General features: G+C 35.4%; 2 protein-coding genes and 2 non-coding genes across 4 annotated transcripts; 1 reads left to right on the top strand and 3 right to left on the bottom strand.

The window, feature by feature from the left end:
- Positions 1-25487: 25487 nt before the first annotated feature.
- On the bottom strand, positions 25488-25606 carry LOC149416029 (5S ribosomal RNA). The gene has a single exon (XR_016303739.1). It is a non-coding gene; the product is annotated as a 5S ribosomal RNA (ribosomal RNA).
- Positions 25607-25928: 322 nt separating this feature from the next.
- Positions 25929-26047, bottom strand: LOC149416028 (5S ribosomal RNA). The gene has a single exon (XR_016303717.1). It is a non-coding gene; the product is annotated as a 5S ribosomal RNA (ribosomal RNA).
- A 20249-nt stretch (positions 26048-46296) lies between these two features.
- Positions 46297-48031, bottom strand: LOC149416027 (uncharacterized). The gene is made up of 4 exons (XM_089641854.1): positions 47965-48031; positions 46779-46928; positions 46444-46626; positions 46297-46325 (listed from the first exon to the last, which is right to left on the bottom strand). Exons 1-4 carry the CDS (start codon positions 48029-48031, stop codon positions 46297-46299), a joined length of 429 nt encoding a protein of 142 aa, XP_089497980.1.
- A 30421-nt stretch (positions 48032-78452) lies between these two features.
- LOC149416026 (uncharacterized) lies at positions 78453-140514 on the top strand. The gene is made up of 6 exons (XM_089641853.1): positions 78453-78460; positions 78545-79017; positions 79387-79580; positions 80196-80299; positions 129280-129424; positions 140482-140514. The coding sequence occupies exons 1-5, from the start codon at positions 78453-78455 to the stop codon at positions 129311-129313; spliced, it is 813 nt and encodes a 270-aa protein (XP_089497979.1). The 3' UTR covers positions 129314-129424; positions 140482-140514.
- Positions 140515-144179: the final 3665 nt, after the last annotated feature.

Genomic DNA, 144179 nt, shown 5'->3' with positions numbered 1-144179 from the left:
AATATAACTAAGGACAGGTTGTTTCACAGAGTATGAACGATTTATCAAAATTCAAAGTTAATTTTCAAGTTCTGTTATTATTTCAGCTTTGTGGTTCAACTGGCAAAATATTGATTATAATAACAGAGCTTGAAAAGAACCTTTGCGGAACTAGAAAATTAACTTTAAAATTTGGTGAATTATTGTTCAATTGCTGTGAAACAGCTCGTCATTTCTTCTGTGTAATTCATTACAAAATAATTTTAATTTGCTTACCTTAGTGTCAAGAACAATTTTTCTTCTGGCGATATTGTGTTTCGCCTTGTTTTTGGAGCAAGATCATTGTAAATTAAAGAGATTACAAAATTAAACTGTTTTTTATTTAAACGGCAATAACTTCTGAAAATGTCTTTACACTCATCTAGGTGTCTTTTTATCAAAGTTTCATAAGCGCCTTCTTCCAGTCTATTTAAGTACATTGGCAGTATAGGCTTTCTACTTGAGTAGTAATACAATAATAAATCATCGTCATCGTCTTCTCCTTGCAATAACACATTTTATTATTCATAACTATATATGGAAGACACAACCGTCGGCAGTAATGCACTGCAGTGCCGTCACTGCCGGGAACCTACGCGACAGCATTAAGTAGTGCCGTTTGCCGTCGGCGGTACTGCACTCGACGTCTGCTGCTGCCGTCTGCCGACTGCCAAGTGGCACGGAATCGTACTTTTATCCTCGTCGAGGGTGTGCGACGTATTTTTGTTGCGCGCAAATTTTTTTCTTCACATATTATGGTTAAATAGAGGACCAATATGCTACGTACAAAAAGCCCGAGGATGTCGATGATAGTTAGTGGTTTATTTATGGGTCTGTCTTTGAAACCGACACGCCCAACTCCGTTTTCTTTTAGAAAAAATAACAGATCTCATTGGCTTAGAGTTTGAAAATTCGCTCAAGGCCACGCGGGAAACGACATGGTCGCCGAAATTAGTTAAATTATATAATTTCGTGTCTAAAATATTGCTTGTTAAAGTTCTTTGTGATAAAAATGTAAAGCCAGTGTAGTGTTAGCGAATTACAAACATATATTCAACTTGATGTACTTCCTACGTAAGTTCACATTTAAAGTGAATTAAAAATGTTTTTAAAATGAATTATTTTTCCAAATAAACCAAAGTACAAGCATAATGGGGTAATTCTTGTTGTAATTTTAAATAAAATGTATTAGCTGTTCTGTATAATTATTAAAGATATAATGTGTTAGTGTAGTAATGTAATCAATCATTAATTTCTCAGGTAAATTACACATATACATCTATAAACTGTTGTTTTTAAAATAAAAATGTAACGGTGATTTAATCAACAATATTATAAAATACGTATAGTGAATTTAATATGCTTTATTAATTATCTTTTGATTCTTGCATACGAAAAACATATTTTTTATGCATCTTTTATATGATAACAGACTTTATTCATTATTGATATAAAAATCATCATTTCTTTGTCTACGCAGGCGATATATTAGAAAATTTTGTTCAGCATTAGTGGCAGTATTGTTACAATAATATGAGTATAATATGATTCTAGTTGGTCTACTAGGAACAAGATAATTTATCAGCGATACTATATCAGAGGACTCAAATCAGTAACTGTTCATTTTAAATAAAAAAAAATAATTAAGTTTTCGTTTTAACGATAAGAGTCGCAATTTTTCGATAGTGTAAATGCGTCCTGCCCATCACCAAAAGGGAACACACAATCTTCCTTCCCATCTACTCCCGTCCTACGTCTCTTTATCCTATACCTATGGATGTTGTAATAAACTGACATCACTTATACTGTCGCACTTGTATAATTAATGTTAGCAGAATGTTAATACTTTGTAATGATTATATTCTTCTTGGTATGGCCCGTGTATCAGTCAGTCCCTATCATCGCCATGAGAGATATTTTATACTTCCATCAAGTTACTCCCTGGCGGGAGCCCTTGCAAGTGATATGATTAAAAAAATACCAACATACCATATGTAAATTAATTTGAAAGAAAAACTGTCAACTTTACGAAAAAAAAATTGTCTATGACTTCATTACTGTCTAGTACTTAATATTAATGGTGTCTTTCGTCTTCGGCGTCACGCACCCTGTATACAGTTTCCTAATTAAGTTATTCCACTATAGAAATATTCATCACACACTCAAAAAAAAAGTCGTCGCATAGTTTACAAGAACTAAGCAATAAACAGACAGACAGACGCGGATAATGACTTTGTTTTATATTATTTAGAGATACCGGTGACCGCTGAAACAAAAACTAGGTTAAATATGTAACTAAATAAAAACTAGGTTAAATAGGTTACATATGTAACTATTTAACATAGTTTTTGTTTCATCACGTTTCATAACTTTATAACACTTTTTATAGGTGTGTTGAATTGTCATTTTGACCATTTATCATGGAACCAGAGATACCAATGTGTTGTCACGATTATGAATTTACTTAAACTTTATCAGGAAACGGCCTGTAATCCCGTATTTAGTTCTTTATGATCTGGGACATATCATTCCAGAACATACCGGAACATTCTGGAATGTTGTGGAATGCTCTCGAATATTGTTCTGGACTGTTATAGATATATCTACAGGGCGATTCTTGCCCTTACATATTTAAAAGCACGCCCTTCAGGTAAAACGGGAATTTTCTTCATGGATGGGGGATAGAGAGCTACCACATTATATAACTCCCTTGATCGTACTAGGACTCGATCTGACTTTTGGCCCCACGCACATTGTACACATTCTTTCTAATATATTATATTGATTAGTGCCATTTTTTGGATTCATCAGCTCGGAGGTGCTCACGTGTTAGTGCTATAATAATATTTATTTTCAAAGGAAGCAAATACTTTGGGGTGTGACATATTGAATGAAAAAATATACACTTAGTAAGACACCACTTTATTTTTGAATCAATAACGATAGCCAACCGGGTTTCGCTTGTTCCAAGCTTCATCAGGGCTAAATATCAACTAAAGCTAATTAGATACAGGCACATATACATAGGTAAATGAAAACAATGAGTGATGCAAAACAGATAGAAAGAGATGCAAATAGAAAAGGTGGAGACAAATTATTAAGAACGAGGAGGAGGGAGGGGGGGGGGAATGAAAGAACAGTTTCAGCGGCGGAATAAATTTAATATGGGACTATCATATAAATTAATTTGGTTATTTATTATATTTAAATTATTATTAACTGCTTTTTTTATTTCAAGGGCTTCTAAGTTGTTTAATCTAATTCCAGATCCATTTTTATGCAATATTTTAGTTCCAGAGATTTTATCGAATGAATGATTAGATTTTATTAAATGATTCGCGAATTCTGAAAAGGCATTATTGTTTAAACATCGTATATGTTCTTTTACTCTTAAGTTGACATTCCGGGCCGTTTTTCCGATATAAAAAGCAGGAATATCCTTTTGTCAAAAAAGAAAGTCCGGAATCCATGATCGAAAATAGTTCAGGTATGTTGTTGCCTGTTATTGGTGCATAACTGTTATACAGACGCAAAATACAATCGAAAATGTATGCATGTTTCTTGCTAGGGTATATCAACATGTTCATTCATACATATATATGGATCGCACTTACGCAATTCTGCTTGGTTATTCTTACGAGATACCTGACACCTCAGGAGAGGGTTACTCCTGAAGATGTGGTAACTATAATATCACCTCTAGGTTGGGCAACGTCGTAAGGGTGATCTGGGAAAAGAGCATTGGCAGGAACATCTGTAATTGGGTCCTTGAAGAGGCCTGTTTTAAATGTTTTATTTATTTATATTGGTAGGGCGTTCCACATCCTTGCCGTTTTTTTACAAATACCAGCCGGTGAAACGATCAAATCGACAAACAGTAATTAAAAACTTAATAACAGAGAACAATGACGCGCTATAAAACCTTTAGTTATATTGTCGATGATATTTTTCGACTGTATCTATCATCTGTCCCATTTTATTAGTATTTTTTTCATGACAGGTGAAATGACTTTAACGGAACCTTCAAGTCTAGAGGGAGTCACCAGGAAAGCAAGTGGAATTTCATATACTGAAATTGATCTCAAGGTTCCTGATATTAAAAAAGAAAACTTCCAACCATCTGAAAAAACTCACCAACCAACGGGTAAACCAAATTTCCTTGATTATATTTTTTTATATACTCGCATGTAAGGTTTAGGCTCACTAAAAAAGATAACCAATTGACTGATAGAACCGTTCCGTATCAATTACAAATTTGTGTGACAGGCGCTGGAACTACATTCTTGTATGGCAAGGCGCACACGAGCTACTTTAGTTGCGGGCAACAGTTGCCTCGCTGTCTTCCTATTAGCAGGCAGACGGTGAGCAACTCTCTATTGTCGCCCTTTACTCCGGCGATGGATTTCAAAAAGGCAGCAGTGGTTTGTCTTAATAATTTTTGAGATCAAGTTTAGACGCCAAACAGGCCGGTAATTTTTATTATGTGATTTGTGTCCATTTTTCTGGATCAATAATACAATTGATTGTTTTAGGTGATTCGGGAATATTCCTGATTTGAAACGTAAATTACAAATGAACCCAATCGGATTTTCTACAACTAAATTCAGTAATTTCAGCAGATTAGCCGAAACAGTATCCGGCCCACAAGTATTTGATGTCTTGAGGTCATCCATCATTTTTGTGGCTTCTTTAGGCATTGTATCTTGTCAATTTGATGTTTTCCGGGTAGCATTAATGTGGAGACTGTTACCGTCAAGGCTGAACCAGGACCCCGAGATGAAGATGAAGGGGGCATTCCTTATACGGAAATTAACATAGACCTGCCGAATGTTAAAGAGAAACGCTTAGAAAGCTTTGAAATAATTACACAGAAAACAGGTAAAACCCATATCTTTTCTTCTTGCCATCCTAATTTTTACCTCTTAGAATTAGCTGTACTTGCTTATAAAATTTCGTTATTCGTAATTATTTCAGAATTGTTGACAGATCTGAAGACCTATCCTGTGGAAAAACGATTCTCGTGCCCCCATTGCAATTTCTCTTGCTCTAATACGACACATTTAAAAATACACTTGCGCACTCATACTGGAGAAAATCATTTTTCATGTTCCAACTGCAACTATTCATGTTCTCAAAAGGAACAATTTTCGATACAAATGCTTACTCACAAGGAAGAAAAACCTTTCTCATGTTCCGACTGCAACTATTCGTGTTATCATAAGGGAGATTTAAATAAACACATGCGGACTCATAGTGGAGAAAAACCTTTTTCATGTCTGGACTGCAACTATTCGTGTTCTCAAAATGGACATTTGAAGAAACACATGCGGATTCACGGTGGAAATAAACCGTTTTCATGTTCTGACTGTAAGTTTTCTTGTCGCCAAAGGGGAGATTTGAAGACACACATGTGGACTCACATTGGAAAAAAACCTTTTTCATGTTCCGAATGCAGCTATTCTTGTTCTCGAAAGGGAAAATTAATGAGGCACATGACGACCCATGGTCTAGAAAAACCCTTCTCATGTTCTTTCATGTTATCAAAAGGGATATAAGACGAGACACATGCTCACTCACAGTGGAGAAAAACCTTTTTCGTGTTCCGACTGCAGCTATGTGTGTTATAGAAAGGGAAATTTGTCGAGACACGTGCTGACTCACAGTGGAAAAAAACCCTTTTCATGTTCCTACTGTAACTATTCATGTTCTCGAAAGGGAAATTTGACGAGACACATGCTGATTCACGGTCGATAAAACCCTTATATTTATTTGTTTTTACATAATTATTTTTAACAATGTCTTCCTCACTGGGATTTCCCGTGCTAGGGAATACATTTTTTGTATTTTATTTTATTTTATTCAATTAACCTTTTTATATATTACAATTCCTGTTACACCGGTTAAAATGTGTACTTCTTTTTTTGAAATATTTTAATTTCTTAAAACTTAGAGTTTACAACGTAGATCTTATAGCTAATATAGATATTTTAAATTAAACTTTTATCACTTGGATATTACACAGGTTGTTTCACTTCAATCAGTTTGTGTTAAGATTAAATATTCTATCAATTTCGTGTCTACCTGTGTCCCTGATCCATTGTTTTATGAATATTTGAATATATTGACATTTGTAAGTTGTGTAGGAGATTAGTAATCTGTTGTTAAGTTTTATGCCGTAGTTAATTGAATTTCTTGTCTCTATTTTTGCTTGTTGGATGTATTTTTGATTGAAAGATCTAGTGATTTTGAAAGGTATGTTCGTTAGTAGGTCAAGTGTGTCATTTTGTGAATATAAATAAGTATGGTTTTGGCATAGAGTTGTATAAGTGACGTGATGTTTAGATTATTAAAAGTCACAACAAGTTCTGATAATTACTTGGAGTAGTATTGTCAAGATGGCTTTTTGCATTATAATTAGGGGATTTAATGTGGCATTATTTGCACTTCCCCATCCAATTATTCCATATTAAAGTTTGATATATGACCATGTAAATTCTAATAATTTCTCTTTTTTCAAGAACTTTTTTGATATTTTTTTTAAAGTATATAAGTATTTTTATTTATTAGTTGTTTTCTACCCATTTCAGATTTTTATCGATTTCTATGCCTAGATACCTTATGTAGTTGACCTTTTCTAATGACGGACAGTCGCATAGACGTTTTATTTCTTGGCAATTATGGATTTTTGTATTTAAGTTTGATAATTCATCTTCCTTGTTGCTTATTTTGACAGAAATTTATTTATCGAAGGAAGCAAACACTTTGTGGCTTGACATTATTACACAAATGAAAGAATATCTTTGTTTTAAACCACTTTATTACATTTATATACGTCGACCGGTTTCGGTTAAACTCAACCTTCATCAGGACAGTACAAATATAAACTAAAATATAATACAGAGGAAGATTATTAAGTAAACAATAAAGAAAGAGAAAGTATATAAATGTGAGGGAGAGAGCATCAGGTCAGCGGAGTAGGTAGTGGGGTCGGGGAGGGGTGGGGATTACCCAGGGAGAAAGGAAACATCTTTAAAATAGGGCTTTTAGTGAGTTCTATCTGTTTGTTTAAAATTGGGTAATTATTTTTATTTTTATTTGCTTTTGAGATTTCCAATGATTCTAAATTATTGAGACGTATTCCTATTTTATTTTTATGTAGTATTTGAACTCCTGTCGTTCTATTAAATGTATGATTAGTGTTAATTAGGTGTTCGGCGAATTCTGAAAAACCGGTATTTGTTAAACACCTGACATGTTCTTTTACTCGAATATTTACATTACGCGCGGTTTTACCAATATATATTGCCAGGCAATCGTTGCAATTAAGTTTGTAGATCCCAGAGTGGGAGACAATTGAAGACAATTGTCTCCCACTCTGGGACTTGAAGACAGTTGAAGACAATTCACACAGTTTCAGCTGAGAAACACATATGTCACTTGCATATCCGTTTTTCGTTTTTAAGAAGAAATATTTGAAAAGAAGGTAAATTTTAATATATAACTACCGTTTTTAATGCCCATTTTGTTAAAACATATTTAAGATTAAGGTGACCCAATCACAATACCTTGATAACAGGGGATTTGCCCCGCAGCTTACATGGGACCCTATCTCCTTCGGTCATATTTAAATGTATCATACCTCGAATAAGAACTACCGAAACTGCCTTCATTTTTTATTGGCTGCTCTATGTATGATCGCAAGATTGAACCCGAACTAAATGCAATCTAGACAGTTAGATAGAAGCTACATAAAAATACATGTTTTTTTTAATGTGCGAGTATTGACTTTATCTGCAAGTCTAGGATGATTTTTTTTAAACTTTATTTACGGGGGGACCGGCGAGGCCTCATCCCGGTTAAGGCTCCCAGGTAGATTTGAGGGCAGCCCACCGAGACCCGAACTCCACCTACCATTGAAGGTAGGCCGAAGGAGGCAACAGTCCATGCACCGTCCGATGGCGTCTCTCCGCTGGGGGCCCGGCAGTATTTCCTGCTTACAGCCGCGTGGTGCAACCCGAAGAGGTAAAGCACTGGGCCCGGAGAGCATTAATTATGCCCCAACGTGGAGTTTGGTCAAAGTGACAGGAATGACCTATGAAACTATCTGCTCTGTTTTGGTGAGCGCGACCACTACTGGCGGTGTGCGGTCCGGGGGGACCACAATTTCTCATTTCTTTACACATATAATACATAATAACGTGGAGTTTGGTCAAAGTGACAGGAATGACCTATGAAACTATCTGCTCTGTTTTGGTGAGCGCGACCACTACTGGCGGTGTGCGGTCCGGGGGGACCACAATTTCTCATTTCTTTACACATATAATACATAATAACGTGGAGTTTGGTCAAAGTGACAGGAATGACCTATGAAACTATCTGCTCTGTTTTGGTGAGCGCGACCACTACTGGCGGTGTGCGGTCCGGGGGGACCAAAATTTCTCATTTCTTTACACATATAATACATAATAACGTGGAGTTTGGTCAAAGTGACAGGAATGACCTATGAAACTATCTGCTCTGTTTTGGTGAGCGCGACCACTACTGGCGGTGTGCGGTCCGGGGGGACCACAATTTCTCATTTCTTTACACATATAATACATAATAACGTGGAGTTTGGTCAAAGTGACAGGAATGACCTATGAAACTATCTGCTCTGTTTTGGTGAGCGCGACCACTACTGGCGGTGTGCGGTCCGGGGGGACCACAATTTCTCATTTCTTTACACATCGATTATTCTATATCGCCCGGAACGCACGTCTTTTTTGTCGCGCTAAAATTTTGTTTCTGTTTCCTATTATCAGCGCTTGATAATTAACCGAAATGGGTGACAGTAACGAAATTTTGATTGGGCTTCACCTACTAACGAAAACGATTGAAAGTTTGAGTGACAAAATGTTGTTTTTTGAAAGGGAACAGAATTCCCTTAAAAATTTACTGACAACGTATGTCGGTAGTGTTAAAATGTGTACATGTACATGCAGTGTCTCTTCGTCGAACGCCGCAGGTCCGATCCCCCCGGACCCGCGCGTCTTGCCTACCGCGCCTGCCGCCGCCGCACAAGCGGTCACTACTTTACTACGCTCGCCCCCCTCCGCCCCGCAGCTCCCAACGGGGCCCAGCGACGTACAGACAAACAGAGCGGCTAGCCCACCGCCTGCCTCAACCCAAGCTGCCTTAGTCGGCTGCCCCAACGCTCGTAAGATTACCACGAGATCTGCTACAAAAAAGGGCAAATCGGAAGTAGACCCTCAACCTGCTACAACATATGCTTCAATGGCAACATCTGTTCCAGATCCATCGGTTCCGATGTCCGGCCCATCTAAACCGAAGAAGATGTCATCTCCCGTTGCCCAACCTACCGATACTATAACATCGAAGACTGCAGAAACCGATACAGCAGAATCCAAATCGGAAACAGAAGCCTATACCTCCACTTCGGCTAACCCCAATTGGCGCCGAGTCACGCATAGGAAAAAAAGACGACCAGTTCTTCATGGTACCGCGACTGAGCATAAAGGCCTCATAGCCGTTGAAAGGCGCAAGTATATTCATGCCTGGCAATTCGATGTCAACACTACGGTCGAGGATATTGTAAATTTCCTTCTCAATATAAACAAAGAAATTGTTTACGATGTTGTCAAATTGACAGCCAAAGCTGACTACGCCTCTTTCCGGATTGGAGTCCCGGAATCGAAGCTTTCATTTTATATGGACCCGAACATATGGCCAAATCATGTTGCATTCAATGAGTGGTTTTTTCGGAGAAACGTTGCAACCAATGATAAAACAAAACACTCTAAGAGTGAGAAGTAATTCTAACCTCTTTATCTATTACCAAAACGTTCGAGGGCTAAATACGAAATTGGCAGTATTTAAAAACAACCTATTTGCTCGAGATAGCTTAGATTTAATAGCAATCACTGAATTGTGGCTGAAACCAAGTGTGCATAATTCAGAGCTATTTCCAGAAAATTATGTTGTCTTTCGTCGTGACCGCCTCACACGAGCGGAGGGTGTCGTCCTGGCTGTTCGTGCTGATTCTGTAACCCATGCTGAGAGGATTTCTTCAATGGACCTCCCCGACACTGAATCCCTGTGGGTGAAGCTATCCTTGAAATCTTCAACTGTTTTCGTATGTGTGATATATGTGCCACCTCGTTCTTCAACTTCGTTATACTACAACATGTTCGAAAAAATAGAAAGTAATTATAATCTTCTCAGTGACAAAAATATCTTAATATTAGGTGATTTGAACCTCCCTTCCTGTAACTCCAATATTGTGAACATGTTTAACTATTTTAAATGTTTCTACGGTTTGCAAGAATATAACTTGATATGTAATGATTATAATAACACTCTGGACATAGTTTTATGTAATGCCAAGGATCTTATAAAGTGTGTTGAGAAATGTCATGACCCTATTACAAACGAGGACAAGCACCACCCTGCTTTGTCTATAAGTATTAGTGAGACTCACTCAGGTGTTGCAAATTCGTGTCTAAACCCAAGTCCAATAGAAGTTCCCTCCTATCATGGAGCTAAAACCATAAACGCATGGAGATTCAACAAAGGAAATTTCCACTTATTATATGAATTGCTTTCTGAATGCTCATGGCAACCGGTCTGCCAAAGTTCAACAGATATAAATGCATTATGTACAAATTTTTACAATTCAATTTACAATATATTCGACAAGTGTATACCCATTTCCACACCTCGCACTACGGCACACAGAGTATATCCTAAGTGGTACACCAATAGTATTATTTCAAATATTAAAATTAAACATATTTTTCATAAGCGATGGAAAAAAACACGTCACAACTTGGACTATGCTAGTTTTTCAGCCTATCGCTCCATCGTAAAACATGAAATCAGTGAAGCTTTTAAAAATCATTTAACTTCAATGGAAGAAAAATTATCTATCGATCCCAAACAGTTTTGGAAGTACATTAAGGATCTCAAAAAATCCAACAACTCATTTAAGTCTATGATTCTTGACGGAGAGGAATTGACTACTGATGATAAAATCGCAAATGGTTTTGCGACCTTTTTTTCATCTGTTTACAAAAATGTCCAACCAACTCTCAATATTGACTCTACCCTTCACACTGTACAGATTGGGCCCTCATTCGACCTGGTCAGTATTTCAGAAAAAGATGTTAAGGAGGCACTCTCAAATTTAAAGAAACCTCACTCCATCGGTCCTGACAATATTCCAACATTTATACTAAAGGGTTGTTCCGACCTTTTAATACCACCATTATGTCATCTCTTCAATGTTTGCCTAAAAAACGGGATTCTCCCAGACATCTGGAGATTAACTAAAATAACCCCTATCTACAAGAAGGGAGATAAACGCGATATCCGGAATTATCGACCAGTTGCCGTTCTATGTTCCATCATGAAAATATTCGAGAAAATTCTACATAAATATATACTTAATCACGTTAATCCAATTCTTGATGACCGTCAATATGGTTTTAGACCCCAGATGTCAGTAACATCAAACCTCTTATGCATCTCAGATTTCTTGTCACAAACTCTCGACAATCGGGGACAGGTGGATGTTGCTTACTTCGACCTGGAAAAAGCATTCGACAAGGTTGACATCGACATTCTTCTAAATAAGCTAGCTTCATTTGGTTTTTCCAAAAGACCACTCTGTTTTTTTGCTTCATATTTTCGAAATCGTAGACAGTTTGTTTATTATAAGGGTTCCAGTTCTTTGGAATTCACAGTTTTTTCTGGAGTTCCTCAGGGGTCTATCCTTGGACCACTTCTGTTTCTGATTTTTATCAACGATATTGGTTCAGTCATCACACATTCGCTGTATTTACTATTTGCAGATGACTTGAAACTATATCGTTCAATAAAAAACCATCTTGACTGTATTCTCCTTCAACGTGACATTGACTGCGTCTCAAACTGGGCCAAAATAAATGGCTTGAACTTCAGTACACCCAAGTGCAATATCGTCTCGTATACAAGATCAAAGAAACCGCATGTATTTGAATATACAATCAATGAAATTAATCTCCAACACCTAAATCAAATCAAAGATCTAGGAGTTATTTACGACAGCAAACTAACCTTTCACCAACACATCGATGATTTAATAAGCAGAGGATACAGGCTTCTCGGCTTCGTAATTAGAAACTCATATCCGTTTCGTAACACAAAAACACTGACGTTATTATATAACACACTAGTCCTAAGTGTACTTGAATCAAACTCGATCATCTGGGCTCCACATGAATTAACATACACTTTACGCATTGAAAGAGTCCATAAAATTTTTTTAAGGTTTTTATTCTCGCGGCTCTATGGACGTTACCCTTGGCTTTACCCATCGATTTATATATTAGGCATGACCAATTACCACTCCCTAGAGACACGTAGAGGTATTGCTTTGCTTAAATATTTTTTCCAACTAATAAACGGTCACTTATCTAATAATGAGATACTGGCCCAATTAAATTTTTTTGTACCAGAGTCTCACTCTCGAGGACGTCATCACAATCTTCTATATAGTAGAGCAAGCCGCACAAATTTATTAATGAACTCACCTGTGGGGAGAGCTACGTGCTTTTTGAATGCGGTAGATAAGAAATTAGATTTATTTTTTGTGTCCTATAGCGCATTTGCAAGATTTTTGGCATTGCATATACACTGCATAAATGGTACAATTATAACGTCTTAGGCTTTATTACCTGTAATTGTTATAAATAAATGTACAAATTATATATAAATAAATAAATAAATAAATATAATACATAATAACGTGGAGTTTGGTCAAAGTGACAGGAATGACCTATGAAACTATCTGCTCTGTTTTGGTGAGCGCGACCACTACTGGCGGTGTGCGGTCCGGGGGGACCACAATTTCTCATTTCTTTACACATATAATACATAATAACGTAGAGTTTGGTCAAAGTGACAGGAATGACATATGAAACTATCTGCTCTGTTTTGGTGAGCGCAACCACTACTGGCGGTGTGCGGTCCGGGGGGACCACAATTTCTCATTTCTTTACACATATAATACATAATAACGTGGAGTTTGGTCAAAGTGACAGGAATGACCTATGAAACTATCTGCTCTGTTTTGGTGAGCGCGACCACTACTGGCGGTGTGCGGTCCGGGGGGACCACAATTTCTCATTTCTTTACACATATAATACATAATAACGTGGAGTTTGGTCAAAGTGACAGGAATGACCTATGAAACTATCTTCTCTGTTTTGGTGAGCGCGACCACTACTGGCGGTGTGCGGTCCGGGGGGACCACGATTTCTCATTTCTTTACACATATAATACATAATAACGTGGAGTTTGGTCAAAGTGACAGGAATGACCTATGAAACTATCTTCTCTGTTTTGGTGAGCGCGACCACTACTGGCGGTGTGCGGTCCGGGGGGACCACAATTTCTCATTTCTTTACACATATAATACATAATAACGTGGAGTTTGGTCAAAGTGACAGGAATGACCTATGAAACTATCTTCTCTGTTTTGGTGAGCGCGACCACTACTGGCGGTGTGCGGTCCGGGGGGACCACAATTTCTCATTTCTTTACTCATATAATACATAATAACGTGGAGTTTGGTCTAAGTGACAGGAATGACCTATGAAACTATCTTCTCTGTTTTGGTGAGCGCGACCACTACTGGCGGTGTGCGGTCCGGGGGGACCACAATTTCTCATTTCTTTACACATATAATACATAATAACGTGGAGTTTGGTCAAAGTGACAGGAATGACCTATGAAACTATCTGCTCTGTTTTGGTGAGCGCGACCACTACTGGCGGTGTGCGGTCCGGGGGGACCACAATTTCTCATTTCTTTACACATATAATACATAATAACGTGGAGTTTGGTCAAAGTGACAGGAATGACCTATGAAACTATCTTCTCTGTTTTGGTGAGCGCGACCACTACTGGCGGTGTGCGGTCCGGGGGGACCACAATTTCTCATTTCTTTACACATATAATACATAATAACGTGGAGTTTGGTCAAAGTGACAGGAATGACCTATGAAACTATCTTCTCTGTTTTGGTGAGCGCGACCACTACTGGCGGTGTGCGGTCCGGGGGGACCACAATTTCTCATTTCTTTACACATATAATACATAATAACGTGGAGTTCGGTCAAAGTGACAGGAATGACCTATGAAACTATCTTCTCTGTTTTGGTGAGCGCGACCACTACTGGCGGTGTGCGGTCCGGGGGGACCACAATTTTTCATTTCTTTTTTTTTTTTTTTTTTTTTTTTTTTTTTTATTTACTCCACACAGGAGGCCCTGAAGAAAATAATTTCCCTCAGGGCCTATGTCATCTTTGGGGATGCTGTGTGGAGGGTCTTTTTGTGGAGAGGAAGGAGTGAACATGGGTCTTGAAGAGTCCCATGTTGTAGGAGGGAGGAAACACAGAGGCCGGCAGTTCGTTCCACAGCCGAGCTGTTGAACTTAAGAACGAATCATAGAAGCGACCCGTTCTCATGTGACAAGTGTCAACTGTGTACAAATGTTGGGCGCGCGTTTGGCGTGTATCCCGACTACGCACCGGTGCCGAAGGGATCAATGACGCTAGTTCCTCAGAGCATCTTCCATTGTAATACCGATAGAACAAGGACAGCATACCTACCTGACGCCTGTGCTCTAAAGATTGCAGTCCGTTTGTTAAGATTGGGGAATCTATCAAACGGACCGCCCGTTTCTGCACAGAGTCAAGGGTTTTTTTCAGGTATTTTGGGGCTCCAGACCAGAGATGGCTGCCAAATTCGACAGTAGGGCGCACTTGCGATTTGTACAGGGTGAGCAGTTGTGTACTATTAAAGTATCTGCGGGCCCTGTACAGTACGCCCAGCTTCTGAGAGGCCAACTTTACTCTAGCTTCGATGGAGCCCCCGTACCTGAGCTGGTCACTTATAGTTACACCAAGCATATCAATGGAAGGCCTGTTCGGAAGATTGCTTCCGTTGAAGGAGACTAGATTATCATTTGGATCCCTTTTAGACGTAATCAGACAGGATTGGGTCTTTGAAACATTAAATTCGACGAGATTATTTTACACATATAATACATAAAAACAAATAGTATATAATAACAAATAGTATAAACAAGAAATGAAAACCCAATAAGTCACTGCCCGAGTGTGGGTTATATAAAAACGATTACTATATTTTCAAGTACCTGAAGTATAAAATAAATAAGTGCGAAAATGTTTTTTTTTTAGTTATTATTAAAAGTAAAGAGAAAGCAATATGTACTTCAGTTTAGAAAGTTACAAAAAGTTAAACTCCAATTTGAAATATTTAATTATTGAAGACGGTATTAGCAATTTCTAAACGAATATTTGAAACAGACAAATCTGCGGTGATTAAAATGAAGGCAATGTTTGTGGTTTTTTTCGTTATAAGTTTTTTTATTTAGACAGAGTCCCATTAGCTCAGTTGATAGAGCAGTGCTCTTGCAAGGCAAGGGTCGGTTCGAGTCATAGATGTTACCGTATCTTTTTCTGATTATTTTGTTTCAAATATTCGTTTAGGAATTGATATTGCAATATTGTCTTCAATAATTAAATATTATTTGTAATCAAATGAAATAATGTAGCTGTTTTTAAATCTCTATATATATACACGGTGTCCGGAAACTCGAAGTACAAGCGGGAAACTGAAGAATCTACACCACATGGAAAACCCAAATAAACATAAAGTTTTTTGATTTGAGCATTTTCACCAAAAAATAAAACAAAAAAACATTTTTTGGCTATTTCAGGGTTCAATTTTTTTGTCATTCGATCTGAGACGCCGACGCAATGGATAGGAATTATTATTAGCATAGATAGGTACACACAATATGTAGCGATGTTCCGATCTCCAATTCAAAACACAAATACGTCACAAAAATTATTTAAAATGTTCACCGTTAACTTCCAAGCACAGTTGGGTCCGTCTGATGATTGATTATTGCACTCTTTGAATCATGTCGGAGTTAATTTTAACCTCGTGGAAGGCATCGATGATAAGTCTCAAAATCAAAACATTAAAAATGTACAACTGTTTTCAAACACGTCGAAGGCATCGATGATAAATCTTAAAGTATCAATATCAAAACAATAATAACGCGTTTTAAAACACCCAAATTTCGCACACATTACGCTTTTATGTTTAAATTAACGAGAAAATTTCTTAAAACAAAATGCAATGTAAACAATGTATAAACAATCCCATAAATAAACCGCACACGGCGACCTGCGGTGACCCATAAATCAACACTGACCTTCTTACGATTGAACAGAAATGGGACATCTGCTTACAACACTCTTCACTTTTTAAAACTATCGTGCGTCTCTTTCCTTCATATGTTAATAAAACCCAACATACTAGAGAAAGCTATATTTTGCGAATATGTCAGAGATAGGTATGAATATTAGAAGAACAGATGTTTTAACCCTGCAGAGCAGAAATATTTTATGATTACACCGGATTAAATGAAGGGTGAATTCAAAATAATGCTTTAAATCAGGGTTTCTTTATTTGTTTTACTTTTAAATAGTTTAAATTTTTTTTTTTTTTTTTATTTTAGCGACTATATAAAATAATTGTTACATACAAAATATAATGGTGAAATTAAGTATAAAATATTGTATTTCTTAGTCCTCCTCACTAGGGGGTCCTGTGCCGAGGCGGACTAAAGTTATTTAAATATGGTTTATTTGTCTTCTATGTCGTTTTTAGTGTCTTCTATGTCGTTTTTAGTGTCTTCTATATCGTTTTTAGTGTTTTCATTAGGGTTTTTTCATTGACCTCTTTCAGCCATGTTTTTATTAATGATTTGTATTCATTAGGATTTTTTATTAGTTTTATGTCTTGGGGAAGGATGTTATGGAGTTTTGTTGCAAAGTATGTATAGTTTCTTTGTCCGAATGTGGTTTTATAACTTGGAATATTTTTTATATGATTTTTGTTCGATCTAGTGTTATGCATACACAGTATAGTAGAGGATTTGTTATTTTTGAAGAGCTTCAATAATATATTTTTGGCATATATTTGCTGTACATTTGGTACGTCAAAGGAATTGAATATTTCAATTGAAGGCGTTCTAATTGGTACTTTCAATATGGTCTTTATGATTCCTTTTTGAATCGTATTCAGGTTGTGTAGGTACGTATGTGTAGCAGATCCCCATCCTATGATTCCATATTCAATTCGAGAATGACATAATGCGTAGTAGACCTTTTTCATATCCTTTTTATTTAATACGTTTCTTAGATTTTTAAAGAAATATATAAGGCTTGTGAGTTTTTCCGTAATACCTTTGATGTGTAGGTCCCATCTAAGATTTTCGTCGATTATTACTCCGAGATATTTTATGTTTTGTGTTTTTTCGATGACGGGGCAGTAACATTGTATATTATTTCCATGGCATTCGTGTAGTTTTAGTTCTAGTGATTTTATTGGTTGGCTCCTTGCGTTTATTGAAAATGTTATATATTTTGTTTTGCTTATATTAAGGGTAAGCGAGTTGATTTTAAGCCAATTTTGAAGTGCACTAAGCCCCTTTTCAGCCTCATTAAATGTATCCGTCCAATTTTCTTCTTGAAATAATAAAACAGTATCATCAGCAAAACTGATTATGTTTCCTTTAATGGTAAGGTTAGTTAAATCGTTATTTTTTTTATTTATTTTTTATTTATCAACTTTCAAAAATACATTTTTTACAATTAAGTCCCGTTAAACTGATTGATATCAGTTTGATATAGATAATGAATAGGATCGGTCCCAGTACACTTCCTTGAGGGACGCCATAGCTTAAAGATAGTAGTTTGCTCTTTTGTTTGCCAATTTGTACTTGTTGTTCTCGCCCTGTTATATATGACTCCAATAAGTTCATTGTTGTTTCGGCCATTCCTATTTTTTTTAGCTTAGTTAGTAATATTTTATGGTCTATTGTGTCAAAAGCTTTTTGAAGATCTATGAATAAAGCCAAACACTTTTTCCCTTCATCTATGTTTTTTATGGCTATGCTTGTTAGATTTTCTATGGCATCATTGGTGCTTAAATTTTCCCTAAAGCCATATTGGGATGGTGATAATAATTTGTTTTGTTCAAGAAAAAGAACAATTTGCTTCTTCATTACAGTTTCCAAGATTTTTGAAAAGGAGCTTAAGAGACTTATGGGTCGGTAGTTATATATATCCTTTTTGTTACCACTTTTATGTATAGGTATAACTGTTGCTTTTTTAAGGCATGAGGGGAATACATTTGTAGATATAGACAGATTGACCAAGTATGTCAAAGGGAAGGTCAGTTCATTTTGGAGTTGTTTTATTTGAGATTATATCATTTCCCGATGATTTATTAACATTGAGGGATACAATTGCGTTTCTGATTTCAGTATTGGTTACATTAGTTAACTTTAATTTATCTATCTGGTTCATACTTTCCTTTTCTTCTGGTAAAATGCTAGTTTTTGGATGTCTGATTTTATTTGCCAATTTTGACCCTATATTTGTAAAAAATTCGTTTACGTATTCGAGAATTTTGTCCGGATGCTTTTCGAAAGAGATTTGGGTATTTTCAATTGTTAGTTCATCTATGCTTTTGTTATGGGATGATTTTGCACTTGTAATTTCATTAATGATCTTCTATAATTTGCGTGGGTCATTGTTACATTCGTCTATTTTTTTCTTATAATAATTTTCTTTGACATTGGTTGGGTACTTTGATCTTCAGTAGTAATTTATAAGAATTTGATAAAAAAAAACATGTTTTTTCCTACACAGGTGACATCTACATAATATAAGTATATAAACACAAGAGTGTTCTATAAAACATTAAATAACGGATTAAATTCGGCTATTTTGTTAAAAATAGATAAATGTTAATTTGGCTACGTTCCAAATAATTGCATGACACCAAAAGTTGGTGTAAATTGGGCAAACTTAGTGTCGTACAACCTTCAGTATCACAGCAACCATGGCACCATCTACGTTTAAAGTTTTTCTGCAATGAACAATGTTTTGTATACATATAGCGATGTACAAAATAAAGAAAATACTGTCACAAAAGAAAATACGGTGTTGGATTTTCGGATGGTTATGAAAAAAGCGCCTAGATTAAACTTTGAATAAGCATATGAAGATCCTGAAAGCTATAAAAACTTTTGATAATTTAACTGAACAAATTTTCGGATAACATATCGAACAGGATAAAAAATGTCGGGAAGCATTGCTACAAACTCTAAATTACGCTAAGATATTTAACTACTGAAAATAGTTAGTGTCAACGTAATATTTAGTGTTTCAATATTTTTGCATGAGGTGCTCTGGAATATTATTTCAGTAAATAAATGTTATTTTTCAAATAACATCTTTTACAGTTTCCATTTCCACGGCTCTAATAATTGCCTTGAAGAGCGCTTCACTGGAATTTCTATTTTCGTACTGAGGCTGCTTTAAATCCCAGAGACACTCGTTTTGCTGGTATTCATTGATAAACTGTAAATTTTTAACAGCACCACAGCGTGGAATTGTTATTTTCGATATTAAAATGGTGGTAAAGCTCTCACGTAATTACAAGGAACCCATACGCCCGCTCAGCTGAAATGCTTTCACGATACTAGTTGGCATAAATAAACCACTTTCCTAGTTGCATCACATTTTTACACTTCACAATTAGTTGCATTATTGAGTGATGCCATAATTTCGCGCTGGCGCGATTCTTATTTTGTTGCATTAAACTATGTTAATAGGTTGTATCAGAAGTACAACTAATGTCATGAAACAACTTGAGCGCAACTAGTTGCGTAGTGAAAATTTCGCTTTAAACAGAGCGGTTCTGTATTTCAGCATGCAAAATACTTGACTAGAAAATATCTGTATCAGAACTTATCAACAAATATCACAAGCATTGTGTTTGCTTTTGAAATAACAATATGCATAAATCTTACCAGATTGTCATTGATCCAATTCGCAGCTCCCATCTCCAAACTCCACCTTACTGAATAAGGATTTTAAATTAAGAACAAGGACAAGAACACTTTGCTAATTTCGAGTGCATTTGTTTGGGATAGACCAGAAGAAGAATTATTGTAAGAAAGTCGTTGATGTTTATCGTGTGTATAATCTTTACCTATATTGAAAGTACTTTTACATTCGTTGTGTTATGGCCACAGTTATTACCCCGAGGTATTGCGGTGGAACTCATGTGATTGTGTTGTACTTGCACTAACTATATTATGATGTGTGCTTCTTCGTGGTCAGTGATTGGCCTCCCTTTTTTTCTTCTTTCATGACTTATTTTGGATGCGACCTATAGGATGATAAATTAAACTGCTTGGGTTAAATTTATCATCCCATGTAAGGGATATTATGTAAAATTAGCCCTTAGAAACAGGATAAAACGATTGGAAAATGACAAAAGCATGTTTGTCCACAATGTTAGGTTGTGTTAATAACATAGACATAATTAGTCATAGTCTTTAATTAATTCAGTCGAGTAGGTACTGAAGACAAAGATCTGAAAAAATTACATTCTTCACTTTATTATGAGGCCGCGCTTATGAACAGATTTTTGATTTTTTTTAGAAAATAAGGACTCACTTAATACGCACATTTTATTTAAAAAAATTACATTTATCAGGTAAAGAATAAAGAGAAGGAAGTATTTCTGTTTCTGGTAAAGTAAAATAATGTATTTTAAAGATATTTAGCTAAACATATGATAATTTGACTCTTTTCTCCACGTCTTGTTTTGACATTAAATTAAAACAATATTCAACTTTTTTTAAAACACGCTTTGTGACAAATCAGTTTTATTGATTGAATAAATGAAAGCCATCCAGCAATTGTCTTTTTTTATTTTTTGGCTGTGCAAAGTTAAAAAAAAATTAAAAAAATCACCACAGTAAATATAACTATTAAATGCAATGGGAACCTTTTTCTCAGCTGTGAGTCAGCTTGTGTCTCGTCAAATTACTCTTTCGAAAACACGAATAGTTGCATTCGGAACATGATAAAGGTTATTCTATACTGTGGGTCAGCATGTGTTTTGTCAATGCTCCTTTTTGACAACATGAATAGTTGCAGTCAGAACACGAAAAAGGTTTTTCTCCACCGTGAGTCAGCATGTGTCTTTTCAAATTTTTATTTCGAGAACATGAAAAGTTGCACTCGGAACATGAAAAAAGTTTTTCTGCACCGTGAGACACCATGTGACTCATTAAATATGTCTTTCGTAAACATGAAAAGTTGCAGTGTGAACATGAAAAAGGTTTTCCTCCACTGTGAGTCAGCATGTGTATCTTCAAATGACCCCTACGAGAACATGAATACTTGCACTCGGAACATGAAAAAGGTTTTTCTTCACAGTGTGTCAGCATGTGGCTCGACATATAACGCTTTTGAGAACATGAATAGTTGCACTTGGAACATGAAAAAGGTTTTTCTCCACTGTGGTTCAGCATGTGTCTTTTCAAAGCTCCTTTTAGACCACATGAATAGTTGCAGTCGGAACACGAAAAAGGTTTTTCTTTACTGTGAGTCAGCATGTGTCTTTCCAAATTTGATTTATAAGAGCACGAGTAGTTACAATGAGGACATGATAATCGCTTTTCCACAGGATGCGTCTTCAGATCTGTCGATAAATTAAAAAAAAAATACGAATTAAGGCTCAATAAGTCTTATTACCAACACAAAGTGCGGATAAGCGCAGTAAATTCGTCAAAACGTAAACATAGTAAAGCACGAACTGATAGATCATACAATGAAAATCGGTGTTACCTGCTGTCTTGGCAATTCTTTCAAATCGTTCTAAGCATTCCTTTTTAACATCCGGCAGGTCTATGTCAATTTCCATATTTGGAAATCCCCCTTCATATTCTTCTTGGATTCCTGGTTCCACCTTGATGGTAACAGGCCCCGAATTAAAGCTACCTGGAAAAACAAAATAATAATTCGTACATTAATAATTGATACGAACCGAAACATATTTTAAGAAAAAAAGCAATATCCATTTAAATAACGAATAAAGATACTATTAATTAACCACGTAGAAGCGGGATTTTGTGTGAAAGTCTTTAAGGTCAATTGACGATAACATAAGAACACAGACACACTCACTGACCAATAGGGTGCATCATCTGGGTAACAAGTAAGGGGGTACTATTGAAATATTTATTGACCCCATTTATAGAATTATGCTTAATCTATACCAACGCTTTGTTGAATCCTACAAATTAGAGTAGCGTTGGTAACGTATTTTCAGTGCTTTGTCTTATATGTAGTGTTGTTTTAATCTCTATTTTTTTATGTTATTCTTACGTTTTACTAATATTTTAGTATTTAGTTTTTTTTTTAATTATTTTGAAATATATTCTATTATACCTACTTGAAATCACAATTTTACATTTGTGTATTCATAGATATATATGTTGTACGTGCTTAGTAATAGATTACACCTATATACTGTTAGTATTTCCTATGTTATACATATATTCTCAAATAAACACTGCTCCTTGTATAAATTTATGTAAAAGCATTTTTAGGCGTATAGATAAATGAATAAGAATGACCCCAGATGTCTCCAGCGACCGATGTTTCAATAAAAAAAGCGCTGCTCTTGAGCGCTTTCAATACGGTTGTTTTAAGACGATGGAATCTAGCATCAATCAATGTAAAGTACAAATACACCTGTGTTTAAAGTATTCTACTTCCTTATTTCACACTAATTTTCGTATGAAATAAGAAAGTTCCCGAACTGCACCACGTAAAATAACACTTGAAATTTACCTCATATCACAAATAAAACGAGGTGAAAACTTGAGGAATCGAAAAATGATGGATTTACGAGAGAAATGCAAAAAGGTATAAAAAACAAGAAGAAATAATGTTCAAAGTTTTATTATTTAAAATATACAAAAGAAAGCATTATGAAAGAAAGAAGTTATTATTATTTTCATAAACAATTAATTATCAGATTAAGGTGGTAATGGCTTAGATAACATGGCTTTTGAAGAGTCAGGAAAATTTTTTTGACATTCCGATACAACTTGTAACAGAAACTGTCGTTGTTTTTAGTCTTTTGTCAAACAGGAATTGAAGTCTTGGATTAATTTTACCCCTCTTTCAGCTGTGTCATTGACAACATTGAAACCGTTCACTATTTTTTTGCTTTTAAATAATGTGCATTTTCACACCATATATCAGGATCCGTATTTAAAAATTCTGTATCAATTTCAAATCTTTTGAAAAAATTTAGAGTTTGATGAGAAACAAAAAAATCGATATCTTTATCCAATAAATTATCCACTTGATGGACACTGAGTTTTGCTTTCACATCCCTATCACATGTTTGTTCTTCAATTGGAATTAATTGTAAAATTTTAACAGCCATGCTTGTTTTGACACTTTTTTCAAAATTTTCATCGAAGAAAGAAAATGCGACTTGCTCAGAATTGAGGTACCACAAATGATTTATCATTTTAGACAGTGTCTTGTCTGCAAGTTCTTTATCGATTTCTCTATATTTTACAAGAAACTTTAAAAATTGTAGGTCTTGGTTGGGGGCCAAAGTGGGTTTGGGGGCGTTAAACCACGCTTTTACATAAAGGTTTACTAAAATTAAACCAATGTCAGTGATAGCTTTTTTTTCTAAATTTGTTAATGTAAATTGATCCCTGGAAAGATATATTTTGATATAATAAATGACCTTTGCCATCCATCTAGCGTGATGAATGGCACCAGGAACTTTGACAAAAGTATTTTTTGGGGGAGTACGTCGTAACACAACTAACGAAACTTGAATTAATTCTTTGTTATCATCCCTTGGCTGTTGGTTTTTTAATTGTTCTGTAAGAAAAAATTATATTTCATCTGAATTCCCTATTTTATGTCTAATATTTTTATCTACAATAGCAGTTTTATATTTTGTCTTGTCTAGCTTCGACCACCCAGTTTGAATGTTTTTAAAAATATTTGAGTGGGGTCCAGTAGTTATGCCCATTTGCAAATCAAAAACTGATTTTAGAATAATTTCTAAAATATGGTGACGACATGCTAAATAAAGAAGATTTTTTTCTAATAATTGCTCCAACAAAACGCAGGTTCCGTTGAAGCGACCAGTATTTACCGCAGTGGTATCAAAACACATTGCCTGGATTTTCTCAACTGCCCCCCACTCTTCAACTGCTGAAAATTGAGTAATTCCAGTACCGTTTTCAAGCTGACGAACTCCTATCAACTGTTCTTCATCCCCACAACTATTCAAAACCGCTACCCTTTCTACATTTTCTTTACTCAAAATATCTGGAAGTAATTTTCCGTCCCAGTGCACAGCAGCTCCTTCTAAATCAGAATTTTTGAATCTATGTTTGATAAGCTCAGTCCTTTGTTTTCGGAATAGCTGTCTGCGAAGTCGTATTAAACTTCTACATACAATTAAATTCTGTGACTCAAAACCTAACGCCTCTGCAGTAGCTGATATTATTCGAACTGCGTCTCTATCTGAAATACTACATCTCTCTAACAATATAGCCAATCTTTCGGAAATAATCTCTACACTTCCTCGCCTACTTCTTTTTCTTTATTTCTGGCTCTCCTTCCTCTGTGTCGGGAAAATTCACCTCCATCTCTTCTTGTTCCTCTTCTTCTGATGTGCTGCTTGTTGAAGATTCCAGTTGTGCAATTAAATTTACATCTTTAAAAAAAAGGAAAAAACCCACTAAGCGGTAAAAAAGCAGCAAAGCACTCACGGAATAGGCATCAAGTCAAATAATCTCAAGAGAAAAAGGATGGGGAAAACGTGAAAAAAGAGAGAAAAACTCTACTAACCTACTTTTTTGTGATTTTTCCGATCTCGCCATTTCAGCTGCATGTCTTTTTCCTCTTCGTTGTTGTGATTTTATTAAATTCATGTCGACGCCTCCCATGCAGCCAGGACGTCCCTTTTTTCTCTAGAGTAACAAAAACTGCTTGTCTTCTTCAACAGTGTTTTTTAATGCATCCTGATGAGCAATATCAAAAAGGTCATCAAGGGCTGACTTGAAAGCTTCTACTTTTTTTTGAAGTGAAACTTCTTTACGCGCGTCATGCAATTTCGAGGAGTAAAACCAACTCATGACCGAAACGAAAATGCGGGACCGATTAAAGTTCATTTGATGTAGTAAAAGTTTTGAAGTAAAATATAAATGCTTCTTAGCTCATCTCGACAACTGGCGTTGGTGGTGTAATGGTCAGCATAGTTGCTTTCGAAGCAGTTGATCCGAGTTCGATTCTCGGCCATGGAATATTATTTTTTTGTTTTTAAGGAATTTTTTTTTTTTAATGGTTGACCATAATATCAATCCACTAAGTAATATTTTAGGCCTGTAGCATAATTGAAAAGTTAAAGAATGATATAAAATTTTTTATGATGTTAACGATAAAAAAATGAAAAAAAACATAAAATTAAAATAAAAAATGGGCCAACGGCACGCGGTGTTCCCAAGCGGTCACCCATCCAAGTACTGACCGCGCCCAATGTTGCTTAACTTCGGTGATCGGACGAGAACCGGTGTGTTCAAAATGGTATGGTCGTTGGCAAAAGTTAAACAATATTAATTTCTATTCTACCTGCCAATAAATATATGAAAATTAGTATAAAAAAGCCCTAATAATATTGAAAAAATTAGCAAGGTGTGTGCGAGGTTGATAAAAATAATCATTACATACGCGCTTGAAAAAGATCGTAATTACATTAATAAGTTTGTAGGAATTTTTTTTTTCAATGGTTGACCATAATATCAATCCACTAAGTAATATTTTAGGCCTGTAGCATACTTGAAAAGTTAAAGAATTTTATGATATTATTAATTATAGTAATGATAAAAAAATAAAAAAAACATGAAATTAAAATAAAAAATAGGCCAACGGCACGCGGTGTTCCCAAGCGGTCACCCATCCAAGTACTGACCGCGCCCAATGTTGCTTAACTTCGGTGATCGGACGAGAACCGGTGTGTTCAACATGGTATGGTCGTTGGCAAACGCTAAACAATATTAATTTCTACTCTACCTGCCAATAAATATATGAAAATTAGTATAAAAAAGCCCTAATAATACTGAAAACATTAGCAAGGTGTAAATATTATATACCTAGTTTAACTCACTCTCCTAACTCATCTTCGCTGTCTACAGGCAGAGCGCACGACTGTGGTCGTGAAGAACCGAGGTTCGATCCCCGCTATAACTAATTTTTTTTTTCTTTTTTTATAACTTTTAATTTTTTTTATCACATGCTACTTATAAATATGTCAATAGACAGAAAAAAAGAGAGAATGAAATGAAAAGAGAGAGAGAGAAGAATACTAGAAGTTTCACTTCTGTCTTGCGTAGGCTTGACACACCCATTTTTTTTTTTTGAGCTGTGCTTTTAGAAACACAATCTTGAAAGTGTTTGGTTGGTATCTTAGCTTTCTCCCAAAAAAAATACAACTTCCTGTATTGTAAGTATTGAAGCTTCTCTGGTGTTTAATTTCACTTGCCGTATATTATAAAATAAGCTGCGTAAAACTTGACAGTTACATGGTAATTTATTGCCAGTGATTTGATGAGACATGTGGTCAATTAAATACACCATTTCCTTCTGCCTTGAACTCGAACCTGCACGAGCATGGCTTGTTAATGCTGTAGAAGACAAACTCGCACAAATCTCACAAACCTCGAAAAAACTCACTACAAGAACGTTGTTCAATAATGTTCAGAATATTTAGAATGTTCACTGGTTGAAAAGCAAACGTTAACTATAGCCCTTTGACCTCTCCCGCACACTTTCGAAAGAGTAGAAAAACCCCAGGTACCCCAGACAAGGAACACAAAAGGAAGGGTGTGGTTTATGACACTCCAGGTAGGGATTCTCTGAAGAAAGGGTCCTTGGCAATAGCTCTTCTGTAACAAATCCGACCTTTTAAGGGATATTACTATAAACCAGATAATAAACATTAACCTGCAATTCCTAAAAACATTTATAAAGTTGAAAAGAATGTTTGTTTTATGTTTTATTATATTATTTTATTAAATATGATGTTGTTTATTATATTGTTTAATAATGTATAATGTTCAAAGGAAACAAAGTTTGAACAAAAGTGATTAAATTAAGTATATTTTTTTAAGTATTGTTTTGGAACCCACTAAGGCCCAGCCTGTGCGTGGATAATATATATAAGTTATTATATTATTGTACCTAGACATAAACAAACTACGGGCATATAAAATAAAAACAAGATTACATTTTATCTATGCGGTTTGCATAAAAAAATACTAAATAATTAAATACATTACTGTACACATATATTTTGATTTTCGTGTTAGTAGCATGACATAATTATCTTTTTTACGCATACATTTACATTTAAGTTACACGTACATTTACATTTAAGTTACACGTACATTTAAGTTTTAAAAAAATCTAATCTTTTACAATGCGATTCAGAAAAAAATCAAAGAAATCGAAAGGTTATAAATATTTTGACCATTATAAAATTATATACTGGTAAATCTCAGGTGAAACATATCATATCTATAACTAGAATTTATTCTGTAAAAAGTTTTCGTGAAGGTGAATGTTAACGCAAGGAACAAGAAAAGTGTCCAGTCAAAGAGTCTTTTCAATAAAATGCAAAATTGCATATGAAAACCATGTGAGTGCGCACGTGTTTTTTCAAATCTTTCTTATGAGAACATGAATAATTGGAGCCAGAAAACGAAAAAGATTTTTCTCAACTGTAAGTCAGCAAGTTTTTCTTCAAGTTACACTGTTGAAAACTTGCATAGTTGCACTCGGAACGAGAAAAGGGGGTTTTTCTCCGCTTGAGTCAGCATGTGTTCCGACAAATGTCCTATATGGGGGGTACGGTGGCCTTCCCAATAAACTGAATATGTGCACTTGGAAAATGAAAAAGATTTGTCGCCACTGTGAGTCAACATGTGGCTTTTAAGATGTGCGTTTTGAGAATATACATTGATGAACAAGGAACAAGAAAAAGTTTTCTCCGTAGTGAGTCAACATGCGCTTCAAATTGCCTTTATAATTACATTAATATGTGCACTTGGAACATAACAGAAGTTTTTCGCCACTGTGGGTTAGCATGCGAGTCTTTAGGTAAGCGTTTTGATAAAATGAAATGTTTCACACGGGACATGAAAAAAGTTTTTCTCCACTTCAAGTCAGCAAGTGTCTCTTCAGGTTACCTTGTTGATAACTTGTATAGTTGCACTCCAAACATGAAAGAAGTTTTCTCCACTGTGAGTCAGCATGTGCCTCTTTAGCTGACCCTTTCGAAAACACGCATAGTTGCACACGGAACATGAAAAAGGTTTTTCTCCACTGTGAACCGGCATGTGGTTTGTTAGGTCACTCTTTCGATAACATGCATAGTTGCACACGGAACATTAAAAAGGTTTTTCTCCACTGTGAATCCGCATGTGGCTGTTCAGTCGACCTCTCTGATAACACGCATAGTTGCAAGCGGAACATGAAAAAGGTTTTTCTCCACTGTGAGTCAGTATGTGGCTCTTTAGATTATCCTTTCGATAACATGCATAGTTGCACCTGGAACATGAAAAAGGTTTTTCTCCACTGTGAATCAGCATGTGGTTTGTTAGGTCGTCTTTTGATAACATGCATAGTTGCACACGGAACATGAAAAAGGTTTTTCTCCACCGTGAATCCGCATGTGTATTTTAAGGAGACTTTTTTGGTTACGTGCATAGTTGCACAAGGAACATGAAAAAGGTTTTTATCCCCTGTGAGTCAGCATGTGGCTCTTTAGATAATCTTTTCGATTACATTCATAGTTGCACCTGGAACATGAAAAAGGTTTTTCTCCACTGTGAGTTTGCATGTGTCTTTTCAGGTTACCCTGTTGATAACTTACATATTTGCACTCCGAACATGAAAAAGGTTTTTCTCCACAGTGAGTCAGCATGTGTTTCGTTAGGTGGCTCTTTTGATAACTTGCATAGTTGCACACTGAACATGAAAAAGGTTTTTCTCCACTGTGAGTCAGCATGTGCCTATTCAGCTGACCCTTCTGACAACACGCATAGCTGCACACGGAACATGAAAAAGGTTTTTCTCCACTGTGAGTCAGCATGTGGCTCTTCAGTTGACCCTTCTGATTACACGCATAGTTGCACACTGAACATGAAAAAGGTTTTTCTCCACTGTGAGTCAGCATGTGCCTATTCAGCTGACCCTTCTGACAACACGCATAGCTGCACACGGAACATGAAAAAGGTTTTTCTCCACTGTGAGTCAGCATGTGGCTCTTCAGTTGACCCTTCTGATAACACGCGTAGTTGCACACGGAACATGAAAAAGGTTTTTCTCCACTGTGAACCGGCATGTGGTTTGTTAGGTCACTCTTTCGATAACATGCATAGTTGCACACGGAACATTAAAAAGGTTTTTCTCCACTGTGAATCCGCATGTGGCTGTTCAGTCGACCTCTCTGATAACACGCATAGTTGCAAGCGGAACATGAAAAAGGTTTTTCTCCACTGTGAGTCAGTATGTGGCTCTTTAGATTATCCTTTCGATAACATGCATAGTTGCACCTGGAACATGAAAAAGGTTTTTCTCCACTGTGAATCAGCATGTGGTTTGTTAGGTCGTCTTTTGATAACATGCATAGTTGCACACGGAACATGAAAAAGGTTTTTCTCCACCGTGAATCCGCATGTGTATTTTAAGGAGACTTTTTTGGTTACGTGCATAGTTGCACAAGGAACATGAAAAAGGTTTTTATCCTCTGTGAGTCAGCATGTGGCTCTTTAGATAATCTTTTCGATTACATTCATAGTTGCACCTGGAACATGAAAAAGGTTTTTCTCCACTGTGAGTTTGCATGTGTCTTTTCAGGTTACCCTGTTGATAACTTACATATTTGCACTCCGAACATGAAAAAGGTTTTTCTCCACAGTGAGTCAGCATGTGTTTCGTTAGGTGGCTCTTTTGATAACTTGCATAGTTGCACACTGAACATGAAAAAGGTTTTTCTCCACTGTGAGTCAGCATGTGCCTATTCAGCTGACCCTTCTGACAACACGCATAGCTGCACACGGAACATGAAAAAGGTTTTTCTCCACTGTGAGTCAGCATGTGGCTCTTCAGTTGACCCTTCTGATTACACGCATAGTTGCACACTGAACATGAAAAAGGTTTTTCTCCACTGTGAGTCAGCATGTGCCTATTCAGCTGACCCTTCTGACAACACGCATAGCTGCACACGGAACATGAAAAAGGTTTTTCTCCACTGTGAGTCAGCATGTGGCTCTTCAGTTGACCCTTCTGATAACACGCGTAGTTGCACACGGAACATGAAAAAGGTTTTTCTCCACTGTGAACCGGCATGTGGTTTGTTAGGTCACTCTTTCGATAACATGCATAGTTGCACACGGAACATTAAAAAGGTTTTTCTCCACTGTGAATCCGCATGTGGCTGTTCAGTCGACCTCTCTGATAACACGCATAGTTGCAAGCGGAACATGAAAAAGGTTTTTCTCCACTGTGAGTCAGTATGTGGCTCTTTAGATTATCCTTTCGATAACATGCATAGTTGCACCTGGAACATGAAAAAGGTTTTTCTCCACTGTGAATCAGCATGTGGTTTGTTAGGTCGTCTTTTGATAACATGCATAGTTGCACACGGAACATGAAAAAGGTTTTTCTCCACCGTGAATCCGCATGTGTATTTTAAGGAGACTTTTTTGGTTACATGCATAGTTGCACAAGGAACATGAAAAAGGTTTTTATCCCCTGTGAGTCAGCATGTGGCTCTTTAGATAATCTTTTCGATTACATTCATAGTTGCACCTGGAACATGAAAAAGGTTTTTCTCCACTGTGAGTTTGCATGTGTCTTTTCAGGTTACCCTGTTGATAACTTACATATTTGCACTCCGAACATGAAAAAGGTTTTTCTCCACAGTGAGTCAGCATGTGTTTCGTTAGGTGGCTCTTTTGATAACTTGCATAGTTGCACACTGAACATGAAAAAGGTTTTTCTCCACTGTGAGTCAGCATGTGCCTATTCAGCTGACCCTTCTGACAACACGCATAGCTGCACACGGAACATGAAAAAGGTTTTTCTCCACTGTGAGTCAGCATGTGGCTCTTCAGTTGACCCTTCTGATTACACGCATAGTTGCACACTGAACATGAAAAAGGTTTTTCTCCACTGTGAGTCAGCATGTGGCTCTTCAGTTGACCCTTCTGATAACACGCGTAGTTGCACACTGAACATGAAAAAGGTTGTTCTCCACTATAAGTCAGCATGTGGCTCTTCAGTTGACTCTTCTGATTACACGCATAGTTGCAAGCGGAACACGAGAAAGGTTTTTCGCCACTGTGAGTCAGCATGTGGCTCGTTAGGTGGCTCTTTTGATAACATCCATAGTTGCACACTGAACATGAAAAAGGTTTTTCACCACTGTGAGTCAGCAAGTGTCTGTTCAGGTGACCCCGGTGATAACTTGCAAAGTTGCACTTCAAACATGAAAGAGGTTTTTTCCCACTGTGAGTCAGCATGTGACTCTTTAGCTGACACTTCCGACAACACGCATAGCTGCACACGGAACATGAAAAAGGTTTTTCTCCACTGTGGGTCAGCATGTGGTTCGTAAGGTCTCCCTTATGATTACATGCATATTTGCACACGAAACATGAAAAAGTTTTTTTTCTACTGTGTGTCATCATGTGCCTCTTTAAATTTCGCTTTTGAGCATTTGAATAGTCGCACTTGGAACAAGAAAAAGGTTTTTCTTTTACATGGGTGCTTACGTTCATTGCAAAATTTGACTTGGAAGGAAAGGAGTAGTTGCGATGGAGAGGAGTGAATCCTTTTTCCACAAAATGCGTCTGAAGATATGTCGACAAATCTGAAAAATAACACGGATGAAAATGACTCGGTTAAACTTATTTCCTACACTAAGAGTAAATTTATTTATTTATTTATTTATTGGTAAAGGTAAGAGACAAACAGCTTATACATAAAATACAAATATAAATATATACATGTTAAAAACAGTCAAGCCAAAAAAGTCTCCTATATTAATATTGATTGGAGATGGAGTTTTATTGCATAAAAAAAATATATATATATTTATATATATTTTAGGTGAGGAGGGGAGGAATAGGAATTTAGGATGAGGATAGGAGATGCTCTGGATACATTCCATACTATAGTATTAATTTTCGATCGTACGAGTTACTTCTATTCGATATTTGTGAAGTGTATTGCTAAAAATATCTATGTTTTGAAATTTAGTATTATATTGGGCACATATACGTGGAATTGGTGAATTTTTTCTAAAGTTAGTTCTACATGTAGGTAAATGAAACAGATAGGATTGCCGTGTTGATCTTGTTGGAATATGAATATTTATTAAATTCATTAGCTCTGGTGAGTCGAGGCCATTGTTAAGAATTTTAAATAATAAAATTTGGTCAAAAACCAAACGTCGTGTATGAAGTGAGTTGAATTTGTGGTAATTAATAGAATCGGCGTAATTTGAGAAATGTAAGTTTTGTTTATAATTAATGTGTTTAAAAATTTTTTTTTGAATTCTTTCGATTCTTTCAATGTGGGCTTGGTAAAAAGGAGTCCAGATCGGTGTGCAGTGTTCTAGGTGGGGACGGATGAACGCTGTGTAAAGGGAATATAGAGTCTTAAGGTTGCGGAAAGGTTTCGTTAAACGTATTATAAATCCTAGCATTTTGTTGGCCTTGTTGATGATTGCATCAGTGTGTTGAATGAAGTTTAATTTCACATCCAGTATTACCCCAAGGTCTCTGATAGAATCTAATTCTTTGATTTGTGTCCCGTTTAATGTATAATCAAAGGAAATTTTATTTTTGTTACGTGTAAATGATAATTTATTGCACTTTGAGGTATTTACTACAAGTTTATTTGATTCACAGTAGTTAAAAAGACGATTGAGATCCTCTTGAAGTTTAATGCAATCTTCGATTGATTTGATAACTAAGTAGATTTTTTTATCGTCTGCATATGCTAGGTAATTGGCATGTAAAAAACATTTGTGAATATCATAAATATACACATTAAATAATAATGGCCCTAAATGAGAACCTTGAGGTACACCGGAGGGCACGGAAAAGAAACTGGACTTAGTTCCCGCAACTGATACACATTGAAGTCTGCACCGAAGGTATGAAGTGAGCCACCGAAGTAAATCACCATGGATGCCTATTTGACTTAATTTTTTAATTAAAATGAAATGGTTTACTTTATCGAAGGCCTTAGAGTAATCAGTGTAGATTACATCTACTTGGTTTCTATTGTCCATATTGCTCGTTAAATATTCCGTGAAATTTACCAAATTTGTTAGTACCGATCTTTTTTGTAGAAATCCGTGTTGTTGGTTTTGTATGTTGCGAACAATTGTTGTATAAATTTGATCGTAGACAATTTAATAAGCGAAGTAAGTTCGTAGAAACTTTAAAAATATAGGAGTGGCCGAATTGTTCAAGTTTACAAAGAAAATTGGTTTTACCTGCTTCCTTGGTAATTCTCCCAAAGCGTTCTAAGCATTCCTCTTTAACATCCGGCAGGTCTATGTCAATTTTCATATAAGTAATCCCCGCTTCAACTTGTCGGGGTCCGAGATCCGCGTTTATGGTTGTCTCCACATTTATGCTTCCTGGAATAAAAAAGGACAATGAATAGAATGTATCTTTGCATGGCCACCCCCGAACCAAACGGCGCCTGGCGCGAGTTTAATTGTGGCTGCCCTAACAGTCTAAATTAGTACACGCCAAGGCAGGATATCACTCTAATCGATGAAATGATGATTTGTGTTTTTTTTTTTAACGCGGTATTTATGAAAATTAATACAAAGGGCCATGTGTTAGGTTAAATATTCGACACCCGGAGCAAACTGCTCCAATCGTACCCACATGGGGTAGCCCTGTATCTTCGTACCATTGATATAAAAGGAAACATTTTTTAATTGAAAAAAAAAAAAATACGAATAAAGATACCATTGATCAATAATGGAGAAACGGGAGTTTGGATGGAAGTTTTAAAGCTCAATATCAGATTCAAATGACCTCAGACGTCTGCTTGAGGGAACTTCTTCAAGAAATAAAAACCCTGCTCTAGAGCACCGTAAGTAGAGAGTTTTAAATCAATGGGATATTGTTTTCTCAATCAATATTTATGAATTTGTAGCGACCAATACTGCTAGAGTATTCCAGAAAGCCGACCGGTTTAAAACGCAAGGACTGAGAATGTACGAGACAGTTTATGCAACAAATTTCATCGCGTAATGTAAATAGGTACCAGCTACCTGTCGAAGAGCTACCTATTCACGACGTCCAAGCGAGCTACCTACGACAATACTTTACTATGTACATTACGCGCATCCGTTAGAACAATGATACTCAACCTTTTTCTTCTGCGGGCCACATTCATATGTTTGTAAAGCTACGCGGGCTGCAACACTATACTGGTCAGTGTTGCCAACGGTGTGAGCTTGATTCCCCCTTTTATTATTCGAAATCCATGGGGGGGGGGGGGTTGTTACAGAACTTCACTGAAAAAAAATTCCGCACAGCCAAAAACATCATACGTAATTCCCCACAACAATTTTTAGAAATCCATGGGGGGGAGGGTAGCTACGGAATTCCATTTTCGAAAATTTCCGGCCGCAAAAAATATTATATCAAATAGATATATAAAGATAAGTTCAAGAGGTTTTTGTTATGTTTAGTAGCCTTCGTTGTTAGTAACACTGGTAACCATTTAACTTTGGAACTGTCAAAAATTTATGTGTTGCCACGAGCAAAATTATTTGCGCGCATATTTGTCTGTCAAATCTTTGTTTTTTAGAGATAGATCTAGCGTGTGCAGTTATAGTGTGCAGTAGCAACACTCTTATACCATATTATATTATATAGATAGTATATTATACTTATACTATCCTCTTCGGGTTCAATGTCTGTACGTCAAAGTCACAATTAATCTCAAATTAACGTGATATAGAATGCCAGATTTTGCAAATCATGTTCCTGATATTAAATGTATTGAGGGCCGCACAAAATAGCTCGGCGGGCCGCATGCGGCCCGCGGGCCGCAGGTTGAGTATGACTGCGTTAGAAGGTTCTAGCCAATTGCCTAGGCATAATTCCAGCGGCATCGAAACTACCAGAAGAATCTCGCTGAGGCGAGTGACCCGTAGTTTACCAGCGGACTCGCGTACTTACCACCGCCGCCGGCTGCGCTATGTAGGTAGGCCCAACGCAGCGAGTAGTTAGTCATTTTTACCCAGTTTCCGAATTTAAGGTTCTATATTTTACACGTATGCAATGCAACTAACTGGCTGTTTGATTACTCTCCGCATATTGCAAGCATTCCTTATTTACAGCTGGGAGGCCGAAATCTAAATCCGAAAATGCAATTTCACCTCCATCTTCTTCCTGGAGTCCTGGTTCCGTCTTGATGGATATAGTCTCTGGCTTCAATAGATCCATGGTCTGCTTTGGTAGAGTTTGGTATTTTGTTTAACCCCATACAAATATATCTGAAACAGAACCAAGTTATAACGGAATTCTAATATAAATCAGTTTATAAAATTTGGCTTCTCAAGTCTTAGCAAAAATGCACACTAGAAAACCTTGAAGTTTTGACAAAGGTTGAGAGAGACGTCGTTTATCTTGGGTAAATTCTTTATTTATTAACTGTTATGAAAAATGCATTTGTAATTTGTTCTAATAAAAGGTAGATGTCAAATTGACAGTTTAAATATTCTGCTGTCACAAAACGCCCAATTCCCTAACTAAACTGGAAGAAGGGCCGATACCAAAATGAATAGCGATGAATTTAAGTATTATTACTTACCAATAACCATCACATGCATGGGATAATAAGTTTGACAGGGCGGGATAAACAAAGTTTAGAAACAGGAAGAAAGACTGTCGGAGAAGAAAGCACATGTCAAAAAATATATAGGTTATGCATAGACAAGAATGATGTCATAGACAATTGAAATAATTTCCATGAACCTTGCCTTTTAAGAACATTAAAATTTCTATCGACTTGCGTATTGTAAATATTATACCTCTAGCAGATCTTCAATCTATTAACCATTGTGACCTTCTAAGACCCAAACAGTCCCAAATGCCGTGCGCGCATTATACTCTCCTAAGACCATATTTGTCCCAGAACGACCGCACATTATTATAATGCATATATCTCTTTTCCTCTCATCTAAAAATGAATTATTTCTTTTATGTCAGAAAGAGAACAAAATAGTGCTTGTCATTGTCTTTGAAATATTGAAGCTATTTTACATAGATATTTTACTATCTTGAATCAAAGTGACCGTTTTGTTTCCCGCCGTTTATTCACAAGTACAATCGTGAAGTGTGTGCGCCTGAATTTACAAAAAACCGTTTTTAACAAAAAAATACGACGAAATGTCTACGTAAGTAAACTTGTATTTGTTAATCAATATATTATATACGTATTTATGTTATATTTGATAGGTTTTGATGATTTAAATGCAATAATTATCTATAGAAAATTTAAAAAATGCTAAATCGCCGCAAACGCATTTTTAAATCCATTTTTAGTAATTGAGTTCCGTGTATTTTATGAATATTTTTATGTAAAAAGTGGAAGCATATATTTACATTTAATATTCACGAAACACAGTAATGACTTTTTATATATTTACAAAGTATTGTTCTAAAATGTCAACTCGAATGTCGAAATATGTTTTATGTACCAAATTTCTGAATTGCATAATTTAGTGAGGGGTCCAACCAAAATTGAATCGATAATTTATTCGAAGATTGGTGGGTATTAATTATTTATTTTGTAACTGTAATTTTAATTATATTTTATAAAGTAGGTATATTATCGTTATTGTGCATTATCTTTATCTAAAATTTCTTTAAATTTAAAATTTAATAATAATCTTTTTTTTTAATATCAAACTAAAGTTTATAAGACAAGGTTTTTATGCATAGCACAAAAGATAACAAATTATTATATGCTATATTTAAACGTGTTCGATTCTTGTCAGTTTGAATGGATATTTCAGGCTAATAATGATTGCTTATAATCATTTTTTTATGTACTATCGTAATAATATTAAATATTGATAATGAATTGGAGAAAAAAAATAACATACAGAAATAATAAATAGGTATCTAACTGTAAAGATTTTTGGTTACCAAAATTCAGCGATAGAATAATACATAAAACTCATTATTGTGACAATTACATTAGGAAATTATGGAATTGCGCAACGGAGGAAGAGCCACCAACCGAGTTGCTGGAATTTCTCGAAACAGAAATGATAAGTACCAGCAGCGAAGAAGATGACGAAGAGGCAAGTGGGAAAGAAATCCTCAACCCGGTTGATGATTTCGAAGAGGTATTCATTATTTATTTTATTTCACACTGCACTTGAAATAATGCGGTGAATAATTATATAATAATATATTTGCTTTATTTACAGGCGTCATCATTTTACGCAAGGAATATGGATGTGGGGATGATGGAAGTAGTTTTCCAGACCACGGACGATGGTATGAGTGCCAGTAAAAATATTGCAGTAATAAATACGTAACATAAAGCATAGTTTTTCTTATGAAGATATCGAGAAATGTACTTGCATTCTAATAGTTTGATATATTTTCAGAATTGATGACAGATGTCAGTGGCGGCGGTACTAGCCAGGCGGGAGGCAGCCATGCAGAACGTAAATTCATTTATATTTATTTTTTAAGATATGTATATATCGATTTATGTACTTGCATTCTAATAATTTGTTATATTTTCAGAATTGATGACAGACGTCGGTGGCGGTATTGCTGGCCAAGTGGATGGCAGCTACGCAGAAGGTACATTTTATATACTTTTTTATCTATTTATTATTATTTTACATAAACTTCTACAAAATATGACAAAAAGTAATAATTTCTATAACTTCTACCATTATTTTTAGATTTCGAGTTCCTTGTTCCACTGGAGGCGTCACGGGGGGGTAGACGCGGCCGCGGAAACAGACGCACCCGCGGAAACGGTGTTGGGACCGAAGGCAGCAACATCGTCCGGGCTGCTGTCCAGCAACGCCGCCGGAGGGCACGTCCTGTTGGAGTGGGAGATACCTGGGTATCCGGGAATTTACAAACTGAGGTTTATGCGACGGATGACCAGGTACCTCCCGAGCTCTCGGCTTTATCTCGGGCACAAATGACCCGTATGGCTCGCGGTGGGCGCATTCGCCAAGCGCGAGGTGCACCGTTGCCAGCACGTTCTGATCATCGGCCAACACTTGAGGCAGATGGTGAAGAAGTGGATGACCCCAATTTCGGATACCGGTGATCATTTGTTGACCGATAGTGAGAACGCATCGGAGTTCTTTTGGGCTGGCATAAGTACATATGCCGGTCAAAAGGAAACATTTGTGCCCCAGATGTCAGGGCCTACCTCTAAGTATGATACCATCTATGACGCATTTCGAGCTATATGGACTGATGAGATTCTTGATTTTATTGTAGCAGAGACGAACAAATATGCGATGGACGCTCGGCGTCATGACAATCTAAGCCTTACATGGAGGAACACTGACAGACATGAAATTTTAATTTTGTTTTCATTTTTCATGATGCTAGGAATTTTTTTTTTTTTTTTTTTATTTTTTTTTTTAAAAGAAAGACAAATATTCCCGGGTCACGGATAACCCAACAATGTTTGAAAATCTCCTACTACCACCACAGAAAGCCGAAAATGTTGCTTGTGTTGTGATGGAGGACTTAGCCAGCCGAGGAATCGAACACGCGACGCTCGGGTGAGACCCAAGCGCTATGCCCACTCAACCACTGACCGGCCATTCGCATGCCAACAATAAATTCTTGTTCCTCAACTCATTGGTTGGTGAAAACTAATGTGTTTAGAAAATTAATTACTTACAAGCGGTACGGTGAGTTGGTGAGGTGTTTACACTACAACGACAACGATCGTAGGTACAATTGTCCTGAAGACATGCGGCTTTCGAAAATATTGCCTATAATAATTCACTTGAATACCAAATTTCAAGAACTTTATGTTCCAGGCCAAAATATTTCAATTGACGAGTCGTTAACATTATGGAAAGGTCAATTGGGTATGAAGCAATACATTAAAACAAAGGCTGCTAAATTCGGATTAAAGAGTTTTGAACTTTGTGATTCCGTGACTAGCTATCTGTGGTCGTTCTTTGTTTATTCGGGAAAAACAACTGCTGTAGATTCAACACCTGGGGTTTTGAGATCCACATTCACAGTGCTTAGGCTTATAAAACACTATTGAATAAGCTTTGGATGGACAATTGCTCCTCTATTAGCTAGGTACCTCAAGCGAAATAAGACAGACTGACATTGCGCACTAATAGTGCCAATGTTCCACCAGAATTCAGTCGTATCGACATGGCTGACGGACATTACTTCGGTCGCCACGCTGGTGATGTCGCCGTACTATCGTGGCAAGACTAGAAGAAGGTGACGACTATATCGACCTACCATGGCGCAGAAATGGAACTTGGACCTTCCAGGGGTAGGTAGAATATATGTAAACCAAAAGTTGTCAGAGACTACAATAAATACATGGGAGGTGTTGACAAAAAAGATCAGATGCTGGAACCCTACTTAATTGAACGCAAGAGGTGCCAGAAATGGCACCACAAGATGTTCAAGCGTCTGCTCAACGTGAGTATTCACAACTCTATGGTGATGTATCGGCAATCGTCTTCATTGAAGGTAACTACTTTGATGCTCAGGACGTCGCTTGTGTCGCAGTTGACGGAAAAGCACCTCCTGTTGGCACAGCTACGGACGCCGGCAAGACGAGTAGTAGTGAACGACAAGTTTGCCAACCCTTCCCGCCTCCGCCCTGGTAACCACTTCCCAAAGACTCATTTCATGACCACTGACTTACAGACTGAAACAAACGACATACAACCTCCACCAGTAAATAAAAAACGGCGCCTCCGGTGCATTTGGTGTGCCGACCGCAACAGGGTTGAAAAGAGAACAATTTTTATTTGTGAAACCTGTGAGGTACCACTCTGCGTAGAACCATGCTTTAAATATTATCATACCTGCCTTTAGTTTCGCAGGTATGGTGTATTAAGAGCGGTGACCTTGTTGTGCGCAGAAAGGAATCTTATTAGTTTATCAAATATAAATAAATCTGACTGAATACTCATATTGAGTGGACAGGGTTACAGTGTTTTCTGCTTGTCGTGACTGATCATCTATTGTTGATTGTTATCATCTGGATGGCTAATTGTGCATATATTTCCCTCCCCCAGGCGGCCCAGTACCTGCTTTGCACATTATAATGATATGTTTTCGTCACTCGACCGCCCGTCGTGGTTCTCTTGAGGAAAACTTTGCTACTGCGTAGATTTGAATTACTTAGTCTGTTTAATGCGTGTTTCTTATCAACGTTGTATTCAATTATCTTTAGAACTGCTGCCTGCAATTCACCTGCTATCAACTCTCAAGTAGTTTTGTGTGACTTATGTACATTAGAACGATCACGGTCCTTAGCATGGTCACGGTTTCAGTAGTTACTTTTCCGAATCTAGCGACATAATGTTTATATATTTCTGAAAACCAATAATTCGTTTCATCTTGTTACAGGCTTGTTTTTAAATTTTTTGGTTTAGTATTTTTTAGTATTCAGGCATTTGTTGTGGGTTCGCTTTTATAAGTTTCTTCTTTTGATGGCAAGTGTTGTTAACGTTTTTCAGTCAAATATTTTTCCTAACGCAATATGTGTCAAAACTTTTGGGATTAAACATATCTTAGTTGTCGGCTGCTTTTGGTGTAGTATGTTCTTGTCACAAAATACGAACTCAATCAATTTTTTTATTACTGTTGTGATCATTCATGTAGGCTTCTGATGATGGAGACACGAACCTTTTTTGATCTGCTACGATAACATTATTTTTTTTTCTTTTCTTATGGCTCGAATAAGTCATACTTTTTTTAAATTCTGGTATCCTTCGCACAGGACGTCCCGATGGTTATGTTAGCTATTTCGTTGTGGTCTTATTATTATGAATGTACCTATTTTTAACGTGTTTATTTTCTTGTTGTTTTATCTCCATTTTTTTTTAATTAGGCTTGGCTATAATATGGCATTAACGAAGATTTATATTAAATATTTTATTCTAAGTAATTTGTGATGTATGTATTGATGATTATTGAACATTTTGTTATTCGTGACTTATTTACCTTAAATAACAATTGTGTAATTTAATTATGTAATCTTCTGATCCTTTGTTACAGACGTTAAGAGTTTTGACATCTCTATCTTTGTGGAAATAATTTTCGTTTTCTGGTAAATGCAAAATTATGTTCAATAGATCATAACCCCCCCCCACTTTTTGATTTGCCCAACTAAGGAGGTGTTCTTTTATACAGTTTGATTCTTCTCTTCCGGATTGTCCTGCGTGGTATGCAGGAAAATTCATTATTTTATTTACTAAATTATCGATTATTCTGCTGTAGTGACCATTGTTATATTATTATTTCTTATTTATGACATATTAACCTTAAAGAACCATTATAATTTAATAACCCAAACATATGTACCTACCTTGACATTGTGTACCTAATTTTGTATAAATTCTGTAACAAAAGAATTTCAATTGCCAGCCTGAAGATATCCATAATAGGACGAAACCGGTACTGGTAAAATAAACAAGTGGAAATAAGTTAAAAAATGTTTTATTTTCTTTTTTAATTTGAAGATTTAACTGTTCTAAAATGGGGAATGTCTTCACATTTAATTTATTTTATGTTTTTTTATTATTATTTAAAATTATCAACGAACATTGCCATTGCATAGTGAGTATGATAATTACAATGTACCCAATAAATACAATACTACACTCCATGCTCCATTCAATGTTGTAATTTTTATATACAGTTCTTAGATATTGTATCGTGCGGGGAATGAAACTTGCTCTGTCGATATATTTCACTCTAAAAACATTGCTTCCAAAGCAAGTATATATGAAGATATGCGATAATTTTTAAGTGTTTCCGATTTTTTTTATATATTATGTTATTACATATTATGTTATTAACAAGATTCGTTCTACTTAAATTCTGTATAAAAAATAATTTAATATATATTAAAGTAATAATAAATTACTCGTGCGCATAAATATTTTTATTAGAAGTTTAATTTTGCACTCCAATAAACAAAGCGAAACCGGTATGTCATGTAAATAAATTCCATGGTTTTTATATTGTTTTATTTAATTGTAAAAAACGAACGCGGGACAAAAAGCCCCGCAAGGGAATTTCGAATCGATTCGTAATTCGTCTATTTGAGTTAAACAGCACATCCCTAATATTTACAAAATGTCAGTTATATTTGCGTGCGGGAACGAAAGGAATCGAGTTTTTAGCGTGTTTTAATTTCAAAATTTATAGTATAAATTGGTGGTTATACCGTTTTGTTTTAACAAATTGATCAATTATGTTATATTAACCAGTTAATTTAAAGTTCTACGTTGATTTTATCGTCACGATTTGGAAGAAACAGAATTTTTTGAGGTTATGCGTAACACTAATTTTAAATTGAAAAATATTCATTAAATTTTACAGGAAATAAACAGAAGTTATATTAATTTACTATACAAATGCTTTAGGCATATGTGCATCGTAAATATTTTTAGAATCAGATTATACAATCAATGGTTAACGGAGGTAAAAGTTTGAATAATTTAGGTGATTGAAAACATGTGAAATAAAAATATCAAAGTTCAACCCTCAATTTTAAAATAAAATTATATAAAAGCAATAAAAAGTGAAGTGGTACTTTAATTTTAAAAAGTGTTGAGTGATGAAACGTGTTTTCAAAATTCCGAGTTTCGTAAATTTTAATACTTTTTTAATGAAAATACACGGGTAAGTTTTTTTTTAAGCCTGTTGGCATTTTTGATATCAAAATTTATTTATTTAGAAATAGATATGTTGACTTGTAATACACACATCTCAAAGAGTATTTTATCGAATTTTCAGAACAGTTTTTGTTTTGGCAAGGAGTTACCAAATAACAGTTTTATCTGAATGATTGTAAAATTCAGTAAAATATTGAATCTATGGAAAAAATGGAAGGTTTGAGAAGCTTCGATCCGTGCAAATCAACAATGTCTCAAGGGAAAAACATTACCAATGGTAATTTTCCACAACATTTTGCATTAATCAAATAATTCGTACAAAACAAGTTTTATTTAAATAAAAAAAATATATTTCTAAAATTCGGGGTCTACTGTTATTGAAAGGTGGCAGCCCTTAGTGTGCATCAGTTGTTTGGTCTCCAATTTAGAAAATCCACATAAACAAAATCGAAGCAATTCAAAACGAATTCCTAAAATATATTTGGTAAAAGTCATTTGTAAGATTTAATAATTATACGGGGGCAGCTTCATACTTTAAAATTGATTGACTGAGTGTACGGAGGCATCATAATTATTAGGCACTATTCCTGTATAAAGTAGTTAAAATAATATTCCATGCCCAGGGTTTGCTAAACAAGATTCCATTCAATGTACCTGCGCGTTCAACACGCTCTTGTGTCCTATTCAGTGTTGATCAAAGCAAAACGAATAATGTTTATGTCTCTATTGTTTATATCTCTACTATGATTTATTTTTTATCTACAACCTCTCTCCATGGGTATAAATGTATTGTTTCGTAAATTTTTCGTTTTATGTAATCTTTTGATTGGTATATTTTTTTAAATTAATATTTCTTTCTCACAAACTTAAATTACGTTGTCTCAGTTAAAGTCACAAGGAGGAAATCCATAATTGGTTTTATTTTACTAAATAACACTTATGTACAAAGTGATTAAATGTAAACTGTCGATTTCCCAAATGAATAAATAAATAAAAAAACATTAATATGTGACTTATGGAACATGAAAAGGGTATTTTTGTTATTTGTTTTTGGGGTTTTATGCCGTGTTGCGCTAACTCCTTCTTTAGCCAAAGTTTCGAACAGCATTGCAGTGTCCATCATCAGGGCAGATGTGTTATTTGAGGTTGTGGTGAAATGTGAGCTTATGTATGAGGATGTGGTCCCGTGTTGCCAGCTCCAACCCTCTGAGCTAACATAAACGTATATTTTTTTTAAACGTTGTCTAAAGAAGGAGTTAGCGCAACATGGCATAATCCCCCAAAAACAAATAACAAAAATACTTTTGGTCGTGAAAAAAATCTTAAATCATATGAAAAAGGTATTTCTCCACTGTGAATCCGTATGTGTTCATGAAGGTCGGATTTTTGATAAAATGCATAGTTTCGGAAGAAAGGTGAAAAAGGATTTTCGCCACTGTGAGTCAGCATGTGTCCCGTTAATTTGCTCTTTTTATAAGATGCATAGTTGCACACGGAACATGAAAAAGGTTTTTCTCCACTGTGAATCCGCATGTGTACGTTAAGGTCGCTTTTTTTATAACATGTATAGTTGCAAAAGGAACATGAAAAAGGTTTTATTCCACTGTGAGTCAGCTTGCGTGTCTTCAGGTAAACCTGTTTACAACATGCATAGTCGCACTCTGAACATCAAAAAGGTTTTTTACCACTTTGAATCAGCATATGCCTCTTAAGCTGACCGTTTTGACGAAACGCATATTTGCACACGGAACATGAAAAAGGTTTGTCTCCATTGTGAGTCAGCATGTCGAACTTTAGTTGACTCTTTCGATAGCACGCATAGTTGCACAGGGGACATGAAAAAAGTTTTTCTCCACTGTGAATCAGCATGTGTCTCTTCAGTTTACCCTGGTGATAACTGACATAGTCACACTCCAAACATAAAAGTGGTTTTTCTCCACTGTGAATCAGTATGTGTCTCTTCAGCTGACCCTTTATACAACAGGCATCTAGCACACGGAACATGAAAAAGGTTTTTCTCCACTGTGAGTCAGTATGTGGCTCGTTATGTCGCTCTTTCGATAACGTGTATAGGTTGCACACGGAACATGAAAAAGGTTTTTCTCCACTGTGAATCAGCATGTGTCTCTTTAGTTCCCTGTTGATAACTTGCATAGTCGCACTCTGAACATAAAGGTGGTTTTTCTCCACTGTGAGTCAGCATGTGTGTCTTCAGGTTACCCTGTTAACAACGGGCATAGTCGCACTCTGAACATGAAAGAAGTTTTTTACCACTGTGAGTCAGCATGTGCCTCTTCAGCTGACCTTTCTGACAACACGCATAGCTGCACACTGAACATGAAAAAGGTTTTTCTCCACTGTGAGTCAGCATGTGCCTCTTCAGGTGACCTTTCTGACAACTCGCATAGCTGCACACGGAACATGAAAAAGGTTTTTCTCCACTGTGAATCCGCATGTGTCCGTTAAGGTCGCTTTTTTGATAACATGCATAGTTGCACACTGAACATGAAAAAAGTTTTTCTCCACTGTGAGTCAGCATGTGCCTCTTCAGCTGACCCTTCTGACAACACGCATGGCTGCACACGGAACATGAAAAAGGTTTTTCTCCACTGTGAGTCAGCATGTGGCTCGTTATGTGGCTCTTTTGATAACATACATAGTTGCACACTGAACATGAAAAAGGTTTTTCTCCACTGTGAGTCAGCATGTGGCTCTTTAGGTGGCTCTTTTTATAACATGCATAGTTGCACACTGAACATGAAAAAGGTTTTTCTCCACTGCGAGTTAGCATGTGCATCTTCAGCTGACCCTTCTGACAACACGCATAGCTACACACGAAACATGAAAAAGGTTTTTCTCCACTGTGAGTCAGCATGTGGCTCGTTAGGCGGCTCTTTTGATAACATGCATAGTTACACACTGAACATGAAAAAGGTTTTTCTCCACTGTGAGTCACCATGTGCATCTTCAGCTGACCCTTCTGACAACACGCAAAGCTGCACACGGAACATGAAAAAGGTTTTTCTCCACTGTGAGTCAGCATGTGGCTCGTAAGTTGGCTCTTTTGATAACATGCATAGTTGCACACTGAACATGAAAAAGTTTTTTTTCCACTGTGAGTCAGCATGTGCCTCTTCAGCTGACCCTTCTGACAACACGCATAGCTGCACACGGAACATGAAAAAGGTTTTTCTCCACTGTGAGTCAGCATGTGGCTCGTTAGGTGGCTCTTTTGATAACATGCATAGGTGCACACTGAACATGAAAAAGGTTTTTTTCCACTGTGAGTCAGCATGTGCCTCTTCAGCTGACCCTTCTGAGAACACGCATATCTGCACACGGAACATGAAAAAGGTTTTTCTCCACTGTGAATCCGTATGTGTCCGTTAAGGTCGCTTTTTTGATAACATGCATAGTTGCACAAGGAACATGTAAAACGTTTTTTTCCACTGTGAGTCAGCATGTGTCTCTTTAAATATCGCTTTTGAGCTGTTGAATAGTTGCACTTGGAACAAGAAAAAGGTTTTTCTCTTACATGGGAGCTTACGTTCATTGCAAAATTTGACTTGGGAGAGAAGTAGTTGTTGCGATGGGGAGGAGTGTATCCTTTTACCACAAAATGCGTCTTAAGATCTGTCGACAAATTTGAAAAATAACATCGATGAAAATGACTCGGTTAACCTTATTTCCTAAACTAAGAGTAAATAAGCGAAGTAAGTTCCTAGAAACGTTAAAAAAATAGGAGAGGTCGTATTGTTCAAGTTTAGAATGAAAATTGGTTTTACCTGCTGCCTTGGTAATTCTTCCAAAGCGTTCTAAGCATTCCTCTTTAATATCCGGAAGGTCTATGTCAATTTTCATATAAGTAAGCCCCGCTTCAACTTGTCGGGGTCCGAGATCCGCGTTTATGGTAACTGTCTCCACATTTTTGATTCCTGGAACAAAAAAATAAATTGTATTTTTGCATGGCCAGCCTCGAACCAAACCTCGCCTGGCGCGAGTTTAATTTTGGCTGCCCTCACAGTATAAATTAGTACACGCCAAGACAGGATATCACTGTAATCGATAAAATGATGATTTGTGTTTTTTTGTAACGCTGTATTTATCAAAAATAATATAAAGGGCCATGTGTTAAATATTAGGCTAAATATTCGACGCCGGAGCAAACTACTCCAATTGTACCCACATGGGGGCAGCCCTGTATCTTCTTACCATTGATATAAAACGAAAAAAAAATTAATTGGAAAAATTGACTATTTTTTTTATACCAATGATCAACAATGTAGAAGCGAAAATTTGGATGGAAATTTAAAGGTAATCAGATAAAAATGACCTCAGACGTCCGCTTGAGGGAACGTCTTTAAGATATAAAAACGCTGCTCTAGAGCACCGTAAGTAGAGTGTTTTAAATCAATGGGATAGTGTTTTCTCAATCGATATTCATGAATTTGTAGCGATCAATACTGCTAGAGTATTCCAGAAAGCCGACCAGTTTAAAACGCATGGGCTGAGAATGTACGAGACATTTTACGCAACAAATTTCATCGCGTAATGTAAATAGTTACCAGCTACCTTTCTAAGAGCTACCTATTCGCGACGTCCAAGCGAGCTACCTACGACAATAATTTGCGAGTTGGACTATGTATATTTCGCGCATTCCCTAGAAGGTTCTAGCCTATTGCCTAGGCATAATTCCAGCGCCATCGAAACTACCAGAAGAATCTCGCTGAAGCGAGTGACCCGTAGTTTACCAGCGGTCTCGTGTATTTAGTACCGCCGCCAGCTGGGCTATATATGTAGGTCCAACGCAGCGAGTAGTTAGTCATTTTTACCCAGTTCCCGAAATTAAGGTTCTATATTTTACACGTATGCAATACAACTAACTGGCTGTTTGAGAACTATCAGCATATTGCAAGCATTCCTTCTTTACAGCTGGGAGGTCGAAATCTAAATTCGAAAATGGAATTTCACCTCCACCTTCTTCCTGGAGCCCTGGTTCCGTCTTGATGGATATAGTATCTGGCTTCAGTAGATCCATGGTCTGCTTTGGTAGAGTTTGGTATTTTGTTTAACCCCAAACAAATATATCTGAAACAGATAAAAGTTGTAAAGGAAATTCTAATATAAATCAGTTTTTAAAATTTGGCTTCTTAAGTCTTAGCAAAATTACACATTAAAAAACCTCGAAGTTTTGACAATGGTTGAGAAAGACGTCGTTTTATCTTGGATAAATCTTTTATTTATTAACTGTTTTGTCTACCGCCATTCCGTTGTAATCCATCTGTAATAAAACATCTGTAATACGTATATTTGTTGTAATTTAAAAAAAATGCATTTGTTATTATAATCTAATAATATGTACATGTCAAATTGACAGTTTAAACATTCTGCTGTGACAAAACGACCAAAGATTCCCTAACTAAACTGGAAGAACGGCCGATACCAAAATTAATACGATGAATTAAAGTATTATTACTTACCAAATACAATCACATGCATGGGATAATAAGTTTAACAGGGCGGGATAAACAAAGTTTAGAAACAGGAAGAAAGACTGTCGGAGAAGAAAGCACATGTCAAAAAATATATAGGTTATGCATAGACAAGAATGAAGTCATAGACAATTAATATAGTTTTCATGAACCTGGCCTTTAAGAACATTACAACTTCTTTCGACTTGCGTCTTATAAATATTATAGCGCTAGCATATCTTCAATCTATTAACAGTGAGAAATCCGTGAACCTAAAAAAAATCACAACAAGAAAAACGAAATCAAATCGTTTCTAATCGAATATTTAGGTCAAACGATTCCGATTTTGTCCATTGTACATTTTTTTTACACATATGGGTCAAAATTCCTTTAAAATTCATCAAAACACTCACTTGAGTCAAGTTAGAGAAGGGGTTTCCATAAAAGTTTTCTGTGAAAGGTAATTCCCAACAAAAAATTCCGATATTTGCTTCCCCACAGTAATTTTTCAAATCCATGTAGGGGCAGTTATTAAAAAAAATCTGAAGGAAGTAATTAACGCCAATATTTATTCGACTCCATGGAGGGGGGGGTTGTAAATAGCTCATAAGTATTTAATTCTTGGTCCCAGTATAAACTACTTTTGAGTTTTTCGGAACAAGGTATTATGTTGATTTGTCCAAAGTACAAAGTACCACATGAAAATGCCCGGTTCTTTTACTGGCTACGATAAAAACTCCTCTCCTAGTAGTAGTTCAATATATGTTAATCATTTTCCAAGAAAAAAAATGAATGAATAAAATTATATTTTAATCAAAACATAAAAGAATCGTGAAAGTACCACATGAAAATGCCCGGTTCTTTTACTGGCTACGATAAAAACTCCTCTCCTAGTAGTAGTTCAATATATTTTAATCATTTTCCAAGAAAAAAAATGAATGAATAAAATTATATTTTATTCAAAACATAAAAGAATCGTGACTTCCTTTTTAGCAGGACAAAGAAATTCTATTTTCCGATAAAGAATTCATGACTTATAATGATCTTGAATTTAATTTCTTAGTATAAATGTATAAATGTAATTCTAAGTAAACGAAATTAAAAATTTTGTGTTCTTCAATTTTCTGTTAAAAGTAGAGAAATTACATAATTCGATTACGTCGTAAAAAGCACGTCTTCATATTTCATATTTGATAATCTAAATGACGGTCTGTTTAGAAGAATTTTTATTATTCTACAAATTTCAAAATTAATTTTCATGTTCTATGAAAGATTTTTTTCAAGTTCTGTTATTATTTCAGTTCTGTCAAGCTACTAAATTATGAATATATACTTACAGAATTTGAATAGGACTTTCACAGAACCCGAACATGAACGTTGAAAATGATTTCTCAGTAACAACCCTTTCCGATTAATGATAAATCAAATCCTTTATTTAAAGAGTTTCAAATTTCAAGTAATCGTAGATTATTTTTTAGACAGATTGATTGTTCATCTTGGAGCAAGATTTTACATTACTTGCGCTGTCCTGAAAAAATGAGCACTAAAGAAAGATACTTTAAGCTCGTTTTTCAGGACAGCACTTTGTCTTAACCCTAAAAAGATAATCATATTGTGTAGTACGGAAAAGATACTCATGCGTAAAATTGACGCATATGTTTTATGCAGCTGCAGGTCGAGGTTTATTTATTTATTTCAATAAATTTTATGTGATTATTTATTAACACATATTTAAGAATATTTATATTAAAGATAGTTTACTTATACTCCTTTATTTTTAAAAAAGAAAAAAAAACTTTATACTTCTTCTATAAATCAACGAAATTTTTGAACACTTACTCTTTCATACGAAACTTATTTTTTACTACAATAATCAGTCTTTTTTAGTACAAAAGCAACAATTAGCAATATATCTTATATTAGAAACATATTATATGGTTATGTAAAAATCAGTTACAAACAGCTTTGGCACATATTATCATCAAAGTAACGTAACAGATAATCATGCGTAATTTTGACTCAGGCGTTCGTTATATTTCAAAACAGGTGACACTTACCTTATCGACACTTACACTACATGACAGCTCTCAGTGACAAATGACATGTCCTAAACGCACGGCTATGGATTCGCGCTATTTAGAAAGAGAGAGCGATATTTCGCAAACGCATGCGTAAATTTTACGCAGACTATCTTTCTAGGGTTAAAGATCTTTCTTGTTGTGATGGAATATTTCGACATTTGAAACATTTTTATTTTTTAAATAATGTTTTAGTCCAATGAATGGGGTAGGCTACGAATTAATATTTAATTGTCTATGGTCGCGCCTTTTTTAGTTTCCTCTAGCCCAGGGGCGTATAACTCCCGTCTGACCTTGTAACCCTGATGGGAAGAATTATCCCCAACCCAGATTCTTATAGACAAAGCTGTTGTGGCTGAAAGCTCAGATCTCATTGGCTCAGAGCAAAAATTGTAGTTTGATCTCTCGCTCTCTACCATAGCGACTTGTGTAACAGAAAGAGAAGCTAAGCATGGGTTATGCTCCGATAAAAAATAACGGTAATTTCCAAGACGCCATTTCGAAAGTTGAAGTCAGTTGAAGTTTTTAGCGTGAATATTTTGAATTTTCTTTCACCCATCTAAAAATAAGGTTGCTTGCTAGAATTCTTCAAGGTAATAAATTAATGCCGTGTTGTGTTAAAGGTTGCTCAGACGGATTCGATAATCCGGTGCTAGCAAGAATCAGCAAGAAATACGTTTGTTTGTGGGTGTCATTTCGCGATTGAAAGCAAAAATACGGTACTTTTGGGATTAAAAAAGAATGCGTTGCAAACGCTTAATCTTCCAGTCATCATAAAATATCCGGTCTATCTCCACCAATTGAAAGAAGGACCTGAACCCGTTGTTAAATACAGGTACTGACCTCTCGTTCTTTGATACAATGTTCCCGATTCCTGAATGTACTTCATTGGCTAATAATTTAATTAATTTTCCTTTTCAGACCTCTCCGTATTCTGACGCAATACTATACCACGTATTAGGATGCAGAAACTGTTAAACAAAGCCACGATTATATCAAACAAGTTCATTTAACCTCTCCAGAATTGCATCATGTAAGTACCTTATTCAGATTTAACCAGCATTTTCCATGATGTTTGCTGACGACAAAGCTATGGAAATTATATGAAACCCTTGCAGAAGAATTTGAATAACTTCTAGTGCTGTAGCAATAATAATTAAGACTTAAATTTATTATTCTTTAACTAATATTTATAAGATGTATGTTGACGCAACAATCTTCCTTTAAAATTGTCCTTGATATTTTCCCATCCTATTACCTACAAGTACCTGTCATTATCCGACAATACCCACGTTTGTGTGACATTTACAACAATAAACTTAACTGTCAAATCAGTTTATTGATGAAGCCGGTTTGAGGAACATCTCTTTATGATCAGTGCTTTTATTGATATCAACTCGGGGTAGAATACTGTGCAGTGAATATATTCGGTTCCCATCAGTGTGTTTCTTACCCAACCCAGATGTTGTGGAAGTTGCGTGTGCAATAAATCATCTCCTGTGAGTGAAACCAACCAGCAACATCGTTGACGAACATCAAAGGGGTAAGTCGGATTCCTTCCTTATTCCCTGTTCACCATCTCTAACCATCGTTGTGTCAACTTCAAGTTCACAATTAATTTTACAGTCCATTCTTGATTCGCCTTGCGATTACATTATTTGGTCCTTCGAGCCGGATTGAATTAGAAATTAAATTCATTAGATTCAAAATTATTATTGTCGTTGCGTATTGGCTGTTTTCTGTGTAAAATCATTATTCTTACAAATTGATGAGCAAAATGGCAGATAAGAAGGTCGCTATATTGAAGGCTCGTAGAGATCGTATGTTAGCAAGAATTCAAATTACACATAAATTGATTCCTTTTTTAGACCAAGATGAGAAGAAAAGGGAAATCTTTTTAAGCCGTTGTGACAAAGTCTCTGAGTGGCTCAAGGAAATAGAATCATTACATAATGAAATCGAAGCTATATTAATCGAATCAGACAAGGCAGGCGATTGTTCGGAGATTACCACAGTTTCCGGGGAATTGGATGTCTTGTATTTTGAAATTTTATCTGAAAAAGAAAACCGTAAGAATTTAAACATTAAATTAGAATCAAGTTCTGCAAATAATTTTACAGTCTATTCTTGATTCGCCTTGCGATTACATTATTTGGTCCTTCGAGCCGGATAGTTTTATTTCATAGTTTTCATGCATTATTTGCGAGCTTAGTACACAATAATGCGATGTACACAGACATTGAAAAATTCCACCATTCAATATCGTTACTGCGGGGAACCGCATTAAATTTAGTAAAAACATTACCTTTAATTTCCGAAAATTATCCAATAGCTTGGAATATTCTACTGCAGAAGTATGAAGATAGTAGATTTTTATTTACATTTTATGTAGATGAGATGATGAATTTTAAACCTTTACCTAATGAATCGATAAATGGATTAACTCATCTCTTAAATACTTTTCAAGAGAATTTATCTGCCTTGAATGCAATGAAACATGAAAACTTATTTAGTAACTTTGTTGCCCACATAATTGTACGATGTTTGGATCAAGACACCAGACGACAATTCGAAACTTCACTTATGCGAACAAAATTACCGGAGACATCTCAATTATTTGAATTTTTACACAATCAAATTAGAATTCTTGAAGCATCAAACCCAATCACTACGAACATACCTAAACTAAAGTCGTCGGTTGCGAGAAAGTCCTTATTGACTGCAAGTCTTAGCTCTGACTTGTGCGCTATATGCAGAGAAAATCACTCCATTTATAAATGTACTAAATTTCATGAAATGTCTCCAATTGAAAGGAAAAATCGGATTAAAGAGTTAAATCGATGTTTTAACTGTTTAAAGTTGCATAGATTCGGTGAATGTAAAACACAGTCTAACTGTAAAATTTGCAACAAACGACACCATTCTATGTTGCATTTTGAAACACCCTCAACGGGTGAAAATGTGACTACCACGTCATTGACTGCAGTCGCAAGGTCAAACGTACATGTGAATAAAGCACACACTGTATTATTGAGCACAGCAGTTGTTCACATCCAAAATAAATTCGGAAAGTATGTAGGGTGACCTGGTCTACAGTGGATCGGTATGGTACAGTGGATGACTCCAATATCTCGAAAGTTCTTAGTGTGTTTGCAAATGTGTTCGGCTCTTAGGTAGGTGTTCCTCCATGCTACTAAACAAGTCAGTACTTGTCCGGCTGCGCAGGCGAATAGACGTGTGGTGCTGTATTTAGTGTTTTTGTAGTAGGAGAAAAAAAATCACGTGAGTATATTTTTACGTACCATTTCATTATTTTTTCCATGAAAAATTTTAGCATATTTTAGTTGTTATCAGTAGTTATTACAACATGTGTTAACACCCAGAAATATGTCTTATTCAAAAGGGTAAAGCCAGAATAATATGTTTAGTTAAAAATGGAGTGTTGTTCTACAGTGGATCAGTGGATCACCTTACACAGTGGATCATGATCCACTGTGTAAGGTGATGCCTGATTTGTCTTGATTGTTTGTTTTGAGGGACGAAAGAAAGAAAAATAGGCAAACATACGCAGGCGGAAATAGAAGAGGCATTAAAGCTAATTTCAGAAGGCTCAAGTATCCGTGGGGCGGCAAAGCATACAAAAATTGCTTTTACTACGTTACAGCGGTATAAAAAACAAAATAATTTGCCCAATGTAGTAAATAAGCGATTTGTTCCTAACTATGAAGTGAGTATGGTGTTTTCTAAGGAACAAGAAGAAATTCTCAAAAATTATTTCAAGAGTTTTAAAAAATTATTTAGCTTCTTTAGATAATTGTTTTCGTTCTCTTTTTTCTTTTTAAATCCAGTTATTTTTTATCTGGCCATGGGCTATTTTGTTTGTTCTTCTCTTTCAATAATAAAAACTGATTTATTTCTAGTATTAATTTTTTATTTAAAAGAATTCCCATCCTTGATCCACTGTTAAATATAGGTTGATCCACTGTGTACCACCAAGTTCCACAGTGGATCATTTTCCCTCATCGCAAATAAGTACATATTACTTTCCTTCCCAGGCGGAGTTTAAACTATTACAATTTACAAGAATGATAAACAATGAACCATTGTGAAAGTTTTCATTACAATGCCTCAACTGGTGTTGAAGTTATATGCCTCCAAAAAAAAGTGATCCACTGTTGACCAAGTCACCCTACCTATTCGAATTATTATCGATAACGGGAGCCAAGTCTCTCTTATAACTCGGGGCTGTGCCAAGAGGCTAGGTTTATCTATACGAAAATATAAGATTCCATTAAATGGATTAGGACAGACAGCTGTCAACTCATGCACAGGTATAACATCATGTGTTATCAAACCTGTTAATCAGCAAGCACCTACGTTATCCGCGACACCCATAGTGATTCAGGAAATTACTTCATGGATGCCATTTGTGGCACTGGATAAAAGTGTGAAATCGCGATTTCTCAATTTAACGATGGCCGATCCAAGTTTTGATCAGCCGGGTCAAATATATTTTCTACTCGGCGCCGATCTGTATCCAAATATTTTGGATGATCAATCTCATATCGTTCGGGGTAACCCGAACTTTCAATACAGTTTTTGGCTACATTATTCTCGGGAAAGTTGGATGTCAATCAACTGATTCATCGACAATGTCACTTTTGACATTGTCCGACATGTCATTAAATGATACAATGAAAAATTTCTGGGAAATTGAAGAAGCTCCGGTCATTTCTGAATTGAACCCCGATAATACCAAAGCGGAAGAAATATTTCAGAAGGAGCATTACAGACAGACAGATGGAAGATAGGTGGTTCCGATTTTTTTTAAATCGGACAGTCATTTTCCGCAAAATACCTACAGCTTGGCTGAATCACGAATGCGCAAGTTGGAAAAGCGTTTTTACCGGGATGCGACGTTGGCGTCAAATTATGCGGATTTTCTTGATGAATATGAAAGTCTAGGTCACATGAAACGTGTAACACCCCACTCTGGGGCAAACTATTTACCCCATCACGCTGTAATTAATGAAAAAGGTAAAATTCGCGTGGTTTTTGACGGGTCTGCGAAGGCCTCCGATGTGTCATTAAACGACATGCTGTATAGTGGTCCAAAACTACAAACAGAAATACCATACATGATATTAAATTTTAGATTTCATAAGTACGTCTTTACTGCCGACATTTGTAAAATGTACCGGCAAATTTTGATTATTCCTGATCACCGTAAATATCAGCACATCCTTTGGCGCAATTCACCGCATGAACCGATGAAAGATTATGAACTTCTAACTGTAACCTACGGTTTAACATCTTCTCCGTTTTTGGCCATTTCGATTCTACGTCAATTGGCCAGAGATGAGAGGGAAAGCTATCCTGCCGCTTCGAGGGCACTGTTAGAGAATTTTTATGTTGATGATTTGGCGACTGGTGCGGACTCCATTGAATCGGCTCGCCACCTCAAGGATGATATTGTAGCCATTTTAAAATCAGCCAAACTAGAGCTCAGCAAATGGGCAAGCAACTGTTCAGAATTACTCGAGCATGATTCTGAAACTCAACAACCATTAATGAATTTTAACAAAACTCAATCGAATGTTAAAATATTAGGCGTGTATTGGAATCCCGAAGTGGATTATTTCTCTTATCACATTTCAATACCAAATTCGGCAGTATATTCGAAACGGAATATATTGTCAACCCTTGCTCGGATATACGATCCACTAGGGTGGTTGTCTCCTGTAATCTTCACGGCAAAAAGGATTATGCAGGAATTGTGGAAGTTGAATGTGGGCTGGGATTCCGAAGTTCCACTCCACATCCTTTCCACTTGGAAAAGCTTTGTGGAACAACTTCCATTGCTACAACATTTACGAATCCCACGTCATTACCATACGAACCTAGATAGTCATTGTATTCTCGTAGGATTTTGCGATGCATCCCAACTAGGTTACGCCGCTGTGACATATTTATTTGTTAAAAACGATAACTCCAGCCACTTGTTGATGGCCAAATCCAAGGTCGCACCTTTAAAGTCATTAACAATCCCTAGACTAGAGTTATGTGCAGCTGTGCTGCTATCAAAACTTATCAAATATATATTGTCATCAGTACATTTTGCCACGCAAATTAAAAATGTTATTCTCTTTACTGACTCGACGATTGTCTTATCCTGGCTCAAGACGCCACCACATTTATTAAAAACTTTCGTCGCGAACCGTGTTGTTCAGATCCTTGACAATACACCAAGAGCAATTTGGAACCACGTTACTTCAGAGGATAACAGTGCTGACTATGGGTCCCGAGGTACCCTTCCCGTTCATTTTATAGAACATCAATCTTGGCTTTCAGGTCCGTCATGGCTCCGTAATCCATTTGAGGATTGGCCTACGGCGAGGCCACCATCTATTCCAGTAAGTGAATTACCGGAAATTCAACCCCAGAAACCTACCGTTTTTAGTGTAGAATTAAAATCATCTTCTATTATAGCGATGTATTCCTCATTATCAAAATTAAAGAAAGTCATTGCTTGGATCCTTAGGTTCAAAACGAATTGTCTATCTGACGTTTCCCAAACGGCGAAACAGAGCTTGAATCATGCGGTACTTACTATTGAAGAACTTGACAATGCACTCATGAAGATGATTAAACTCGAACAGGAAGTCTTTTTTCACAACGATCTTATTCTATTAAGTTCTAATCAAATGTGTTCTTCTGGTCTTCAAAAATTGAAACGTTTTATTGACCACCATGGTATTCTCAGGGTGGGCGGTAGGCTAACAAATTCTGAACTTCCATCCGAAATTAAACATCCCATTTTACTCCCCAAATCTAGTCATTTGACCAGGTTGTTAATTGATTACCATCACCGCGCATATCTTCATGTCGGACCGCGCACTCTCTAATTTCTTATTCAACGCAAATATTGGATTATGTCCGGTCGTACCGTCATTCGATCTCAGTTATCAAAATGTGTCACTTGCCACAAGTTTAGGGCCACCGCACATCCACCTATGATGGCGGATCTGCCATCCTTTCGTGTCCAACCTAGTCGTCCCTTCTCTCGTGTAGGCGTCGATTTTGGTGGACCTTTTCTGCTGAAGGATCATAAACGTCGTGGAGCCAAAACCACCAAGGCTTATTTATGCCTATTTATCTGCATGGCTACCAAGGCATTGCACCTTGAGGTCGTGTCAGATCTCTCCACTGATGCTTTCATCGCATCCTTAACGCGACTTACTAATCGACGGGGTTTGTGTTCCGAGGTCTACAGTGACTGCGGCACAAATTTTGTAGGAGCAAAACGATACCTAACTGGGGTATTCAAATATTTTCATTCTTCACCTCAACGTGAAGTAATTTCAGACTTCCTTGCCCAAAAGGGCATTGTGTGGACATTTAATCCTCCCGCCAGTCCGCACTTTGGTGGGCTGTGGGAATCCGGAATCAAATCGGTAAAACATCATTTAGTAAGAGTTGTCGGTGATACTTCTCTAACATTTGAGGAGTTTACCACGCTTCTTACTACCATCGAAGCTATTCTAAATTCACGCCCTCTCTGCCCCTTATCGGTCGATCCAGAAAATGTCGATGCCCTTACACCCGGCCATTTTCTGATAGGAGGATTTCTTTTGGGACTTCCCGAATATGACCTGTCCGATACTGAGTCAAACCGATTAAGTCGTTGGCAACACATACAAAAGATGTCTCAGCACTTTTGGCGACGTTGGAATGTAGAGTACCTTAATACTCTACAACAACGTGCAAAATGGTTGAACGACCGACCCAATTTAAAGATTGGCCAATTAGTGCTAGTCAAGGACGAACGACTTCCCCCCATGCGATGGACTTTAGGGCGAATTATCGCAGTTCATCCGGGAAAGGATGATATTGTTCGAGTTGCCACACTCAAAACAAATAAGGGCAACCTTGTCCGTCCAGCGGTTAAATTATGTCCCTTGCCCATAGAATAACTCATTTTACTTCAATACTCAGCAACATTTTTATCATAGAGCCATAAGTACTAGGTTGCTCTATTAATATGTTTTTTTTTTTTTTTTTTTTCATTTTTATAATTTTTTTTTTTTCGATACATACACAGAGGATAGCCAATATGCTTGCGTCTCATAATAGTATTCTTTATTTTTTTGGTTGATAACATAGTTCGTGACTATTTGTACCCAAAAGACAGCCGGTGTGCTTGCGTCTTATAATTTTTATTATATTGTGATTGATCTCATATGTAGTACCGGGGCTATTTTTTGTTTGTTAATTTTGTTCCAAAATTAGGTGGGCGGAAATGTTGACGCAACAATCTTCCTTTAAAATTGTCCTTGATATTTTCCAATCCTATTACCTACAAGTACCTGTCATTATCCGACAATACCCACGTTTGTGTGACATTTACAACAATAAACATAACTGTCAAATCAGTTTATTGATGAAGCCGGTTTGAGGAACATCTCTTTATGATCAGTGCTTTTATTGATATCAACTCGGGGTTGAATACTGTGCAGTGAATATATTCGGTTCCCATCAGTGTGTTTCTTACCCAACCCAGATGTTGTGGAAGTTGCGTGTGCAATAAATCATCTCCTGTGAGTGAAACCAACCAGCAACATCGTTGACGAACATCAAAGGGGTAAGTCGGATTCCTTCCTTATTCCCTGTTCACCATCTCTAACCATCGTTGTGTCAACTTCAAGTTCACAATTAATTTTACAGTCCATTCTTGATTCGCCTTGCGATTACAATGTAAGTAACCTACAGTACCTACGCTTGAGCAGTGTGGAATCCTCATTTGAAGGAATATTCTGAAGGTATACACCTAATTTATATTGCATTGAAACTCGCTCAAGAAGTTTTGTTTTGGGTCCCTACAAATTCTGCAGAAACTGCATAAAACGCGATTTTTTTCCCATATAAGAAAGTTCAAAAGTTCGACAGTGAATTAATCCATCACCATTAATGTCCCCTTTTTCTTAATTTTTTTAATATTAATTTTATCCATGTAATTTAATAAATATGTATACAATACTAGAATAGTGTAATCATTGGTCTCAAATTTTGTCTTTTTCTAGGTAAGACGAAGAGTATTTTGAGCTACATTGGTCCGACGGCAGCCCTTTCTCCCAGGAAACAGAAGACGCACTTGTAGATTTCTGGGACCAGGCGGCAGCTGCGATATGTATAACATTTGTATATTTAAAAAAATATATATATTTATTTATATATATATATATATATATATATATATATATATATCCCGCTACATTTGTTGCGTCCGACCCCTAAAAACTCCATAGCATTGCAGCGTCCACCGACTTACAGCGTCCGATATACGGACGCTACAATGTTTTGACCTCAAAATTGGCCAGAACGATGCTTACCCCATGTAGAATCGTATGGCGAAAATTTTTGTGGAAGCAAAAAATGTCTCAGAATGTCTGGAAACGAATATTGAACGTTTGACATTTTGCCGACAGGTTCGCTACACGATGTATATATCGAGCAGTGTATGTTTTTATTCATTTCTACGATCTTGCCGCGTCCACGAAGTAATATAATTTTCGATACATAACGACGATCATGCTGCGTCAACGCATTACATCGTTAGTATTGCGTCCTCAAGACCGATTACGAGTAGATATTATTTTATATACATAACGACGGTCGTGCTGCGTCCACGCATTACGTCGATAGTACTGCGTCCCCGTAGCCGCTCATGAGAATATACTATTTTTAACTCATAATGACAATCATGATGCTTCCATGCATCACGTCGATAGTATTGCGTCCCAGTGAACGATCACGAGTAGATATTATTTTGAATATACAACGACGGTTATGCTGCATCCACGCATTACTTTGATAGTATTGCGTCCCCCTGGCCGATCACGTTGAAATATTATTATGAATACATAACGACGGTCTTGCTGCGTCTACGCATTACGTCGATAGTACTGCATCCTCGGGGCCATTCGGAGTACATTGTTAAATATTATTTGAGCGTTTGGTTGAGTAAATCATCATATTTGGCAACATTTGGTTAATTTACAACGATGCCGCTTGATACTCAGAACTAAGAATCGTCTTGCGTGGTTTTTAATGCATAACGACGATTTTGCTGCGTCCACGCATTACTTCGATAGTACTGCGTCCCCATGGCCATTCACGAGTACATTTTTATAAACTATTTGAGCGTTTGGTTGAGTAAATCATCAGATTTGGCAACGTTGGGTTAATTTACAACGATGCCGCTTGACACTAAGAACTAAGAACCATCCTGCGTAGTTTTTAATGCATAACGACGATCGTGATGCGTTTACACATTACGTTGGTAGTATTGCGTCCGTTGTTGTTTTTTTTTAAAGAAAAAGCGTTTTTTTGGGAGCGAAACCCGGTCGGCACAAAGTATAAAAAATAAAAGTGGTGTTTACAAAGTTATTGTTTTATTTTAAATTAAATATTGATGTCAATTAAACAAATAATTTATAAGTTCCCGAATACTATCTGAATATAAAATAAATCTTATAGAATAAAATAAAAACCTCAAGATATGAATTGAAATCTAGCAAGAATATCGTAACACAAATTGTGAGGATTATTATTAATATATTTATAGAATTATAACTATATATTTTATCACACCTTCATAAATGCAATGAAAACTTTAACTTAAATGAAATCAACAAAAAATCAAAATATAGAAGAATACGTATGTGAAACATACAGCGAATGCACTAAAATCTAGAACAATATAATAAATCTACTAACAATCTTGCACTTAAACATAAGGAGTATAATTTGAAACATGGACGAACTTCTGGTATACCTATGTATTTAACATTATGTCTACAACCAGATTTTTTAATACTATCCGAGGCACACTCGCATGCAATACATAAAAATATACCAAGTATTCCAAACTACAAACAATATGTCACAAATTATCACAAAAATAAAAGTAGTGGAATTGTAATCTATGCTAAAGAAAAATTTACTGATATCAATGTTAACGAAATACCAATATGTAACGCAAACTGTTTGTCAATTAATGAATCTAAATAATTAGCTAATTAATATAATCGCATGTATCGAATACACAGCTCTATTATACCCTTATAGTCCAGTAGGTACCCAAGCGATTCTTTCAGAAACTTGATCAGGGTGCTAAGGCTGTGAACATCTTGGAATAATTACCGATAATAACATCAAATGGAAAAGTCAAATAAACTCCACAGTAGACAGAATGAGAAAACTCATCTTTGTGTTTTTTAGACTTAGAAATACTGTATCATTAAAAATACTTAAAGGTATTTATTTTGCACTTGCACATTCTACACTACTACAATATGAAATCGTGGTTTGCGGGGGGGGGGGGGTGCGTATAAATCATACCTACGTCCACTTGTGACAATTCAAAAAATATTAATAAAAATCATATTTAAAAAAGCCATATAACTATCCAACAATAAATGTTTTCCAAGGTTTCCCGGTTCCCCTTCTCACAAAAATTTATGACAAAAATACTCGTACATTAAGAACTTCAATTACATAAAGATTTATTTGATAAAAATAATATTCCATAATTAATTTTAAGCTAAATAATTATTTATATTGGAGACTAACCGTACCACTTGTTCGAACTACAACAGCAAAACATCATTATTTATTTAACGGTATAAAATTATTCAATCAATTACTCCTGGATATATCTGAGGAAAATTATGACAGTTACAAAAAAAAACAATTTAAAATTCTCTAATACCACCTAATAAATTTTCTTATTGTTTTAAATTATTTATTTATTTATTTTATTTCAGGGAAATCAACAGTTTACAATGTGGTTCATTTATACACGTGTAATTTACCTAACTGAGAAACCAATTGCAGATTTCCGCAATATTCTATTCTATTATGTATGTAAAAATTTAAAAACTATACTTACAAGAACTAAAAAATATTAAATTTATCGAAGAAAGCAAACACTTAGTGGCTTGACATTATACAAAATGAAACAAATACTTTGTTTTAAGCCACTTTATTTTAATTTATATTTCGTCGACCGGTTTGGATTGAACCCAAATATTGTATAAAATAAATATAAAGTGGTTTAAAACATAGTATTGTTTCATTTTGTAAAAAATATAACGTTATTCAAGAGGGAGATTATTATAACATGAGATTATTTTAACTGGAGATTATTATAACAGGAGATTATTAAAACAGACGATTATTATAACGTAATACTACATAATATATGTCATTACATAATATAATAACATTTTATGCAGTTTGGTACACGTTTAATACATTTTTAATATAGTTTTTATATTTATTTTGGTTACATTGAAGATAGAATCAGAGAGAATGTTATTATACATATGTTGAACATATTCTTCTAAGACAAGCATTTTTATTTTACTAGATTACATGAGCGTGTGTGCCGTGTAGGTACTTTCAAATCAATTCTGCTTAATAAACTCCACATATTATGTTTCTGCTTATCATTCCTTCCTTGGTATTATTTATAACTAACCTGTTTTTATTACTTTTATTGTATTTTCTTGTAAGGCTATTAATAGTTTTTGTAATAATATTTGCAATATAAATATGTAAAAATATATTGTTGTCCTCTCCTAAGCACAAGCATCTTACTTATCAGAAAAGTGATTTAAATATTATTTAATATTATGTTGTAAATATTGTAACACTAAAGATGTTAAGAAATAAAAATAAAAAAATATTTTTATTTTGAACTTAATGGTATTAATATGTTTAACTCATTAATTAAAATATTGCAATTTGAGGTTGAACTAATTAAGTTAAATATAAAAACAGATATTATTATTTGAATACGTAACGACAGAAGTTCTGCGTCGATGGTATTGTATCCTCGTGACCAATCACGAGTAGATATTATTTTGTATACATAACGACGGCCGTGCTGCGTCCACGCATTTCGTCGATAGTATTGCGTCCCCATGGCCGTTGGCGAATTTGTACATTTTTATGTATTGTTTGAGTCCTTGGTGAAGCAACACGCCAGATTTGGCAACATTCAGTTCATTTACAACGTTGCCACTTAGCACTCAGAACTAAAAAGCGCCTTGCGCGGGTGGACATTTTTGTAAGATGGTTTACAGTGGACGGTAAATTGATATCCCGACCTAAAAATGTCCAACCGCCCTCTGCAATGGAGCGAACTGGCGCGTTATGAAATGATACATTTTTACTAAGGATATCGTTGTAAAAAAAATTGTCGCACGCCTGCGCCCAGTAGGTACGTTTGTATACAAGGTGCAACAAGATATTCATTCAAACTTCTCACTATCAATAGACAGTTTGTTGTCAGGTCTGGTGTGTTTCTGGATGTCAAAAAAATAAAACATAAATATATATACATATATTTTTTATATACCGCACAAGAGTCTCAACCGCTCCCGTCTGGAACAGCGAGACTGTGGCATCCCCAATCTGAGTACTAGGGTGAAGGTATTGGGGAGGGGAAGAAGATGAGGAAGAGAAATGTAGAAAAGTACCTGGCTATTTATATCTGGTCACCAAACACGGCAAAAGCTTGGAAATAACGTTTCCATTCGGAATGGTGGTCACACACCAGGGCGATACTGAGAGTATATTTCACTCTGGAACGTGCTGCAAACACACTTTATATTATGTTTAATGTATTAATTGTGAAATAACACAAACAAAAAAAAAATTATTTGCGCACGCCGGGTTTGACAGTCAGATTACGGGCTTCGGATTGCGAGTCGAGAGTCTTATCTCTCAACCACAGATGCTGTAATTAATTAATTAATTCACTATGAACGTGAAAACTTCACTAGAAAAGTAAGAAATATTTTGTGTTGTTTATTTATTTGTTTATTTATTTATTACACCTAATAGACGTTTACATTCTAGTTTAATAGTTGAGTATCGCAGTTATTATATATTCTTCAAAATTAAAACAATAGAGAAAACAAAATAGAATGAAAAAAAAAAAAAATGTTACAACAAAAGCGTATAATAAAATAAGACACATTGGTAAAAATGATAAGAAGTCTCACATAAGTAGATATTCAAAATAAAGAAAAGATTGCAAAAATTATAGATGTCTATTTGTCTCGATATATAAAAGAATTAAAATAAACAATATTTATATTGATTATTTTTAAGGTGAAATATATCTCCCATATCAGAATAAGTCATGTAATCCTAAGGGGTTTAATAATATAAGGGGCATAACAACGGCCTAAATTTACCTTTTGAAACTCTCAAAACAAATCCAAGAGTCTTAAGGGTCTTATATACGGAAGACGTAAAAATTAAATCGACCTTCAAAACGCCATGTAACAAACAAATAATATACACTCGGACGCAAGAATATATTATTCAGTATGGACGTGAAACCTTTATTAGAATAGTCAGCAATATACGGCAGACGTAACAAATAAATTAGAGTGAACGGACGTGAAACCTATATTAAAAGGAACCTTCAATATACAAAAAATATACACCCGGACGTGAGTATGTACGTGACGCTAGAAATGTATGAAAGTGTAATAAACATCAAAACCTGCATTATTATGAATATTAAAAAAATATGATATTAGCGATTATCGTGAGTAAAACATAGTGCAATATTCACAAAAACAATCTAAAAAAAAGAACTAGAAGTGCTGGACGCCCAAAGACGGACTTACGCACGGACGCAATAAATGTTGTGGGACCTATATATATATATATATATATATATATATATATATATATATATATATATATATATATATATAAATATATATTTTTTTTTAATATTTTTTCTATTAAAAAAAAAAAAAACTTTAATCTCATTATGTTTTTTTGCATTATTTTTATTATGGTCTCTTGTTTTCGTTTATTGTGTATGTATAATCTTACAATATTTTTTTATATTTACTTTATATATATTCTATGTATAATATGGAGTTCGTGGGATTGCACCACCCTCCCCGAGATCTGGAATAAAAATTAAAAAAAAAAAAAAAAAAAAAAGTAGGTACAAAATACACAATAGTAAAATAATCTTGATTGAATAATCATTAACTCCAGCCTGAACCAGAAACGGGACGTACAAACAAGTTTACACTCAGACGAATTGCAAAACGGCCGAGTTTTAAATTTATTTATTTATTACACTCAATAAAAAAAAAATTGTACAGAAGATAAATTTTTGGTATTATGTCAACCGCCATGCGCCTAGGGATGTCGCTGCATACAATAAATAATAATAGTAATAAAATGATACAATTCAGATTTGGTTATAAATGTTCTATGTCATAATTTAATGAAGAAGATTGGGGAATGTAAGAGATGTATGAAGGGAGATAAGAATGTTATGGTGTGAGTTGTATTGAATGTATGGAGTCGGGTTTCAAGTTATCAAGGAGTAGATTTCAGGTTTTAGGAGCTAGGTAGACGAATTGTCTTTGTGCTGATGTAGTATGCAAATGTACGACAACATTTAAAACAGTGCGCACGTCAAATAATCGCTCCACAAAAATCGCTCAAATTCATAGTTAAAATCTCACCAAAATCAAACAACCGACGGTTGGTGTTTACCTGAAAAACCAGTGAAGTGATTCTTCCAATTTAGTTTAGTCTAAACGGCCTAGTCATTACAATTTTAAGTGATTAAAGTGACAATTTGAAGTGACAGTGACCGCCTTGCAAACTCAATCAAAACCTTTTATTACAACAAATACAAACGGACCTGTGCCCTCACAATTAATATTATAATTATTTATCGATACGTCACAGGCGGTCAGTAGCCTGGTGGTATAAACGTTTCGCCAATTCTCTCCGTGGAATACGGGAAGTCAGTTCAAACCCCACAGTTTCCAAAAAAAAAAAAAAACTTTGCTGCTTTTTTTTCAACCGCATTTTTTTTTTTGTTCTTTTAAATTTAATTTTAATCTGCATTGTAACGTGTGATATTTTTGAAACCCTTTAAACAAAAAATATAGAACATCTAATTAAACAATAAACTTATTTTAAAAAATACACAATGAGCAGCACCAGAGGCAAGACAACCATTCTGGATAGCGAAGATAAAATCATACAGTTCCTAGAAAAAAAAATGGACGTAATGAAAAAAGACATAATGTCTCAAATAGCTATTCAAAACATTGAAAACCAAAAAAACATCGATAGCTTAAAAAAAGATATGTCGGAAATTATAGAAAAAAAATTCTCTGCTGAATTAAAAGATGTAAAAAACCTCAAGAACCAGCTGTGCGAACTCACCAAGACCATTGACTTTCTTTCACTAAAAATCGATGACTATGAAGTAGAGAGAAATAAACTACACAAAAAAATTAAGGAAGTGGAAAAAGAAAACAAAAATTTAAAATCTGTTGTAAATCAATCTCTACAAAACTGCCTTGAAACATCGCTCGAAATCAACGGAATCGAAACTAAAAAAGAAGAAAATCCTAAATTACCTATTGAATGCATCTTTAAAAAAATAGGGTGTGAAGATTTACTAAATAATAATTCCATAATAAACATTTACACCAACTCACTAAAGAAATGTATAACAATAAAGATGGCTACAAAAGAATTGAAAGACAGGATCCTTTCCCAAAAAAAGAAAGCGGGATATTTCTCCGCCAAAGATATAAATCACTCCACCTCGATAAACCCTATCTACATAAATGAAAAGCTGACGCCACAAAACAAGCAATTACTCTGGCTAGCGAGAGCAACAAAGGCGATGGGTTACCAATACGCGTGGACGAAGAACGGGAACGTCCTTCTCCGCAAAAATAAGGATACTCCAATTATATACATCAGAGACGCGAGCGACATACCCCTTCAATAACCTGGACTCCCTCCTGTACCTTCAAAGATGACCTCCGGACTCAACTAAAAATGGCCCCTTCAGAAGAAAACAGCATCCCTGAAACTCTTGAATGTGACAATTTTGAAGATGTAAACACACTTTTCTACGACACATCTTTCAACATACTAAACATGAACATCAGAAGCATTCGAAAAAATTTTGATGATTTCTGTATCCTTTTAAATTCGTTAACCTTCCAAATTGATTTTATTGCACTCACTGAAACACAAATGCGTGAATGTACCCCTTTCAACTTACCAAACTACACTACTTTTTCAATTCCGTCTAGACACACCTCTCACGATGGCATAACCATATTTTACAATATACACACCATATCCAACATTAGCATAGACAACACTCATTTCAAATATGCAAATGCCGTCCATGCAACCTTCTCCTCCAAAGGAAAAAAATACTCAATTTTAACAGCATACCGCTCCCCTTTTTTATCCCCAATTTTGTTTACACAAGAAATCAAAACTTTTATCAACAATAACAGCTCTAATCAATTCGATTTTGCATTTTTTATGGGTGATATTAACATAAATATACAAAACGCTGTATTAAATCCGACCGCAAACGAATATCTAAATGTTCTATACTCCACAGGATACCTATCATATATAAACAACACTACCAGACCTAATCATCCAAACGATACATGTCTTGACCATATATTTCTAAAAACACACAAAAATTTCCAACATAAATCCGCTACATTAAAAATCGACATAACTGACCACTATCCCACCTTTTACGGCCATCATACACCAAATTTATCCATCTCTGTTGAACCGAAAAACAAAGCAATGATTAAAATCAACTATTCAACTTTAAATAACTTACTGAACGAAGAATCGTGGATCGCTGTCCTATCTAATGACAACCCAAATTTGGCTTTAAATACCTTCTATGAAATACTTCAAAATTATATTAAAAAAAGTCAAGAAACAATAGCACCGCCAAAAAGTAAGCACAAACACATAAAACCGTGGATTACGCGCGGACTAATAATCTCAATACAACACAGAAACAAACTTTTTAAGATCTATAAAAATCACGAAAAATATTGCACATCCAAAAACGAAGCACAGAACCACACCAAACGGAACGAATACATTTTATTTAGAAACTACCTAAACTCAATCATAAAAAAACAAAAACAACAATACTACTCTACACAACTACATAATGCTCATAACGACTCCAAAAAAACATGGCACGTCATAAACGAAATCTCAAACAGGAACCAAAAAGTTCATAAAACTCCTCAAAAAATCATTACTGACAATAACACAACCATCGAAGACGCTGAGAGCATTGCAAACAATTTCAATCACTTCTTTACAAACATCGCCTCAACCCTCATAGATGATAATCCCAGTCTTAGCATTCACTCGAATCAAATTCCTCCCGGCCTTTCAGATTCTAATGTCACTACATATGAACTATCTACATTCAACGAAATAACAGAACTTGAAATCTCAAAACAAATTGACAACCTTAAAGAGAAGTCTGCAAATGGCCCAGATAACATTAGCAATACCACAATTAAATCAATTAAAAAGCATATAATCATTCCAATACATCATATTTTCAACAACTGCATCAGGCATAGCATTTACCCCAATGACTTCAAACTCTCTCACATCATTCCAATACATAAATCCGGATCTCAATTCAAAACAGACAACTACAGACCTATAACTTTAACTTCTCAATTATCCAAAATCTTCGAAAAGTGTTTAAAACGACAAATTATGAACTTTCTAGAATCTAATGATATCCTCTCAGCTAATCAATACGGCTTTAGAACCAAACTGTGCACCGATGACGCTATCTTTAGCTTAACCAAAAGCATATACTCTAACCTTGACTCTAACACTAAAACGCTAACCATTTTCTTGGATTTAAAGAAAGCGTTTGACACAGTCAACCACAAAATTTTATTAAAAAAAATCTCTAAAGTCGGTATTAAAAACAAAAGTTTCATGTTATTAAAAAGCTATATATTGAATCGCCAACAACGCACAAAAATAGGAACAAGCTTAAGTACCTATGACTTGACAAAACATGGTATTCCTCAAGGAACTGTCTTAGGGCCACTACTCTTTCTAATCTACATCAATGACCTATGCAATATTGCAATACCAGGTAAAATTCTCTCTTTTGCCGATGATACTGCAATAACAGTACAAGGTAAAACGTGGGAAGAAACAACCAGGAAAGCCAACAAATGTATTGCAACAGTCAAAGATTGGCTTGATAGAAATCTCCTCAGTCTAAATTTGAATAAAACTATCTTTATTCCCTTTTACAATTCCCAAAAGTCATCCCCTAAAAATAATCTTAATCTGAAGTTCCACAACCCTAATTGTAACTTTGCGACATGCTTAAACTGCGAAGACGTGAAATTCGGACAATATATCAAGTATTTCGGAGTTACTATAGACTGCCAACTCAAATGGACTTACCATATAGAAAAGACGGTCAATAAACTGAGATACCTAAGTTACATTTTCAAACGAATGAGCAACATTGTCAATATAAGAACCATGAAACTTGTTTATGACGCGTTAGTGCTTTCATCTATTTCCTATGGAATAATTGCCTGGGGAGGAACTTACAATAATCACGTAAAACCCTTAGAAATCGCTCAGAAATCCATCATTAAAATAATGTACCAAAGGACCAAGACATATCCCACCAACCAGTTATTTCAAGAAACAGAAATCATGGAACTAAGACGGATCTATTGTATTCAATGTCTCAAATTTATATTTACGCGTCCTATCAATTTCACCAAAAACACAAATCGCTCGAGCCAGAGACATACCACATGCGTGTTCACAGTCCCTCACTGCAAAACTAGGCTGGGCCAAAGGCACATCAACTATATTGCCCCAAAATTGTTCAATTCTTTACCCAATTCCATCAACATGTCTCAAAACCTGAACTTATATAAGAAAAATGTTAAAAGTTGGATAAGAAATAATTTCGAAGCGAGTAACTTTTTTCTATAATTTAAGCCATCTGTTTCTAAATAACTAAACTACCACATGTCTCTCTGTAAATTAAAGATTAATTTCTTTAAATCAAAGAAATATATACATGCATCTATGTTTTATGTGTGTGTGTGTGGGTGTGTGTGTGTGTGCGTGAGTGTGTGTGCGTGTGTCTGTGTGTGCGTGTGTCTGTGTGTGCGTGTGTCTGTGTGTGCGTGTATCTGTGTGTGTATGTGTGTGTGTGTGTGTGTGTGTGTGTGTGTGTATATGTTTGTAAATTAAAAAAAAAAAAAGAAAAAATAGAAACTTCTCTAAAAAAAAAAACCAATCACATTGATCTCTATAGATACATTTAACAAGTTTAAAAAAAACTATATTTTAAACACCACTGTTTTATCCTTACACTATAATACCCACGCTCAGGCTTCGCCTTTGTGGGATTTTTTTGTTACTCTTTCATTCTATATTACTATGTATGTACCTGAATTGTATATGTATCAAAAATTTTGTTAATAAAAAAAAAAAAAAAAAAAAAAAAAGTACATTATAGGGTCAGTTGATTATATTTCTCATAAGATTTCTCACCGCTCAGTCAATTATTGTTAAATTTAAATAAAGTTTATCAAATGACATGTGAGTTTTTCCTTCTGGGAAGTGGTCACCTGATACTTACAATAGTCTGTGGTTTGACCAACTGATTTAGGACAGGGCTTATATATTATATATCTATACAGTATAAAGATGATAAAATATTTTTAAAAATTGTGACAAATCATTTCGATTCACACAAAATTGCAGACTACCGATTAACGTTGGAACACAAGTTTGTCGTATATTAATTACAAATGACTGATTAACGTTGGAACACAAGTTTGTCGTATATTAATTATTACAAATGACCGATTAACGTTGGAACACAAGTTTGTCGTATATTAATTACAAATGACCGATTAACGTTGGAACACAAGTTTGTCGTATATTAATTACAAATGACCGATTAACGTTGGAACACAAGTTTGTCGTTTATTAATTACAAATGACCGATTAACGTTGGAACACAAGTTTGTCGTATATTAATTACAAATGACCGATTAACGTTGGAACACAAGTTTGTCGTATATTAATTACAAATGACCGATTAACGTTGGAACACAAGTTTGTCGTATATTAATTACAAATGACCGATTAACGTTGGAACACAAGTTTGTCGTATATTAATTACAAATGACCGATTAACGTTGGAACACAAGTTTGTCGTATATTAATTACAAATGACCGATTAACGTTGGAACACAAGTTTGTCGTATATTAATTACAAATGACCGATTAACGTTGGAACACAAGTTTGTCGTATATTAATTACAAATGACCGATTAACGTTGGAACACAAGTTTGTCGTATATTAATAACAAATGACCGATTAACGTTGGAACACAAGTTTGTCGTATATTAATTACAAATGACCGATTAACGTTTTTTATTTTTTTTTTTTTATTAAATATGTAATCAATTTACAGAGTATAATCAATAATGTTTACAAAGATTTTTTTTAAACTTTTTTTGTTTACCCAATTTGTAGAGAAATATTCTCGGGTCAAACTGGGGAGCTAGTCTATGTGTTTAAATATATAATATATGTACAGTTACAAAATGGAAAAAAAATATTTTCAAAAATACTGTAAAATATTACAAAATATTGTACAATAAGAAAAATTACAAATAATTATAGCAACAGAATATCAACAAAAAATCAACAAAAATATAAGCAACAGAATGTATCTGAAAATTATCGATAAAGGTAAGTCAATCTTCTCTGTAAAAATACAACGAAAGTTTTTTTTTAAATTTAAAATAATTTTTCTCACTTTTTATTGTATCCGGTAAATCGTTAAATAACTTTGGGCCTATATATTCATGATGGTGTTGTGCAGCTGTCGTATTGCATCTAGGTACATACATGTTCCCAGATGTTCTAGGTCTTATACTTCGCGTTGAGGACCTTTCAGAATCTTTAAAAACTTTTAAAATAGCATTTCTTTGATATAGTTTTGAAATCGGTAGGACCTTAAATTTTTCAAAAAGTTCTTTGGTTGGAAAAATTCTTGGTTTTTTAATAATAACTTTGATTATCATTTTTTGTGTTGTTACTATCGAATACAGATTATTTTTATAGATACCTCCCCATGCGATTATTCCGTACTGCAACACTGACTGTACAAGAGCAAAGTAAACCATTTTAATCTTTGAAAGATTTAGGATATTTCTTAATTGTATAAAAATGTAAGTAAGTTTTCTAATTCTTTTTACACAGTTTTCGATATGTTTCTTAAATTTCATGTTACTTTCTATAGTGATCCCTAGATATTTGACATCTGGGGTTTTCTTTAGGATTTTACAATTATTATCGTTACATTCTCCTTCTTTACACGAACGACTGTGCACTATCACGCTAATATTGGAATCTGTGACAGGATCATTAAGATAAAAAGGTATATATGATGTTTTTTCTACATTAAGACTAAGTAAGTTATCATCAAACCATTCCTTCAATATGTTAATGTCAGCATTCGCAGCTATATTCACTTCTGTCCATGTTATTCCTTCGATTATGATGACTGTGTCATCCGCATATGAGATGACACTTCCATTAAGAGGGAGAGTGAACATGTCATTGACATATATAAGGAAAAGTATAGGCCCAATTACTGTGCCTTGTGGAATTCCATATTCAGAAGACAAGGGTTCACTTAGTGAATTATTTAGTTTAACGTATTGTTCTCTATTTTTTAAGTAACTCTGGAACCAAGATAAAGCTTTGTCTTCCAGTCCAATTTTCTCTAGCTTAGCGATCAGCCTAGAATGCGACACACTATCAAAAGCCTTTTTTAAATCAATAAATATTCCCAGACACTTCCGACGTCTATCCAAGTTCCCCATAACTAGAGAAGTCAATTTTGCAATTGCATCATGAGTTCCTAGATTAGGTCGAAATCCATATTGGTTAGAATGCAGAATTTTTTTTTCTTCTAGAAATAGGAATAGTCTCTTTTTCACTATTTTTTCAATTATTTTAGAAATATTAGATGTCAAAGATATAGGCCGGTAGTTATTCATTTCCTCTGGGTTGCCAGATTTAAAAATCGGACTAATAACAGTTTTTTTGTAATTATTTGGAAATCTTCCAACCGAAAAGCTTAAATTAATGATATGCACGATAGGTATTTTTAGAAAATCTTTAAGTTTTTTTATGATTTCTACTGTTATTCCATCGTATCCCGGCGCTGAGCCACCTCTCAGTGAACTAATTATATTTACAACTTCCGGTTCCGATGTGGGTCCAAGAAGTTGCATTTTATTTGTATCTATTGAATTTCTCTCAAAAGCCTCAGTGGTTTTGCTAGCAGCTAAAGGGTTAATTTGTTGTGCTAAATTTTTTCCAACATTTGCAAAAAAATTATTAAATAAGTTCGCACATTGAGTCGGCTCATCTTTTACGTCTATAAAATTACCGTTGTACGTCAGTCTGTGTATTTCCGACCCTTTCCGTTTCTTATCAATAATTTCATTAATTGTTGACCACATTTTTTTTTATCATATTCTACTTGTGACATTTTTATTTTATAATATTGTTCTTTAGTATTTCTTATTAAATTTGTAAGCATATTTCGATATTTGACAAAGGTATTTTTTAATATATAATTGAAAGGGTTTTTTTTACAAAGAATAAATAAACGTTGTTTTTCACGCACAGATTTCACCAATCCAGGACTAATCCACGGTTTTATTGGGCGGTATTTAGAAACTAGCTTTTGTTCCTTAGAGACAGTGCTCGCCTCTACATGTTTTGTTAAAATTTCCTCAAAGAGGCGAGAGCTCTCTGAAATATCCCGGCTGTTTAATACACAAGCCCAGGATTCCTTAGAAATTTTTTCCCGGAGAAGCTCTTTATTTAACACTAGTTTAATATTATATTCTCTATCTTTTAATTGATTAGTACGCGCTATTGCATTATAATATAGTAGGCACATATAGTGGTCTGTTATACCGGTTTTATAAACAATAGACTGAAATCTCTTAGTATTATTACTATTTACCCACATATGGTCAATACAGGAAGGTTTCTGACCGGCGACGTCACGAGTAAAATTGTTAATACATGATTTAAAATTCAATTCAGTTAGCATATTAATATATTCATCCTTTAGATGAGATCGATGATTTTCAGATATATCCAAATTAATATCACCAACTAAAAACGTAAACAAATCCCGTGTTTTGCAAAGAATTTCATTGAGTTGACATATAAACTGCGAAAGGTCTGACAAGTGTGTCCTGTAGATTGCAATTAAATTAATTGTCAGTTTATTTACACATAATACAACACGTAAACAGTTTACCTTGTCAAAAGCAACTTCCTCAATATTCCGTACTATGAATGTATTTTTGATGAATAATAATATACCCGAATTTTTGTTGATTTCGAGTGTTGTCGCAACGCGGCCGTAGTTCGGTATATCGAAGTGAGTATTGGTATTGGAGTGACATTCGGTTAACACTATAACTCCCGGTTTTTTTAAATTAAATCTAATTGCACCAAAAATTCGCAAAATTTTTTTTTGACACTTTTTATATTTATATGCATTATACTAAACAGAGGATCACACTTGTCCAGAACATCGTTGCACTCGTCGCTAGTCTCACAAACATTTTCGTTTATTTTATACAGCTGGTCAATGTTTTCCGTTATAAAATCTTCCATTTTTAGTAGTCTATTTTTTGACGAGCAATTGTCATCATAAACTGTTTGTATTCACATTTGTCACTGTTCGCACTGTGATTAATTGGATTATTTGTAGATCTTCTTTCGTTGTTTGATGCAATTTTTGCATTTTGATGGTTCTTGTTTGTTATTGCAGTCTTGATATTTATGGTTGCCTGCGCAATGTGAGCAGGCTGCGTCTTTTATTTTATTTAAGCATCTTAGGCTCGAATGATTAAATTTAAGACAGTGATAGCATTGCATAATTGGACTGCAGTCCTCTACCACTTTGTGGTATCCGATATTAACACTATTTTTGTTCAAAATAATTCTTCTCATGGCTCTGCTAGTTTCCACAATGATGTTCGAAAATTCTGTGTTTTTTCTCTTAATTACATTTTTTATCTCCATTTTGTGTAAAGTAGCGTCCGTTTTTTTTAATATCTTCATTTTGTAGTAAAATGCTCTCTAATAAATTATTTTCATTAACTATATCATTTTCAACTCCTTTAAATATCATATATGTGGTTTCTTCTTCTTCACCTCTTCTGCCATTATGTTGATAATGTTAGTTTGTTTATTTATTTCTTTTTTCAGTTTTTCTGAGTCCTCTTTCTTGTCACATGTCACAATCAAACGATTATTTGATATTTTCTTGATTCCGCTTACGCCGATACCTAGAGAAGTAACATTAAAATTTTTCTGTAACTTTTTTTTCAGTTCTTCGTGTTCCATGTGTACATCCTTAGTAGATATTATTATTCCATATTTTATAGCCTGAGTCTCTCCTTTTTTTGGATAGTTTCTTGTTGAGAGTTGCTTCTTAATGCTGATGCGTACGTTGCTCTTTCATTTTTGATTTTCAGCATTTCTTTAAGCATCGTATTTTTTTCTTTTAATGTTGCCATGTCAATCGCCATATGTGAAATATTTTCCATGATTGTACTTATTTTTTTGGAGATTTCAATTTTCGTTTCTTTGGTGATTCTTGTTGGACTGTCCTCTAATAATGCGGTCAATTCGCCTATTTCTTTCATAGCTTTGTAAATAAATTCATGTGGATCGATTTCTTCTTCCATCGTTAAAGTTTTTTTTCCCCTGGTCTCAACGTGTTAGCACTGTTAGTGTACAGCGGCACACGACTATTGCCTGCCCGGTAGCAAACAGAACCATTTTAAATCGTCGTTTTAATCGTTTTTTTTATATCGTCGTCTTTATTTCGACGTTCTCATTCGCATTTTGTCAATATTATACCTATTGCATCCTGCCTGAACAGATTAAAAAAATTAACTATAATTGAGTTAGTGACGTTTCTTGGTAAAAATTGTATAATTCCTTATTTGAAATAAAAAAGTTACATGAAATATTTTTGGTTTATAATTAAGTGGGTAGGTATTTTAGTATTTAAGAGAAAATGTTGGTTTTGATTAATTTATAATTGAAAATTATAATCATACATTTTTAGACACGAGGTCCACTGTTCATGGAACACAGAACTACAACTAATAATAAATTTAAACAGTTTGAGAATGGATTTAAAAGTCGATGCAGCTGTCACAATAATAATTTTACATAATTAAAAATTAAGTCTTTTTTAAACTAAACTTTCAATAAAAATATATAATTTAATATAACTAAATAGGATTTGTGAGTAAATGTCCCTCGTGCTTGGTTGTTATATTAAAGAAACGCTGACCCTCCTAAAACGCCAAAACCCTATTAATAATTAATTGTATGTCGAATCCGGGAACGTTTTGCAATCAAATGTTTCGATTCTACCCATCACTAGAGACACAGCTCATATCTATCGTTTTCTATGGAATACAATAATACATCTGTCAGTTTTGACACAATCAGACACAATATACACGATATGTCAAGTAATAATCAATAATATACTTCTGTAACAAATTATTAAATATTAGTAACGCCTGCATTGTTTCCATTAAATGCTTAAATTCTTAATGAGGAAGATTGTTTTTGTTTTTTTATTCGCTGAAGCGGTTAATGTTAAACAGTAGATTTGATTGATTCGTGTATGATTCTATCGACAGAATAGTGTTGTTTTCAAACTCCTGTGGTATAAATCTATGTTGCTCTTCCTTCTTTTATTTAAGGCAACGTTTCGGGTAGCTTGGAAGTTTACCATCATCGGGACAGATGTGTAGAAATGATAAAGACCAATCCGTGTTTTAGTTTTTGAACTACAAACCATAAAGATGGCGAACGATGTTGAAACATTAGAATTTCGACTTTGCCAATGTTGCTTGTCTACAGAAGTAGATGTTTTTTCATCGAAAAGCAATTATGGGATCATTTTTCAGATTATCTCCGGACAAAAGGTATTATCAATGTATTATTTAATCTATTTAAAGATTACTGTATTTAGATAATGATTTGACATTTTCAGAACCCAAAGTATAATGTTTTTGGTTCTTGAGCCTTGTTGCGCCTCCTCCTTCTTTAATCAACGTTTCGGACAGCATTACAGTGTCCATCATCAGATGTAAGCGATTTGACCTTACGTGCAAAGAAATACAGAAAGAAGTTTGTAAAGAATAAGTTCAGAATCGCTTGTGATAAATATTGCTTTAGAAAATACTTTTTATTTGATGTGTGCAGCTTCTCTGATGACTTTGGAATAAATTATACTTTATTTTTCTGCCTGTCATTTTTTGTCAAGATTACGGACGTCACCAGTCAGTAGATTAACTTCACTTATTTGGGACGAAATGTTTGGGGCCAATATGTCCTAATAAAGCGGAATGGACTGTTTTATGCTAAACATGATTCCTTTGTTGATGATTGACTTTGTATGTATGGGTGATTCCAGCTGGATAATGCAGAGTTCCACCTGTGCCGTCAATGTTGTCACGCTATGGGGAAGTTATCTCGGTTCCGCCACATGTCCTTCTGCGCCAGACAACTTCTCCACCAGTTCTACATCAAACACTCGGACAAACAACAGGTAATCTTATTCAAATTAATCACCCCTGAAGTTAGCGCACTTTTCCCCCAGACACCCTGTAAACAATAGGTTAGATTCCCAACTAAACACGTCTTGTTCACAAAAGGTATTCAATACAAGGATTAAGGAAAAACCTTATAACGAGTGATCTCTCTATTTAATTAATTTATTTAAAATCTCTGGATATAACAATGTGTAAATAAAATTCTTACTTGCCTTTATTTTATTTACCTCTATTGTTTTGATTTATTCAACTCTATTCCTATATTGTTTTTATTATTACACTAAAAATGAAGTTGTAGTCTTACAACAAGGCGCAAGCTAGTGTAGGAAGTAGAGAAATATATTAAATATCCCATGATTTTTCACGCGTCTGTGCTAGCTATTCATATTTTTATTGTCAACAGGTCAATTTGGAGATCATTTCACGAAAAAGAGCAGAATTGAATTTGGGAGTAAAACTTTCACGATCTAACACTCTATGTGTAAGCATATTTGCACAAGAAGTGAATTCCCCAAGTCTGGTGCAAATTAGTTCCATTTCACATGGTGCAAAACCTTCAAAGAACTTTACACAAGATGTGTTGGGAGATACGGAAAGCAAAAATGGAAACCAAATTGAAATTAAAGAAGAAAATTTGAATGTGGAACGTGACATTGAATTTGAAATTGGAATAGAACAAAATAATACTTTATCAGAACATTTTGAAGAAGACGACAGTAATTTTGATGATTGTGAAAATTCTAAATTTGTTGAAGGTGTTAAAAGTATTGTCAAAAGAGAAATTAAAACGAAACGGAAGACAAAATGTAAAAACATTAAAAGACAAATTAATGGTATTTTAGATGCTAAAGGTTTGTATACTTTACTTAAATTATTACTATTTGTGAGTTAGGCAGAGCCACCTTTGGTCTGGAGCCCTAAAAAACAATTGACTATTTTAACAAACAGCAATCCTTAGAGTACAGGAGTCAAATCGGGATTCCGTCCTTGTACCTGAATTTTAATTGGAGATGTTCCGAGGAAACATTTTTATACGGTTGTAATTTGTCACATGAGAATGGGTCGTTCTTGAGTTCAACAGTTCTACTCTGGAATGATATGCCAGTCTCTCGTGTTTCCATTCTCCTATGACATGGCACTCCTTACTTTCCTTTAAAAACCCTCAACACAGGATCTCTTAATATAACATATGACTGATTTCCAAAATGTATCTATTCCAGAAGCACCGCAGAAGTCTGGAGTGGATAGAGTTGAAGAGGAGGCTGTAGCCTCTCTGGATCCAGAGAGTCCTGGTAGTCTATCATGTCCAGTGTGCCGCCAGTTATTCTGGCCCCAGAAAGAACTGACTGAACATCTACAGCAACATGTGGGGGAATCCAACAGTTGCTCTGATTGTGGACAAAACTTCAAGCAAGTATGCTTTAGTATTTTTATGCCAGTACTCTCTCAGATTATCCCACAACTACTTTAATCAATAATCCGCCGTAATAATTTTACTACATAGTTGAAAGCACAAAATCAAGCGAAGGAATTTCCTTCAGGGTCTATGTCATCTCTTGGGGATGATTGTGACGGGTCTTCTTAAGAAAAGGAAAGGGTGGAAGTTCTGAGAAGGAAAAAGGTATGAAGGAAGGGTAGGAATCCAGCGGCAGTGCGTCCAGGAGTGACGGACGAATGAATCTATCCCTCCCACTGCGGTGCAAGGTGATGGATGAAGAGAGTCCGGCTGGAGAAGTCAAAGGATCTCCCGCCACGCAACTGATGTATTCAGACAAACCTCACCCCATGAACAGTTACCGGCTGTAGCTTGCCACTTGGGGTGACCTATGGCAGAGGGGAAGTTATTGCCTGCTTCGTGAGTTGAATTCCTCATCAAAATATCTCCGCTCAGTGTGATGGTAGACAGCATTGGAAACAGCGAGTTTGTGCATTTGGAACTTTGGCTCAACGGCCGCTAAGTTTAATTGGAAATAACAGTTGTTGATGCCATTCGAGGTGTGTAAAATGTGAGTTACATTTTTGCAGGCAGGCAGCGAAACACACTTGCGCTGTACACGGAGTAGGTCAAACCTTCTGCTGTGACAAATGTGGGAAAGAATTTTTGAGCAAATCTCCACTGGTTTCTCATTTACGGTAAGTACATTTATGTATTATGTAGAATACGATTTTCACCGCAGCGGGTGCTTCTATAATGTATTCTTTTTGTAGTTTGGAGGCTGATAGTGATATTGATAGAAGTATAATTGTAGGAAATTTTATTAACCTCCTGAACGCCAACGCATCCTCAACCCCTCAAGCCTTTGGCATATTGACCCTTATATTTCTTAAAGAAAATGTCAGAAAGTCGTGGAATTTGTGTGTATTTCCGCTTTGCAATAAATTCCAAATAAATTAAATATTTCTGGATGTATCCGGAAGGTGAGTTCTGTTGTTGAAATACGCTTTCAAATTTTATTATGTATTAGAAATCTATATAAATAAAAATGTAAATGTTCATTTGTTCAAAACCTTAAATCTCTGAAATTTCTTCACCGATAGCTTTGAAATTTTAACACAACGTTGCATTCGAATCCGCTTGTGTTTTAAATACCTATATTATGTAGATGTCACCTGTGACAGGTAAAAACATGCTATTTTGTCAGTAATAACAAAGATCATTGTAGAAATGTATTATATACTTGTACAGCGCCCTTGAGGTGATTTTGCACAAAAAACGGCGCTATTAAAATCATCCAAATATTATTATTATTACTATGTCACCTGCGGTAGGTAAAAAAATACTTTTTTTAAAAACAGCACCATCTTTTAAAAGCATCACACTCTTGTTTCTCTATCTGCACAGATAGGCTGAGCCACAGCAACTAAAACTTTAAACAAAAAAAAGTAATTCAAACGTAAAAAAACTTCAAAAATGGCTCACCTTTCGTTTATTCTTCTAAACCCTGATCTAAAATTGGTGAAAACGAAAATAGATACAGATATTTTTTTAGACAATAAACATTTCTTTCAACTCATTTTTAGTCATTTCATTTAAAAATAATTAACAAAGAATTCATTAATTTTTCTCAAATTGCGGTCGGAACCTTTAATTTCATAGAGGTGAATACGAAGCGTGGTGTTTTCTCTTTCTAACACCATTTAGATCATATGACAGTAAGGGAGACACAATAATTTCGATGAGATCATACGAAGTGTTCCTAAAGGCGAACAAATTAGCCTGAAAATACGTTTAATTAATCAATTCTCTCAATATAATTAACTATTCTGGGGAAAGTACATATGGTAGATTATATATATATATATATGTATATATCCCGCTACATTTGTTGCGTCCGACCCCTAAAAACTCCATAGCATTGCAGCGTCCACCGACTTACAGCGTCCGATATACGGACGCTACAATATTTTGCCGTCAAAATTGGCCAGAACGATGCTTACCCCATGTAGAATAGTATGGCAAAAATTTTTGTGGAAGCAAAAAATCTCTCAGGATGTCTGGAAATGAATATTGAACGTTTGACATTTTGCCGACAGGTTCGCTACACGATGTATATATTGAGCAGTGTATGTTTTTATTCATTTCTACGATCTTGCCGCGTCCACGAAGTAATATGATTTTCGATACATTACGACGATCGTGCTGCGTCTACGCATTACGTCGATAGTATTGCGTCCTCGAGACCGATTACGAGTAGATATTATTTTATATACATATCGACGGTCGTACTGCATCCACACATTACGTCGATAGTATTGCGTCCCCATGGCCCTTCGCGAGTAGATATTATTTTGAATACATTTCGACGATCGTACTGCGTCTACGCATTACGTCGATAGTATTGCGTCCTCGAGACCGATTACGAGTAGATATTATTTAATATACATAACGACGGTCGTGCTGCATCCACGCATTACTTTGATAGTATTGCGTCCCCATGGCTGATCACGCCGAAATATTATTTTGAATACATGACGACGGTTTTGCTGCGTCCACGCATTACTTCGATAGTACTGCGTCCCCGTGGCCATTCACGAGTGCATTGTTATGTATTATTTGAGCGTTTAGTTGAGTAAATCATCAGATTTGGCAACATTGGGTTAATTTACAACGATGCCGCTTGACACTAAGAACTAAGAAGCATCCTGCGTGGTTTTTAATGCATAACGACGATCGTGCTGCGTCCACGCATTACATCGATAGTACTGCGTCCCCGTGACCATTCATAAGTACATTGTTATAAATTATTTGAGCGTTTGGTTGAGTAAATCATCAGATTTGGCAACGTTGGGTTAATTTAAAACGATGCCGCTTGACACTAAGAACTAAGAAGCATCCTGCGTGGTTTTTAATGCATAACGACGATCGTGATGCGTTTAAGCATTACGTTGGTAGTATTGCGTCCGTTCACGAATAGATATTTATAATACATATCGATGGTAGTGCTGTATCCATGCATTACATCGATAGTATTATGTACCCGTGGCCGATTTAGAGTAGGTATTATTTTTAATTATTGAAGACAATTTTAGCGAAACTCAATCGAACAACTGAAACAGAAAAATCTGGAAAAGGCACTGTGACATTTGGGACTCGAACCCAGGACCTTTGGTTTTCCGGGTCGTGACTCTACCAACTGAGATAGTGTGTCCCTATCCGATTCGGTCATATTTACTGTAATTATACTTCGACTGAGAATTACCAACAGAGTGGAAGATACTCCCAGAATCGTCCTGGTGTAAGACCACCATTCAGAATTGAAACGTTGCTCCAAGTGGCTTTGGCCGTGTTTAGTGACTAGATCTGAATAGCCAGGTACTTCCCCACCTTTCTCCTCCCCATCTCTTCCCCTTCCCCACTTACCTACAGCCTCACAATATACCCCAATTGGGGATGCCATAGTCTCACTGGCTCCAGACGGGAGCAGTTGGGACTCTTGTGAGGTATTCACTATAAAAATAAAAATAAAACATAGTCTTAATTTTCTAGCGCATATTTTTATTGGCTGCATCTTTATGTAGGATTCAACTCGAACTAAATGCTATCTAGATAGTGTCTTGGATAAATTTATCCATTTTCATTTAATATGCGACACCTATTGACTGTATTGAAGTCTAGGATGATTATTATTTTATATTATATCTCTACACTATGTTTTCAAAACTCGTTTGAGCGGAGTTTACACAAGCACACTATTTTACATTTATTTTTTATTTTTTTTATTATAAATTTTTAAAGATACAAGTTTTATGCAGTCCCACAAAGCTGTCACACATGACGGCTTGTCTGTAGGTTCTACAAATAATATATATAAACATTTTTAATTTTTAATACACGTATGACACAAAATTATACAATAAACAATATCACAAAATAATATATCTCAAAGTACCTACCTTTATACAAATTATTTAGGCAGGTACGTTGAGATGTTCAGGAATACATCAATAATAAAGTTCAGAGATACATTGATTCGTCGTTTATTAGCCAACGCTTAGTGTTTTGTGGGGCAGGGTCTGTCATTATTCTGAGGTTTAAAAGAATTATTAAATTTATTGAAAATCTCTGGTATTAAATATTTAAGCGTTCGGCTTCCATACTTATTTGTTACTCTTGGAATAATGAGGCCCTTATTTTCAGTGAATCTTGTTGTGTGATTATGCACCGGTTGCTTTTATATTTGCTATCTCCCTCATTATCCATTATAATAATGTACCAAAGAAGACCCTTTATTGGAAGTAGGCCCTCAGAACCATACAATAGTTTTAGACTACTTCTTTGTCTGTAAATATTCGGTGGTACAATTTTTTTTTATTATAGCAATTTGTAAGTTTTGTATATATTTAATATAAATATTGCTTGAGTTCCCCCAAGTTCGTATGCCATATCTGAGTATGGATTCGACCATAGAAAAATAAATTATTTTAAGAGTACAATGAGGCAAAACAAATTTCAGTTTATAAAAATTACTTGCAAAAGATCGGAGCTGGTTACAGATTTTAGCCACTTATTTATCCCATTTAAATTTATTGTACTATTAGTCCCAGATAAGTATATTCGTTAGTAATTTTCAATTTTTCTATGAATACATTCAGAATTATGAGCAATTATTTTGGGTATTGAAATCATTATCGAACGAAGAACGAAACAATGTTGTTTTTTTAAAAAGAAACCCGGTTGGCACAAAGTATAAAAAATAAAAGTGGTGTTTACAAAGTTATATTTTTATTTTAAATTAAATATTGTTGATTGTTGTCAATTAAACAAATAATTGATAAGTTCCCGAATATTATCTGAATATAAAATAAATCTTATAGAATAAAATAAAAACCTCTAGATATAAATTGAAATCGAGCAAGAATGTCGTAACACAAATTGTGAGGATTATTATTAATATATTTATAGAATTATAACTATATATTTTATCACACCTTCATAAATGCAATGAAAACTTTAACTTAAATGAAATCAACAAAAAATCTAAATATAGAAGAATACGTATGTGAAACATACAGCGAATGCACTAAAATCTAGAACAATATAATAAATCTACTAACAATCTTGCACTTAAACATAAGGAGTATAATTTGAAACATGGACGAACTTCTGGTATACCTATGTTACCTATGTATTTAACATTATGTCCACAACCATATATTATAATACTATCCGAGGCACACTCACATGCAAAACATAAAAATATACCAAGTTTTCCAAACTACAAACAATATGTCACAAATTATCACAAAAATAAAAGTAGTGGAATTGTAGACTATGCTAAAGAAAAATTTACTCATATCAATGTTAACGAAATACCAATATGTAACGCAAACTGTTTGTCAATTAATGAATCTAAATAATAAGCCATTTAATATAATCGAATACATAGCTCTAATATACCCTTATAGTCCAGTCAAGGAAGGAGGTGTAGAGTGCGTAAGCAGGTACCTTAGCGATTCCTTCAGAAACTTGATCAGGGTGCTTAGGGTGTGAACATCTTGGAATAATTATCGATAATAACATCAAATGGAAAAGTCAAATAAACTCCACAGTAGACAGAATGAGAAAACTGATCTTTATATTTTTTAGACTTAGAAATACTGTATCATTAAAAATACTTAAAGGTACTTATTTTGCACTTGCACATTCTACACTACTACAATATGAAATCGTGGCTTGCGGGGGGGGGGGGGGGTGCATATAAATCATGCCTACTTCCACTTGTGACAATTCAAAAAATATTTATAAAAATAATCTTTGAAAAGCCATATAACTATCCAACAATAAATGTTTTCCAAGTTTTCCCGGTTTCCCCTCTCACAAAAATTTATGACAAAAATACTCGTACATTAAGTACTTCAATTACATAAAGATTTCTTTGATAAAAATAATATTCCACAATTAATTTTAAGCAAAATAATTATTTATATTGGAGGACTAACCGTATAGGCCAGTGCAATTAGCGATTCGCGATCGAAGTAATTCCGGTAGTCCCAATTTTTTTATATAATATATAAACTGATCCCCTGATGTAAAATCTAAGTTTCCGACCTTGGCGCACCTGTGCTCGCGCCGCCATTTTGAAAAAACTGGCCGAAATCGGCCAAAATCTAGTTTTTCCCAAATACCTCATTTCCAATGCAAATTTCGGCTAAAGTATGTATAAAATATAATAGAACATAAATTAACCTACAACTTTTGTTGAAACAAATTTCTTCTATCTCTAATAGGTACTGAGGTAGAAAGTCGTAAAGGTGCGTATATTTTTGAAAAACAAGTTTTTTGCGCGACTAGGTTTGGTTTTTTTATAAATACCTCGTTTCCAGTGGAATTTCATGAAAATTTTATTGATACCAATTATGTAGAACATAAAATTTCAAAAAAATCTGTGCAGTTTTTATGTTTATATAGTTTTTTTTACCGATATAAAGAATAAACAAATCTAGGTAGGTACGCACAAAAAATCTATCACGGTTTATTATCACGTTATTAGATTTTTGTTTGCATTTTTAAATACACACATCTATAAATTTACTAGAGGGTACTTCGGTATGGGGGGGCTACCCTCCCACCCTTCTACTCCTCCCAATAAAAAGAGGGCTACTTTACGATTCGACGGTCTCATAAATTTTGGTCAGAGATTTGGTCTGACATGACCATCGAACAAACTCTGATGAAATCGATGAAAACCTGGAGGTTCGACCCAAGGACGGGGAATCACAGACAGTTCCATACTTCGTTGGACTGCTGGATTCGTTTATCTGCATAACATTTGTGAGGGTATCGAGTCATTCTGTGGGATTGAATCAGGAACGTCAGAGCAACATGTAGAGATGAGGCCTACAAGAATTAAGAGGGATGATCGAGACGTTCAAACTCTCATTGATTGGTTTGCTTGCCATGAACCATTTCCTAAAACAAACGTGATTATGTCTATTAGCAGTGGCACAATCGGGGATAGCAAAGTCACTTGTCACATGGCTGAAAATATGGGGAAATTAGCTATGTCTAAAGTTATCAACCAGAACTTTGGAAACCTACACTTAAAACGTAATGATGCGATAGTTTCTCTTGCGGCGGTGACTAGACTAGATTTTTAGATCAACAGTTTACAATGTGGTTCATTTATACATGTGTAATTTACCTAACTGAGAAACCAATTACAGATTTCCGCAATATTCTATTCTATTATGTATTTAAAAACTATACTTACAAGAACTAAAAAATATTAAATTTATCGAAGAAAGCAAACTCTTTGTGGCTTGACATTATACAAAATGAAACAAATACTTTGTTTTAAACCACTTTATTTTAATAAAATAAAATACTTTTTTGTTTTAAAACCACGATATTTATTAATTTAAGAACCGACCGGTTTCGCTTTACTTAAGCATCATCAGGGTACAAATTAATACTAAACAAGAAGTACATAATGTGTGTATATATATAACAAAATATAGAGGGAGACAACATGATACAAATATAAGCAACACAAAGACGGTCATAAAATACATTAACGTTAATACGTATTAATATACGTTTCCAATAAACCCATAAAAAAAATCCCACTTCTCCTTACCTCCTTACCACCATGCCAGTTGATGCTTTGTTTCTCCCGATTTATTGATATAACCCATTAGTCTACATAATTATCTAGCGTTTTTTCCATTACTTGTGCACTTATGTTAATGTATTTTATGACCGTCTTTGTGTTGCTTATATTTGTATCATGTTGTCTCCCTCTATATTTTGTTATATATATACACACATTATGTACTTCTTGTTTAGTATTAATTTGTACCCTGATTATGCTTAAGTAAAGCGAAACCGGTCGGTTCTTAAATTAATAAATATCGTGGTTTTAAAACAAAAAAGTATTTTATTTTATTAAATATGTCAAACCACAAAGTGATTGCTTTCTACAATAACACTTTATTTTAATTTATATTTCGTCGACCGGTTTGGATTGAACCCAAATATTGTATCAAATAAATATAAAGTGGTTTAAAACAAATCAATGTTTCATTTTGTAAAAAATATAACGTTATTCAAGAGGGAGATTATTATAACATGAGATTATTTTAACTGGAGATTATTATAACAAGAGATTATTAAAACAGAAGATTATTATAACTTAATACTACATAATATATGTCATTACATAATATAATTACATTTTATGCAGTTTGGAACACGTTTAATACATTTTTAATTTAGTTTTTATATTTATTTTGGTTTCATTGAAGATAGAATCAGAGAGAATGTTATTATACATATGTTGAACATATTCTTCTAAGACAAGCATTTTTATTTTACTAGATTACATGAGCGTATGTGCCGTGTAGGTACTTTCAAATCAATTCTGCTTAATAAACTCCACATATTATGTTTCTGCTTATCATTCCTTGGTATTATTTATAACTAACCTGTTTTTATTACTTTTATTGTATTTTCTTGTAAGGTTATTAATAGTTTTTGTAATAATATTTGCAATATAAATATGTAAAAATATATTGTTGTCCTCTCCTAAGCACAAGCATCTTATTTATCAGAAAAGTGATTGAAATATTATATATTATTATGTTGTAAATATTGTAAAACTAAAAATATTTTTATTTTTAACTTAATGGTATTAATAAGTTTAAGTCATTAATTAAAATATTGCAATTTGAGGTTGAACTAATTAAGTTAAATATAAAAACAGATATTATTATATTGAATACGTAACGACAGAAGTGCTGCGTCGATGGTATTGTATCCTCGTGACCAATCACGAGTAGATATTATTTTGTATACATAACGACGGCCGTGCTGCGTCCACGCATTTCTTCGATAGTATTGCGTCCCCTGGCCGTTAGCAAATTTGTACATTTTTATGTATTGTTTGAGTCCTTGGTGAAGCAAAACGCCAGATTTGGCAACATTCAGTTAATTTACAACGATGCCATTTAGCACTCAGAACTAAAAAGCGCCTTGCGCGGGTGGACTTTTTTGTAAGATGGTTTACAGTGGACGGTAAATTGATGTCCCGACCTAAAAATGTCCGACCGCCCTCTGCAATGGAGCGAACTGGCGCGTTATGAAATTATACATTTTTACTAAGGATATCGTTGTAAAAAAAATTGTCGCACGCCTGCGCCCAGTAGGTACGTTTGTATACAATATGCAACAAGATATTCATTCAAACTTCTCACTATGAATAGACAGTTTGTTGTCAGGTCTTGTGTGTTTCTGGATGTCAAAAAAATAAAACTTATATAAACATATATTTTTTACATACCGCACAAGAGTCTCAACCGCTCCCGTCTGGAACAGCGAGACTGTGGCATCCCCTATCTGAGTACTAGGGTGAAGGTATTGGGGAGGGGAAGAAGATGGGGAAGAGATATGTGGAAAAGTACCTGATTATTTAGATCTGGTCGCTAAATACGGCAAAAGCTTAAAATAACGTTTCCATTCGGAATGGTGATCTCACACCGGGGCGATACTGAGAATATATATTTCACTCTGGAACGTGCCGCAAACACACTTTATATTATTTTTAATGTATTAATTGTGAAATAACACAAACAAATAAAAAATTATTTCCGCACGCTGGGTTTGACCGTCAGATTACGAGCTTCGGATTGCGAGTCGAGAGTCTTACCCCTCAACCACAGATGCTGTAATTAATTTATTAATTCACTATGAACGTGAAAACTTCACTAGAAGAGTAAGAAATATTTTTTGTTGTTTGTGTATTTGTTTATTTATTTATTACGCCTAATGGACTTTTACATTCTAGTTTAATAGTTGAGTATCGCAGTTATTATAAATTCTGCAAAATTAAAACAATATAGAAAACAAAATACAATAAAAAAATGTTACAACAAAAGCGTATAATAAAATAAGATACATTGGTAAAAATGATAAGAAGTCTCAGATAAGTAGATATTTAAAATAAACAAAAGATTGCAAAATTTATAGATGTCTTTTTGTCTCGAAATATAAAAGAATTAAAATAAACAATATTTATATTGATTATTTTTAAGGTGAAATATATCTCCCAGATCAGAATAAATTATGTAATCATGGGGTTATATAATATAAGGGGAATAACAACGGCCTAAATGTGCCTAAATTATTGAAACTCTCAAAACAAATCCAAGAGTCTTAAAGGCCTTATATACGGAAGACGTAAAAATTAAATCGACATTCAAAACGCCATGTAACAAACAAATAATATACATTCGGACGCCAGAATAAATTATTCAGTATGGACGTGAAAACTTTATTAGAAAAGTCAGCAATATACGGAAGACGTAAGAATTACATTAGAGTGAAGGGACGTGAAACCTTTATTAAAAGGAACCTTCAATATACAAAAAATATACACCTGGACGTGAGTATGTACGTGACGCTAGAAATGTATGAAAGTGTAATAAACATCAAAACCTGCATTATTATGAATATTAAAAAAATATGATATTAGCGATTATTGTGAGTAAAACATAGTGCAATATTCACAAAAACAATCTAAAAAAAAGTACTAGAAGTGCTGGACGCCCAAAGACGGATTTACGCACTGACGCAATAAATGTTGTGGGACCTATATATATATATATATATATATAGGGGATAAATATATATATATATATATATATATATATATATAGGTCCCACAACATTTATTGCGTCCGTGCGTAAATCCGTCTTTGGGCGTCCAGCACTTCTAGTTCTTTTTTTTAGATTGTTTTTGTGAATATTGCACTATGTTTTACTCACGATAATCGCTAATATCATATTTTTTTAATATTCATAATAATGCAGGTTTTGATGTTTATTACACTTTCATACGTTTCTAGCGTCACGTACATACTCACGTCCGGGTGTATATTTTTTGTATATTGAAGGGGTTCCTTTTAATATAGGTTTCACGTCCGTTCACTCTAATTTAATTGTTACGTCTGCCGTATATTGCTGACTATTCTAATAAAGGTTTCACGTCCATACTGAATAATATATTCTTGCGTCCGAGTGTATATTATTTGTTTGTTACATGGCGTTTTGAAGGTCGATTTAATTTTTACGTCTTCCGTATATAAGGCCCTTAAGACTCTTGGATTTGTTTTGAGAGTTTCAAAAGGTAAATTTAGGCCGTTGTTATGCCCCTTATATTATAAAACTCCTTAGGATTACATGACTTATTCTGATATGGGAGATATATTTCACCTTAAAAATAATCAATATAAATATTGTTTATTTTAATTCTTTTATGTATCGAGACAAATAGACATGTATAATTTTTGCAATCTTTTGTTTATTTTGAATATCTACTTATGTGAGATTTCTTATCATTTTTACCAATGTATCTTATTTTATTATACGCTTTTGTTGTAACATTTAATTTTTTTTCATTGTATTTTGTTTTCTCTATTGTTTTAATTTTGAAGAATTTATAATAACTGCGATACTCAACTATTAAAATAGAATGTAAACGTCTATTAGGTGTAATAAATAAATTAACAAATAAATAAACAACACAAAATATTTCTTACTTTTCTAGTGAAGTTTTCACATTCATAGTGAATTAATTAATTAATTACAGCATCTGTGGTTGAGAGATAAGACTCTCGACTCGCAATCCGAAGCCCGTAATCTGACGGTCAAACCCGGCGTGCGCAAATAAATTTTTATTTGTTTGTGTTATTTCACAATTAATACATTAAACATAATATAAAGTGTGTTTGCAGCACGTTCCAGAGTGAAATATACTCTCAGTATCGCCCTGGTGTGTGACCACCATTCCGAATGGAAACGTTATTTCCAAGCTTTTGCCGTGTTTGGTGACCAGATATAAATAGCCAGGTACTTTTCTACATTTTTCTACCTCATCTTCTTCCCCTCCGCAATACCTTCACCCTAGTACTCAGATTGGGGATGCCGCAGTCTCGCTGTTCCAGACGGGAGCGGTTGAGACTCTTGTGCGGTATATAAAAAATATATGTATATATATTTATGTTTTATTTTTTTGACATTCAGAAACACACCAGACCTGACAACAAACTGTCTATTGATAGTGAGAAGTTTGAATGAATATCTTTTTGCACCTTGTATACAAACGTACCTACTGGGCGCAGGCGTGCGACAATTTTTTTTACAACGATATCCTTAGTAAAAATGTATCATTTCATAACGCGCCAGTTCGCTCCATTGCAGAGGGCGGTCGGATATTTTTAGGTCAGGATATCAATTAACCGTCCACTGTAAACCATCTTACAAAAATGTCCACCCGCGCAAGGCGCTTTTTAGTTCTGAGTGCTAAGTGGCAACGTTGTAAATGAACTGAATGTTGCCAAATCTGGCGTTTTGCTTCACCAAGGACTCAAACAATACATAAAAATGTACAAATTCGCCAACGGCCATGGGGACGCAATATTATCGACGAAATGCGTGGACGCAGCACGGCCGTCGTTATGTATACACAATAATATTATCTACTCGTGATTCGTCACGAGGATACAATACCATCGACGCAGAACTTCTGTCGTTACGTATTCAATATAATAATATCTGTTTTTATATTTAACTTAATTAGTTCAACCTCAAATTGCAATATTTTAATTAATGAGTTAAACTTATTAATACCATTAAGTTCAAAAAAAATAATTTTTTTTTATTTTTATTTCTTAACATCTTTAGTGTTACAATATTTACAACATAATATTAAATAATATTTAAATCACTTTTCTGATAAGTAAGATGCTTGTGCTTAGGAGAGGACAACAATATATTTTTACATATTTATATTGCAAATATTATTACAAAAACTATTAATAGCCTTACAAGAAAATACAATAAAAGTAATAAAAACAGGTTAGTTATAAATAATACCAAGGAATGATAAGCAGAAACATAATATGTGGAGTTTATTAAGCAGAATTGATTTGAAAGTACCTACACGGCACACACGCTCATGTAATCTAGTAAAATAAAAATGCTTGTCTTAAGAATAAAGAATATGTTCAACATATGTATAATAACATTCTCTCTGATTCTATCTTCAATGTAACCAAAATAAATATAAAAACTATATTAAAAATGTATTAAACGTGTACCAAACTGTATAAAATGTTATTATATTATGTAATGACATATTATATTATGTAGTATTACGTTATAATAATCTTCTGTTTTAATAATCTCCTGTTATAATAATCTCCAGTTAAAATAATCTCATGTTATAATAATCTCCCTCTTGAATAACGTTATATTTTTTACAAAATGAAACAATACTATGTTTTAAACCACTTTATATTTATTTTATACAATATTTGGGTTCAATCCAAACCGGTCGACGAAATATAAATAAAAATAAAGTGGTTTAAAACAAAGTATTTGTTTCATTTTGTATAATGTCAAGCCACTAAGTGTTTGCTTTCTTCGATAAATTTAATATTTTTTAGTTCTTGTAAGTATAGTTTTTAAATTTTTACATACATAATAGAATAGAATATTGCGGAAATCTGTAATTGGTTTCTCAGTTAGGTAAATTACACGTGTATAAATGAACCACATTGTAAACTGTTGATTTCCCTGAAATAAAATAAATAAATAAATAATTTAAAACAATAAGAACATGTATTAGGTGGTATTAGAGAAATTTTAATTTTTTTTTTTGTCACTGTCATAATTTTCCTCAGATATATCCAGGAGTAATTTATTGAATAATTTTATACGGTTAAATAAATAATGATGTTTTGCTGTTGTAGTTCGAACTAGTGGTACGGTTAGTCCTCCAATATAAATAATTATTTAGCTTAAAATTAATTATGGAATATTATTTTTATCAAATAAATCTTTATGTAATTGAAGTTCTTAATGTACGAGTATTTTTGTCATAAATTTTTGTGAGAAGGGGAACCGGGAAACCTTGGAAAACATTTATTGTTGGATAGTTATATGGCTTTTTAAATATGATTTTTATTAATATTTTTTGAATTGTCACAAGTGGACGTAGGTATGATTTATACGCACCCCCCCCCCCCCTCCCCGCAAACCACGATTTCATATTGTAGTAGTGTAGAATGTGCAAGTGCAAAATAAATACCTTTAAGTATTTTTAATGATACAGTATTTCTAGTCTAAAAAACATAAAGATGAGTTTTCTCATTCTGTCTACTGTGGAGTTTATTTGACTTTTCCATTTGATGTTATTATCGATAATTATTCCAAGATGTTCACAGCCTAAGCACCCTGATCAAGTTTCTAAAGGAATCGCTTGGGTACCTAATCACGCACTCTACACCTCCTTCATTGACTGGACTATAAGGGTATAATAGAGCTATGCATTCGATACATGCGATTATATTAAATGGCTTGTTATTTAGATTCATTAATTGACAAACAGTTTGCGTTACATATTGGTATTTCGTTAACATTGATATCAGTAAATTTTTCTTTAGCATAGACTACAATTCCACTAATTTTATTTTTGTGATAATTTGTGACATATTGTTTGTAGTTTGGAATACTTGGTATATTTTTATGTATTGCATGTGAGTGTGCCTCGGATAGTATTAAAAAATCTGGTTGTGGACATAATGTTAAATACATAGGTATACCAGAAGTTCGTCCATGTTTCAAATTATACTCCTTATGTTTAAGTGCAAGATTGTTAGTAGATTTATTATATTGTTCTAGATTTTAGTGCATTCGCTGTATATTCTTCTATATTTTGATTTTTTGTTGATTTCATTTAAGTTAAAGTTTTCATTGCATTTATGAAGGTGTGATAAAATATAAAGTTATAATTCTATAAATATATAAATAATAATCCTCACAATTTGTGTTACGATATTCTTGCTAGATTTCAATTCATATCTTGAGGTTTTTATTTTATTCTATAAGATTTATTTTATATTCAGATAATATTCGGGAACTTATAAATTGTTTGTTTAATTGACAACAATATTTAATTTAAAATAAAACAATAACTTTGTAAACACCACTTTTATTTTATATACTTTGTGCCGACCGGGTTTCGCTCCCAAAAAAAACGCTTTTTCTTTTTAAAAAAACAACAACGGACGCAATACTACCAACGTAATGCGTAAACGCATCACGATCGTCGTTATGCATTAAAAACTACGCAGGATGCTTTTTAGTTCTTAGTGTCAAGCGGCATCGTTGTAAATTAACCCAACGTTGCCAAATCTGATGATTTACTCAACCAAACGCTCAAATAATTTATAAAAATGTACTCGTGAATGGCCACGGGGACGCAGTACTATCGAAGTAATGCGTGGACGCAGCAAAATCGTCGTTATGCATTAAAAACCACGCAAGACGATTCTTAGTTCTGAGTATCAAGCGGCATCGTTGTAAATTAACCAAATGTTGCCAAATCTGATGATTTACTCAACCAAACGCTCAAATAATATCTAACAATGTACTCCGAATGGCCACGAGGACGCAGTACTATCGACGTAATGCGTAGACGCAGCAAGACCGTCGTTTTGTATTCATAATAATATTTCAACGTGATTGGCCAGGGGGACGCAATACTATCAAAGTAATGCGTGGATGCAGCATGACCGTCGTTGTATATTCAAAATAATATCTACTCGTGATCGTTCACTGGGACGCAATACTATCGACGTGATGCATGGAAGCATCATGATTGTCATTATGAGTTAAAAATAGTATATTCTCATGAGCGGCTACGGGGACGCAGTACTATCGACGTAATGCGTGGACGCAGCACGACCGTCGTTATGTATATAAAATAATATCTACTCGTAATCGGTCTCGAGGACGCAATACTAACGATGTAATGCGTAGACGCAGCACGATCGTCGTTATATATCGAAAATTATATTACTTCGTGGACGCGGCAAGATCGTAGAAATGAATAAAAACATACACTGCTCGATATATACATCGTGTAGCGAACCTGTCGGCAAAATGTCAAACGTTCAATATTCGTTTCCAGACATTCTGAGACATTTTTCACTTCCACAAAAATTTTTGCCATACGATTCTACATGGGGTAAGCATCGTTCTGGCCAATTTTGAGGTCAAAACATTGTAGCGTCCGTATATCGGACGCTGTAAGTCGGTGGACGCTGCAATGCTATGGAGTTTTTAGGGGTCGGACGCAACAAATGTAGCGGGATATATATATATATATATATATATATATATATATATATATAATTCCTATATTATACTAATGAAAACGGAATTTTACTATTGGATTATTGCGCTGGTTCAATAATATCCGTTAATTTTGCGGGTGCGGTTAAAACAATAACATTAATAACACAGGATTAAAGGAAGGGGTGGGAAATGCCGCAGATTTACTGTGATGGATGCACGAGATGATGGTTTGCGGGTTTTACAAATATTGATAGTTCACTGGCGGTGCGTGAGTGTGATATTCGACTATCTGAGAAGTGGTTGTCAACAGGGACGCCTTTTCGTACAATGAGGTTCGTCTGTGGTTGTTAAAGGTTTCAGTTTTTTTTTTTTTTTTTATAGTGAATACCTCACAAGAGTCCCAACTGCTCCCGTCTGGAGCCAGTGAGACTATGGCATCCCCAATTGGGGGATGTTGTGAGGCTGAAGGTAAGTGGGGAAGGGAAAGAGGAAGGTGGGGAAGTGCCTGGCTATTCAGATCTAGTCACTAAACACGGCTAAAGCCATTTGGAGCAACGTTTCAATTCTGAATGGTGGTCTTACACCAGGGCGATACTGGTAATATCTTCCACTCTGGAACGTGCCGCAAATATACTATATATTATTTTAATTAATTAAGTGTGAAATAACACAAATTAATCAAATAAAATTTATTTGCGCACGCCGGGTTCGAACCCGCGACCTTCGGAATGGCAGTCCAATGCGTTACCACTGGACTATGCCGGCCGTCAAAGTAAATTGGATTTAGAATTGGAACAAAACTTTTAGGCAATTCAACTTCGTATTAAACAAATTAATACTAAGTAAACCGGCGCAACAATTATGTTTCTATTTTTTTGTTAACAAATTTCTTGAAAAAAACTGTTAGTTCAGAGAACTGTAGACCTTGCATCCAAAAAATTAAGCATTAGAAATATATTCTATTAGGCTGCTGATTACGAGTCACTGACCAGTGTTCCTTCGCACGCATAGTCCGCCTTGGCGCTTCAACTCCATCCTAGTGCCACCTCAGGAACGTATTAAAACTGCTCACCCTTTTCTCCTGTCTGTTAGGCAATGGGCTGCTGATAGAACGTACGAGTCACTGACCAGTGTTCCTCCGCACGAATAGTCCACTTCATTGCCCGAAGTCCATCCTAGTGCAACCTTAGAAAAATATTTCATTAATTTAAAATGAATTATAATTTCAAACAAATCTTAATTTTGAATGAGGATCATCACGTGTCTCTGTATTTGTAATCTCCGAAACCACCCAACCGATTGCATTGTATATGGTTGGTTCCAGCTTGAAATACAGGATAGTTTTGGACCCAACAAGTGGTGCTATTGTCGAAATCTAAATTTGTTTTAAATTTTTTCTTCTTTTTCTCATCCAAAAATACACACAACAACAAATTTTACCTTCCCTACATAGAAGGTGGTCTGTGGCAGGACAACGTTTGCTCGGGCCCACTAGTACATGTATTTGATGCGTATACAATTATGTTGAATATTTGGTCTGTCATTCATTCCAACAGTTTAATCCTAAAAAGTTTTCGTAGAAGTTTTTAACAATACTACTTATATTTATACCAATATTGTTCGAATACTCACCATGTACGGGAACTCGCCTGGTTTAGCTCCTTTTCCCCCCACTATAAGACTTTCTTGACACGTCTTTGAATGACTTGCGTATTCGTTGCACTCTGAAATTTTTTTAAAAACATGAGTAAGCCTACTCCATACGCATAGTTGGTTCCGAGAGATGTAAACCAGCGTACTGTAATCACTTATATAGTTACTATAGTTAGTTAGTTAACTTACTTGATTCGCCGATTCGTGACATCTGTTGATTTTTTGGTTGTGGGCAGCAAACGATAGCCGTCCTGTCTAGAAATAAAAATATAAAATATATAGGAGTCATTTGCATCCAGTTTGTATAGACAATAAAATCAACCCTATAGATTTTTTATCGATTATAGATTAATAGAGAAACCACTGTACATTGGTTAGATAATAATTTGAAATAAGTATTTAAGAAAATAATGCATTTTAGTAGCGATTTCATAAAACAAAACGAATAATTTGACATCTTTTCTTTACGCATTGTTTTGACATAATAATTTAACACACGCCCCATTTTGCCTCGAATAAGTATTTGATTCACTCGATCGTGACATGTCTTCCACTGGCGTCCCCGACTCCTTCTATCGTTCAATTCCACGTCATAATTTCTCCTTGCACCCCTTTATTCGTTCATCACAAATTACTGATCTTACTACAAATAATATTTGTCTTGTGTGTTCCTCGGGAGTCCCTGACTTTTTCTACCATTCACTTCTTGTGGTAGCCTAAAGTATACCACATTGTTACTGTCAAAAAAACTACATTATAATGACTTTAATTTGAGTGTGTATATCATTCCAGTGCCCAGACAATGCGTATTAATGAAACAAAGATACATGTCTTCATTGTTACAAACAAACATCGACAAATATACCTTTATAAGACATATTTACAAGAATCATAAAACTTACCACTAAATTCACAATTGGTTGGGGCGATTCCATTTTCAATGTTTCGTTGCACCGAGGGACAGTTGTTGATCACTTTGCATGTTCCGGACACTCTCCCACGTTTTATGGTGCAATTATCACCCACTGAAATATTAATTAAATATATATTAAGTCATTGCCCTTTTCCTATTCGGGTTGGGGGATCCATCGCCTTGATAAGGCGCCTCCAGGCATCCCTTACCTTTCCTCGCAAAGCCTCTGGAGTTATTTACTAACTTTTTTAAATTATATTTTATGTGATTACCGCACAAGAGTCTCAACTGCTCACAACCGTCTGGAGCCAGTAAGTCTATAGGTCCCCTAATTATTAAGATATGTTTTGTGGCTGAATGTAGTGGGGAGAGAAAGGAGATCGAAAGAGGAAGATTGGGAAGCACCTACCTGGCTATTCATATTTGATTAACAAATACGGCTAAAGCCATTTCAATCAAAGTTTCAATAATTCTGACTGATGGTCTTTCTCCAGGGTGATAGTATAATATAGTTCACCGCGACTAGTAAAGTCGAATATAATATATATTCTGATAGTATAGTTCACCGCGACCTCCGTATTCATAGCCAAGGATCGTTACCATTCAACATCAACGTGTAATAGTTTTAATAATGATAATGGGGGAAACATGTTTTTATTCCAATGGCCTGTTAATAAACATATCATAGCCCATTGCCAATCTATCACATACAAGTTCAAAGTGTTTGTTGAGCCGGAGTTTTATTTAATAAGAGAAAACCCGGAGACACAACTAAATTAATGATTTCAAAAAATTAAATCACTTTGTTCAGTTATATGTATAGGTCGACTGGTTGCAGTTGCACTCTTACACACTCTTGAGTTAATATTTCTTTGTAGGTACTGAAGAAGTTTGAGTGTAACTGAAACCAGTCGACATATATAACTCAAATAAAGTGCTTTAAAACTATGTTAAAGTTATATAATGTCAAGCCACAAAGTGTTTGCTTTCTTCGATAAAAATAATAATAATTATTGACTTACCTCTAGCAGAATGCACCAGCGTCACAACTAATGGCATTAATATCCAAACATATTTCAACCTGCAAAGCTGCATTGCACCTGTTATCGAAATTGTATTGTATTTATATGTTTTACTGCTTTCTTATAGATATTCTCACTTAAGTTAGAGCAATCCAGTTAGTAAAACTCAATTAATGCACAAGTAGGACCTTACAAAAAATAAAATAACCTTCTCAGTCAAAGGATACACAATACTACAAAATATCCGAAATAATATTATGTTAAATAACCAGTCTGCTGATGGCTATTCATATGTAAATCTCACCGCTCTTGGCCTTTAGCGATGGTTGTCCAAATTTTATATTATTTTTAATTTCCTCAAACAGCTCAATTATTAAACCTGTAAATGTGGGATATACGATGAAATATAAATAGATTCATTGGCTTTATACCACAGTAAGCAATTTATATGTTTCCTTATTCACATTCAGAGGTAAGATTTTTGGAATGAGCGCTGCGGAATACAAAACCGAAATCTCCATCGCTCAAGGCATTTATTTTGTAAAAACCTTATCGCTAAAGTGGCACAAAGAGAGGCAAGAGACACAAGTGATACACTGGTCTCAAGTGATACACTAGTCTCAAGTGATACACTAGTCTCAAGCGATACACTAGGCTTTGACTATGACGTGTGAATAAAAAGCATTATGGCATAATTGGATTCAGTCAATAGTTTATGTGTCGGTATTTAGTATTTAGTAATTAGTAATAATAATAATAATATATTTCACATAAAATTATACAATAAACCATGCGGAAAGTTTGACTAGCCAACTAGGAATGGATCCTGTTTTAGGCCAGTCAAATTGACATGTTTAGTTCAAATCATAATTTCATATTATAGTTGCGCGTGAGGTTTAAAATTGAATAGCCTTAAAATGTGTACCCTTCACCCCCCCTTTGCCCCTTGTCCCCTTTCCTTGATCCGAGCCAAAGACAAGGAGTATTGTTATCGTTGCATCTTACCCGCGAACAATCGTTGTCATCTTGAAACCCGCATATGTTGAACTCGGCTGTGATTGTTTTTTTTGGAGCACACATCGTCCAGTGAAACGTTTTACCCGCAGCAGTGAATGTCACTGTCCTTTTGTTTTGTGTTAAGTGACCAAATGTTAATTGTATGCAAGCTAAAAGTGTAAAGAACCAGCGGCTAAGGAGAACGAGACCAGGGTAAGTCTTTGGCCTTTCCTACTCATTTTCCTCTTGCAAAACACTAAGGCAATTCAATTCTTTATTTTTGTTTGTCTTAGTCCATATCGCACCACCGCATCCGCAACCCCCCGCATCAATTGCGAACGAAAGATTTGCGCACCACCATCAAATTGGTCCAATTTCGAACCGGATTATATTGTATTACTTTCGTTCGCAATTGCAATCTATAATCATTATTTGTACCAAAATCATGGCATTTGCATTATAAATGGGTTAAAGTTTAGTTCGTCAAATAGCTATATTAAAAACGAATTACATTTAATTCCTCGTGGTAAATTATAGGTTGACAATAATTTAATCGTGTATGTAGGTACCTGGTTTAACGCAAGGAATCATATTCTAAGTAGGTACTTGTATTCAATACTCAATTCTAATACGAGTACATACTTCGCTAGCGTTAAGTACGTAGGTATGTATTAATGACCGCTAATAATAGATAGTAAACAAGAATAATAATTCAGTTGTTATTGAGTTTAATTTGGAAACACATATCAGAAGAATTGTTTACTTTGATCAATTACGCTAGCGTTAATTAAATTATAGCGTTAATTAAATTATAATTAATTATTTGGGTTAATTATTTATTGCTAAAATCATGACTACTAAAGAAAAAAAGGTTAAAATTACTGACGGCTCAGCGAGATGCGTTCGATGCACGTCTTACTAAGTTATTTGAACTATCAAATAAAATTTCCGACTTGAGTATTCTAGAGGAGTTTCTTTCGTTAGTTGAAACTCTAGACTTGACTAGAAGTAAGTATGAGGACATATCTCAACAAATAAATGTATTAAATTTGAAAATCGATTCAAACTTTGAACCTGATTTTGAAAGATGGTTCAAGTTCGACGATATGTACGGACATATCAAAAGAAAAATATCATTAAATCGGGAAAACACTTCACGGGTGGTTAAGGAACCGAAAAAATGTAGTGTAAAACTCCCACCGATTGAATTGGCATATTTCGATGGGGAAATAAAAAATTGGCCCATATTTTATTCAAGTTTTATTAACACCGTACACAATAACGATACACTTTCGAATTCAGAAAAGTTATATTATTTGTTGGGAAAAATCAGTAACCGTGTTAAATCAACGTTCGCCGGGATCATTTTATCGCCGGAAAATTACGAAATGATTTTTAACTCGTTGATCGATAAATATAACGACAAAAGAGTAATATCTTCTGCATATATCGATCAAATTTTGGATTTTAAATCCTTTGCTGTCGCCACTATCAATAATCTGGAATCCTTCATTGATCATTTTGCGTCGGCTGTGGCAGCCGTAAAAAAATGTAAATTTAGATAATTTGTGACTTTATTTTCTTACACATTGCATTGAAAAAACTGGATATGGACTCGGTGAAAGGATTCGAAACATACAATCGGGAAAATGAATTCCCCTCGTTTGAAGACTTGGTGAAATTTGTGCGGGAACAAGTTAAGATCTTGCAAAGAACCAGTTCTTCAAGGAAATCGATGGAAAATAAAGGTGAAACGTCAAAACGGTCACAAAGATCGACGCAAGCCTATATGAGCGCTGGTAGTGAGGAAAATCGTCAGCCTATTAAATGTTTACTTTGCAATAATCTATCGCATGGAAATTTGTTTAAATGTTCAGAATTTAAAAAAATGACTGTAAGGGAACGGTTCAATTTTATCAAAAGCAAAGGATTCTGTTTTAGATGCCTTAGTGATAGACATAAGGCTAGGGCTTGCAATTCAAATCAAAATTGTCATAAGTGTAATGACAAGTTTCATCATACAATGTTACATTTTGAAGAACAGGGTGCATCATACAAGGGGCAGTCAGACTCTCAAAATACCCAAAGAATTGAAAACCAGAAAGCTGATCAATCGAATGATCCAAAACCGGGCTGCTCCGATTCTGATGTAGCTTTGTGTACTTCTTCAACTGTTCGATCTCATAATCTAAAGACTCGTTGTACTGTATTGCTGGCTACCGCACGAGTGGGAATAATAGACGCACAAGGAAATGAACATCTCGTTAGGTGTTTATTGGACAGCGCATCTCAGAGCAATTTCATTACTCGGGATTGTTGTAGAAAATTAGGATTTTTTTTAATATCAACGCCCGTCTTGTTCCACCGTTAAGGGTATTGGAGGATCGTCTAAGCCCATTACAGGCTCCATACAGACCGAAATTTACTCTCGTTTCAATCGAGCAATAAATTATAACATTACTTCATTGATTGTGAATAAAGTTACAGAGCGCTTACCTACCGCCAAAGTTGATGTACCTTCATTGTCATATTTGAATGACTTACCGTTGGCGGATGAGTCATATGGAGAACCAGGAGAAATTGACATGTTGCTAGGAGCCCAGCTCTTCCCGCATCTCCTGTTGTCAAAAAGGGTTCAAGACCCTTTTCAGAGGCATAATCTGCATGCTTTAGAAACAGTTCTAGGATACGTTATTTTGGGATCAACACCAACTCGGCTTGAGGATAATGTAAGCGTATCTTGTTGTGCCATGCTAGAAGAACCAGATGATATTTGTCTCAAAAGATTTTGGGAATTAGAAGAGGTAAACGTACCGTCTATTAAAAGTCCTGAAGATCGTGAATGTGAGGAAATATATCAAAGAACAACCACAAGAGATCCTGAAAATGGAAGATATATAGTAACTTTGCCATTTAAAGGGGATGTTTCAACCCTTGGGGATTCATTTGCAATGGCAAAGAAACGTTTTTTATGCCTTGAACGTAAATTGGAAGCCTCTCCAAAATTAAGAGAAGCTTATAATAATATTATCAATGAATATTTAGAGAAGGATTATTTGACTCTCAGCACTTCAAATGAAGGAAATGAGATGCCTTCATACATAATTCCGCACCATGGAGTTGTACGAGAGGATAAAATCACGACCAGTTTGAGAATAGTCCTGGACGCTAGCGCAAAAACAATCACTTCCGTGTCATTGAATAATATTTTATATAGTGGGGAAAATTTACAGGGAAATTTATTTAATATAATTATGAATTTTCGTGTATTCCCAATAGCTCTCTCAGCTGATATACGCAAAATGTTTTTGTGTATAGGAGTGAAAGATAGTGATCGGAGATATCAACGAATCTTGTATCGCTTCTCGCCCAGCGAAGATATTAAAACTTATGAGTTTAACCGCGTTTGTTTTGGTCTTACATCCAGCCCATTTCAAGCTTTACGCACTATCAGGCAATTAGCCTCCGATGAAGGAGAAGCTTTTCCTAGAGGCAAAGAAAATTATTGAAGAATTTTTATATATGGATGATTTTGTATATAGCATGGAAACTGAAGAGGGTGCAAAGGAAACGTCCTCTCAGTTAATCGCATTATTGAAGACTGGTCAATTTGACCTCGTCAAGTGGACCAGCAATTCGCAAGATGTTCTGGAATCTATTCCAGATTCGCATCGCTTATCAGCGATAAAGGAATTTGATGAAGTGAGCATGCATAAAATATTGGGCTTATATTGGTCACCAAATTCCGATTTATTCTCGTTCGTCACTTCTACACCTAAAACAGGTTGTACAAAACGAAATATATTGTCTTGTGTCTCAAAAATATGGGATATTATGGGCTTCATCGCGCCTGTCGTTTTATATGCCAAGCTTTTAACTAAACAATTGTGGCTACACAAATGCGATTGGGATGATGAGCCTCCCGACGATATTGTAAGGATATGGAAGCAATTCTGTGAGGAACTTTCCTCACTAAATATAATACAAATTCCGCGCCATACTGGCATCACGTCCAGTAGCATCGTAACCAGTGTTGGTTTCGCAGATACCAGCGAAAAGGCATATGGAGGTATAGTGTATTTCCATGTCCAAAATCATGAAGCAATTTCAGTACATGTTGCTTGTGCAAAATCAAAGGTTTCTCCTGTGAAAATTGTTTCTCTCGCACGATTAGAACTTTGCGCTGCATTAATACTTGCAAAATTAATGCATAACGTGGTAGAAACCTTAGAAAAACGCTTGAAAATTGAAAATATATACGCATTTACTGATTCCACTGTAGCACTTTGTTGGATTCAGTCTTCTCCGCACCGTTGGGGGACATTCGTGGCTAATAGAGTTGCTAAAATTCAATCTGAATTATCGGCTACCTGTTTTAATCATATAGCAGGCACAGATAATCCCGCTGATTGTCTGTCACGAGGGCTTACCCCCAATCAAATTTTAGATCACCCGCTATGGTTTCATGGCCCACCGTGGATGAAATTTAGGCCTGATCGGTGGTCCATTACCACATTTCATGTTACCATGGTAACAGAACTACCCGAACAGAAGTCTATTTTGTTAGTAATGACTTCTGGTTTAGAAGAATATGATATTCTAACCCTGTCAAAGCGCTTTTCCTCGTGGAATAAATTATTACGATGTTTGGTTTACGTATTTCGTTTTCTTAAGGTCATATCGAAAATATATAAGTGGGTCAGATTTAGAGTTCGTTGAGCTTAAGATATTGCGCGAAATACAACGAGCGTACTTTCCCGGGGAATTGATAAATTTACAACAAGGAAAGACGTGTAAACCCGTATTTCAACGTTTGAGACCGTTCTTGAATGACGGAATTATAAGGTTGGGAGGTCGTTTAGTTAATTCAGATTTAAATTATGATCAAAAGCACCCCATAGTTCTCCCGCGAAAGGATCACGTTTTGAATTTGTTGGTTGATCATTATCATACAATTCATTGTCATTTGGGTCCCGCATTATTAATGTCTATTTTGAGGAAAAAATATTGGATACTGTCAGCCCGTAGTTTAATTCGAAATCGAATACATAAATGCAATTCGTGTTTTCGGCTACGCCCTAAAACAATTGCACCTTTAATGGCGGATCATAGAGATTGTCGTGTAATTCAGACTATAAGACCATTTACGCATGTGGGTATAGACTTTGCCAGGCCTTTAAGGGTAACCGTATCACGTGGACGTGGAATTCGTTCTCAAAAGGCGTATATTTGCTTATTTGTGTGTTTGACAACAAGAGCTATACACCTTGAATTGGCGTCAAGTTTGAGCACCGAATGTTTTCTGAACGCATTCAAACGATTTCTTTCTAGACGTGGTCCTGTGTCAAATTTATACTCAGACAACGGAACTAACTTTGTAGGAGCCAAGAGAAAATTGAATGAATTGCACGCATTTTTGTCATCTTCACATTTTGGTGAAGAATTCGCAAGTATTTTGGCCAATAATAGAATAAGCTGGCATTTGAATGCGCCAATAGCACCCCACTTTGGATGAAATTGGGAATCCAATATTAAAAGTATGAAGACTCATCTTTTTCGAGTAATAAGAGATCAGATTCTATCGTTTGAAGAGGCAACTACAGTACTTGCACAAGTAGAAACCATTCTGAATACGAGGCCATTGTGTAGAACGCTCTCTTCAGACCCCTCCGAGCCCCTTGCATTAACGCCAGCTCACTTCTTGACGACAACTCTCTTAAAACACCTGCCCGCCATGGAAATCCAGAAGGATATTTTAAACCTTCTATCGCGTCATGATTTACTCGATAAATTAATTCAATCATTCTGGAAGCGATGGAGATTAGATTACTTGCATACTTTGCAAGTACGTCCAAAATGGAATACTCCTACTTATCCAGTAAAGGTCGGCTTAGTAGTAATAGTGGGAACTGAAAACGCCCCACCATTACATTGGCCGTTAGCTGTTATTGATGAAGTTTTCCCCGCAAAAGATGGAGTAATTCGTGTTGCTCGTGTCAGAACAGTGCTGGGATCTTATATTCGCCCAGTAATACGGCTATACCCTTTGCCAACTCAATAGTAGTCTAGTAGCATTAGGTTTAGTCAATGTAGGTTAGGAAATTTAGGATAACTGTAGGTTATGTTAATTTGTTTATATGATAAGTGCCATGACAATGCGGTTTTAAAAGGGGTGATTTCGCACCCTTTCAAGGCGGGGGGTATAGTTGCGCGTGAGGTTTAAAATTGAATAGCCTTAAAATGTGTACCCTTCACCCCCCCCTTTGCCCCTTGTCCCCTTTCCTTGATCCGAGCCAAAGACAAGGAGTATTGTTATCGTTGCATCTTACCCGCGAACAATCGTTGTCATCTTGAAACCCGCATATGTTGAACTCGGCTGTGATTGTTTTTTTTGGAGCACACATCGTCCAGTGAAACGTTTTACCCGCAGCAGTGAATGTCACTGTCCTTTTGTTTTGTGTTAAGTGACCAAATGTTAATTGTATGCAAGCTAAAAGTGTAAAGAACCAGCGGCTATGGAGAACGAGACCAGGGTAAGTCTTTGGCCTTTCCTACTCATTTTCCTCTTGCAAAACACTAAGGCAATTCAATTCGTTCGTTTTGTTTGTCTTAGTCTATATCGCACCACCGCACCGCAACCCCCCGCAACAATTGCGAACGAAGTATTTGCGCACCACCATATTACATTGTATAATTATAAAACATTTATTATTTATTCATTATTATTTTATAGAAGGAAAAAAGTGTTAAGATTGAATTCCAGTTAGAAGCTTTAGTTAAATATACAATTTTGTACTTATAAGAATAAGCGAAAAGAAAAAATAATATCTTAAAATACAAAATGAGTATCGAATGCTTTTGTTTAACAATAGATGTAGGTATGTTTGGTTATTTAAATCGCTTGCAAAAATCGAGAATCAAAACATTCTTCAAGCGTGATAACAAAATATAATAATTAACATGAATGACGTGTCCCCAGCTTTAGGAGCCGGCAAAGAAACTCAAAAATTTGCGACTCAATAAGGATGCAGGAAATGATTAAAAACAAAATTGAATATTTATCTTAAGGAAGTGAATAAAAAGCGACATGAGACAATGGTTGATACCCAAATGTATTTTTTCCATTTCTTTGCTTCATTTTTTAATCCTACTAAGATATTTTCCCTTGGAGCACTTTATGTAAAATAAAACCGATAAAGTAATTAAAAGCCAGATAAACTAAATAAAGGACCCTCCCTAAATAAAGGAGCCAGTCGTTGATCATTTTGCCCAAAACATTTGTACTTTTCGTTTTCCAAGCATTGGGAATAAAATTAATTGATTTTGGTCCTAAGTACGAGAATTGCCGTTGCTCAAGGGACGTCGAAGTATTTATGGGAACTATTGGATTATTCTTTGAAAGTAATGTACCTACATATTGATATTTCTGCATTAAACTGATTCTGATAAAATTGGATTTAAAGTTTCGATTCTGGGAAACAAACCAAAGAATGTGTGTCTTCATAATTTGTACCTACTGTTCGTTTAGAGATGTGAATATGTTTAAAATGTTTATGTTGTGAGGTGAAGATGGCTTGTCACCAATTATATTGTTTATAGTTTAATTCGCTGTCCTAGTTCCTGTATGTTCAATAGACTTTTTTTTGCAAAACTGAGTTATGAATGCCAATATGTTCATTAGCCTATTGCGCATTAATGAAGCTAAAAAAAACATATTTTTTGGTTTTAAGTGACATTTTAAGCATTTTTCGAGTGCCAATTGTTATTTGTTCAATCTCCTGGATATTGAACATTCAAACACTCAAAGTTATGAATATAATATTTTTAAAAAAATTCATCGATATTTGTTCAACATCCCGCAGAAGGTTGAGGTCTTGAATGTTCAATCTCCACTGTCAACCAATCAGGAGCCGGCTAATTAAAATGTGCGGCCATGTTGATTTTTAGTGTTTTCTAACAACGAAATTGTTACACTAAAAATACGTTTAATTGCGAATATATACTGTTATTGAACTAAAAAATGACTTCACCGACTCCAGAATCAATAAACCTTAGAACAGTAGCTCAAATAGAGAGGTAAGTCTTAAAATTATGTCATTTATAGGCTTTTTCACCATATTTGACATGTACTTCTTGAATTTGCTAGGCAAATATACAGGATGCTTCATTTATTATTTATTTATTCAATTATTTATTTACAAACTTGGGACTTTTACATAAAATGAGTTTTAATAAATTATATTTGTGCATTAAAACTTATTTTTATTCAAGAAATACAACAAAAGAGCCAGGACATGGAAATATGCAAGAAGTCAACTGTCCTCATAGTCTGATTGAAAGACATCTACGACACGTATTTAGTCCGTTATCACTGCTGAGATCGCTGATGAAAACGAAGTCCAAATGTTTCAATTTTGAATTCATTCAATTAAAAGTTTCTGATTTTTTGATTTTTTTAGTCACATTAATAAAACAAACATATTCTTATGTAGGAATTACAATAAACCAACTAGGCCCGCTACTAACATAACCCAAATCTCGGGATATTATAATTTTAGGATTTTAGTGCTGAAAATATTTAAAAAAATAATATATTTTATTCACGATAATCAACATAAATAATAAGCTCACGACAAATAAGACCTTCCGAAAGAAAAAAAATCTTTCTAAAGTAAGTTAACTTTATTTCCATTTATCAAATGTAGGTAAAAAACAATTTAAAAAAAAACAAAGTTTCAACTGAAAATTGAACTTTAATAATTTTACGCATCACTCGGGATTTTTTTATGGAATTAAACAGTATTATTTTTATTAATTTAATTAATTAATTATATTAATAAACACAGTCTCAACTGCTCCCAACCATCTGGAGCCAGTGAGACTATGGAATCCCCAATTGGGGTATATTAGTATATTGTGAGGCTGAAGGTAGTGTGGAGGGGAAGGAGATGGAGAGGAGAAAGAGAGGAAGGAGGATGAAGGAGAAGAGAGATGGTATGTGAGTATCTATTCAGATCTGATCACCAAACACGGCTAAAGCCATTTCAATTCTCATGGTGGTCTTTACACCATATCTTCCTCTCTGGAACATGCCGCAAATAGACTATATGTTATTTTAAATGAGAAATTTGTGAAATAACATAAATGAATCAAATAAAATTTATTTGCGCGCGCCGGGATTTGAATCCGCGACCTCCGGATTTCTAGTCAAGAGTACCCCTAGACCTTATCTTAGCCTGCGCACAGGAGAATATGAGTATCGGGTACAGAAATAAGAACATAAACATATGTTCGGATAGCCAGGCGGCCTTAATGACACTGGAAAGTAACCGATGCGACTCCAGACTGGTGATGGAATGCAGGACTATCCTAATAGAACTGGCGACCATCAATAAAGTAACCCTGCTCTGGGTACTAGGACATAAAGGTAATGAGGGCAACGAGCGGGCTGACGAACTAGCAAGGAAAGGGGCCAAAGCACCACTTGCGGGATCTGAGCCGGCCGTAGGAGTAGCAGCTTGCCACACCAAACTACATATCAAGAGGTGGGTCAAATCCCAACACTGGAAGGAATGGAAGAAGGCACCCGGAATGAGGCAATCTAAAGTACTCATAAACGGACCGGACCCTAACCGAACCAGGCAACTACTCGATATGGACAGAAACTCACTGAGGGAACTGGTAGGACTATTAACGGGACACTGCCATCTCAGGAGACACATGCAACTGTTGGGAGTGGAAAACACCAACATCTGTAGGAAATATAGAGAGGAGGAAAAGACTCCAATTCACCTATGGTGCCAATGTCCCGCTCTGCTGGGAATAAGTCTCAGATACCTGGGAAGACACAGTGTGGAACCAGAAGACATCGCCACATATCCAATGACAGCCCTGGTGAACTTCATAAAACGGACCGGGTTACTGGCAAGGGAACGAGGTAAAATGGGAGATAGTACAATGGGCCTATGGCCTAAGTGCTCGCGGGGAACGTAAGTAAACCGCCTCCGACTTTAAAAAAAAAAAAAAAAAAAAACCCCTAGACCACGGAGGCCGTAATACGTACGATGTAAGAATATTTCACATCACGCATGCACTGACAACCGATAGTAGTATATTAGCGTGAGGTACCTTTGTACTTGTGCATTGTTTTCAAACTTCCAAAATATTGGATGATTTATATAGAGCTGTTTTTGTGAAAAATCAACTCAAGGACTCTGTTTGTATATTTTAAAGTAATACTTTAAGTCAACTACAAACTAAGATAAAAGTAAAGTATTTGAAATCTGAAAATCACCTTGTATATACAATTTACCACTAATTGGCTAATTGAACAAAAAATACCTCAAACTTATGGGAGCCGAATTATTCAATCTCCAGACGATATGTTCAATATCCAAAATAATCATTCATCATTTTCAAGCCATGTTCAACGTCCACCTTTAAAGTCATTATATGGGCATATTATAGCTTCAATCTTCGAAAAATGATCTTTAATAATTTCCTGTTACACATATGTACTAAACGAAATGACCAAAATCGAGAATTTTTTAGAATTTGCCTGTAAAAACAAAAAAAAACGTCTCCTGTAAAATTTGCTAAATGGTCTATTGAACATACAAGAAGGCAGCGAACTATCTGGAAAAGTTCCCTCTTTAAGAGGAATCCCGGTAATTCAGAATCTTATTTAACCTTTCCCTTACTGTCCTAAAAAAATACACCCGTTACGGTGCTGTGTAGTCAATACACATCTTAAAATAAGCGATTTTAAATCGGAAAAATATGAATATTCATAGCCAATCGCTTATGTTTATTATATTTTAGGTCAAAAGTGATAATAATTGTAATTTAATAGCTGAAAACATGAAAAAACCATCGGCAGATGCTAAAAAAACGTGCGAGGAGTGCTTATCTAACGACGGTCCGTGACCGAATGGCGGCTGATTCCGCTGATGGGCGCTGGACTACACGCATCCAGCTTTGCCTGTTTACGCTGCCAGTCTTGCAGGGGTTTCAAACTTAATTTTTTTTTTTAAATGAAATAAACAAATGTGTAAAAAGAAATATTATATTGAGAAATTAATATTAAAAATTCCACATGCATTATATTTAAATATAACAGCAAAATTATGTAAGAACAAAACAATACAGCGAAATTAAAAATAATAAAAATTTAAAACCAAATATATAAAATTGTTAATCTAAATTGCATCGCAATTGTGACAGGAAATATATATTTTTTCTTTTCTGTGGCTTTTGCATACAGATTTTTGAGAAATATGACAAACTATGGTGCTTCTTTTTTTGTGTTGTATGGGCAAAATCTGCAAATTTTCGACGGTGCTCGGGACACTAGTACATTGCTTGAATCACTCGTAATATCATTCGTAACAGCAGTTGCGGGTGGTGTTTCTTGATAATATGACAAAACTGTCTCGAAAGCATCTTGTTGTTGTTTGTGAAATTTGACCGTGCTGTTTTTTCTTTTCATTACATTGGGCTTAGCCAACTCTAAACCTAGCTGTCTTATGAATAATTTCCATTTACTTCTATTATTTTTTTTCCACTCCGGATACTTTTGAATCCATAATAAATATGTGTTCAGTGCAGCCATGTCTAACATTTCCATGAACAAGCGAAACGGCCATCCTCTTGTCGACCTTACACACGAATACTCGGAGGTCATTTTGTCCCCTGTGTCAACAGCACCTTTGGTTTTATTGTAATGTAAAATAATATCTGGTTTTTTTGTATCGGTTTGGCTTATTTCATTTCCAAAGAATTGAGTTGATAAGAGCAAAACTGCTTTATTTTGCTGAGGCACACATGATACAAGTGTTTTATTTGATGTAAAACCAAACTGGCTACTAAACAATGGCCTTTCTTTTGATGGCAAAAACTATTTAGGGATTTCCCTCTTATTTTTGCGAAGAGTTCCAGTTATGGTCAGATTTTTAGACAAAAGATTGTCCGCCAGTGGTACTGACGTAAAAAAATTATCTGTGGTTATGCCTCTATTGGTGCCATATTGAGGTTCCACCAATTCCATAACGACACGATTGCCTTGATTTATTTCTTTTTTATTATTTATCATACCGCTGTATATTTGCATGTTACATATATATGCGGTTTTAGCATCTGCAGCGATCCATATTTTGATGCCTTACCTGGCTGGCTTTGACTTCATATATACCCGAAATGGACATTTACCTTTAAACGCCGCCAAACGCTCATCCACGGTTATATCAAGCGATGGAGAGTAATTTGATTTACACGCATCTACCAATTTACTGAAAATCGACTTAATTGGCTCTAGCTTGTCTGAAGAAGCTTCAAATCTCTCTCGTCTTGTATCTCTATTATCAATATATATATATGTTTATGGTATATATATACCGTTTATATTAAATAAATCAAAACGGATCTGACTATAAATATTTATGAACCTGTCTCGAGACATAGCTGCCGTGAAAAACGGCTGACAAAATGGACTTTCACTTGTCCACAACTCATTCAAACTTAGTTTTCGGGTGCGCTTCTGCCGGAAGCAAGCATTATACCGATGAAAGCATATAATTCATCTTCGGATAATTGCTCAATCATATTCCCGGGTAAACGCCTCAATTGACGATTCGTTTCTTGGCATATTTCTGTCACCATATCTTCGTTTATAAATAAAGCAAACATTTCTCTTATTGTGTTAGCTAATAAACTACCATTTTTCAGGCCGGAAGTTTCATTGACAATATTGCATTGCCGACGTCTCGATGATGATGGTGGTAATATACTCCATTCGAATCCGTGTTTTGAAGCTAGTATTTCTCCCTCGTCTTCATTTTCACTAGTCGATTCCGAGTCCGATTCTTCTAAATGTTCAACCAAACCTTCAGTATCTGATATGTCATTGTTCATTTCAAACTCGATATCACTATCATAATCAAGTTCTTGCGCTATTTTCTTCTGTTAAATTTCTGTCAGTCATTATTCTTCCTGAAAATGGAAAGGTTTTTGTAAATAATGTAAAACGCAGTATTGCTTAACTGAATATTATAACGAATAAGAAAAAAAATCTAAAATGTGAAATAAATATTCAAAAATAAATCTTAGATCAATGATTAAATGACGAAAGCGCACGAATAAATTGTTACGTAATACACACTTTTCAATACTATAATATAAGGTAATAGTATAACACAGTATTCGGAAATAAATGAATAAGTACTTACAAAAAAATATTAATTTAATTATCGAACGGAAATAATGATTCACTTTAGTACCCCTGCACAAGTTGGTCACGAGACGAAGCTACACAATGCGGCCTTAGGTATCGATGGTCTAAATAGAAAAATAGAACTGGGGACAAGTGGATTTCTCATGTGCACGCATAGCGAAGTAAAGCGGGACATCAATAGCGTGTCATTTCCTCGCACACTCTTCGCGTAGCACTGGCACACGGTTGATTGTATTGGTGTATTTGTTCCCGATTTCTTACAAAAATCTCTGATTTTTAATTGAATTTGAAAACTATGTTAAATATTATTTTTTAATTCAGTGCATAAATGTATAACGGAGGAATACCTAAAATCTGAACCCAGAATTTATTATATTTATAGAGTTATTAAAGATATTAGAAGCAATGTGTAGTAAATACACACCACAGATGAGGAAAGGTTAATAGGTATTTAGCCCAATTATTGCTATTCCGCTCTGTGCTACGGTCAGTCATCGTGCTGTAGATGTGTGAGTTTGCGAAGCTCGTATGCGCGTTGGTGGCCCACTCCGCCGAGAAAGCCCGCCAAATAATTATTCCTTTGCCACTCCGCTTTGTGGTATCATATTACATCGATGTTTGCCGGCCGGAGCGGCTAGTCGCAAGTCACAAGTCGCTACAGGACTATCTGCATGTGTGTAGAGACAAAATAACAATCAATTTCTTGTGACGGGACGTTCCATCCTTAGCCACCTAAATCAGCTATTATATACATATTGTCTTTGCACGGACAAAATATCACGCAAGAAATAAAAGCGCAGATACATGAGCCTCAGATGACATTTTTTAATAATTGTTCGAAATCTATTCTGCCTAATCTAAAAACCAGTTTTAGACTGAAGGAACTAAATAGGTACATTTTCGTAATAAAATAGGAGACCTAGGTACATTATTTCATAATTTATTGTATTGCTCTTACTTACTTGACCGGTCAGTGGCTGAGTGGGCATCGCGTTTGGGTCCCACCCGGGCGTCCCATGTTCTATTCCTCGGCTGGCTAAGTTCTCCATCACAACACAAGCAATATCTTCCGCTTAGTGTGGTGGTAGTAGGAGTTTTTCAAATGTTAGGTTATTCGTAACCCGGGAATGTTTGTCTTTCTTTTAAAAATTAAAAAAAAATCTTACTACCCATATAGGTACACCTACTAAAATATGTAGGTGCGTACATTTGAACTGCCTCCATGGTTGAAGGGTAAGGCTCTTGGCTACGAATCCGCAGGTCGCGGCGTGCGCAAGTAAATTTTATTAAATCGTTTTGCTAAATTAATCAATTAAAAATAATATAAAATACTTGTTTGGACAGATAGTTATCTTTTTTGTTAATCAAAACTTAACTAAACCATTCAAGTTGTTTGAGACAGGGAAAAGTATTAAAATAATTTTATTTTTTTTATTTTAGTAAAATTCCTGCAATCAACAGGTTTTAATTCCCTTGCGATGTTTATTTGGCCAAAATGACCAATTTTTACCACATAAACATCGCAAGTGACCAATTTTTTGTTCACTATTTTGTTTTACGAATCTTATTATTGTGTTTTGTTAATAGAGCCAACGCCAATGCCATTCGTTGAAATTTTTAAAATGACATGAAAGCCATAACACCCTTGCCAATCACCACACTGCAAATCGGATGGTGTGGAGGAAACCTCCATTTTTTTCCACTCTACCTCCAGACATGTCGGGGTTCTGAAAATCGGATCATGAGTAAAAATGAACTAGTATTTAAATATCCATGTAACTCGAAAATAATATAAAATGTCATGACTAAACGACGCAACTTTTCCTACTGTGTTTTGTTATAACAGATCACCACGCAAATGGCATCTTTTTAAAAATATATATTTAAAAAAAAATTAGTAGCGAACCACTTGGGGTGACCTATGACAGAGGTTATCCGATAAATGGTTCCCGGGGCGGCGGTACCCATAACCACCTCTCAAATTGAAAATTATTATAGTACTTGACGTATACAAATTGAATTTGGTCCAATTTTAGTAAGATCGGCAAGTATGGTATACTCGAAATAAGTCACTAAACCAAAAAAAACTAATAAAATATATCAATAACTCGGGAAAAGACAACACTAGTGCACCGAAACAATTCGATATACTACGCTACATCACTTTGCTGTATATTTATTTGTCGAAATAGAAGTTAAATAAATAAAATAACAATATACATTATAGGTTATTGAAGAATTATAATATTATGCTAGTTACCCAAAAGTTATTTTAAAAAAAAATATCCATTTGAGTGTTTTGTATCCAAATTGGCAATACGGAACGAAATCACCTCGGCGTCGGTCTGGCCGTAACGGATGTTTATTTTTACAGATATAATTTTACGTAAACATATGAAATTAAAGTAAGAATATCGGAATACTTCACCAAACAAACACAAAAGTGACCAAACGGAAAAAAATAATAAAAAAACATCGATTACTCGTGACAACACAACACTAGAATATCGAATATCGATTTATGACTGCGTGACATCACTTCGCACAAATACATACGTATTTATCTAAACCCTGTCCCCCCGACCATTACCTCCCGAATACTGAGCGAAAGGGACACATGCAGCTCGGGCTACAAATACCTAAATGAAATCTTCAAAATCGAGGTTTTGTATTCCCCATTTTTCTCCTCCAAAAGTTAACCGATTTTCAATTTTTTTTTACCAACTACATAAGAAGAAACTATTCTATGTCGGACCGTTTGGCTTTTTTTCAAAATATATTGTCTAGTTTGTAGAATGAACGTCTTTTGACTGCGTTTAAATCAGGCAATTTTATTGATTTTTGGAAGGTCATAACTTCTATATGAAGCAATTTATCAAAAAAAAACAAAACGTACCGACACGCAAGTCGCCGATATATATTTTATGTTCAAAAAATATTTACTCTAGGGATAAAATCCAGAAAGATAAATGGGGACTACGTTTGTATGGAAAAATCAACGCCCGGTTACGTCTTAAGACACTGATTAATTAACTTTGATAAAATAGGAACCAATTGTGTAGAGAGACTTAGAACTGTCTTACATTTGAGTGTATCATAACCAGCGATTGCATTTAGTTTTAAGGATTTTATTATTTTACCTATTTCTAATTCCGTGGTAGGTTGAAGATATAATGATTCCATGCTATCATGCACTAATGTTATGTCATTGGATAGATTGTGTGTGATTTTGTTGTGTATATTATTAGCTAAGGAGGAGCCAATGTTACAAAAGAAATTGTTAAAGTGGTCGCATATCTCTACGTTGTTTGTGATTATTTCGTTGTTAATGATTAATTTATTACAAAAAGTATTCAAAGTATTCGATTGGTTCTGTATGATGTTGTTTATTAACTTCCAGGTTTTTTACTGTTATTTTCGCATTTTTTAAAAAGATCAACGTAGTGTGTTTGTTTTAAGTTTAGTTTACAAGATTGTCATAGTTTAATACCGAGTCTTCATTCATATTAAGATGAAAGGGATTTTGGATGATATCATTCTTTAGATTATCAAAATCAATATGTGTATATTTTCGGGACGACTTTATAGATGTGTTTTTAGTATATGTGTGAATTACATCAAGGAGTAAAATATTGTGGTCGGATATTGAATTATCACAGTTCATTAATGAGTATTCTAGTTTTATGTCGGTGAGTATATGATCAATGATTACATTTCCTGTCTTGGGCTGGCATTTCCTTCCTGGAGAAAAATTACACATCCCATAATTTTGAGGTACCGGTCCTTCCACTCATTTGACAGCGCGTCCAATTTTTGATGAATGGCGTCAACTGCGAGTTTACTTTCATTGCGCATTGTTTCGAGTTTCGACTCAAAGATGTTAATAAGGGAGTCTGTGTCACTGTTTATTATTGACTGGTGCGTTGCCAACGGTGAGTCCATGGGGCCAGATTCAGTCAATAGAGGTGATGATGGTGTTTTCTTCAGACTGCAAACCATTCTGCGAGATTTAGACATTTTGGTTATTTAATGTTTTTCCATCGCCAAAATGTGCAAACAAAAATAAAAATAAAATATTTATTTTTATTAAATGCCAGTAGGATTTGAACTGAGGTTCTCTGAAACTCTACAAAGTAATGGCGGGCGCTATCACCACTGGGATAAAAGCCGCTTTTGTATTTGGGTAAAATATTTTAGTAAGAATCGTGTTGGCACTAGGATGTTGTGTATTTATTTAGAACGGCGCGTAAAAAAATATTTATATTATAATCGTATTTTTTTTTCTTGGAATTTGTGGGATTCTAACTGGGGTTCTTCCAATCTCGGTGCAGGTTTAGCGGACGTTCTCACCACTGGGCTAAAATCCGCATGTGAAGTACCGTGAAATATGTGTAATATGAATTGACTTAGCACAGGTATTATAATAAGTAAATGAATGTTTATTTCGGCGACAACACTAACTGTCACTTCACAGAACTTGAAATAAGAATAAGTACGACCGTTTAGGACGGGTTGTTTCGGAGAATTTGAACAATTCATCAAATTTCAATGTTCATTTCCGGGTTCTGTGAAAGTCCTATTCAAGTTCTGTTATTATATCATTATAGGCTAGTTGCTTTACAGAACTGAAATAAAAACAGAACTTGAAAAAATCTTTCGCACAACTGAGCGTTGAAATTTGATGAATTGTTCAAATTCTCCGAAACAACCCGTCCTTATTAGACATAAGGTGAGTTGGGGTAAGAGCACTGTATAAAATGAATAGATGAAGTTTAATGTAATCCCATACGTCACAGCATTATCCCATCGCATTCAAATTTTTACACAAGGAATATTAACTATTCCTTAATCAAATTGTTTTATCGCAAGAAGTTAATCTGCTGTTTTTATTAGATTTTTAAGTATTTAAAAAAAAAGGTCTTGATAGATCTACTTACCCCGGAGGCGGGGTAAGTGGATCTAACCTCAATATTTTGATTTTTGGCTAAATGAATAAAAATGTTTAGTTGCCAATCCAATCAAACGCACTAAACACACAATTTCGCCATTTAAAAATAATGAATATAGTGGAATATATATCATAAATCAAACATTATTTGGCAGATTGGGGTAAGTGCAACATTTTATGACTAGTGATGGGGCAACGAAAACAAACTTTTTTTAATGTATTAGTATTATTTTTCACAATATTTACTAACAATGTTATAATAATAATATATATTTACTAGTAATAACTGAACTTAATATGTTTTTATAGGAACTAATTTTTTGGTTACTAGATTTAAAAAAAATTATACAATATGTGGAAATAATAACGCCTTTGCGGAACCTTTTGTTTCCGACATTAAAATGATAAAAAATAAAAAAATAACTTTTCTTTTACAGGTAAGAGTTTATCTCATACAAAATCCCTTATTGAATGAATATTAAAACCATTAAAGGACATTTTGAAAACGAATTCTCCTCTTCTCCCAGTTAAGGGGTTTGACAAAACAGATATAATATCTGCGTTATAAATATCGGATACGTCATCACCTTTCGGGAATGAAAATACGTTACGATTTTCTCTGGTTAAATGTGAAACCCTTCGTACATATTTGACTGACTTCTTATATTCATCATTTTTTATAATATTTCCTATGTAATGTTTGAGGCTCTTCTTCGCTATAAATTTAGTAAGTATCCAATCACCAACTTTTGTCTCAACGTTTAAATTTGGTTGTAAATCCAGTTCTAGCAAAATGCCATTAATGTCAATAGACAGAACATCATCTAAAAGTACGTTATTTTTATTGTCTTCCACGTCTTCCATTAATAGATTTTGGAAATAGTCGCTTTCATCTTCAGAACTAGACTTCCAATCAGATTCGCTGACAGATGTTTCGGACGCGAGGCTAGGCGTTTTTTTGAGATTTTTTTTTTATTCAATTTTTTATTAATCACTTTAGACTTGCTTGAACAAATTTTCTTCTTCGAATAATTTAGTTTATTTTTTAAACGCTCTACGACATCATCATATGTTATGACCTCCGCACCATGTGCAACTTTCGTCTTTTTTACTTTAGCAGGTTCGTTTTTTTGTATAGATCTCAGCATAAGCTCTTCAAATGATTGTTTGACCTTTACAGAACACAGAAAATCTGAATTTGCTGTTTTAATTATACGGTCTTCTAAAATTGTAATCTTCTTCAACGGGTTAAGGGAGTGATTTTTGGTAGTACATATAAGTTGAAGACTCGGAATACTGAATTGGGTCATTTCCAACATGTGATACAAATTGTTCTTTAAAAGGTTTGACTTATTTAGTAATTTAGTAAAGCTACATTAATGTACTTACAAACATGGGTTATTTTTGTTAATCTTTGTCATATTTCTAATGGTACTAATTAAGCTTGTGTTTCGTTTTTTTAAAGTAGTATGCACATCACTAGTAACATTTGCGTCCATACAAAAATATCAGGGGGATGTGGATCTACAGTTTAGTAGCACTTACCCCAGCTTGATAATTTATGGGGGAAGTGAATCTAGTCTCATAAATCACAATTCTTTAAGATATTCATAATGCAAATATATACACATCAAACCTCAATTCAATTATAGAGTACTCACCAATTTGTAACTTCCTAGAAAAAGTTTTTGTCAAGTTATAGATAAATGAAGGCAGCACTCACAACTCGCACGCAGACTAAAACCAACTGCCAAAATTTGAAGCTCTCTTACAACTCTCTGTGTTTATGAAACAGCTCTATCTTTATGTCAGAATGAGGATTTAGCTAATTATATTACATTCTCATAGATGGCAGCGCTTGAATATTGTATTCAAAGAAGTTAGAAGGCCTGGATGAACTTCCCCCAAAAATTCACTTACCCCAACTCACCTTGGCTAGTTCGCTTTACTGTTCAACACTTAGAGTAATAATATACTATTACTCTAAGGTTCAACAGGAAATCATTTACCGATACATTGATTGATTATTATGTATCCTAGACCCTGAATGAGGGTGATTTTTAAAGAGCGATTTTTTGTGGTGCTTTCTGTTTGAACGTTGTTGAAAAAAGCACGAACAATTGGGCATTTTTTAAAATTATTTTTATTATACATTATACACTTTAAAAATTAGGTAAAAAGTCCCGATAAACTGCTTTTTAGCAGTTTGTCTAACGGGTTCTTTACATTATAAATCTTTTAATATTGAATTTAAAGTTACATTTTTACAATTATATGTATAAAACAAAAAAAATTACAGAAATATAGCAAAACTAAAATTATGAAAAACAAACATATTATTTTTAAAAGTCATTAGAATAACATATCAGTGTAAGCTAATACAAATGAATTCTTTCAGTAAGCCAAGTCTTCAGAAAGTTCACCAATTGTTTGTTTTTGGCATAGTTTTTAATTTCAACAGGTAACATATTAATAACAAGTGGGAATCATATACTTTAACGTTCTTGATTTATAAATATTCGGGCCAGCAGATCTTTAACCTGTTGACTGTGGGAAAACCGGAAACTTGAACACAAATCCCAATAAAATATGTAAACAAAATTTAAAAAAAACATTGTTTCTAAAATAAAATTTAGTGCAAGGAATTTGGACACTGACCTTTATACAGTTTCTGTATACTTAAGGCTTAAAATCGCTTTCAAAACTAAAGGCAAACACATTACTATCCTATTAGTTGTTAACCCTTAACTAGGCAAGGATATCAAAAATGAAATTTTAAAAGATAAACCGTGTTATTAGGATTCTGGGTCTAAAACAGTTCTTAAAAAAAAGCAATAAAATAAGTAGGTTTTTAAATTATCAGTAATATCAGAGTTCAAATGTAAACTACGGCGAACAACGCCAAATGCGGTTGGTAAAGTTAGATTTAAATGAAAAATTGTATACAATAAGTAGTTATCAGTATTTACTACTAATAATTACAAAACAAGAACATTCCAACTTTTTTTAAACTGAAAGAGTTTTCGTTTTATTCGAATAAAATTATAGATTATATTGGAATTGCAGCCTTTCGAAACCCCACTTTAGAAATTAAAAAAAAATTCTAAGGTTAAAGTTTGTCGGTTCTGTTTTGTACGGAGAAAAATACTTACATTTTAATGTATCTGAGAGGAAAATCAGTGAATTCAATGGAACTTTTTTCTGTCTGCCCAGGTAGTACGTTCTCGAGCGGTTGAAGTACCTAGCAGAAGTGTAAACCAATTAATTCTCGTAGGTACAAGGTGCGATCTCTACAGGGTAAACAGAAAACAAAATGTTCTAGAACGCACTAGTAGCTGTGGCTACAGTTTTACAATTTTGACAGTGAATTAAGAAGTGTAAAAATATTATTTGAAAAATAATTAAATACATTACTGTACACATATTCATATATATTTTGATATATTGAATGATCTTTTTTACACATACATTTACATTTAAGTACACGTACATTTAAGTTTAAAAATAAATCAAATCTTTTACAATGGGATTCAGAACAAATTCAAAGAAATCGCAAGGTTATAAATATTGTGACCACTTATAAAATTATACTAATTTTATGTACTGGTAACTCTATGATGAAACATATCAGATCTGATACTAGAATTATTTATTCTGTAAATAGTTTTCGTGAAGGAGAATGTTTACGCAAGGAACAAGAAAAGTGTCCAGTCAAAGAGTCTTTTTGAGAAAACGCATAATTGCATACGAAAAAAACTGTGAGTGCGCACGCGTTTTTTTCAATCTCTCTTCAGCCAGAAAACGAGAAAGTTTTTTTTCAGCTGTCAGTCAGTTTTTTCTCGTCAAGGAACACTGTTGATAACTTGCATAGTTGCACTCGGAACAAGAAAAGGGGGTTTTTCTCCACTCTGAGTAAGCATGTGTTCCAACAAATGTCCTATATGGGGGGTGAGGTGCCCTTTCCTAAAATCTGAATATGTGCACTTGGAAAATGAAAAAGGTTTGTCGCCACTGTGAGTCAGCATGTGGCTTTTAAGATGTGCGTTTTGAGAATATCCATAGATGAACAAGGAACAAGAAAAAGTTTTCTCCGTAGTGACTCAACGTGCGCTTCAGATTGCCTTTACAATAACATTAATATGTGCACTTGGAACATAAAACAGGTTTTTCGCCACTGTGAGACAGCATGTGGGCATTTAGATGGGCGTTTTGATAAAATGAAATGTTTCACACGGGACATGAAAAAGGTTTTTCTCCACCGTGAGTTAGCATGTTGCACTTCAGATAACATGTATGCACACGGAATATGAAAGAGGTTTTCCTACGATGTGAGAGAGCATATGGCTCTTCAGTTGGCCCTTTTGATAACATAGTTGCATTCGGAACACGAAAAAGGTTTTTCTCCACTGTGAGTCAGCATGTGGAACTTTAGTTGACCCTTTCGATAACACGCATAGTTGCACAGGTGACATTAAAAAGGTTTTTCTCCACTGTGAGTCAGCAAGTGGCTCTTTAGTTTATCCTTTCGATAACATGCATAGTTGCAAGCGGAACATGAAAAAGGTTTTTCTCCACTATGAATCAGCATGTGCTTCTTCAGCACACCCTTTCGATAACAGGCATAGTTGCACAGGGAACAAGAAAAGGGTTTTTCTCCACTGTGAGTGAGCATGTGGCTCGTTAGGTTGCTCTTTCGATAACATGCATAGTTGCACTCAGAACATGAAAAAGGTTTTTCTCCAATGTGAGTCAGCTTGTGCCTCTTCAGCTGACCCTTTTGACAACACGCATAGTTGCACTCAGAACATGAAAAAGGTTTTTCTCCACTGTGAGTCAGCATATGGCTAATCAGTTGACCCCTTCGATAACATGCATAGTTGCACACGGAACATGAAAATGGTTTTTCTCCACTGTGAATCAACATGTGCCTGTTCAGCTGACCCTTTCGACAACACGCATAGTTGCACACGGAACATGAAAAAGGTTTTTCTCCCGTGTGAGCACATGGATCTTCAGTTGACCCCTTTGATTACATGCATAGTTGCAAGCGGAACATGAAAAAAGTTTTTCTTCACTGTGAGTCAGCACATGGCTCTTCAGTTGACCCCTTTGATAACATGCATAGTTGCAAGCGGAACACGAAAAAAGTTTTTCTCCACTGTGAGTCAGCATGTGCCTCCTCAGCTGAACTTTTCGACAACACGCATAGTTGCACACGGAACATGAAAAAGGTTTTTCTCCCGTGTGAATGAGCATGTGGCTCTTTAAATCTCCTTTTCGAGAAGATGAATAGTGGCAATCGGTACAGTAAAAATATTTTTCTCTTTCATGGGTGCGTACGTTTATTGCAAAATTTGACTTAGGAGAGGAGGAGTAGTTGCGATGTGGAGGAGTGACTCCTTTTTCGACAAAATGCGTCTGAAGATCTGTCGACAAATTTGAAAAATAACATGGGTGAAAATAACTCAGGTAAACACATTTTTTTTAAACTTAGAGTAAATAAGCGAAGTAAGTTCGTAGAAAGGATAAAAAAATAGGAGAGTCCGAATCGTTCAAGTTTACAGTGAAAAATTGGTTTTACTTGCTTCCTTGGTAATTCTTCCAAAGCGTTCTAAGCATTCCTCTTTTACATCCAGCAGGTCTATGTCAATTTTCATATAAGTAAGCGCCGCTTCATCTTGTCGGGGTCCAAGATCCGCGTTTATGGTGACTGTCTTCGCATTAATGTTTCCTGGAATAAAAAAGGACAATAAATATAATGAATCTTTGCATGGCCAGCCCTGAACCAAACGGCGCCAGGCGCAAGTTTAATTTTGGCTGCCATAACAGTCTAAATTAGTACACGCCAAGGCAGGATATCACTGTAATCATTAAAATGATGATTTGTGTTTTTTGTAGAGGGGTATTTTTTAAAAATAATATCAAGTCGATGTGTTAGGTTAAGTATTCGACGCCCGGAGCAAACTGCACCAATTGCGCCCGCATAAGGCCAGCCCTGCTGTATCTTCGTCAAATTGATATTAACGAGAATTTTTTTAATTGAAAAATAATAAAATATTTTTTTACGAATAAATACCATTGATCAACAACGTCAATGTCAGATAAAAATGGCCTCAGAAATCCGCTTCAGGGACCAATTCTTCGAGAAGGAAAAACCTTTCACTAGAGCACCTGCAGTAGAGAGTTTGGTTGTTTTCGGTCCATGAGACATTGTTTTTACAATCAATATTTATGTATTTTTAACGTACAAAACGTGTAATTCACATCATATCTCAAATAAAATGAGTGAAAATCGAGGAACCGACAACTCATTATGAATAATATAATAATGTTTAATGAGTGCTGTATTTTGGTATTTTCCGGAAAGGACACATTTTAAGGTAAATACTCAATACACCTCATGTTTTATAAGGGAGGATGTTGTGCACAAGTGTGTGTCCTGTTTGCACGATATTTCAAAAGAGACATTGATTACGAATTTTAAGTTCTATATTTTGCACGTATGAAATGCAACAAACTGGCTGTCTGAGTACTCTCCGCATATTGCGAGCATTCCTTCATTACAGCTGGGAGGTCGAAATCTAAATCTGAAAATGCAATTTCACCTCCATCTTCTTCCTGGAGCCCTGGTTCCGTCTTGATGGATATAGTATCTGGCTTCAGTAGATCCATGGTCTGCTTTGGTAGAGTTTGGTTATTGGTTTAATGCCAAAAAATATATCTGAAACAGAACATTGTTAAAATAAAATGATAAAATTTAAAAGTTTAATTAAAACAGGATACGTGATTTTAAACTCAACTCGTTAAATCATTCCTCCTCATGTACCCTTAAAAATTGAATATTACAACCTGCAAATCCTGATACAGGCGAAATTATCTTGGGCTGTGAATTGATAAACACCTAAATTTTATACAGCATATTCAAGATATTAAAGACAAAATCGCCCCTTTAATTAGCGTATTTAGCCGGATATCATATCTGTTACCAAATAAAATTAAAAAAGATCTATATTATAGCCTCGTAAATTCATATTTAAACTACTTGCTTGAAATCTGGGGAAATGCATATGAAACATATATAAATGAACTACACGTAAAACAAAACAAAGTAATCAAAAAGCTATTTCACTTCTAACCTAGAACATCAACAGAAAATTATGTATGAAAACAAAACTATTAACATTAAGAAACTATTTATGAATATAATACATGTCTCCTTATATGAAAAATAAATAATAAACTCATACATCCAAATACAGAAATCATTAAAACGTACCAAGTACACACACACTTTACACGGCAACAAGATAAAATAGGTACATTTAAACACCATACATACTCATTACGGCAAGCAATCCATTGGTTACGAGGGGAGCAACATACATAATTGGCTCCCAGACGAAATTGAAAATGAAAAAAATGTAGGTAAATTTTAAAAAAAGTTGTTCAGTTTTATGATCAATCAACAAAATAATGATCGTGAATAAAATCGTTGTGTAATATATTAATGTGTAATGTATTAGTTTTTTCTAGTTAAATAAGTGAAAGTGTAATTTTCTTTTATCTAGAATAAAAAAAAATAAAAATAAAATACAATAAATAAAATGTGGTTTCGCTTGGAATATCCTGGCAAAATAAAGAAGTCGTAGCCAAAACACATATTTGAAAACCTTGAAGATATTGCAACGGTTAAGAGAAACGTTGTTTATCGTGGGAAAACTATATAATAATAATAATACTTGGATGACTTGTATAGCGCCGTTTTTTCGGCAATCCATCTCAATTATCATCAGTTATAAATACCTTAGTTACCCGATCACAACGACTAGCGGACAAAGATCATATTCACGAAGAACTAGATCTTCTTAGTAGCGCTCTTCAAGCAAATGGCTTCTCCAAATATTTAATAGATAAATCCATAAATAGACGCAAAAAAACTGATCCTGAAACGGAAGAAGAACCCCCCCTTTCTATAGCGATTCTCCCATACATCAAAGGCTCAACAGATAAAATCAGTCGTATCCTCAAAAGCAATAAAATCAAAACAATTTATAAATCGGAAAATAAAATCTCATCTCTATTAAGAAGTCCGAAAGACCACATTCCACTCGAGTCTCATGGTATTTATAAAATACCTTGTGGGGCATGTGAAAAGGTGTATATTGGACGGTGTAATAGAAAAATATCATGTAGAATTGCAGAACACAAGGTGGATGTCACTAATAAACGCTTAACTTCATCCATAGTGCAACATGTAAGGACATGTTGCACTATGGATGAAGGTCATAAAATGGACTTTAACAATACCACAACAATACCTAGCATATACAATGAGCCAAAAAGAATTTACCGCGAAGCAATTGAAATTCATAAACATAAAAATAATATGAATACCAGAAATGACTCAATTAGAATTCCCAACACCTGGAAAGTTATAATTGACCAAAATAACCCAAAACCGACATTTCCAAAATTCTCAGAAGCACTTCCAACAAGTTCAAAGCAACCCAATCAGGTCGCTACACGCATACTGCTTGATATTGCCAACCCCGCCCCCACCCCCTCTACCGACAAATCAATATCAACACGCATACTTCGTCCTAGACATAAGAATTGATAAGCACCCACTTGTATCTTGACTTCTGGATCGAACAGACACGCGAAAGCGTTCAGTTTGAGACGAAATTCAGGACATAAGGCCTCTGAAGATGGACAGTGAGATCTGTCCGAAACGTCAGAAATTAAAAAGTCCTTTTAAGGACTACTTTACGCGGGTAAACCGAGAACATTATTCTACATATATATATATATATATATTATACCGGAGTCCCACAGGGGTCACATCTGGGCCCAGTGTTATTTTCCTTTTTTATCAAAGACATAACTACCATCTTTGGTGGAGTTATGATACTTTTATTTGCGGACGATTTTAAAATTTACAAAACAATAACTAATCATAATGACTGTAGCGTATTGCAATCAAATCTTGTGAGGCTACAAGAGTGGTGCACCTTTAATAAACTGTTTCTCAACATTAAAAAATGTCAATCAATAACGTTTACCCGAATCGAAAATCCCATTAAATATCAATATAGCATCAACAACAATTTCCTAAAAAAAGTCGAACAAATTAAGGTCCTTGGTATATTATTTGACAGTAAATTAACTTTGTTCCTCATATAAATGAAATAACCAACAAGGCCATGAAATTCCTGGGGTTCATTTTGAGGACGATAAAATAATTTAAAACAATTGATTCCTTCAATTTGCTTAATACTGGGTTGGTAAGAAGTAATTTGGAGTACAACTCAACAATCTGGGCTCCATTTTATAAGACTCATCAGCAAAAAATCGAAAGAGTACAACATAATTTCCTAAGGTTTATTAATTACAAACTTGGAATAACAATCGAAGAACTTAATTATACATGTCTTATGGAATTACTAAACCTAAGCGATTTAACTACAAGACGCACAGTGAGTGACTTAGTTTGCCTTTTCAATATATCAAATGGCAGCCTGGACGCCCTCGATTTAACGAGCTTAATTAATTTGCGTATACCTACCCGCGATACCCGTTTAAATGCTCTATATTTTGTTACCAAATCTGCCAATAATTACTTCGTAAACTCTCCAATTCAAAGGCTTCATACACTTGGAAACAAATATAGTTCAATCGATGTCTATCATTTACAATCGGTTTCCAAATTTAAAACCAATGTGTTAGAACTTTTAAAATAAAACAATATCTAGCTATTGCACCTCTTATTGAAGTATTTCCTCGATTGACATAAATAATAGGTGTCGTCTTCTTGCAATTACTACAACTGCATTATTATTTCACATGAAATTACTGTAATCATTAAGCAAATATTATACTTTATTTTTATTTATCTATCAATTTACGAACTGGCTGGCTTATGGAGCCTGCTAGTTCGTGAATTATTTTTTTTGTGATCATTGTAAAAAATGCCTTCGAAATGCTAATCTAATAATAGGTAGACGTCAAATTGACAGTTTAAACATTCTACTGTGACAAAACGCCCAATGATTCCCTAACTAAACTGGAATAACGGCAGCTACCAAATAAATAGCGATGAATATAAGAATGAGTACTTACTTTACCAATAACCATCACAGGCGTGGGATAGTATGTTTAACAGGAAGAAACGGCTCTCGGAGAAGAAAGCACTTGTCAAAAATATTTATAGGTTATGCATAGACAAGAATAAAGTCATAGACAATTATTATAATTTTCATGGCGACCAGATAACTCACAAAAAAAAAACATTTTCATCATGTGACTTTAGAACAAATACATATTGTTAACATACATATTCATCATATGATAATGAAGAAAAATGATTTTTAAGAACATCGAATGATCGTAACTAAGAATAATGATTTTTAAGAACATTTCATATTCAGCACAATTTGCGAGTCATTCCACGCGAGTGAAAGTTAGTTCTGCCTCAAAGTCTCAACAAAACAGTTCCATTATTTTACCTGGTTAATTATTAATTTGATAAGGGTTATTATTAATTTTAATTATATTTTCATTTGTGTTCCGAGTTTCAGCAGAAAAAAATAACAATATTGTTTGCAACTAAATAATTTTGAGTTTTAATGCGAACATATTCGTGATATTTGCAAGTAAATTGTTTATTTGTTTTTGACGCTGTTAAGCAAATATTTTCTTTGTGTATTTATTTGCAGGTATCGACACTTGCAGAGAGCCATTTCTTTGTGATTCTCTTTCGACGAGACCAATCCAAGTTACAGTACTGCGCACTTGTCTACAACTTACTGTCCCATAACTTTTTCGTCCATTGACATTGTTTTTAAAACCTTTTGATTAAATGTGAGTATATTCAATAACAAATCGACAGTCCCGAAAAACCGTGTCAGATGTGCATGTATTGTATTTTTGCAATAATGCTGGTAAAAGTTTCATTTGTGTATTTTAACTGTTTTTGAAATCAAGAAATGTTGTGTTGTTAGATATATTAGCTATTTATTTAAATGGAGAAATACATTTCACAAAAACAATAAAAATGCAGAAAGGAAACTTTTAACACCTCTCCTGCCCAGTGGCGGATCCAGGGGGGGGGTCACGGTGGTCATGACCCCCCCCCCCCTGGGCCCCAGCCCAGGGGGGGTCATGACTACCTAGGTCCTGGGCCCATCCAGGACCTAGGTGGACCACTAATTAAAATTGTTAAACATAATGTTTTTATATATTTTTTGTCACAATATAAATTTTATTTAAGTACTTTCAATATTTAATTAATTTAAAATAATACTTTGTTTGACGGCAAACGCATTATTCGGGAACGAACGCATCGAAAATTCGAATGTTACCGCGTCACCGCGCACCGCCACCGGCGCGCGCTTCGGCCGCCACCTTTCATATTATTATGACACATTTCGTGTAACCACGTGTGACGCTTGCGCGCGCTTTGTTTCGACTAACGTCTAGCGTCTAGCAAAACCCAACCTCAATCGGAACGACTAAACTTTATTAATAAAGTGTTTACTTTTATTTGTTTACTAAGTTAAAAAAATAAGTTCCAATATAAGTAATAGTGTTCTTAAAAATTGTTGCTGCAAATTCAATTCATTACAAGAAATGGTAAGTAATCTAATCAGTTTCTTCATTATGCCAGTGAATGTGTGTTTAAACTCAAATGTTATTTGTTAATGTTCTAAGGCTGGGGTTAGACTCGTAAGTTTTTTTCCTGTAAATCGCTCTTGAAGGCGAGTTTGGCCAAATTCCCAATGTAAACGACACCAAAAGTCACTTAACGTAATTTTAGTAAGTTACAGAACTTATCCTTTCGGAAGTTTTTTGACAGGTCTGGACAGGTCTAACGCGCCCGCGCGAATTACCAGCCTTCCTATACTTCCTAAAGCAATTCTTAAGGCGAGACACAACCTCGTTCATCGAGGTTTTGCCCAAGGCTAACATTTTAATTTATTTCGGCGAAATTATAATTGAATTTAAAAAAAATAAAATTATGCCGCACGAGGGATGCAAGTTATTTATATTTTAGATTAATAAAACAATACCTTACAATTAATATATTTTACGTTCAACGATTTTAAAACTTTATAACCCGTGTATAACTATAAAGTTAGCGGACTTAGCGGTAAGTACCAGATTACCTAGACCTAAGTCCTCCATCACAACACAAGCAAGCATTTTCGGCTTTCTGTGGTGGTGGTAGGAGTTATTGTTGGGTTATTCGTAACCCGGGAATGTTTGTCTTTCTTTAAAAAAAAAAAAAAAAAAATTGACCAGGACTACATGACCCCCCCCTGGCGCCAAAGCTGGATCCACCCTTGCTCCTGCCAAACTAAAAATATGCACATCAGACATTGTTCTTCGGTACCGTCGAAATGTTGGGCGGCTGACATATATATTTTTTTTAATTGAACATTTTTTGTAACAATAATTTCTTTTGGCATTTTATGATATTACCTAGCAAAGAATAAATAATAACAAAAGAAGTGCCTTGTGGGCGTGTTTCGTGATCCAAATATTTGCCTAATCGGTGCCTTTATTTTCCTACAAACATCTTTCGAAATTCAAATGAGATGGAGATCTTCTATGTCACGCAAGTGTAAGAGAGACGGAATGCTAGACGGTTGGGCAACATGTAACACTTGTTTCATTTGGGAGGAATTCGGGAATTTGGGAGGAGAAACTCGTAATGTTACCTATATTGTTTATTCTATGGTACGTACTGTTATTCCCTGTTGGCAATCTAACTATAAAGTTTACCTTTCCTTATTCCATGTCCGTGTAGCTCGTAATGTTTAGTTAATTTTCTTTGAGGTTCCATAGAAATCATCCCTGTATCAATTTTATGTGAGAAAAATCATTTAGGATGTCACTATACCCTCCTTAGCTTTGACATTAGGTCCTAGATATTATATTTTATATAGAAAATTCATTTGAGATGTAATTATGCATGTAATTGCTATGGGTATTATATCTGCAAGCAGTAGTAGCCCAAACAACACAACAATCACATTTCGAACGGAGCATGCCGCGTAACTCAGTGTTCTGTTTGGGAGAACCAAAAGACAAGAACAATGGTGGTTACCAAACAGGAACCCAACAACACAACAATCACATCTCGAACGGAGCATGCGGCGCAACTCAGTGTTCTGTTTGGGAGAACCAAAAGACAAGAACAATGGTGGTTACCAAACAGGAACCCAACAACACAACAATCACATCTCGAACGGAGCATGCGGCGCAACTCAGTGTTCTGTTTGGGAGAACCAAAAGACAAGAACAATGGTGGTTACCAAACAGGAACCCAACAATATCAACACTTCTGGAAAAGAAACTCCAAGGGTTCATAGTAAAATGAAGATAAATAAAAAAATCATAGTGATAATATATTGGTAATCTAATGCCCCCACTAACTAATCCAGCAAATGGGTGCGTTGGCACTGGTATGGTATTGTGAATGAAAGCGGTGAACATGTTCATCTTGGGTGATCAGGAGTGCGGTTCAGTAAAATCACCTCACTACCCTCGCACCCGACCCACACACCGCCACTTCCCAAGGTTCTCCATTCTGAGTGATGTTTCTTTTAGTCAAGCCCATTATTTATTTATTTATTGATTTTCGGGAAATCGACAGTTTACATTTATTCCAGTTTTTACATAAATATTGAATAGCTAAAATACAACCAATTATCGATTTCCTCATTGTGTCTATACCTCTACTGATACAGCATAGTAAGGAATAAGTAAATTATATTTTGTAAGAAAGAAATATGAATTCAAAAATTTATACAGAACAAAAGTTTTTTTTTGTGTTTTGTTTTTTTGGTGTTATGCCGTGTTGCGCTGACTCCCTTTTTAGCCATCGTTTCGGACAGCATTGCAGTGCAGCACTGCAATGCTGTCCAAAACGTTGGCTATAGAAGGAGTTAGCGCAACACGGCAAAACACCCCAAAAACAAATAACAAAAATTCTTTTGGCCGTGAAAATCTTAAATCATATAAAACATTAAAAGTATATAAAACGAAAAATGTACAAAACAATACATTTATAGCCATGGAGAGAGGTTGTAGATATAAATCAAATCATAATAGAAATATAAACAATAGAGAAATAAGTCACAAAAAATTACTGTACAAGCTTAACAAAATAGGAATTATAGATAATGCTAAAATGTGGATAGAAAGTTTCCTGAACTCTAGAAATCAATATGTAAAAAATATTGATTTATATAATATTGTATGTAATTAATGTAAAAATTGGGAAAAATAAAGGATAAAAAAAAAACCCCGATTTATCATTGAAGTAGGAGATAATAATAATAAGTCTGTATAATATAATGATACAAAATGGTTTTCCATGCGTTTAGCATTAAATAATATAAGAAATGTTTCATTTTTAGATAAAACAATAAAATTATATCCCATACATAGATAGAAAATATTAGAATTATACTTACTAGTCCGAAATATAAGATAAAAATAATGAAGATACCGAAAGTAACGCTAAAGGGCAGCAATTCGTGACTTCTCATTCAAGTACCTAACCTGAATATACATATTCATATTGGCGGAGATAAACGAACCACGTGGGGGGATACACACCCCGGTGGGTCGCGGGATGGTGGCAGTGCAAAGCGGTTGACTCAGCACTACTCAAATAACAGTAGGTAATAAGTGCAGTCATAGACGCTTTTTTTCTATGAAATTCTTTAGCCCTTGTTCACGTTTACGCAAATATTGTGAAACCGCACCTCATTACAGAATTTCATTATCTCATTTTGATATCATTTGAAGAAAAAATATAAATTTACCAGGTATTGGAAGACAAAAAGAAACACTAGTCTAGTGTCTAATTAGTGGTATATATTTGGACAACGAATTTAACTTCAAGATTGCCTTAGTTTAAATTCAACAGGTGGACGATCTACGATCCATTTTTGTTATTATTAACCTGAAATGTCAGATTAATGAAAATTATAATCATTGTCTCTGATTCTATTATTGTCTATGCATAGCTTGAAAATTTGTTGAGTCTTTTTTTTTTTTTTTGATTTTCTAGATTCTTATATTCCATGAAGTGGTGAATCATTTAAATTTACTGAGTTTAAAGTTAATGTTCTTTATACAAATAGAACGGCGTCATATGCGCCTCACAATTTTTACCTCATATGGGTTTATTTAAATATTACCTGGCTTTTATAGACTTAGAGGCCTTGTATTTTCTCGGTAGGGAAAAAATTTGTTACCTAAAAACCCTACTTAAATTGCATGTATCATCCAGCATCAGCACCAGCGGCGACCTACAGCGGCCATATACTACATACGTGTCTGTTTGTGTTGTGTTGGAAATGGGAGGGAAATTTTGGCTGCGCCCTATTGTTGGAATCCTTCCGCATTTGCCGTTGGGAGTAAGGAAAATCGCAAAAAACCTTACCCAGGAAGGAGCGGCCGAACGTCAACTTGAAACGTATGCGGCCTTCAGTAACATCGGTATATGATGTCCTGCATTTTGAGATGTGTGTGTGTGTGTCTGTTTTTATGTTAATATATACTTATGGGAAGATAGAAAATAAACATACATATACATACAAATTATAAAATATTATATAAATATATAAATAGATATATAAACATTATATATTTAGGAAGGGAGTCGGGAGTTCAGGAAATACCTACTGCTCGCTATTCGTCCGCGTCTAATTCTGGTATGTGCCATATGTGGTCATGGTCCATGAGGATGTGTTTCGGTAGTCTATGTGTGTATCTGAATGTCGAGTCGCTCGGAGCATTGTATTGTCCTATGTCTCGTATAAGTTGATTTTTACTAAGTGTGAGTGATTTGTAAAAGCGTTCAGTCAGTCTGTGTGTAAATTCTAATAGAGTTGGAATTTGTTCTCGTTCGTGTAATCTCTTCAGGTTTGTTTTGAATCTCGTGTTGTATGTGATTTTAATGCAGAGATTTTGAAGTGTCTGTAGATTCTTGTGGTCTGTGTGTGAGATGCTGCTCCATACGGGAATCGCATAAGAGAGTACCGGACGAATGAGCGAGTAGTAGATGAGGAGTTTGGTTTTGGGAAGTAGCGGACTCCGTCTATTGAAAATTGGCTTCATCATGCCGATCGCTTGTCGCGTGCGCGCGTGCATTTTTGCTTTGTGAGATTTCCAGTTGAGGCGGGTGTCCATGGTCAGGCCGAGATATGTTACTTCATCCTTCCATTCAATGCTGTGTCCTCCCATTTCGATGTTGAAGTCAGGTGTTGTATTTATACGTTTTCTCGTAAACATGATGGCTTCGGTTTTCGCCTCGTTCAGTTTCAGGCGCCATTTCTTGTAATACTCTACAAGTGCGTCGAGCGCTCTCTGTAGGTAAATCGCGGCCATGTTCGCTTTCAGCGAAGAAACGTATAGTTTGACGTCATCTGCGTAGATAGACAGATTGCATCTCTCGTCTCGGGGGATGTCGTAGGTGAATAGAATGAAGAGAAATGGTCCCAGTAAACTTCCTTGCGGCACGCCTTTTGGAATCTCACGCATTGAAGATAGCACGTTCCTTATGAACACTCTGAACGATCTATTCTTTAGGTATTCCTGTATCAGTCTCGTTAGGTATATGGGCGTGTTAGTGCGGTGCAGCTTATGCACGAGCCCGTCAATCCATACGGTGTCGAATGCCTTCTCTAGGTCGATGAGCGCAGCGGCGGTGAAGCGATGTTCGTTAAATTTTCTTGCGATAAATTCCGCTACTCTGGTAAGTTGATGGGTCGTGGAGTGCCTCTTTCTGAAGCCGAACTGCTCGTCTGGCAAAGTCTTGTTGTCGTCGTGGTGTGGTACAAGCCTGTTGAGTATAATTTGTTCAAATACCTTGCTCAGCGTAGATAATAGGCTAATCGGCCGGTAACTTGTCGGCTGCGTTCTATCTTTATTCGGCTTTGCGAAAGGCAGCACGGTCGCCGATTTCCAAATCTGAGGGAAATGCCCGGTCATGAGGCAGGCATTGAACAATTTTGTTGTGTAGATGATGGCTTTTTGAGGAAGATGTTTGAGTAGAATGTTGTGTATTTGATCGCTTCCCGGCGCCTTGTTCGTTCTGAGTCGCTTGATTGTGACCGCAATCTCGCTCGGCGTTGTGAAATGAATATCTTCAGCGTTTGTCTGCTCCGCTTCGTTCAAATCTCGTAGAGAGTCAGCTACGATCCGGTCCGTAGCCGGGTCGGAAAGGCCGTCTGTAGCGGCGTAAGCTCTCTCGAACCCGTCGGCGAGTGTTTCAGCTTTTTCTTGTAGCGAAAGCGCCGTCCCGGGGCCGTTCAATTTCTGTAGCGGGGGAATTGTGTAATCTTTATGTCTCAGCGCGCTCGCCATTTTCCATAGGGAATTATCCTTCGGCGTGAGCGACGCAACTTTTTTGTCCCAAAGTTCGCGCTTGAGTTCTGCGATTTCGGTCTTGATTTCCCTCTGCAAGCAGTTGTACGCTGTCTTGAAGTATTCGTCACGCGTGCGGTGGTACATGCGTCGCAGGCGATTTTTGTCCTTGATGAGCGATAAAACGTGTTCGGGAAGCTTGATCGTGTATGAATGTATTTCTTTGAGAGGAATGTGTGTATCTTGTGCTGTTTGAAGAATCTCTGTGAGAGTGCTTGTAGCTTCGTCGATATCTTGTGGCGAGCGCAGAGTTCCCGAAGTGAGATGAATTCGTTCGTTGACTTCCTTTTTAAATCCTTCCCAGTCTGCATCCTTATAATTGCGCTGTTTTCTGGGGGTCCTTGAAGTTGTGCCGCCTATAGTAAAGCTCACGGGCAGGTGGTCCGAAGACAGTTCGTCTAATGTGCGCAGTGGAGATATTGTCTTAACATTTTTCTCGAGTACTATATCCAATGTACTCGGATATCTAGATAGTCGCGAGTAGTACGTAGGTCTGTCGGGCGCCATTATCGAATAGGTATTTGTCTGCATGTGTGTAAAGAGCGTGTTTCCGTTCGCATTACCTCTGTAGTTATTCCAGTAGTTGTGTTTGGCGTTCAAATCGCCTCCCATCACAACAATTGGTCCCAGATTGAGCAATTTATTGAGATCTTCTCTCACTAGGTTACTATGGGTGCAGTATACGGAGATGATGGTATGCGCTCTACCCTCTATGGTGACTTCGATAATCGTGGCTTCAGCGTGCTTCAACTTCGGAGTAGGTATTCTTGTGGACGTCATAGATTGTCGAACGAATATTGCGGTTCCTCCGCCTGATCTTCCTTGTCGATCGTCACGATAAATCTCGAAACCTTGCACTCTCAGCGGTACGCTTGGATTCAAATGAGATTCTGATAGGAGAATAATGTCGGTGTGTAATTCGTTTGCCAGAGCGAGCAGTTCGTCTGTCTTGTTGCGCACGCTAAATGCGTTCCATACGAGGACTTTCACCGTCTCGGTATTAGGCATCGAGGGTGTCTAGGAGCTCAATCAGGATGACGAGCTTGTCTGCTCTTGTTGCGCAGCGGGCGAGCTGTGATCGCATCCTCAGGAGGCCTTGGAGCAGGGCCATCAAATCCAGGTTGTCCTCTGTGGGCGCGCGCACGGGCTCCTGCTGTGAGCGGGGCTGTGGGCGTGGCTGTGGGGGCGGCGCGGTCTCGCGCTGCTCTTGGGCGGGGGCGGTGCCTCCGGCTACGTTGGCCCATGTGCGTCCATCCGTCCTCGGCTGAGGAGGTGGCCTGCTCGGGTTCTGTTCTGCCGGCGGGCGTTGGGCCCTTCTGGCAGGTCGCTGCTGTATTGAGGCGACGTACGCTACCCGCTTGGGGCAGCCTCGGTAATTGGCGGGATGCGGGCCTGAGCAGTTGCAGCATGCGGCGGGTTCATCTCTCGTCTTCTTGGGGCATTCTGCCGAAGCATGCTCCAGTAAGCATTTTACGCACCTTGCTGTGTGCGAGCAGTTTCGGGACCCATGCCCGAAGTCTTGACATCTGTAGCACTGAGTGCCGTGCTGAAGGTGATTGCTCCTGTGCTTCTGGAGTCGAATTCGGCAGTGGCACAGGTATTTGACGGCCGCGCGCAGCTGTCCCATGTTGACTTCCTTATTGAAGTGCGCTAAGTATATAGGATACTCAATTGAGGCGGTCATCTTGACCACCTTCACTGCTGGGAATCCTTGTGATTCCAGATCTGCCTTTATTTCTTCCACTTCGACGAGCGGCAGGCCCTTGATGACGGCCTTTTTCATCTTTTCCGCTTCGGCCGTGAACGTGTGGAAGCCGCGAGCCTCCGCTCGCAGCCCGTTGGTGAGGGCGCGGTGGTCCTCCATCGTGCGCACGAAGATGTTAGCCGTGCCGCCCCTGTTGTATCTGAAAGTGCAGTGCTTACCAGCCCCCAGATGTCCTTGCACCGCAGCTGTGATCTGCGCGTGTGTCATGTTCCCCAGGGTCATCACGACCGGGGGAACGCGGTCTCTCCTGCCGGTACCTGCGGGAGAGAAATTATTATTAGTATTGGCACGCTTTATACGCGGCGCGCCGGCGCCTTCGCTTACCTCGGGCAACTCATCAAATCGGTTGCCACACTGGAGCGGTTGTGGTCCCCGTGGGGACATGGGCCTCTTCACGGGGTTGGACGGCCTCGTCCAGCCTCCATCCTGGGGGGCAGCCGTCTCCATCGGCTGCTGCGGTCTCGGGGGCGCCACGTAGGCCGACGCTGGGCCTATCGGGGGGCGCGTGGGGGCAGGACTGGGTCCTGCTGCCCAAGAGGGGCCTGCTGCGGGCTCCGTCATCTCCGTTTCATCGGGCGTGGTGGCAGTCGTGGTGGTGGATGGTCTCCGGGTCCTTGGGTCCTCGGGGCGGGGCTGTGGTGCGGGGACCGTATAGCGCACGGTCCCGGTCTTAGTGCGATGCGCAATTTGGCGAGCGCCGGGCGGTACCACGACCGGGGAGTCCTCGTGGTCTTCAGGAAGCATCCTCGTCGGGAACATCTTGACATGCGGGAGTCTGTGTCTCCTCTTGAAAAGAGAGCACGTCTCGGGTGCTTGCGGGCGGTTTGTAGGGGCCAGCGTGGATGTTTGTGTTGAGTAATTACTTTGCGTGAAAAGTGTTGCCTTGAGAAAGGCAGTTGGGGGCGCGAGCGCCTGCTCAGTGGGCCGGCGGGATTCCTCCGGCCGGCAAAAGTAGCGGAGCCTGGCTGTGATCTCACAAGCCAGACAAAAAGACTTTCGTGGTTATGTCACAAACCACAAAAAACGATTCTCTCGAATCTCTATCGAATCTCTGAATCTATATCCTCTATCCTCAATCGAATATGAATATCTATCTATCCTCCGATTCGATTCGATTGTCTATTTGTTGAGTCATGCTTTCTACACCAACAGTGGTTACTTCCTGTATCTAAACTCTGTTTAACCAATACATCCTGGATCCTCCTACTGTCTCGGGGGTACCGGTTCAACCGACGCGGTTAAACTTATTGTCTCAACTAGTGATAGTTATTGGTAAGTACGATTGTTTATATTCATTCCTCTTAAATTCTGTAGCGGTCGTTATTCCAATTTAGTTAAGCAATCATTTAACAGCCGAACGTTTAAACTGTCGATTTTACGTCAACCTATTTTAAGATAAGTATTTCCAAGGCATTTATCAAAATAATCACAAATATACGGATTACCGATATTTTGTTAAAAGCGGAATAACCAATTATCTTTAGATATACGAGTACCTATATATATTATTTGGTTACCAGAATATTGTCAACGATTCTCTAAACCGTTGTCTTTACTTCAATGTCACAATTTGTATCATTTTTTTTCCAAATAAGTGTCTTAGCTACGACTTCATTGTTTTGACAGAATATTTCAACCGTAAAAAATATTAAAAACTCATTCAAATTACAGTTCCGTTTCAACTATGTTCTGTTTCAGGTATGTTTGTTTGAATTACCAAACGCTACCACAGCAGTGCAATGGATCTACTAAATCCAGAGACTATATCTATCAAGACGGAACCAGGTCCCCAAGAAGAAGGCGGAGGTGAAATGTCGTATACGGATATGGATTTTGACCTCCCAGATGTAAAGAAGGAATGTTTGCAATATGCATATAGTACTCGGTCAGCCAGTTAGTTTCATTGAATATATTAAAAATGTAAGATGTTTAATTTCGATGTTCGGAATCCAAGTCCATTTTGAAATGTCTTCTCGTTTTATTTGGGACATGATGTAAGTTTCAAGTGTTATTTTACTGGGTTAAGTGCGGGAACTTTCTTCTTTCATACGAAAATAAGTATGAAATAAGGAAGTAGAATACTTTAAACGCACTTGTATTTGTACTTTAAATTACGTTTATTGATGCTAGATTCCATCGACTTAAAAAAACCGTCTTGAAACATCGTTCCCTGGGGAGATCTGAGGGCTTTCTTATTCATTTATTTATACGCCTAAAAAGGTTTTTACATAAAATTGATACAAGATGCAGTGTACCTTGTGGAATATCTGTATTATATAGGAAAAACTAACAGGATATAGATGTAATGGATTATAAAGTAGGTACAAAATAGTTCTATGAATACACAAATTTTTTTTTAATAAAATTATATTAGTAAAATTGTGATGACAATTATAATATAGTATATTTAAAAATAATAATAAAAGTGCTAATAAAGATTATGGTTTATTTAATTAATGGAATCAATAAATATTTCAATAGTACCCCCTTACTTGTTACCCAGATGATGCACCCTATTTGTCAGTGAGTGTGTCTGTGTTCTTATAGTATCGTCAATTGACCTTAAAGAGTTTTATACAAAATCTGCATCTACGTGGTTAATCTACGGTATCTTTATTCGCTATTTTTACGGTTATTGCTTTTTTAATTAAAAACTATGTTTCGTTTCGTATAAATTATCAATGTACAAATTATTATTTTGTTTTTCCAGGTAGCTTTAATGCGGGGACTGTTACCATCAAGGCGGAACCAGGAACCCGAGAAGAAGATGAAAGGGGATGTCCTAATATGGAAATTGACATAGACCTGCCGGATGTTAAGAAGGAATGCTTAGAACGTTTTGAAAGAATTGACAAGACAGCAGGTAACACCGATTTTCATTGTATGATTTATCAATTCGTGCTCTCCTATTTAACTTACGTTTACGTTTTGACGAATTAACTGCGCTTATCTAAACTTTGTGTTGGTAATAAGACTTATTCAGCCTTAATTCGTATTTTTTTTTTCAAATTTATCGACAGATCTGAAGACGCATGCTGTTGAAAAGCGATTATCATGTCCTCATTGTAACTACTCATGCTCTCATAAATCAAATTTGTCAAGACACATGCCTACTCACAGTAAAGAAAAGCCATTTTCGTGTTCTGACTGCAACTATTCATGTAGTCAAAAAGGAGGTTTGAAAAGACACATGCTGAAGCACAGTGAAGAAAAACCTTTTTCATGTTCCAAGTGCAACTATTCATGTTCTCAAAAGGCTTATCTGTCGAGCCACATGCTGACACACAGTAGAGAAAAACCTTTTTCATGTTCCGAGTGCAAGTTCTCATGTTCTCGTAGGGGTCATTTGAAGATACACATGCTGACTCACAGTGGAGTAAAACCTTTTTCATGTTCACACTGCAACTATTCATGTTCACGAAAGACATATTTGACGAGTCACATGGTGTCCCACGGTGCAGAAAAACTTTTCTCATGTTCCGAGTGCAACTTTTCATGTTCTCGAAATAAAAATTTGAAAAGACACATGCTGACTCACGGTGGAGAAAAACCTTTTTCGTGTTCTGACTGCAATTATTCATGTTGTCAAGAGGGAACATTGACAAGACACATGCTGACTCACAGTAGAGAAAAACCTTTTTCATGTTCCAAGTGCAACTACTCGTGTTTTCGAAAGAATAATTTGACGAGACACAAGCTGACTCACAGCTGAGAAAAAAATTCCCAGTGCATTTCATAGTTTTATTTATTCATTTACAAAGTGATTTTTTTTATTTGTTTAACTTTGTACAATAAAAAATAATGTACTCAATTAATAAAACTGATTCGTCACAAAGTGTGTTTTAAAAAATTGAATATTGTTATATTTTAATGTCAAAACCAGACGTGGAGAAAAAGTCAAATTATCGTATGTTTAGCTAAATAGCTATAAAATACATTATTTTCCTTTTCCAGAAACAGAAATACTTACTGCTCTTTATTGTCTACCTGATAAAAAGTATTTTTTAAATAAATATGCGTATAAGTGAGTCCTTATTTTCTAAAAATTTTAAAAAATCTGTTCATAAGCGCGGCCTCTTAGTAAAGTGAAGAAGTATTTTCAGATCTTTATGTTCAGTACCTACTCGAATGAATTAATTAAAAAATAATTATATACTATGACTTATTATGTCTATGTTATTTACACAACCTAACATTGTGGACAAACATGCTTTCGTCATCTTTCAATCGTTTCATCCTGTTTCTAAGGGCTAATTTTACATAATATTCCTTACATTGTTTAACCCAGTTAGTTAGTCAGCAGTTAAATTAATCATTCCATATGTCGCATCCGAAATAAGTTATGAAAGAAGAAAAAAAGGGAGGCCAATCACTGACCGCAAAGAAGCACACATCATAATAAAGTTAGTGAAAGCACAACACAATCACATGAGTTCCACCGCAATAGCTCGGGGTAATAATTGTGGTCACAAGGAATGTATAAGTACTTTCAATGTAGGTAAATATTATACACACGATAAACATCAACGACTTGCTTACAATTCTTCTTCTGGTCTAGCCCAAGCAAATGCACTCGAAATTTTCAAAGTGTTCTTGTCCTTGTTCTTAATTTCAAATCCTTATTCAGCAAGGTGGAGTTTGGAGACGGAGCTGCGAATTGGATAAATGACAATCTGGTTAGAACTATGCATATTGTTATTTCAAAAGCAAATACAATGCTTGTGATATTTTTGTTGATAAGTTTTGATACAGATATTTTCTGGTCAAGTACCTATTTTGCATGCGGAAATACAGAACCGCTCTGTTTAAAGCTGAATATTCAACTAGTTGCGCTCAAGTTGTTTCATGACATTAGTTGCACTTCTGGTATCACGTATTAACATAGTTTAATGCAACAAAATAAGAATCGCGCCACCGTGAAATTATGGCATCACTCAATAATGCAACTAATTGTGTAGTGTAAATATGTGATGCAACTAGGAAAGTGATTTATTTATGCCAACGAGTGTCGTGAAAGCATTTCAGTCGAGCGGACGTATGGGTTCCTTGTAATTACCTGAGAGATTTGCCACCATTAAACCATCGAAAATATCAAATCCACCCTGTGGTGCTGTTAAAAATGTACAGTTTATCAATGAATACCAGCAAAACGAGTGTCTCTGGGATTTAAAGCAGCCTCAGTACGAAAATAGAGATTCCCGTGAAGCGCCCTTCAAGGCAATTATTAGAGCCGTGGAAATGGAAACTGTAAAATATGTTATTTGAAAAATAACATTTATTTAGTGAAATAATATTCCAGAGCACCTCATGCAAAAATATTGAATCACTAAATATTACGTCAACACTAACTATTTCCAGTTGTTAAATATCTTAGCGTAATTTAGAGTTTCAATTTTTGTAGCAATGCTTCCCGACATTTTTTATCCTGTCCAATATGTTGTCGGAAAATTTGTTCAGTTAAATTATAAAAAGAAGTTAACACGAACTTAGATTTTATAGCTTTCAGGATCTTCATATGCTTATTCAAAGCTTAATCCAGAAGCTTTTTTCATAACCATCCGAGAATCCAACACCGTATTTTCTTTCGTGACAATCTTTTCCTTATTTCGTACATCGCCATATGTATACAAAACATTATTCATTGCAGAAAAACTTTAAACGTAGATGGTTGCATGGTTGCTGTGATACTGAAGGTTGTACGACACTAAGTTTGCCCAATTTACACCAACTTTTTGGTGTCATGCAATTATTTGGAACTTAGCTAAAATAACATTTATCTATTTTTAACAAAATAGCCGAATTTAATTCGTTATTTAATGTTTTATTGAATACTCTTGTGTTTTATATACTTATATTATAAAGATGTCACCTGTGACAGGAAAAAACATTTTTTTTAAAACCAATGATATATAACACCCATCCACCCATAGTGGACTAGATCGCCAATCACCCTACCTCCCGTATAGCAGCGACCGTAGTGATTTGAAGAGCCGATCCGCCATCTTGAAAAGGTCAGCCAGCGTGATTTGCCTGCTTGTGTACAGTGGAGAATTGGTTTATCAGGTTAAATGAAATATTTAGGATTGGAGACCTGTTGTCAAGCGGACCACCATGTTGCCGGCAAAGCTGGACCAGATGTAGCCGCAAACATCGGTGTCGGTAAAGAAGCGCATAGTGCCTAGGTGCTGGCCGCAAAGCCGCCTTTGATTTTATTCAAAGGATTTCATTTTGAAAATTGTCTGCTCTGAACAAGTCTTTATGAAGCAAATGTAGGTCTATGTGCAAATTCACTTTTTTAATATAATCAGGTTCCAATTGCTTAGGTAATATTGCCTTCAATTTTTTATCTACATTGATTTGTTTATATTTATAAGATATATATGTACTGAATAATGTTTTATTTACATT

The sequence above is a fragment of the Hesperophylax consimilis genome, chromosome 17 (assembly GCF_061612785.1).
Source record: "Hesperophylax consimilis isolate HC1 chromosome 17, BYU_Hcon_1.0, whole genome shotgun sequence".
Taxonomy (NCBI): domain Eukaryota; kingdom Metazoa; phylum Arthropoda; class Insecta; order Trichoptera; family Limnephilidae; genus Hesperophylax; species Hesperophylax consimilis.
The sequence above is the reverse complement of the archived record's forward strand: the minus strand, read 5'-3'. Positions and strand labels throughout refer to the sequence as shown.

Bases quoted from the DNA above. Each gene is read 5' to 3' on its own strand.
- LOC149416027 (XM_089641854.1), bottom strand. From the start codon at position 48,031: ATGGATCTACTGAAGCCAGATACTATATCCATCAAGACGGAACCAGGG. The intron at 46,929-47,964 runs GTGAAATTCCAT...TTTTTGTTCCAG, and splicing joins GCTCCAGGAAGAAGGTGGAG to GAATCAAAAATGTGGAGACA. The intron at 46,326-46,443 runs GTGGAAAAAAAC...TTCCGTGTGCAG, and splicing joins GAGACACATGCTGACTCACA to ATATGCGTGTTCTCAGAAGG.
- LOC149416026 (XM_089641853.1), top strand. The intron at 79,581-80,195 runs GTATGCTTTAGT...TTTTGCAGGCAG, and splicing joins GTGGACAAAACTTCAAGCAA to GCAGCGAAACACACTTGCGC. The intron at 80,300-129,279 runs GTAAGTACATTT...ATTTATTTGCAG, and splicing joins CCACTGGTTTCTCATTTACG to GTATCGACACTTGCAGAGAG.